This window comes from Glycine max, chromosome 3, assembly GCF_000004515.6.
Source record: "Glycine max cultivar Williams 82 chromosome 3, Glycine_max_v4.0, whole genome shotgun sequence".
NCBI classification, from domain to species: domain Eukaryota; kingdom Viridiplantae; phylum Streptophyta; class Magnoliopsida; order Fabales; family Fabaceae; genus Glycine; species Glycine max.
Genome location: NC_016090.4, coordinates 37,180,107 through 37,307,698, shown reverse-complemented (window position 1 = coordinate 37,307,698; position 127,592 = coordinate 37,180,107). Strand labels below are relative to the sequence as shown.

The 127,592-nt window shown below is 31.8% G+C and overlaps 14 protein-coding genes, 3 non-coding genes and 1 pseudogene across 40 annotated transcripts; 6 read left to right on the top strand and 12 right to left on the bottom strand.

The window, feature by feature from the left end:
* Positions 1 to 10,648: 10,648 nt before the first annotated feature.
* On the bottom strand, positions 10,649 to 12,972 carry LOC100782225 (uncharacterized). Of its 3 annotated transcripts, XM_003521171.5 has the most exons (3): positions 12,789 to 12,972; positions 12,591 to 12,658; positions 10,649 to 12,119 (listed from the first exon to the last, which is right to left on the bottom strand). In XM_003521171.5, exon 3 carries the CDS (start codon positions 12,098 to 12,100, stop codon positions 10,772 to 10,774), a length of 1,329 nt encoding a protein of 442 aa, XP_003521219.1. In that variant the 5' UTR covers positions 12,101 to 12,119; positions 12,591 to 12,658; positions 12,789 to 12,972; the 3' UTR covers positions 10,649 to 10,771. The 3 variants fall into 3 exon arrangements, with proteins under 3 accessions (XP_003521219.1, XP_006576864.1, XP_014629266.1); XM_006576801.4 differs by lacking the exon at positions 12,591 to 12,658; XM_014773780.2 differs by lacking the exon at positions 12,789 to 12,972 and having other exon boundaries at positions 12,591 to 12,781.
* A 2,634-nt stretch (positions 12,973 to 15,606) lies between these two features.
* LOC100783115 (peroxidase A2) lies at positions 15,607 to 18,139 on the bottom strand. The gene is made up of 4 exons (XM_003521172.4): positions 17,862 to 18,139; positions 17,487 to 17,681; positions 17,165 to 17,330; positions 15,607 to 16,192 (listed from the first exon to the last, which is right to left on the bottom strand). Exons 1-4 carry the CDS (start codon positions 18,072 to 18,074, stop codon positions 15,774 to 15,776), a joined length of 993 nt encoding a protein of 330 aa, XP_003521220.1. The 5' UTR covers positions 18,075 to 18,139; the 3' UTR covers positions 15,607 to 15,773.
* An 11,131-nt stretch (positions 18,140 to 29,270) lies between these two features.
* LOC100781689 (uncharacterized) lies at positions 29,271 to 31,963 on the top strand. Its single transcript, XM_003521169.5, has 4 exons — positions 29,271 to 30,070; positions 30,357 to 30,418; positions 30,904 to 30,977; positions 31,096 to 31,963. Exons 1-4 carry the CDS (start codon positions 29,765 to 29,767, stop codon positions 31,770 to 31,772), a joined length of 1,119 nt encoding a protein of 372 aa, XP_003521217.1. The 5' UTR covers positions 29,271 to 29,764; the 3' UTR covers positions 31,773 to 31,963.
* Positions 31,964 to 46,763: 14,800 nt separating this feature from the next.
* LOC102661606 (uncharacterized) lies at positions 46,764 to 48,105 on the bottom strand. Its single transcript, XM_006577621.4, has one exon. It carries the CDS (start codon positions 48,042 to 48,044, stop codon positions 46,863 to 46,865), a length of 1,182 nt encoding a protein of 393 aa, XP_006577684.4. The 5' UTR covers positions 48,045 to 48,105; the 3' UTR covers positions 46,764 to 46,862.
* A 6,219-nt stretch (positions 48,106 to 54,324) lies between these two features.
* Positions 54,325 to 54,468, top strand: MIR4416B (microRNA MIR4416b). The gene has a single exon (NR_126631.1). It is a non-coding gene; the product is annotated as a microRNA MIR4416b (primary transcript).
* Positions 54,469 to 56,588: 2,120 nt separating this feature from the next.
* On the bottom strand, positions 56,589 to 56,749 carry LOC113001261 (U1 spliceosomal RNA). Its single transcript, XR_003266580.1, has one exon. It is a non-coding gene; the product is annotated as a U1 spliceosomal RNA (small nuclear RNA).
* Positions 56,750 to 58,395: 1,646 nt separating this feature from the next.
* On the top strand, positions 58,396 to 60,441 carry LOC100784177 (uncharacterized). The gene has a single exon (XM_003520490.4). It carries the CDS (start codon positions 58,477 to 58,479, stop codon positions 60,187 to 60,189), a length of 1,713 nt encoding a protein of 570 aa, XP_003520538.2. The 5' UTR covers positions 58,396 to 58,476; the 3' UTR covers positions 60,190 to 60,441.
* An 842-nt stretch (positions 60,442 to 61,283) lies between these two features.
* Positions 61,284 to 65,838, bottom strand: LOC100783643 (metal tolerance protein C2). Of its 2 annotated transcripts, none has more exons than XM_006576793.4 (10): positions 65,502 to 65,838; positions 65,283 to 65,391; positions 64,390 to 64,429; positions 63,714 to 63,790; positions 62,836 to 62,924; positions 62,658 to 62,751; positions 62,493 to 62,531; positions 62,182 to 62,332; positions 61,842 to 61,931; positions 61,284 to 61,552 (listed from the first exon to the last, which is right to left on the bottom strand). In XM_006576793.4, the coding sequence occupies exons 1-10, from the start codon at positions 65,836 to 65,838 to the stop codon at positions 61,451 to 61,453; spliced, it is 1,128 nt and encodes a 375-aa protein (XP_006576856.1). In that variant the 3' UTR covers positions 61,284 to 61,450. The 2 variants fall into 2 exon arrangements, with proteins under 2 accessions (XP_006576856.1, XP_003520537.1); XM_003520489.5 differs by having other exon boundaries at positions 62,658 to 62,727.
* Positions 65,839 to 65,849: 11 nt separating this feature from the next.
* On the bottom strand, positions 65,850 to 71,341 carry LOC100783108 (nudix hydrolase 23, chloroplastic). 10 transcript variants are annotated; one of them, XM_006576798.4, is made up of 8 exons: positions 70,793 to 71,339; positions 70,507 to 70,638; positions 69,480 to 69,556; positions 69,158 to 69,293; positions 68,908 to 69,048; positions 68,749 to 68,807; positions 67,835 to 67,909; positions 65,968 to 65,985 (listed from the first exon to the last, which is right to left on the bottom strand). In XM_006576798.4, exons 1-7 carry the CDS (start codon positions 70,994 to 70,996, stop codon positions 67,849 to 67,851), a joined length of 810 nt encoding a protein of 269 aa, XP_006576861.1. In that variant the 5' UTR covers positions 70,997 to 71,339; the 3' UTR covers positions 65,968 to 65,985; positions 67,835 to 67,848. The 10 variants fall into 10 exon arrangements, 9 of the variants coding, with proteins under 9 accessions (XP_006576862.1, XP_040869992.1, XP_006576861.1 ...); XM_006576796.4 differs by having other exon boundaries at positions 65,970 to 65,988; XM_006576797.4 differs by lacking the exon at positions 65,968 to 65,985 and adding an exon at positions 67,009 to 67,404.
* A 414-nt stretch (positions 71,342 to 71,755) lies between these two features.
* LOC100782571 (uncharacterized) lies at positions 71,756 to 76,502 on the bottom strand. Of its 9 annotated transcripts, XR_005890758.1 has the most exons (5): positions 76,314 to 76,494; positions 75,317 to 75,483; positions 72,338 to 74,314; positions 72,192 to 72,246; positions 71,756 to 72,057 (listed from the first exon to the last, which is right to left on the bottom strand). XR_005890758.1 is itself a non-coding variant. In XM_041014056.1 (4 exons), exons 1-4 carry the CDS (start codon positions 75,999 to 76,001, stop codon positions 72,002 to 72,004), a joined length of 306 nt encoding a protein of 101 aa, XP_040869990.1. In that variant the 5' UTR covers positions 76,002 to 76,502; the 3' UTR covers positions 71,756 to 72,001. The 9 variants fall into 9 exon arrangements, 1 of the variants encoding a protein (XP_040869990.1); XR_005890757.1 differs by lacking the exon at positions 76,314 to 76,494 and having other exon boundaries at positions 72,338 to 72,394; positions 75,317 to 75,603; XR_005890759.1 differs by lacking the exon at positions 76,314 to 76,494 and having other exon boundaries at positions 72,338 to 72,389; positions 75,317 to 75,603.
* A 5,374-nt stretch (positions 76,503 to 81,876) lies between these two features.
* On the top strand, positions 81,877 to 85,025 carry LOC100781142 (actin-3). Of its 2 annotated transcripts, none has more exons than XM_003521168.4 (5): positions 81,877 to 82,168; positions 82,276 to 82,365; positions 82,709 to 83,102; positions 83,747 to 84,360; positions 84,680 to 85,025. In XM_003521168.4, the coding sequence occupies exons 2-5, from the start codon at positions 82,306 to 82,308 to the stop codon at positions 84,743 to 84,745; spliced, it is 1,134 nt and encodes a 377-aa protein (XP_003521216.1). In that variant the 5' UTR covers positions 81,877 to 82,168; positions 82,276 to 82,305; the 3' UTR covers positions 84,746 to 85,025. The 2 variants fall into 2 exon arrangements, with proteins under 2 accessions (XP_003521216.1, XP_006576854.1); XM_006576791.4 differs by having other exon boundaries at positions 82,005 to 82,168; positions 82,279 to 82,365.
* Positions 85,026 to 87,885: 2,860 nt separating this feature from the next.
* On the bottom strand, positions 87,886 to 89,946 carry LOC100780602 (uncharacterized). Its single transcript, XM_003521167.5, has 2 exons — positions 89,462 to 89,946; positions 87,886 to 88,236 (listed from the first exon to the last, which is right to left on the bottom strand). Exons 1-2 carry the CDS (start codon positions 89,780 to 89,782, stop codon positions 88,147 to 88,149), a joined length of 411 nt encoding a protein of 136 aa, XP_003521215.1. The 5' UTR covers positions 89,783 to 89,946; the 3' UTR covers positions 87,886 to 88,146.
* A 3,649-nt stretch (positions 89,947 to 93,595) lies between these two features.
* On the bottom strand, positions 93,596 to 100,885 carry LOC100780072 (DNA polymerase delta small subunit). 2 transcript variants are annotated; one of them, XM_003521166.4, is made up of 15 exons: positions 100,734 to 100,885; positions 100,532 to 100,661; positions 100,284 to 100,390; positions 99,473 to 99,599; positions 99,015 to 99,122; positions 98,317 to 98,432; positions 98,144 to 98,227; positions 96,922 to 96,990; positions 96,771 to 96,842; positions 96,598 to 96,689; positions 96,390 to 96,517; positions 96,088 to 96,189; positions 95,906 to 95,973; positions 94,906 to 94,996; positions 93,596 to 94,166 (listed from the first exon to the last, which is right to left on the bottom strand). In XM_003521166.4, the coding sequence occupies exons 1-14, from the start codon at positions 100,770 to 100,772 to the stop codon at positions 94,937 to 94,939; spliced, it is 1,302 nt and encodes a 433-aa protein (XP_003521214.1). In that variant the 5' UTR covers positions 100,773 to 100,885; the 3' UTR covers positions 93,596 to 94,166; positions 94,906 to 94,936. The 2 variants fall into 2 exon arrangements, with proteins under 2 accessions (XP_003521214.1, XP_040869989.1); XM_041014055.1 differs by having other exon boundaries at positions 94,910 to 94,996.
* Positions 100,886 to 100,901: 16 nt separating this feature from the next.
* On the top strand, positions 100,902 to 100,974 carry TRNAA-UGC (transfer RNA alanine (anticodon UGC)). The gene has a single exon. It is a non-coding gene; the product is annotated as a tRNA-Ala (tRNA).
* Positions 100,975 to 101,737: 763 nt separating this feature from the next.
* Positions 101,738 to 107,900, bottom strand: FAD2-2 (omega-6 fatty acid desaturase, endoplasmic reticulum isozyme 2). The gene is made up of 2 exons (NM_001251429.2): positions 107,827 to 107,900; positions 101,738 to 103,218 (listed from the first exon to the last, which is right to left on the bottom strand). Exon 2 carries the CDS (start codon positions 103,205 to 103,207, stop codon positions 102,056 to 102,058), a length of 1,152 nt encoding a protein of 383 aa, NP_001238358.2. The 5' UTR covers positions 103,208 to 103,218; positions 107,827 to 107,900; the 3' UTR covers positions 101,738 to 102,055.
* A 6,307-nt stretch (positions 107,901 to 114,207) lies between these two features.
* On the bottom strand, positions 114,208 to 115,524 carry LOC100782034 (omega-6 fatty acid desaturase, endoplasmic reticulum isozyme 2-like; annotated as a pseudogene).
* A 1,169-nt stretch (positions 115,525 to 116,693) lies between these two features.
* On the top strand, positions 116,694 to 117,939 carry PM9 (late embryogenesis abundant group 4 protein PM9). Its single transcript, NM_001249199.2, has 2 exons — positions 116,694 to 116,857; positions 117,340 to 117,939. Exons 1-2 carry the CDS (start codon positions 116,750 to 116,752, stop codon positions 117,688 to 117,690), a joined length of 459 nt encoding a protein of 152 aa, NP_001236128.1. The 5' UTR covers positions 116,694 to 116,749; the 3' UTR covers positions 117,691 to 117,939.
* Positions 117,940 to 120,406: 2,467 nt separating this feature from the next.
* LOC100777939 (zinc finger CCCH domain-containing protein 31) lies at positions 120,407 to 124,110 on the bottom strand. 2 transcript variants are annotated; one of them, XM_003521163.5, is made up of 3 exons: positions 123,735 to 124,110; positions 122,979 to 123,039; positions 120,407 to 121,331 (listed from the first exon to the last, which is right to left on the bottom strand). In XM_003521163.5, exons 1-3 carry the CDS (start codon positions 123,805 to 123,807, stop codon positions 120,578 to 120,580), a joined length of 888 nt encoding a protein of 295 aa, XP_003521211.1. In that variant the 5' UTR covers positions 123,808 to 124,110; the 3' UTR covers positions 120,407 to 120,577. The 2 variants fall into 2 exon arrangements, with proteins under 2 accessions (XP_003521211.1, XP_014629262.1); XM_014773776.2 differs by lacking the exon at positions 122,979 to 123,039 and having other exon boundaries at positions 123,735 to 124,084.
* Positions 124,111 to 127,592: the final 3,482 nt, after the last annotated feature.

The window sequence follows — 127,592 nt, the reverse complement described above, 5'->3', positions numbered from 1 at the left end:
ATCACAAAACAAGGGCGGGCCTGAAACATTGCGCTATTAATAATTAGCCCTTCCCTTCCATATCCATATTCCATTATTCTCGTGACGTAAATACTTTAAGAAATTCATATTCTGTATATAAATATATAGTATAGTGTTTTTTAGGATGTGTTTGGGTGTTAACTACATAAGTTATTTTAGGGTATGTTTGGCTTGCAAAAGAAAGTTTGAGGAAAGAAAAAGAAAGGAAAGATAAGAAGTAGAAATTGAGATGCTTTTTCCTATAAAAAGAAAGTTATTTTTTAATATTTTTCAACGTGGTTTTTAATAAAAATATTTTTTATTGATTCTTTTAATTATTAACAGAATCCTTTAATTAATTTGTACTTTAATTTCTAAAGTTAAAGTCAAGTCTATCCGTTCACTCTTTTGTGAGGAAGGTATGACTCTTGCCGTGCTATGTGTGTCTGTAACTCTCAATGCAATTACATTTTCATATTCTTAATATATAAGATGCACAACCTTTGCCATGCCTTGTAGCGTTTTCCTTTTTCACTTTTTCAGGAAAAATTTCTATTTGAGACAAGTCGGATATTAGATGTGTACACCTGGCCTCTTCCATAAAAAATTCAAATCTAGTAGTAACTTCCACTTGAGATCACAACATACTTTGGGCGGGTTTAATTTACTTTACAAGCATTTTTGGGTTTGTTTGAATAAACTTAACTAGAAATATTTCAAAAGTTAAAATTAGTTTGTATAAGTTAAAAGTCATATTTTAAAGAAGTTATATGAAACAACTAAAAATTTATAAATTATGAAAAAAATATTCTGTTTTTTCTTCTGATTTTATTCTTTTAAAAATACTTTTAGATAAATTTATCCAAAGAAATAAACATTCATTTGAGGTTGTACACTTGAACTATCTAAAGACCAAAGAATAGTCTTTACTAGCACCAATTAGTATCTGAAATTGTGATTGAGTCACTTTAGTCATTAGATTTAACGAAATTAAAAAAAACAAACTTTTAAACAATAATTTGTTTCATCTAAGTCTATAAATTTAATCACTAATTGTTGTCTCTGGACATTAATAAGTCACGCATTACATGTAATAAATGAAAGAGAATCTAATAAATATAAAAGAAAATGGATATAGAAATTGTATAATATTTTTCTAAAATCTAATGGAATTTAAAATATTAATTATATTCCTTAATTCCTAAAAAAAAATTAAACATCAAACAAAATAAGACTGCGGTAATACACTTAATAACATAGTAAAATTGAAGACGTTTAAAATTATTTTTTCGTTTTTTATGTTATCAAGCATAGCCTCAAATAGAGATACAGGAGAACCAGTACGTTAAGGGTGGTGAGAGATTGAAATAGTTCCACGACACATCGTAACTTCAAACTTTGTTGGAACCAATATTATACAAAAAAAAAATATATAGTTATATATAGATCAGGAAGTGAATAGGTCTAATATGTCGTGCTTTTGAGATCATCGCAATAATTGAAGTCATGCAGGCTTTAATGATAAACTGCAGAGAGAAGAGAGAGGATGCGTGAATTATTCGGTAGGACAATCTTTCAGAAGACGAACAATGGCATAAAGTGAACATCTTGTAATGATTGTTAATGGAATGTAGGAAAAGCCATAGCCCAACATGAAGCAATGAAACCAACTATGTTGTCTTATTGTCTCAAAAAAATTAACCTTTTTCTCTTAATCTTCTTTACCGCATTCAAATAAGACAATTGATTACCCTTATCAAGTTAAATAATATTAGGAAACACGAAGTTTAATTACATAGGTTGGAGCTTTCCTCTTCATGGTTACTTCAAGCTTAATGTTGATTGATTGGTTAAAACTTAAATGTTAAAACCTATGAAGTTAACATAGCTTTTATTTTGTACCTTCGCAGATTTATTCATTTTAAAATAGGTTATGCAAATGTGTTTTGTAATGAACTAACGTTGAGGTTGGGTCAGAGTGAGAGGAATAGTCGAATAAAGTGGCCGAGTATTGGAGTGTGAATAAGATTAACCCTTCGTTAGTTTGCAGTGAAAGAAAACTGAAAAAAAAGAATGAAATAAATAATAAAATGAGATGAAATTTATATTTTTACGCTTTATTTTAATTGAAAATTTTCATTTTAATTAACTTTTTTTTTTCCATTTCATTATACTGAATGGACCCAAAGGGCTTTGGTTTTGAAGCAGCTTTCTGGTGTCTGCTTGTGCTGGTTATGGGAAGGGGCTGCATTGTTGCATTAACCAGTTAGCAAGTTAGCATCATTACTCGTTAGCAAACCCATCTGCGTCTACATTTTGTGGACCATAAATGTGTTGTCCATAATTAATAGATACGCGAAGTTATCGTGCTGCATTGATGGATTTGATTAAATAATAAATACTAAGTAAAAAAAATGAATTTAATTTAATAGATACGCGAAGTTATCGTGCTGCATTGATGGATTTGATTAAATAACAAATACTAAGTTAAAAAAATGAATTTAATTTAATCAAGAGAAATCAAAGAGCAGATACCGACGTGGTGTGCAGCGTCTTAACTTAAGTAGACAATCTATTAGCAGCAATATTTTTTAGACTGGACCCTTTACACCCTCCTAGAAGAGAAATAAGGAGAGAAATAAGATGGAGAGAAGAGAAACAAATAGAAAAATGAAAGAAATAAAAAAGAAAGAAAATTCTTTTATGTCAGTACAATCACCAAGTAAAATTAGTCTATGATGTAATGTGTTAGAAGATATGATTCAAAACAATTTTTTTTTTAAAATATGTTGAGATGCTTTGTCCTAAATAGAGATTTTTTTTCTCTTCAAAATTAGTTAAAGAAACGAGAAAAGAAGGGAAGTGAGGCTAGAAACAATCATGAGGGCATGGTTCTAGCTCGCATGCATGATTGCACGCTACCTATTCAAAGCAAGGCAATCACGAAGTGAAGAACACGATGAAAAAAGCAAAGCATAATCAAGAGAGTAGCCATGCAACAATTTTGCACATAGAAATTAATTAGGTGTTAATTTGCTCCCCTCATCAGACATCATCATGGGACATTTCTCATGCTCTTTTCTTTTATTAATTATGGCAGTGATAACTGTTACCGTCATAATCTCATCTTCTTCAATCTGGTGGATGCCGTGCGGTGCTGGCAAAGTATGCGACAAACTGGCCCTAAAATATTTGCAATTGCACCTCATCACCAGAGTGACTATTTCATGGCTTTTCTCACGTTACCCCCTCTTGAAATCTGTAGCTTGGAATGATTAAAAAGATACAACGGAATTATTACATTGTAAGAGGAGGTGGCCTAATATACTCGGTCAATCAAATTAAAGGACAAATTACATTATGTGTTTGTTTTAGGCTTATGAAAGGATGTTTTTTTTTTTAAATTAACATCGGTTAGGTGGAGTATAAACAGGTAAAAATACTGATTCATTAATGTTGCAATGGTAGATGAATTATTAAATATATTTTCAATAATATATCATATGCTGTATTAAATACTAAAATAATAAAAGTTATAACAAATAAATTATACAAAATTTTAATTTAATGTATATAAAAGAATTATATTATATATTTTTGTATTTTACAATATGAGAATTTCATACTAAAAAAATTATACAATAGCTATATATTATTATTATTATTATTATGAACTTTTATTTATTTTAAAAAAATTAACCCCAATTTACTAATTGTTGATTGGTTTGATCCAATTGATTGATTTTTGAAATGTTTACAACCTGTTTGGAACGTGTGTAAGGCGGGAAGTGAAAGTTGCAATGCACTAATCTCAGCCAAACACAATGTTAGAACTGATAACTAATTTCCAAACCAATTAGTCAAATCAGACGATCAGGTCTAGTTCTTATAACAATAGAAATGATATGATGCTGCTTCAGTTTAATTTAAGATAAAAGATAAAAAAAATTAAAAGTGTTGTTGCAAATGACAAAAAATTATTTCATCTTAAAAAGAAAAAAAAAGTAAGAACTAATATTTTGTGCAAGACTTCTCCACTTTTGACCAACTTAGAGTTGCATTCAACTTTCATTTGAATGTATTAAATTTTTTAAGAAAATACTTTTTAGATTGTGTTTATGTATGAAGGGAAAAATATATTATGTATCCATTTTTAATTCAATAATAAATATAACTTTACTTTATTTCAGAATATTACTATATTTGTTAAGTTTTGGTTTCTTTGAATCGATGAACTAATCACTAAAATAGTTTAGTTAGTATATAATCAAAATCAAAATATAGAAAAAAATAAACGATTAAGAATAAATATGCATGACTTCATATAACCTTTTTTAAAGATTTTATATAAACTTTAATAAAGCTACTTTAATTTTTTAAAATATAAATTAATATTTTTTATGATTTTTGAGCTGACAATAAAATGAAATATTTTTTATAACGTACTTAATATATCGGTCATTGATTAATAAATTCAAAATAAGCTATAACTGACAAAATGTTTAAATTTTAGGCATTGAGTCAGTTTGTTTAAAACAAAATAAAGTGAGTCTAAATGAATTTTTAAGAAGCTAATAGGAGTTGTTTTTTAATGAAAGAATACATTTTTAAAAAAAAAAAAATTAGACAAACACACCAAAAAATAAAATAAACATATTTTATTTAAAAATTGTTTTAATTTATAAAATAAAACTTAAACAAATTCACCATTATGTATACCAAAAAGTTTGTGTTTGGATGCTCAAGTCCATGACTGGGAATCAAATATTTATTCATTGAGATATGAAAATTTATTTAAGTGGTTAACCACTATCAAAAAATATTTTTTGATATATATATTAGGACACCCAACTTTTGATTACATATTAAAAAAATATAAATATTTATCATGTTATATTATGTTGGTTTTATATGAGAAAGACCTTAACTATGTATACCCTCCTCGCTAAAGAATTAATTTCATAATTATATTTGTGGCAAACTTTTTTTTAATGGGTTGTGGCATACCTTTTTAAAGATATATAGAAGAACATTAAAAACTAATACTATTCTTATAAATTTTTTCGAAGAATCATATTAATTAATAAGTGTTTCCAGAACACTATAACAGAGACACATATAATACATTATATTACATATATATATATATATTTCAATAATCAATTAAAAAGAAAATATCAAATAATTTATATTTCTAATATAAAAATATTTTTTGAATATTTTTTATTTTTGTAGTTAATATTCATCTGTTTTTCTAATCCCCTCTAATCTGTTTTTAAATCACACAAGCCTACGTAATAATATTAGTTGGTGGGAAACAGGTAGTTGATGTGCATGTGCAATTTTGATTTTTCTACATTCGTTATATCTTTTCATTATTTTTTTTTCTATTTATATGAGAATAACATTTTTGTTTATCATGTCATTCAAAATTCCTTGTGAGATGGAAGATAGTCAAATCATAAAAAACATTCAATGTGTTAATATTTTATAAAAATATTTAACATTTTTTATTTTTAGTGTATTAAAGTTTGTTAGTATGTGAGTATTTTTCTTCATGATTTATTAACGTCCAGCTTTCTCGCCTCACTTCAGATAAATAAATATTAAACTCCGGGCATGCATGCTTGTTTTCAAAAGGGATGATTATTATATAATTGCAATAATAACAATGATGATTAAGATAATATTGATAAACAATAATATCAAGTTCGTCCAAAAATTTAATGATGGCAAGGATCAGAGGGAATATATTGACTTTCATCATAGAAGCAATTGGGCATGAAAAGAAGGATGATGTTCGGTAATGATGATGAAAGTGTCCAAGAGTTGTTGACCACTGAGACTGACAAGAAAAAGAAAAATTATAGATGAACTTTAAATTTATATAACTTTTATTTCAGTATAATACGAGCGATATGATAATGAATGTTGTAGAAAAATGAATGCAATAAAATTAATAAATAATAAAACATAGTAATGAAGAATATAAATAACAAGACTTGAAAACAAATAAGATGACTTCAGCTACACTCACCCGTGTGTCCAATCATGCCCTTTCAGTCCATTCATCATTTTGTTTTCGTTTTTCTTTTTCAAGAGTGAGACTTCCATACGAGAATAATAATAAAGGATTTAATATCTTTTTCATCTCTAAACTTTTTTAAATTTGTTTCTAATTAAAATTTTAATCAATTTTAAATTTTAAACTTTTATCTCATTAATATTTTTAAGTCTTTACTATCAAATATTACTGTTAAATAATAACATGCGGCGTTAATTTTTTTAATTATCATGTGATGATGATTTATGATAAATTTATATTTTGACAATTTAAAACCAGAATTTGTTTGATTGAAGGGTTTGAAAGATACTATCCACACTTTGATAAGTGATAGAGTATTTTATACTATAACATTTTTCTTATAAATAAATCGGAAGTAAATCAAACAATGCTTGGCATTTCAAAATTGCCAGAAATTACTACTAGCCTTTTACCCCTTAGCAAAGTCGATGCTGATTCTTTTAGGATTTGGAATGCTAACAACCAAAAACAGTTCTCAGTTACCAAGTTCCTAGGAAACAAGTAACGTATTAATTTGTTAGTTTTTATTAACAGAAGAGATTGATTTTGTGACTTTTTCTTACTTTTCTTCTTTGTTAACCACTTAACCAACAAGTTTGAAGCTTGTTTCCTCATTCAAGGTCCAAGTATGGTAATTCTACTTCTTCGATTTCCGCACTTCCCCAATAGCCAAAGAGCCACTCATCGGCATGGCTTATTTGAAGATACAAATCTACTCGTCCGCACCAGATTTCAATCCATATCGATCGCAGCTCTTGTGTGCTAGCTCCTCTCCAACAAGGAATTCGGATGATTTTTACAGCAATAATTAATATATGGAAATTAAACTCTTAAAAATATTAAAATTTTCCTAATCAGCGGATTATCAGGGGCTTTTCTATCAGTATTGTCGGTAGAAAAGTCCATTGTAAATCATATCGAAAATTCAAAAGTTCTCCCCTCATTCTTTACATGCAGATTGTGGGAAGACTTTTCTATCTATATTACCACCAATGGCCAAATAACTAACGAGAAAGTCCACTGTAAATGAAAGTGGCATTGATGAAATCATGGAAAGGCTACATGCATGTAATTGTTTGCATGTACACGAAATATATTCATGAATTTATTAACTGGGATCACTCTTGAGAATATATAGTTAGAGATTGAGGAAAGGATTGTGGATAATTCCTGAAATAGTACTTGATCAGGTAGTATGATTTATGTGGTTTCTTTTGTGAAAAGAGAGAGCAAGGTCTCATTTATTGAGCAATGTATGCATAAATCGTGTCACATCCTTTCTTGTTGAGTAGCATTGAATTAATGGCAGTATACAAGAAAGCATTTACACCCAGAGTTCAATTAGTGATGTCAAAACAAAGTAATATCTTTTGCAACTTTATTTATTGCAAAATAGTACATTGAGGTCGTCTTCTCTTTTATCCTAGAGAATGAAATTTACAACTCACAAATCATACTTAACCAAAAGAGCTCGACCTCCTTGACACATTGAGGCATTTAAACTTTCTAATCAGAGATTACACAAGCTTACATTTTGAGCTGTACAAAAAATGGGCCTGGTTTGGTTTTGCCAACTACCCTATAAAGTCTAGGCAATTGCTTTCTACACTACATTTTTTACTTCGGCACCCCAAAACTTTTAATATCCCCAGCTTACCCTTCTCCCCTCGCTCACCCTCTTCTACCTTGCACCACTATGACCCAGGTTTCGTGCTGCCGCAACTTGGGCATCGTACCACATTTTTCCATGGACGTCGTATCATGCCTCTCCTTCCTTGTGTTGTTGCCACTACGAAATTCTGAATCCAAAAGTTGGCAAACAATGTTCCATATTGAGTAATCCAGAATACGAGTAACTAGAAATGTATTCCAAATTACCTATTCCATAATATATTTGTTGTATATTTTTTAATTACCTAGTATACTTACAAAACAAGCTTTATGGAAAACACCAACACTTCTAAGTTCGTTATTCCAGGAAAAGTCCAGCATCCTTATTAAGACATCGTAGATATGTTACTAGCCAAGGAGCTTTGTGTTGTACGTCGTAATGTGAAAACACTAGAGGTTTTCAGAACTCGGAGGGATGTCATGTGAAGTTACAACTTTTTAAGTTGGACTTGATAGTTCGAAACACAATCAAGATAGAAGTTCAGGGCAAAGGTGTTGGCGTTGGGGGTGGCATTGCTAGAGGAAGAAAAGAGAAGAGGGTGGGGCGGAGAGTGGCACAATCGAGATGGAAGTCCAAATACCTTTATATTTGTGGGTGTGTCAGACTCAAACTCAATCCCTTATGACCATTGTTATAAGATAATTACCCAGATATCTTTATTATTACAACTAACACTAACAAAAAAAATGTTAGTAAAAAAACATTCCTTTTATTTGATTGTATATGATTTCATTATCAGTAAAACATATCATTCATAAATATAATAAATGAATTCAGATATTCAGACATTTTAATTATGTATAAAAAATAGACAAAAGTAAAAAAATGTATTTTAAAAGTGTATATTAAAAAACATTATAAATGCCCTAATACTAGGTAAATGAAAAATAAAATAATTAAGAAAGAATTGTTTAAAGTGTCCCTGGGTTATATGGGAAGAATTGCTTCATAAATTTCTTTATTATATAAAAGATAAAATATTATTTTCATTTCCTATACAATTTTTTTGAAACAAAAATAAAGTAAATATAAAATAATATTTTGTGATGGAAAATACAAAATCAAAAAAACATTTTCTCAAATCAATCGCTTCCTAAAAATTTTCAATTGTTTCATCGAGAGACATATTGAGAGAAGATGCTTATCAAAGTGTAATAGTTAATAGATGAAAATGAAGACCAAGCCTTTGATGAAAACAACCGTAACACGCATCCATCTCAAGAGTAGTACGCGTAGCTCGCTAAACACCTACCGTTGACTTCCAAGAGTTAATATCAAACCATGTGCCCAAAACCACAAGAGGTACCCGGGGAGACTATGTCAAATCTGATTCACACAGCAGAAGATGCTTTAACAGAATATGGTATTATGGGCATCAAAATCACTATTGTTGGACCACTAAACAGATAGAAGCTATTAGACAATTATATATTCTATAATAATTGTCACTGCATGAACAATTAATTGTCCACAACAACTTTGAGGAAGCACAACTTGCATCATTGACAAGGATACCAAGAAAGCCTGAATTGGCACATCGACCATGCGAGACGAAAATGTCAGTTTAAGATTCGAATACCGCACATATCAGAAAATAAAATACTCCGATTAACATCCAGCACAAGGAGATGCATTATTACAACCTCAAATTTAGCCTCTATTTCATTGAAGATTCTGCTACAAGAGTATTCCTAGAAGAATTTATTCGTTATAAATAGACTCTATTTCATTGAAGATTCTGCTGATAAGAAGTGCACGGCTTCAGGATTTTAAAGTATATGAACTATGGGGATCCCTTGCAAATCCCCATAAGCGTATTTTTATGGTAAGTAATGTAAAGAGTAAGACACTAGGGATATTCGTAAAACACCAATCAACATACATGAGAATCAGACAAAATGAAACAAGGTAAGAACTAGACAATATCAGCAGTCCTAAAAAGAATTATTGTGACTGAATCTGAAGATAGGTAGATTCACTACCTAAAAAGAAGATAGGCCGATTATACACATCATCAGTCCAATCAAATTAATATCAGCAAAAGATAATGCCACGATATTATTGTCCTATAATCATGCTTGAACATGATTATAGTAATAAGACTTATTAAGCTATCAGCCCAGGAAAAAAAAAAAAAAGGATCCACCCATCACTGTGGGTAAGAAGGGTTGGATTATGCAACCTTACAACTCGATTATAAAAAAAATAAAACAGTAGCTCCCAACACCATTGTGGGATAGTAAAGGATCAGATTATGCAACCTTACCTGCATGCAGATAATTTGCTTCATTGACTACAAGTCGTGACCATTCAATTAAGGTATACAATGAGAGTCTTCTGGGTTATAACTTTTAAGAGGATGCATTTGGTAAGTTCATTTGGTAAATAGCTTAATTAAAACTATTTGATAAGTTCATTATATACTTACTCCTACTTCAAAAAAAACAAAAAGGAGTTTGTTTTGATGAATAAATTTCATTATGAATTTTATTGAAATAAGTTTAAAAAAACGTTAAAAAATCATAAGCCAATTCCATAAAGTCTAATATGCTACTTGAAATCTCTTCCAAATGCCCCTAAATGCTAAAGTAGCTTGGTTATTCTATAGCAAAAATCAAAGGAGTTTGTTTTGATGAATAAATTTCATTATGAATTTTATTGAAATAAGTTTAAAAAAACGTTAAAAAATCATAAGCCAATTCCATAAAGTCTAATATGCTACTTGTAATCTCTTCCAAATGCCCCTAAATGCTAAAGTAGCTTGGTTATTCTATAGCAAAAATCAGTTCCTGGATGACAAGACTCTATAAATGGCTCAATCGTCAAAGGAGATTCTTAAACCGCAACCGGTGGTAATCTGAAACCATCTTAAATCTACCAAAACTTGTAAATGGTGAAAACTTCATAATATAAGGTAACAAGAAAGCATGAAGCACTTACATAGGTGTTGGAAGATTATTATCATATGTGATACATGATAGAATAGTAAAACTTGAGCATCTAACAGACTTTTATCAGTTCAAACGTCTCCGCCTTGGAGCACGAGAATCTCCACTATCCACATCAGACACTCTTGAAGCATCGTTCCTCCTCCTAGAAGAGGATGTTGACAAGGATACCATGGAATCAATCTCTACAGCAGTGTCCAGTTGACTCTCTGAATTTATAACAGCACCAATGCTTGAAAAGGAATCTCTGTCTTCAACTGGAGGAGGAGGTTGTTCTTGGTTCCTACCTAATGGATTGCTACGGAAATATGCCTCAACTAACCTTTCAGCGGAAGTTAGTGCTGATGAAAGAGTAGAAAGTGTTGCTCTGTGTGATTGTGTTCTTCGAAGCAAATGGGACTGCACCCTAGTCCGGGGATCCCCTGCCTCAGAAGTATTAACATTGTTTTGTGCCAAACCCATTACATCCTCTGGGGGTGCCACTAGATTCTGATGCTCTCTACGTATCCCTTGCGCAGTCAAGAACCTTAGCAAGGAAGTAGTTCTCTCAGCTGTTTCACGGGCAGCATCCGGTTCAGGTGGCTGAACCAAATCGCGTGTAAGCTCAATTCTGCTTCCAAGACGCCGAATCATCTCTTCCACAGGGAGTGCAAATGCATTTCTCTGAATGGTTTGTCTCAGACTCTCAACTCTCTTCGCTTGGGGCCTGGGAGGGATCTTAAGTGCAGAATCCTCCTCAGGACCACGGACATTGTTCGCACGGCCATATATTGGGGTAACACTTTTAAGTGTCACCTCTCCCTTACAAACTGGACATTCCTTCGCATCCGAATGCAGATGCAGCCACCTATACAAACATGACCAACAAAACAAATGACCACAACAAGTTACAACAGGATCCCTAGCCAGGTCCAAACAGATGTTACAATCAAAAAAGTCCCCATCATTGCCACTACCCTTTTCTATATCACCCTTCTTCTGCGAAGCCTCATCCTCTGCCACACCATTGATATTCTCACAAGCCTTCGGCACCTCCTCCATTCTCTCCTCGGCCGCCACACTGCCTTCCCCGGCCTGCAAGGCGCTTCCATTGCCAGAATTGACCAAAAAGTGGTTCAATTCCACGGAGATATTGTGAGCCTCAGGCGGTATTTGAAAATGCCGCGTAGCTTCAGTTGGAAAGTGAGCATGAAATTCAGGAGGCGGTAGCGGAAGTTGGCGCCATCTCCACCGTTGCCGTGCCCTATACCTCACAGCTTCGCTGATTCTCTGAAGAGGCTCCCCTATCCAATCGTCCAAGTTCACAGCTTCATTGCTTATGGGCCCAGTTTCGGGTTCTGGGCCTGGGCCCAGATTCAAATCAAGGTTCATTGCATCGGAGGTCTCTTCCTCCATCGCAGCTTCAATCACAAAACTAGAAAGAAGCTTCCTTTATTACAAATTTCAATTGCAGGGAAAGGGAACAACAAAGGGAAAAGGAAAGCGAGTATTTTTCCACCAAAAAGCTCGAGTTTAACACAAATCGAAGAAACCCAGGTTCTACGGGGGGTCGGGTGATGAAATTGAACAATCAGAAACGAAAACCCCCAAAATTTGGGGCGAAATTGGGAGTAAACCCTAATTTCGTCGCAAACATGAAGGACCCCAGATCCAATACACAGGGTTGACCACAATTGTATGGAGAACCCATGGTGAATTCAACTCGAATTGAAGGGAAGCCGTGTTAAAGTGTCGCCGATTAGGGTTTTCGCGATAACGATTTTAGGAAGAAAAAAAAAAGCAGAAAATTGTTTTTGACATATATGCAATTAAAAGAAGAAAATAAAATAGATGAGAGAAAGAAAAGAGGGGATATGGAAGAGGAATTAAGAAGAAAATGGAAGACCTTGGAGGTAAGAGGCGCTTGGGTTAGGGTTGGATCATTGTGTTTCCATCGGTGCGGTGCGGTGCGATCTAGAGAGAGAGAGAGAGAGAGAGAGAGAGAGAGAGAGAGAGTCAGAGAGAGAGGGAGGAGAGGTTTATAGAGGAAAATGGAAATGGGAAATGAGGAAGAAGGAACAAGGAAGAAGAACTTGAGCTTCACCTGGTTCATATGAATGTTATGTTGTGTTGTGATGTGATGTGATGGAAATGAACGGGTGTGATGAGATGAGGTATGGTATGAGGCACGAATGGGTTGTCTTTGATATTCCTACGCCGCTAGCTGCACCAAAGAGCTATCAGAGCCGTTCTTCTTCGAAGCCATCGCAATGAAACAACTCTCTCTCTCTCTTGATATCATTACTTCCTCTGGGTTTAAATTTTATTTTCTTTTTATAAGATTTTTTTCAAACTTTTTTATTAATTATTTTAGTCAATTTATAATAAATGTTACGAATTATTCCATTATTTGTATTTCTCTTGTGAGAATTATAGAAAATAATTATTATTTTCTCATCATACATTAATTATTTAGAAAAAATATAAAGTCGATTTAGTGGTGAAAAGATTTGGATTTCATATAGTTTAAGAAAGTACACATTCACGTAAACGAACCAGAAGAATTGTTTAGTGAATATCTAACGGTTCATGATTCTTTTTGAAAAATTTAACTTAAAAATACTTTTAAAATATCAACCATCTAATTCATATTAATTCCTAATTGTGTGATTGATAGAGAATCCAAATCATGGTAAAGAAAGAAGAAAAGAAGGAAGACATCATGAATTTGAATCTATCCCTAATAAATCTAACAACTAATATTTGTCAATAAAAAATACATTAATTATTTATATTGGTGAAAAGTAATTAAGTAAAAAAATGAAATAATTAGTCTTGATAATTTAAAGGTAATTTTGAAAAAATATTAATAATAACAAGAAATTTTTATAGATGTAAATTAATTAAAAGTGTTTTTTTTATTTATACGCAAGTGAAATGGTGAAAGCAATCCCTCAAAAAGTCCTTAGATTGCTCCTTTATATGCTTTGAGACCCTCTCCTTGCTCGAGGGAAAATGTGTGATTCTCTACTTGAAAGAGGGACTGAACACTTCCAAGTAAAGAAAGATGATTTAGTGGAGCAATATACATTATGTGGGACAAAGTAATTAAGGGGTCATCAAAAGAAGAATACCTCTTTTATGTTTTACATGGACTCCGGTCTCCGCCCCTTTAGTGTGCCAAATCCCAATTTGCAACAGAGCAAGTAGCTTGGTCAATGAGTGCGAAGGGAGGTGGTTTGAGTGTTATGTATATAGGCTATATAGCATTGATGTTGTTTGCTAGTCACGTTAGTGCAGACACAACTCTTCTAGTAAGAGAAGAGTCTAGTTTTGAACCTGTGCACTCCTCTACTATGAAAGCTTCTCTCACAAATGAGAATCATGTGATTCTTTCTATCCCCGTACTTTATCGCTCTTATGGACTTGTATTCCCAAGGGTATGCAGCTCTTTTCCCTAGTCGGACAATAGTAATGGGAAAAGAACTGAGAGATATTTTATAAGATCATATATATCTTTCATGGGAGAACACAAAAGATTGGTGTAATACTGTAACGCTCTATTGCATTTGTCTAAGTCACAGTGATTTATTTAACGGGAAATCAAACCCACTTTGTACAAAATTCGTCTCTTGACCAAGTGGATTATACCTAGTCATTGAGTTTGACTATATACAATAAACATTTGCTAGAAAAAATCGTTAGATAGTTAGACCTACATGTGCTTAATGTAACAATCTAATGATTTTTGTCATATTAAACACATGTAGGTTTAATTATCTAAGAATTTTTTCAAATCAAATGGACTTAGTGAATAATTGGACCAAATGGTAAAATACATAAAGACCAAATTAATTTTTATGTATTTGGTACCATTTAACACGTTTCTTTTTCATTAAAACTTTAATATATTTTTATTGTTACATAAAATTTATTAAGGTTTATTTAATGATGGATCACCTCTAATAACTTATTAAAATTAATCTTACAGTGTGTTATAAAATTGTATAAAGTCTTAAGACTAAATGTTTTCTTTTATGCTAATCTATGTAACTTTTTTATGATGTCTATATAATTCAATCCTCAATGTAATAATTCCTCGATCTACATGCGATCTTAGTCAAATGATGAAAAAAAGACTCTTCTCCCGCCATGGGCCATCTCCCTATCCAAATGCGATGACGAGAAGTTATCATTCTGGGTTGATTTATTAAAGGCTCCCTAGAGAAGGAACCTATTTCGACAAAACATGCCTTATTTAAAAAAAACAATAAACAATAAAAATTAACACCTTATGTAATATTATATACAATTATTTCTATCTCATTTATTCTTTATCATTTTCGTGTTCAAGAAATATTTTCCTTCACACAAGGATCCTCTACAGTTTTAAACAAACAGTACACTATGCAGTTCATCATTCAACCATTCAAAATAAAAATTATTTAGCTGACGGGATGATGGTCAACTTGCAACTGCATATCAATTATCATAATCGTTTCTAGTTCATTTTTTTTCAAACTAGCTCATATATTTCTATTAATGGTTATGAGTACGTACTTGTGCCATTTTATTTACTTCGTTCCAACTAAACCTCATCGTATCAATTGATCCATTCAGGCCATTCCACATTTCCCTACTTTCACCAACGGATCCAACTTCTTGTAATTTCGAAAAATTAATTAGGTAGTAATTTGTAAAATTGACTTTTGGTCTACGAAAAAAAGAAGAAATTAAAGTATCTCCTGAAAATCAAGTATGAACTATATAATTAAAACTAGACTCAATGCATATTTATACGTTATATAAATTGTTATTAGGAATACTTATAAGATCACTTTATGCAAGGAAGGAAACAAAGCAATATATATATATATATATATATATATATATATATATATATATATATATATATATATATATATATATAGTCAAACATACAAATCAATAACGTTTTAAACATCCTACCATGTCTTGAGTTCTTGACATGATCACACAAATAACAACGCAAAGTTTTAAGTAAATGTTGAATGGAACGTAACGTAACTGAGTTACTGTATCAAGAACAGCTAGCTTGTGCCTCTCATTTTTAACTTCCATTGACCCTTTTACAATCTGATCTGATTTCACCCTGGCTTCCAGTCAACGGGCTAATATTACCCATGTTAATCATGGACTGAGCAAAGGCTTGGAAGAACGCGGTTTGGTTGGCGGCGAAGTTGTTGACGACGGAAACTGTGGCGGCGCCGTTGGTGGAAAAGAGCTCTTGGTCTGTTTGGAGAAGGCCCTGATTGCTGAGAAGGTTTTGGAAGTAGTTGTTGTCGAAGGTGTCCGGAGACGAAGGGTCGAGGTTGTTCAGAGTGTTGCCGCTTCCGTTTTGTGGACAGTTTTGCTGAAGTGTCGCTAAATAGGTTGTATTCAGCGTGGGATCAGGGCTACCTGTGCCGCTGAAGTTGAACAGTCTCTGGTTGAAAAATCTACACTGCGCACGACCAAAACTATGTGCACCTTTTCCACTCAAAACAAAACCACTACTTAATAAGCATCATAGTAATTATGTAATTAAATCAACCATTTTTCTATAGGTAAATTGTCAGCCATTCAGCTAAGAAAATATAAGAAAAAAGTTTTTGGAAGAAAGAAAACACTATAAATACGAAAAAATTATGTAATGAAGTATAAAATAATTTTATATTATTATTTAATCACACAAAATTTTTTTCCTATAAATTTATTTTATTTTTACTTACTGATCATGTATAATAAATTTATAAAAATTTAAAATAATTACTTTAAAAATTATATAAATAATTATTTTTTATTAATTGATCATGTAAAAGAATTTACCCTAATAGTATATAAACATTAAACTTTACAAATATATAAAATCATATTAATATTTATTTAAGAGTCTTGTTAATAATATCATTAGGGTACTTGTTAAGAAATCAATAAGTAAATTTTTTAAAGTTCAAATAATACACTGTTATACTTTTAATAAAAAAAAATCGCTTCCTTTCAAAAATAAAAAATAAAAATAAAATCGCTTTTGATTCATTAATTAATTTCCTAACAACAACAGTTAGCATTGGTAAAAAAAAAAAAAAAACAAAAATAGTTAGCCTTTTCCTTTATTTAATAAGGTGTATTTAGGTGACGTTTGAAAAGAACTAGCACTAAACTTACACTACAATGTCTACAGTTGAAAAATCGTTTTAAGATATAAAATGGATGTTAACAGTAGAAATATGATTAAAGTGACATTTTTAATTTGTTTGATAAGTTCTTATTAAACAAGTAGTGAGAATTAATCTATTTATGTACGTTACAAATGTATTAAGAATATCTAATTCAATTGATTTCAGGACATGAATTGTTAAAAATTCTTTTATATTATTTTTTATTCCACTACATATGTTGTATGAAGTTTGTGTGTGCACACAAGAAAGTAGACGGGGGAAGCAATATAATAATGATTACCAGATAATGCAACGAGATCAGTTATGTTTAGGCCAACGGCAGCAAATTTGGCAGTGACATTGGCCAGGCTTTCTGTTGGATTGGGAATGGATGTGTTCGCACCAGATTGGTTTGCAATCAAACCGTCCCTTCTTCCTAGTAGTACGTTCCATGAAGGACCTCCTCCCTGCAAATAATTAATATATAATATGCAGTTATGTTATGCCCTCTAAAGTAAATGCCTCTGCAACATTTTTTATGGTATATATATAATTAAGTATTGGTTTGCAAGAAATTTGATAAGATAAGGAGAATCATTAACTAATTATAACAAGTAAATTACCAAAGACACCGAAACTTCAGCAGCAAGGGCAAGAATATCAGCACAAGATACAACACCGGGGCATGAATTTTCAATAGATGTCTTTATGTTGTCGACCACATCAAAGCCACGAGCCGAATTATTGTTGGGACCTGCAGTTTTCTCGCTCAGTGTTATGTTGCCACCTACGTCTAACAAAATGGATCCATCACATCCCTGAAACACCAAAATATTTATTAATATTAGTCCTTCATACAAACTACTCAAAGCTTAGATTATATATATCAGACAGTTAATTATGAGAGCAAATTAAAAATTCATTTAGATATCAGTTACATAAACACATGCTTCTTGAAAATTTGTAATTTGGAGGTTTGAATTGATAGTGTACATTACATTAACAAAGCAATCATGAAAATGAAGACGAGTTAGGCTCGCAGCAATTCGAGGATCAGATTGCAGAGCCTGCTGAACAACACTGCGCACAATGGAAGACACGTTGGGGCATGTGCTGGAGTAGAAGGTTGAACTCAGTTGAGCATTTGATGGATAAAGAAAGAATGTTAGCACTAAGAAAATGGTGGTGAATAGGTAATTAAAAGAAAACATGTTAATTGGCTTCTTGTATATTCTTTCCCAAATTCTGGTTTTAGCAGATGCATAGAATAATCTAGGTGACTCATATATATAAGAATGTATATCTAATTAATTACTTTATAATTTGCTTAAAGATAAAGTTTTCGCTGCTAGCTACATTACTTGCAAGCGTAAGCTATGCTTAAAAAGTAGTATAAAAAATATGATTAGTAATATTCATTAGGTACACACAACGGACGTGGAAAGGAAAATTCAAACCATAATGATTACCTCTTAACTACCTTGCGCAGTACTTTAGTCAAAAACTATTTCACAGCATAAATTTTACCTTAGGTGCATGCCTGAGAATTTATATAATTGAATGCTAAATCAGAACAAGTTCATAATTAAAATTCAAATTGTCACAACCCACCACATGATATCTCTCTAAAACCACACTAGATTAGCAAGTATACTATAAAACGTTCATCAAAATATACAACGTACTCTCTCTCTCTCTCATAGTATATGAAAGATGAGTGATTTAAATCATATTTAAATAGATTATTAAAATCAAAATTAATTAAAATAATAATTTTGACTATCCATCATGATTGTATGACCGAGATTTTACTTTGATAGTAGAACACAAATTATTTAACTTCTCAAATAATGAAAGGTGTACTTTGAAAGACAAATTATAATTAGAACTATCCATTAAAAAATAATATTGATTAAAATAACTTTATAATTTATTATACATGCGCGTGTATTTTATCACAATTCCAATACCATTATTGATTACAAAGTATAACATTGATAAAAAAAAAACTCAGCTTACATTGTTCTTGCACAATTTAATAATGTTAGAAGAGATAATTCTAAATACAAAATAATAGTTTCATGCGGACGTGTAGAAATGTTACTTGTAATCCATTTAATATTTTTTAATAAAATAAGCAAATGATAAGAACAAACCCCACTATAAGCAACCAAGTATGTGTTTTTGATTCCTATCAATAAAAAAAATCACTACAAGCAACAACAATTCACTGCGTAAAAAGAAACCGTCTTGCAATTGCAAATCTGTTAAGACAAACGTAAATATACTGCAATAAAGTACTTGACAAACGTAAATATAGTCCAATAAAGTACTTAGCTAGAAACTAAGTTTGAGAGGAAACATTATCAATACTTTTTTCACCGTCATGTTCTTTTCATGTTCTAGTTCTATTTTTCCTTTTTCTATATTTAAGTGTTCAACTTACACTAAGATTTAGCAGGGAAATTTAAATTTCGAAAATGGAAAACAAATAAGATTAATATTCTATGGTCCCTGCGCTCTTATGGTACGAAATCTATTAACGAGCTAAACGTTTCATACATTTTTTTTCAATCATTCTTAATTTGTAGGTGCTACGTCTAAATCAACAGAGGGAAAACAAATATTAAGGTACCACATCTAGTCACTAACTTCTAACCGATACAATGAGGAGCAAGCCATTTATGTGACCATCGTGGATGTAATTTTTGTTCATCTAGATGCATGCTTTGGAAATTGCAAAATATGAAAAGATTGGAAAATGACAAGGATCATTTACAGTGAGAAATGGAAAGCACAAGGTAAGATTTGGATAAAGTATTAATTTAATTTTTTTATTTTTCTAACATGGTATTAATATAAAATTGTTCCCGTTAAAATCACTCATATTTTTTTTTTATCTTGAGCATATATAATATAAATATTTTTTCAACACGATTTATTTTATATTAAAGGGTTAATTGGATTTAAATCCTAAATTATTTAGTTAAAAAATATAAGTTATTATTATTTATGTAAATTGTTGGTGAATCAAAACATGTATGTTTAAGCATATACTTTTGAAAACAAAAAAAAAAAAAGCATATACTCTATAATATATAGTTGTCACTTATGACGATAATAATTTTGGTATTCATACTTGAACTTAATGGTTATTTAAATATTCAAACTCAAATCTATACATTATTTTATAATTATTTAAGCCTTTGGTTTCACGGTCTTGCAATGCTACGTGAATATAAAAAACTATAGAGATATTATATTATATTCGTACAATTTTGTTATAAAAAACGTTGTACGAATATAATATCTCATTTATTTATCTTTTCTCTAACTCAATTAAATGACTAAAACTCAGATAGTTTAGATTATGATATTGAATAAAATAATATGGTTAGTTGTGATTTTTACTTTAAAATTGGACTAAATCGGTGCGAGAAGTATTAGTTGTTGTTGTTTTTAGAGGGAGTATTAGTTGGGTTGGATGTGAAATACAAGTGTTAGATATTTTGTGATTACATAAAAATAAATAATAAAACAAATTATACTTGTACACATTTTGAATTTTTTTCGAATTAAACACAATATTACTTTTTTTCCTATTCTACATTAAGCCTCAATGTTTAAAAACATTACATAGACATTCTTATATTTTACAATGATATTCCTTATAAAAGAAGTTGCTGTAAACATTAAACAATGAAGGATATTATGTGTAATTCATAAAAACCCTTTCTGCAACACCAGAATGCGATCGACCCCAATGACAGCAACACTGAGATGAAGTTGTGAAAGATTCCACCGTCCAAATACAAAGAATTGAACGACTGGTTTTGAGGCAAGGAATATCAATTTCTTTTTTAGAGGTTTCCAACGATATTGAAAGTGCAGTTGCAATGAAACCAAAACCATAAATACCTTTTGTGACTATAAAAATACGATCCCTCCTTACTCTTCATAAGCTATTTCTAAACTGACATTGTATTCCCTCTCCTCACTCTATCAGGTCACTTTCCCTTTCCATTGTGATTGTGGTCAATTAAAATATCAGGCACTCTGAACAAAAATATTGCCAAAATACCACAAGGGTCTTCAAAAACGTGGTTACTGTGAGGCAAAATTTGTCTAAGAACGTACCAATTTGTTCAGGTAAACAAGGGGAGTACAAAGCTGCTAATAACTTATGGAGAGTAAAGAAAGGAAGTGTATTTTTTTGGGTTATTTTGGAAAATAAAATTAAAAAGGGAGTGCACTAGTATACAGGGGGAGTGGAAATAACAGTTGCCCTTTCGATTTGTGCAGTTTTCTGGGTCCAAAATCTTAACGCTTCTAATGCTTGGGCCGAAACCCCTGCATGCCATGCCTTGAACTTCTTTAAGTTAATTTAATATTCTGATTATGCCACTGAATAACAAGTTAATAACAGCAAGGCGATAATAATAATAATAATAATATATTTTGCAAAAATTGTTCACGTAAATATTGGAAAGTCAAAATGTGTAGCAATTAGGGAAAAGGCAAGGATTTTAATTCATTATGTTGAGTTATGCTATCTTAATTTCTAATCGAGTAGCCTAAAATCCTATGCCCATCTACCTTAACTTTATGCTCATTACAACCAATAAAAGAGGCTTTAAAACAACAGATATTCAATGCTAGTTTTTTTAGAACCTTAGTTAGCAAACATAAGCTAGGATCATGTTGTGTGATTTGATGATTAAAAGTAAACACTTAAAGAGTTATGATACATGTATTAGCGAGAGAAAATGGAGAACTAGTCATTCATTGAATTTGTTACTGTTGCTGTTGGTTTTATTTTACGTGGTTTAAGTTGGGATAGCAAAATTGAGAAAAAATGGGTTATTGTTTGTGAAATTTTTCTATGTAAATAGGGTTTGTTTAATTGATCTTTAAGTAAAAATAGGGTTAAATAATCCCATATTCAAAAATCAATAAACTTTAGACAATTGTTTTATTCTAAAATTTTATTATTAAAATTAAATTTTTATATTTGTTAATTGAAAGTTAACAATTAAAATTATAATAAAATTATAAAATATTAAAATCTTAATATTTATTTTTAATTCACTTTAGGTAAATAGTTATTATAACAAAAACAAACTTTGGGTAAATAGTTTTCATTTATTTTACAACTCCTAAGTATAATACTTTACTTTTCCAACATTTTCATTATATTTTAATTAAAAATTATAGATAAAAGTATAAATTTTAATTAAAAGTTATAGATAAAAAATATAAAAATTAAAATTACAGCATATATATTTTTCCTAACGTGAATAAATAATATAATGATTGAAAAAATAATTATTAAGATTTTAATATTTTATAATTTTATTATATATATTTATGCATTTTAGTATAGTTTTAATTATTAACTTTTAATTAATAATTATAAAGTTTTAATTTTATACATAAATGATATGAAAGAGAAATTAAAGATAAAATATTAAATGTAATAGTCATAACATTAATAATTGAATTGAAAATAAGATAATTGTTTAAAAATTTCTATTGATTATTCAAGAGAGACTGTTGAACTTATTTTACTCGGATCAATTAGACATACCTTGTAAATATTGCGAAAAAAACATTCGTGGTTGAATGAACTTCACATATGAGAAACAATTCAACCCTCTCGAAGTGTTTGCTTTAGGATAAACAAAAGTATAAGTTTGATTATGAATTTTTTTTTTCCAAAATCTAATATGGAAATGAGAAAACTATTTTTTTATGCAAACACATGAATACTTAATTAATGCAAGTTACGTAACTAATAATGTCATTCCTCAAGTGTCCCATATATAGCAAAACAAGCGTTACACATAATTAATGTCTGTAATTAATTTGGTATCTAAATATTTTTTTTAAACAAAAATTGATTCTTACTCTAACATAAAATGAGATCTCAAATAATTAGTCATTTGATTTACAATCATTATCTAAGACTTCATAACCTACTTAACCAACATGTATGGTTAGTGATTTTATGTGTATATAATGGTGGTACCGATAATCCAACCAAAGACCTTATACTACTCAAATATTTTATATCACTAGGTCGACCTTAATAGATTTAGGTGGTTAATGAATTATAACACGACTTTGGTTAGCTGTTGTGAATTAATTTCCTTTTATCTCTAATTATGTTATTCTATGCATAAAATTATATACATTATGTTTGAACAAGTTTCTTATTAAGTATTCATAGAAGAAAAGAAGATAAAAAAAAAATTAAAAAATACATAATTATGCACTTCAACTTTTATACAATTTTCTCATTTAATTTCTCCAAATTAAAAAGTGAAGTGCATTTATAAAAAAAAGTTAAATTTATCATTATTTTCCTTTTGTTAATTTTTTTATAAAAAAAAACACTTCAATACCATTAGGGTGTTCGCGGTGCGGTTTGAGCAATTTTTTTTCTTCTCAAAATTACATTCGAACCAAACAATAAATTAACATGCGGTTTGGTTTGGATTTTTTAAAAAATAAAATTCAAACCAAATCAAACCAAACCAATTTATGTGGTACGGTTTGGGTGGTTTTTTTTTATTTTTTTAAATTATAAAATCTTGTTTATAATCATAATAAAAATTAACATGTTGTAGATCTAAATATTCCTTAAGAAAATAAAGTATAAAAACATAAAACACTCAAATAATTTAAGTAATTAATAAAAATCTGTTATAACAATAATTCAAGTAAAACATAAAAACATAAAACAGTCTATAGATCCAAATAATTCATAAAAATCTGCTATAACAATAATTCAACATAAAAACATATGAATAATGATTCCAATCTTCCAATTCTTCATCCTTAGTCTCCAATAATTGCATGCCAAACAATTTAAGCCTTCATTCTTCATTATGCAGAAATTAAAACAGTCAAAGAATCAATATTTCTTTTATTATTCAATCAATACTCAATACTATTATGACTAATGGGTAATGCCACGCGTACTAAAATAAAAATTAAAAAAATATATAATATATAAATATGCGGTTTGGTTTGGATTTTCGACTAGAAACCAAAACCAAATCAAACCACTTGATTTCTATAAAAAAAAAAATCAAACTAATCCAAAAATTAAGGTTTAATTTGGATTTCGATTTTTTTTTTTTACGGTTTGTGGTTTTCCGTTTGGATTGGTTCAGTTTTAAACGCCCCAAAATACTATTACAAGATGTGGTTTGATAAGTTAATTTTGTCCGAAAAACCAAAAAAAAAAACATAGGTTTCACGCATGTTAATTCTATGGTAAAATATTCATGTCATCGAACACAATTGACTTTTCCAAGTCTTGAATTTAATTTATTACTCCAGTTTGGAATATGATTCACATGTAATCCTACCCGGACCTCATTATTCTTTTTTTTTAGATCTCCCATTGACATTATGCTATACAATTAATATTTGAAATATTGTTACCACTAGGAAGCTCTCACCATAATTTTCTTCTCTAAAATTTGAATTCGGATATTACACTTTTTTCCAATAATATTTTAACCTCAACAAGAGACATAATTAAGTGTGTGCTTAGATTTTCGTTCAATTTACAGTGTACGTATTGTGAGACACATCTAACGAATGAACATAAAAAATACATTTAAATCTATACTAATATATAAAGGAGATACAATCTTATATTATTTTTTATCTTCATATTTTTTAGACTATTTTATCCTTAATAATATCAAAATAATAATAATAAATTAGTAAAATAACCCCCATATTGCTTAGTGCTCCCATCTTATCACAAAAATGGTTAGAAATTAAATTAAAATAAAAAAGAATAAATGAGAAGAAGATGCAAAACCTTAAACTAAATAATAAAATAACAGTAACAAAGTAACTCCAGAATATGATAAAACATGAATCAACAATGTAATATAACATACAACAAGCACAAAAGAAAATAATTTAAGGTCTTAATGGAGAAATTTTTAATTAACATGGGTTGAAGCACGCAAACGTTATCCTCAGAGAGAAAATGTTCTCACTGCATTGGTAGAAAATTCTAATTGCGCTCCTCTCTCAAGATACGACAACATATTGCTTTCGATCGTGTGCAGCGAAAAGATTTCCAAATCTTTTAAACACAAATGCTCTTGCTCTCAAAAACATAAAAAAAATATAAGAGAAGGAAGAGAAGAAATTTAGAGGAAAAAAAAACAAATTATTTCTTCTGCTTGTGTGTTTTTTGTCAAAGGAGGAGAGAGATATATATAGACATAAATCCCCTTATACAATAAAAAAAAACTCAAAGTAATACTACATGAAAGTTGGAAACCAACATGCAAAACAAAAACGCACGTAACAAACTACATTGACTCACTAAAAGCAAAATCTTAAAAGATAGGAATTCTAATTTTATGTAACAAATTTAAAACAAATATTTTATTTTATAAAAACAGAATTAATATAAGTAATATATTCGTATAAATTTTAATTATAAAATAAATATTTTGTAACTTTCCCACACATAATTTAAAATTTTAAAACATTTAAAAAAACACAATTTGTATAAACACTTGAAAGAAAGACCATCCGATATTGTATTTTAGTATAAGGAACCTTTCGAGTTTAACCCTTATACCTAATGTTTATGAACTTTCACTAAAAAAAATATAGAGACTTAATTGTCTTGAACTACACATTCTTTATCTGAACTTTAGTACACAACTCTTACAATATTGGTGTTCATTTAGGTTATAACCAGTGGTTGCACGTTACACAGTCTTGCGCATGTATCTTGTTTCGTGAGTGTCACTTAGAGATTAATTCATATCTCATAGTGGGAGCCTTATCACCACATTCACTAGGTGAATTCTCAAAAAGTGGTTGGTGAACCTCACTCCTATAATAATTGTCATCGGATTCATTATAAGGTATTTTTTTTTACCAAAAAATACACATATATAAATACTTCAACCTTAATATTGCTACAATTTATAGTACACCTCATCATAGGAATGAGAAACAGACCAACTCTGCAAAATTTTATTTTTGTGTACTTTAGTCAACAAATAATTTCGTTGTTACCCGTTGAACTCCATTCATGGGATAACCAATCACACAGAGACAGATATCCATTGTTGTAACTAAATAATGAACTCTAATCTCATTCCCCTTGACGACTCAAGTACTTGTTGGCACGTCAACTCTTTTGTAAGTGGATTCGCAAATTATTTTTTGATCTGACAAAATCAAGAGAAATGACACTATAAGAAATCAAATTTCTGATAGACTTATGTCTCACTCTTAAGTGTCTTCTTTTTTCAATAAAACTTTTGTTAGTAACTTTAGATATAACAACTTGGCTATCACAATGCACAGGAATTGAAGGTATATGCTTATCCAACAATGGCAAATCACATAACAAATTTTTAAGAAACTCAGTCTCACTAGTAGCATTATCTAAAGCAATAATTTTTGCATCCTTGGTAGAACCTGAAATAATAATTTGTTTAACAGATTTGCATGATAATGCACCACCAGTTAAAGTAAAAACATAACCACTTGTCGATTTTGTTTAGTTAGAATTAGAAATCCAATTTGCATCACTAAATCCCTCAATTACTTTCTAATCTATCAACTGCATATGCAATGTCAGCCCTAGAGAAGTTTGTCAAATGCAACAAACAACCAATAATTTGAGAATATTTATGTGAAGAAATTCCTTTACTCAAATTTTTCTTTAACTTAATGAATGAGTTATAAGAAGTAGAAACAAGTTTCACATCAAAATAATTAAACTTCTTCAATAACTTTTCAACATAATGTGATTGGGTTAAAATCATGTCATAATTTTTCTTTATAAGCTTAATACCTAAAATCACATCTACAGGACCAAGGTCCTTCATATCAAAATTACTAGACAAGAAAGACTTCACAAGAGTATCGACTTAAACCTTTTTCAACAGATCCATATTTCAATTCAGATGCTTTCTATGACTCAACAAAAATTTTATATATGTTATTAGCCAAAGCACTTAAAATGCGTCCATGACATAAAATATCTTTATTAGAAACATCACGCTTAGTGGTAGATGATTTGATAGCATCAGTTTGAACTATATCGATAGAGGAAGTTGAAGTTTTTTTCTCTTTTAGAAATCATAGAGCATAAATTCAATTCAGTAAGTCGGAATTTCATTTGTTGTTACCAACAGAAAAAATTTTCACCCGTAAATTTTTCAGGCTTACGAAAAAGAAACTTAATTATATCCATGACGAACATTTTGATAAAATAGAATGTTAATGCAGAAAAGACTATGCAAGAAGAAAATGGACTTTTCTCTCTAAGGCGGTTAGAAATTAAAATAAAATAAAAGAGAAGAAGATGCAAAACCTTAAACTAAATAACAAAACAACAGTAGTAAAGTAACTTCAGGATATGACAGAACATGAATCAACAATGTAATATAACATACAATAAGCACAAAGGAAAATAATTTAAGGGATAAATTTTTAATTAACCTGAAAACGCTATCCTTAGAGAGAAAACGCGTCCACTGCACTTGTAGAAAATTCTGATTGCTTTCCTTTTCCAGGATACGACGTTGATTCCAATCGTGTGCAACAAAAGAATCTCTGAATCTTCTTAATACAAATGCTCTTACTCTAAAAAAGATAATAATTTTTGTATAAGAAAAGGAAGAGAAGAAATTTAGAAAAAAAAATTATTTTTTTACTAGTGTATTTTTTGCCAAAGGAAGAGAGAGATATATAGATATGGACTCTTTATGCAATAGCACATGTAACAAAATATATTGATCCAAAAAAGTAAAATCTTGGGAAGTCTAATTTTATGTAATAGATCCTAAAATAAATATTTTATTTTATAAAAATAGAATTAATATAAATAATATAGTTTTATAAATTTTAAATTATAAAACAAATATTTTGTAACAAAAACTACCCAGTAAACCTTTGCTCCCTCAAATATTCATGTGCTGTATGTATACTCCTCTCTACCGTACTCTTCTAGCTTTTTCCGCAGGGAATGTTACTAAGCAGTTTGCAAAATAGACGTGTCCAAAAAACTGAGGTGGAGTAGTGGAGCAGTTATTTTCCAAAGAGACCAAAGCAGTCTCCTTCTTCCTTCTTTCAAATTAAGTCCCACTAATTTGTCACAGTCTGCATTTTTCAAACCACTCTCATCTAAATTTGTGGTGGTTCAGTTACTTACTCTATCATGATCTTTCCTCACTTTTTTTCTCATTTCTACTACTATTACTCTTCATATCCATAATAATCAGGTGCTTTTTCATCAGGTTTATAATAACTTGAACCTTTTCCTTCTTTGTTTTTCATTTATAATGCGTCTAATCTAAAGTTTACATCTTTACCTCCAATGAATTCAGAAAGTGCCATCAAGTTATAGATATGTTTGACATATTGTTCGTTTGGTCCAAAGCTTCCAAATGGTAACTAAACTTATCAAAGCTTGCATCATGTTGCTGGACAATCATGCATGTCAAGTTTATGTAACCCTTTTGTTTTTGTTTTGGCTTTGCTGGTTTGCAGTAAGAAGGCGATCAAACGAGTCCGGTGCCGGCTCAGGCTACTCAAGAACAAGAGGCAGGCAATAGCAAGGCAACTGAGAAATGACTTGGTTGAGCTAATACAAAGTGGCCATGAAGAAACTGCATTTAACCAGGTTTGTTAGTTAATGCTACATACTCATTTGTTAACCACTGTTTGCATAAGTATATTCCTTCATGTTCTGTTTTTGTTTCTTTTCTACTTTTCCTTTCCATTAGGTATGAGTATAGGGAGATGGCTTTACATAAACAAAGTTGCCGCCACTACATACTGCCCCCATTTTATCGCAAAAACTGCCCACTAAACCTTTTCTATTTCTATACGTACATTTTGGTAGAATAAAGAATTAGACAACAACCATGGCATCCTGTTTGTTTGGTCGTACTTTGTGTATTATTTTTCTTTATTTTATTGTTTTTTAAGTATTTTTATAGATAGAAAAAAATTTACATACTGAGTTTTTTTAATATTTAAATATAGTGAAAACATGAATGTGTTGATAAAATCTTTGATTTGAAGAGATAATAAAAAAGAAATTAGATAGGTAAAGAAAACCTCTTACATTTTATAAATATAAAAAATAAAATTATATATTACAAAACATATTAAACTTCAATTTAGATATAATAAGAAATATTAGTTTAATGTAATAAATATGATAATGCAATAAAAATGTGAACCTTTCACTTTATTTCTGTTAGTAAACGATAACGCTACCACCCACACCCTTCTTCTCTTATCAAATTTCTCTCTCCTTTTCTCTCTTTTTTTTTTTTCTAAAATAAAAAATTAATTAATTAGTATAATTTTGTAATGCAATGCTTTCTTTCCACCCTCGTCGTACTGTGTCCCTTTCTCTTTCTCTCTCTCCCACGGGCTACCGTTCCGTCCGGTGCCGTAGTTCCACACGTACCTCCTCCTCCCTTAACTCCATCGCACGTGCCGTCCTCACCCATACAACTCCCTTTCTGTGGTGCAACAAATAAAAGTTAGAGAGAGAATAATAACTCATGGAAGCAATATATATGGAGTGCTATAGAGATAGAGAGAGAGAGAGAAAGAAAAGAGTGTATGTATTTATGCGTTTGTGTGAGAGATAGAGAGATAGAGAGAGAGAAAGAGTTGTTGATAAAAACATAATTATTTTTTCTTCTTGGTCTTTGGAGGGTCATGTAGATGTAGTAGCTATAGATTTTTGGTTTATTTGTTGATACCCTTTTTCTTCTTTATCTTATTTTTGTTTTGAAATCTGAAACCTTTCAAAATCGGTTTTGGGTGTGAGTGAATCTCGTGAGTTGAAGTTTTTTTCTTTCTTTCTATCTTTGCACCGATGAGGATCCGGAAAAGGCCGGCGCTTTTCCCTTCTTCGCTCTCGCCGCTGCGTCTCTCAGATCCCCACCTGATCAACCGGTCACCGGTGGTGGTGCAACTAAGCGACGCTACTTCCACCGCACCGAAACTCTCTTTTTCTTCTTCTGCACACCATGCTGCTTTCGCGCATCCTTCGACCTTGGATCGTTTCCAGCCGTCTGATCAGCCTCTCCCTTTGATCGGGAAACAAAGCAACGGCTCGGATGATCCCTCCGGCATCGGTGAAAGTGGGGCACACAGACAGCACAACAAGCAAGACCCTTTGGTAAGTAAAAACACACACAAACACTAATTGTTTAATTTTTATTTCCCTTTTTTTTAAAATCTTTGGTTTCACTATTTCTGTTTTGTTTTTTCGAAATTTCATGATGTGGGCTTTTTTACAAGTGCACTTTTGTCCAATCTCTAGCGAGTGGTTGCCCGTTGGTGTAAAATTCCTTGTTTATTCATTTTTCTTTTTGAAAAAAAATAAAATTTCACACACCCAGAAAGGGGTACGCTTGGGACAAGAACAAGATCCTATGTATATTTTGGTGTGGTTGATTTTGCAGGACGAGGTTGTTAGAAGAGAAGAGAGTGGAGAAGACTCGGGAGAGAAGGGTAACCATATCAGGTAAGAACGAAAAGAGAAATGGTTTTTAATTTTTTTCCTCTTTTGTTCTTTCTTCATGAAATCTCGTAGTAAAAAAGGTGAAAAACACGGAGACCCATATCTTGATTTTAAGTTTTTAACCAGCATAGAAAAAGATAATATTATTATCATTATTTATAAGGAAAAAATTATATGAGTGGAAAATACTGTTGAAGTTGTTTTAAATAAAAGGTTTTTGTAGCCACCATACTCTCCCACATCTAACCAAAGTCCTTGTTTCTTTTATCAAAATTGGACAACTACCGTTTTGCATTAGAGGTGCACAAGTAGCCAACACTCAAATGCTGGTCCCCAACTACACTGCGTTTTTGTTCCTTCGAAATATTACACTCCAACTTTCACTTTAATTCACACCCTTTTGCCGTAAATTTTATGTATTCACGTACAAGTATGTGCAAATGTATGTTATGGAATTGTGGGTCTTTCTGGGTCTGGTTTGTTTGTAGGAAAGGACGCACCTTTGATTCGGAAAAAACACAAGCTGAGTTGTTGCCACCGTTAAGCTCATCTTCTACTCAAGGTAATGGCAAAAAACTCAATGCATGTAATGCAACTAACTAACTAACTGTGTCTTGCTTGCTGGTGGTGTTTTTTTTTTTTTTTTTTTGTTTACTGTGTTGGTGTTGCATACGTTGTAGATGGGAGATGGTACGAGGGAGAGAAAGCGATTCCGCTGAAGAAAAGGAGAGGGAACTTCGAGGAGAATAATAATAATAATAATGCTGCTGCTCATAGCAAGAAGATGATGAAGGCGAAGATGAAGACGAAGATGAACAAGAAGTGTTCAACGCCGCGCAACAACGAGGATAGCACGGGAGAGGAAGAAGTGAAGAAGAAGGTAGAAGAAACAATAAAAGTGGAAGTGAATGTTGTGAGTAAAAAGAGAGCAAGGGGTAGTGCACTCATGGAAGGTTCTAGGTGCAGTCGTGTGAATGGGAGAGGATGGAGGTGCTGCCAGCAAACGCTGGTTGGTTACTCGCTGTGTGAGCATCACTTGGGGAAGGGAAGACTCAGAAGCATGACAAGTGTTAGAAGCCGTTCCATTATTGCATCAACTGCACCAAAGGAGGTGCACGTGCACCACGTGCCTCACCCTTCTTCTTCTTCCCCTTCTTTTTGTTCTCTCGAGAAGCAAATTGAGTGTGTTGATGATGCTGAGCCCTTTGGGGAGAAGGAGGAGAAGAAGCCAGGGATAATAATGACGTCGACGAAGAAGAGGATGAAGCTTGGCATGGTGAAAGCGCGTTCCATAAGCAGTTTGCTGGGGCAAACAAGCAACCACATTGCTGCTGTAGCTCATGAGAATAGCAAGTAAGGCCAATAATTAAGTACAAGTGCAGAAAACGGTTATTATAATTTCATGTACTAGAGGGTTGAAAGAAATTTTTAATACCAGAGTTTAATTTGTCTTAATATAATTGGTGTGCCACTGCCGCCACCGCTTCTTGTGTTCAACTTGGTGGTGCATTATTCTATATCGTAACTATGTTTATATTTTGCTTCGTATTAATTTTGCAATGGTTTCGTTATATGGTTTGTGGGATTATTTTTGCACTGGGGGCACGTACGTTCTGATTTTGCACTGGAATGTTCATATGATATCCAACGGATATTTTTGGCTTGGCAGTGGATTCGATCATGATATCTGTGTGTTCTTTGACCAAGGAAACAACTTGGACTCTATCGTACGTACGAAAATTTGTTATTAACAGAGAAAGGAAATTCACCGGATAATAGATTAAGATGTAATTAAAGGTTAATATGTTATTGCAGTGGTGGTCATATCACCCGTGCATGCATGTTGTGTGTGAGCGGCGTGTCCACAATTGCACTTGAACCCTTATATGTAACACGGGAGAATTTACGTACATCGATGTTAAGTAAAGCAAATTGTTTGCCATTATAATTGTGGTGGTTGCTAAAACCCAAATTTGGAGTGAAGTCTTCAATCGTGTACTGGGAGTTTATTTGGGTCGCTGTTTTACGAAATCCACATGCAAATAGGTGGGCTATTGTTGTTGAGCATAATCTTCAATTATGGGAAATCATTTGCGGCTGAGGTTGATATAATCGCAGCCGAACACATATGTGGGCTATATCATATTATTAATAAAAAAAATGGGGAAAAAATGGCATGATTCCATAAAGAGTTTGAGAGGTAGAAAGGATTTTGTTTGCTTCACTTTTTGCAACCAATTAGCAACAGAAATTTGAGAAAGGTGTATACATATTGGAAGCGATTTTGCAAAGAGTTTAATCATTTGCAATATTCTCAATGAATCTGGCTGGTTTTTTTTGTTTCTGTACCTTGTGATGATATTATAATTTGTCTTCATTGGCTATGATAATCATTTTATTTTGGGTTTTAAGAGCTACATATAGGAAACAGCAGCTTTTGATTCAGATGAAATGGACCATCATCAACTCTCTTTTTCTTCGATGACATGGTCTACATATCGCAGGTCAAGTACCCCAAAAAGTATTTGCTTTCAGATTATAAAAGGAAATTCCTCGCAAACCAAAAGAAAATAAAACATCAGAACCGTTCCTCAAATCACCTCCAATGTGTTCTGAAAAGAGACTATGTTAAAACCTATAAACACAGGCAAAGATAATGTTGCATTCAACAGAAAAGAGCAAAATGCCATATACATTATTGTTATATTTATATTTCTTGTCGGACTATATGTTATATAATTTATATTAGCCTCATATGATTTCGGGCTATTCTACACAATCATTTGATGTTGTTTTGTCTAGTTTGCGTCGAAAACAAAAAATTGTGAGATTTGTCGCATAAAACTATTACTTTTTTTTTTTAGAAAATTATTTTAGAGATGAAAACAATTGACAATAGAATGTACAAGGAAGGATTCAGTCTATAAAGGTAAAGTGTTCCTTGCCTTGGGCTATTACTGAAAAGCATGAGAATGTAGACCCCATGATATATATGTATATCTATATAGACGATGCCACCTACATGCCCAGTCACACATAACTATATTGAGGATAAGTTAGTCCAGTATGTACTTTTTATTACGAATTACTCAGTATTATGCGTTTTTTTACTGTAATTTCTAAGAAAAAATGGCTCAATGGGTTTGACATATGAGTCATTCCTGCATAATAACTTTTTGTGTGCATGGTCAATGCTTTTTATGGCCTAATTTTAGTAGTATGGGAGTCCACTTTGATTAATATTGTAATGTATTATTCATTCTAAGGCATGCTTTTTTTTCCCTTTATCTTCTATTTAATTTCCATGCCAATTCCTGGAAAAGTTTATATCACAACCACAAAAATGTCTCACTTATGTTTTTCCACCTATCTTCCACGTAGTATAATTAATACATCATGTCTCGAGAAAAGTCTATGATTTTTGCATAAGAGTAGAGACGTGAAGGGGAGGGATGTTAGTATGTGTACTCACGTATTTCGTTGACTTGTTGCACCAAGGTAAGTAGGGCTAAAAAGGCGTATGTATATATACTTGGTTAATTTGTTTTGGTTTTGTTTATAGGCTAATTACTTCGGTTTTGTTTTCAGGAAACTAGTTTTATGCTGTTCGATTGAGAAGCTCCTATTCTGTGTGTGTTATCTCTGTGTTTCAGAGCATACGCGTGCATTGCATGTTGGTCACTGTTCTTGATAAAGGAAGCTCGTATATATTAAGTGCATGGAAAAACTTTGTAACAAGAAGCTTTGAGGGCAAGGAAAGGTTATAGATGAACTATTTCTCTTTGTATCTTTGATTTGAGACTATTACGGGTGTAAGAATGAAACGAAAAGCAAATATCTGCTAAAAGCAAGAAGTATAGGAACAGATACAGACATGAGAAATGCACACTATGGATCGACATGAGCGTGCATGACATAGATTTTATGCATTATGTGTGTTTTGAAAAGTGTTGCATCACATTGGGCGCACGTCTTTAAAGCCAAGTGTAGGATACCAACATATATGACTTACTTTGTAGATAAATAGCAAGACATTTGATATCTATCTATCTATATCTATATATATATATACACTAAAATGACTTGCATGCATCCACTGTGTTTTCAATTACTCATCTACTCTATCTGGCCTTTTTTCTAGAAAAAATTATAAATAAAAACAGCAGCATAGGTTAGTTGACATCTAGAAAATGAAAAATAAAATAAAAATATAAATATGATAGATAATATGGGATAATAAAAAAAAGATAACAAAAAATGAGAAGTATTAATTGTGTTTACAATAATAATATTTAACTATCTAACTATCATTACTCTTTTTTTAAGTTTTATTAACACATTTTTAGTCTATCTAACTTTTTTTTATACAGTTTTATTGAGACGGGTCTTTAAAAATTAATTTCAAGTAATTAAAAATAAATAAAAAACTATAATACTTTCATGTTTATAGTTTTTGAATAAAAGCTGTTTATTTTTAATTACTTAAAGTAAGTGGAGTGATGTTATCAAAACTGTTACTCTATTTAATTTTGTAAAAAGATAAAGAGCATATTCTTTGCAGAAAACATTTAGGTAAATTACCACTCAATTGTTTTTTGTGAGAAAAGTACAATAATACTGTTTGTTTTCATTTGTGTCTTAGCCAATAAATATGACAGAGATTCTTTTGGATGGAGACGGTTGAGATGGAGACCCTATACCAGCACTTCTCCACAAACCACATGAGTCATGCCCTCCACCCAATTGCCCGCGGAGTCTTAGAGCCAGAATAAATTACGAAATCATGAGGAGAACTTAAGAGCGAGCAATTAATATATAAGGTTAAAGTTGTCGTTGCTGGTGTCACAGTTCCTAGACAAACTAATTGAGTCATGTTCCGCACACAACCTCTCAACAAAAGTCCTTAAAGCTCTTGACTAATACACATGCATTAAAATGTAATTAGAGACACGATATATGAGTAAGGTTCGTACGAGTAGTATACTCCCTACATATATACAAAAATTAATAAATAGACAAACAATTAGTAATAATTTTATAAAATTAATTAAATAAATGAAAAATATTAATATTAAATTAAATACTAAAAGTGACATTTTTTATGGAAAAAAGTAATTAATGTTATATTTTTTAAAAATTACATTTATTTTTCCTGAATTTATAACTTATTATACTCACACTTCTTTGGTTAAAATACATTTCTTTTTGCATCCTTTAATATTTCTGTTAAATTTTTATGAAAGGTTGAAATAATCCTTCTTAAAAGGGGGTGTGCTTCTTTTTTTTTTTAAAGGGTGTACTGATAGTAAAGTTAGGGAGCTGATAGTAAATATGAAAAAAAAAACTTCCCTCTTTTGTAACCTTCGACGCCCACTTTTTTTCTCTTTTCTTTCGCAAAACGATGTCATCCCAACCCAAACACCAGCACCACCACCAACATCTAGCACGCCACCTGATCGGCACTGCCAACCTTGCAACTGTATAACCATCGTCACCAACCACCCGCGACCCAAATCGCCATCAAACATCACCATCACCAAACAAACCACCAATGACACGCCATGCAATCATAGACATATTTTGAATATGGCTCGAGCATTGCGATTTCAAGGTAATATTCCTATTAAGTTCTGGGGGAAATGTATTTTAACTGTAGTATATTTGATCAACCGAACTCCTTCCACTATTTTGAATGGGAAAACTCCATATGAGATGCTATATGGACATCAACCTACATATGAACATTTGAGAATATTTGACTCCTTATGTTATGCCCATAGTCAAAGAAGGAATGATGATAAATTTGTAAGTAGGAGTAAGAAGTGTGTGTTTATTGGCTACCCGTATGACAAGAAAGGGTGGAAGTTGTTTGACTTAGAAACAAAAGAGATTTTTGTCTCTCGAGATGTTGAATTCGTTGAGACCAAGTGGTGATATGACTGATGGTGTAGAAGAAACGGATCACATAAGAGATACTGAAAAAAGTGGTGATATGACAATGGATGATAGAAGGGGTGAGTCAAATGCGAGGTTCGATGAATAAGGTGTTACTCTCCAAAATATGGACAGACAAGATACAGTGCTTCCATCTATATCACCAACCGAGCCATTATTGGGTAGAGGACATAGAACCAAACAACCTTCTACTCGATTGCAAGATTATGAGACAAATATCACCAAAAGATTGAGCCCATCCAACTGATTATGTGAATTATGACCATTTTTCTCTTGCACATCGTGCTTTTCTTGCATTCATTTCACAAGAAAATGAGCATGTCACTTATACTGATGCGGTGAAAGACAGTCGGTGGAGAGATATAATGAAAAGTGAGATACATGCCCTTGAGACCAATGGAACTTGGATAGTCACACAATTGCCTCCAAGAAAGAAAACACTTAGTTGTAAGTGGGTGTACAAAATAAAGCATAAAGTTGATGGAAGTGTAGAACAGTTCAAAGCACGGTTAGTAATTCTTGACAATCATCAAAAGGAGGGGATCGATTACACAAAGACTTTTGCACCCGTTGTAAAAATGGTAACTGTTCGCACAGTGTTAGCCGTAGTAGCCACACGAGCTTGGGAATTACATCATATGGATGTGCACAATGCATTTTTACACGGGGACCTTGAGGAGGTTGTGTACATGAAGCTGCCTCCTGACTTTCTTCCTTAGCAATATGACATGGTGTGTAAACTCAACAAGTCCTTATATGGACTCAAACAGGCACATTGTTGTTGGTTTACCAAGCTATCCACTGCACTAAAACACTATGGATTTCGACAATCTCTATCTGATTATTCTTTTTTCGTCTTGCAAAGATCGGGGGTACATATTGTAGTGTTAGTGTATGTTGATGACCTAATCATTTCGAGAGATAATCATGGAGCTATCACCAAATATAAAGCCTATTTACACAATTGCTTTCACATGAAAGACTTGGGGATCCTCAAATATTTCTTGGGTGTTGAAGTGGTACGATCTTCCGCATGTATCTTTCTTTTTCAATGCAAATATGCTTTGGAAATTATAGCCGAATCTGGACTTCTGGGAGCTAAGCCATCAAATGTGCCAATTGAATAGAATCATCGTCTGGCACTTGAAGCAGACTTGCCTTTTCTTCATCCTGATCAGTATAGATGGTTAGTAGGTCGTCTCATTTACCTTTGTTTTACCAGACCCGAGTTGTCATACTGTGTGCATGTGCTGTCTTAATTTATGCAGGCACCTAAAGAGACCCATTGGGAGACTGTTCTCCATGTTGTTTGATACTTGAAAGGGAATCCAGGACAGGGTGTTTTGTTGCATAAGGATTGTGACCTGCAACTATCTGATTGATGTGACTTTGATTGGACTGGATGTTCTTTAACTCGTAGGTCCCTTACTGAATGGTTTGTTCTACTTGGATCTTCTCCAATTTCATGGAAAACTAAGAAACAACAAACAATATCTCGCTCCTTTGCTAAGGTTGAGTATCGATCCATGACAGCTGTAACAGAAGAATTGAAATGATTAAAAGGTCTTCTCCATAGTCTTGGTATCTTTTATTCTCAGCTTATGCGACTTCATTGTAACAGTCAAGTAACACTTCATATTGTCAAGAACCCGGTTTTTCATGAGCGCACCAAGCACATTGAAGTGGATTTCCACTTCATTCGCGACGAGTATCTCACTAGTAATATTGCACCTACTTATGTCCCTACACATGCACAATTAGCTGATATTTTTACTAAGACTCTTGGTCCCACTCAGTTCACCTATCTGTTGTGCAAGTTGGGGATATGTAATTTACATGCTCCAACTTGAGGGGGTTTAATGATATCATGATGAGATAACAGGAGATAACATAATCTGTGTGGAATCATGTGCAATTATTATATTATCCCTATTATTAGCATGTGATCATGTAAATCAATTTGTTTTTAGTCTAAACGTAATCTTAAGAGTTTTATTTGGAGAATCAATCTGTATAGATCAATCTTAAGAGATTTTGCTATAACTCTCTTGTATATATTTATGCCTTAGCAAGGCATAAAAGACAGAATATAATTATTCTGTCATAGAATCCTTTATAGTATCAGAGTCTATCCTAAATGGATTATTATGTTTGTCACGCTCTAGACAGGTAGCCTTGAGCGCGAGGGAAGGTGTGATCACACCTAGATAAAGAGGTGTGTTGAAAGTTCCACATGGCAGGTAGCCATGAGGAAAATGAGGCATGTTGAAGTCCTACATCGAATAAAGATAGTGCCTAGATAAACTATATAAGTGAGGAGCAATCCTCACCTTACAAGCTGATTTTGTAGGATTGAGTTAAGCCCAAATCCACTTTCCGACATATTTTGTTTGATTGTGATTTTGTTTTGTTTTGTTTTGATGAGGTTCTATTGAATCTTGTTTTATGTTCCTATCCCAGAGAGAAACTGCTAAGGATTGTTAGTGTTGAAAGTTATGTTTTTTATGCTTGTTTAGTAGTCTTGAAATGTTCTTGAAAAATCTTTCTTTTTTTTTTGAAATTTTTGAAGTGTTCCTTAAGTTCTTGTTACTTCTGTGAAAACAAATGTCTACGAAGAAAATAAGGGTATTATAGAAAAAAAATTTCATTAAATCAAAAGGTCAGGGATGTTTATGTAATGAAATTGAAAACTTAAGGATGTCAAGATAGGAATTCAATGGGTAGGGTTCCAATAATGAGTAGATGTAAGTGTAATAAGTTTTTAACTGGGGAAATATAAATGCAATTTACTCAAAAATTAAATACAACCCATATTTTAAGATAAATTTTTTCTCCAAATACAATATTTACTTTAAAACAAACAAAAGATATTATGTGGTCAACTAAAGTGTTAATTTGAAAAGTAAAAAAGAGTTAACATTTAGTGTGGATGCATTTGTTACATGGAAAAGAAAGAGATGTAGAGAGAGAAACATAGGATTGGCGCTACAACAAATTTGTAAGACTTCCAATTTGTTGAAAATACGGCTTTTTTAGATATCATGTATATTGCGTGTTGCTTTAGGTCTTAAATTATGGCATTGATGGATCATCGCAATTCACATGCATTAGCATGTTTGTTATTGGTCGAAATGGTTAAAGGTAAGTGGATCCTTTTGGATATGTGGATGCCACTTGTCAGTAGAGAAAGGGGCAAAATATGCCCTTAAGCTTGATGAGATGAGAGGGGGGGCCCAAACAGCAAAGCAAGTCTTGGCAATAGGCAATAACATCCTTTCACTTACGCCAGTGGGGATAATGTATTCAATGACATGTGGCTACAAGGCCCACCAATGCCACACCAAACTAAACTACGGAGTCACGGTAAATTAATTAACCAGATAACCAAATTTCTAGTTATTGATAAAGGATCTTATCTGAAATTAATTTTCATGTTTAATGAAAGACAACAATATCTAACCTGATAGATAAAATTTTGAACAAATTAATACTTGATATTTATGTCCAGTGATGGATCTAGAGGAGGCAAGCGTAGGTTTTTGGTCTTTCCTTCTTTAATTCTGAAAATTATATATGTAAGTTCTAATTTATATATATAAAATTAAATTTTTAAGTCTTGTAAATTTTGGTATGATTATGTATGTATAAATTTATTTACTTTTGACTCGTTCCTCAAATATTTTCTGGACCCATTTCTTTATAATGTATCTTAATTAAATTTCTTTCCTCAATGTCTTGCATATTATTGTTATTTTTCTCTAAGGTTGAGATCCATGATAATTAAAATAGACTTGAAGAATAATAATGGTTGAAATAAATGATAATCTCTTATGTTTCTTAAATAAGTAATCAGTTCGAATCCTAATTAACTACTCAGTATAAAATAAATCTGATTGAAAAAAATATTTACTTATGTGTTCTTTATGTGTACTTATAATTTTAAAGTTGAGTTTTTTAATTACTTATCACAATATAAAATAGAAGTCCTTTTACGACATTTTTATTCCATTATATGTACGTTGACAGCTGGCAAGGTGAATTTGGGAGGTTTTATGCTAAAGCATAAGCATCTCTGGTTTCTCACATTCGTCGTATATATGGTATAAAAAATCATGTCATTCCATTAAAGGAAAAGACAATCGACCACCGCAAGCAGTTACACTCACAAATAAATTATTACTTCATCTGTCTCATATTATTTTTTAAAGTAAAATATAAATTCGAAAATAATAGTTACACAAATTAGTTATAATAACAATATATGATTTTTTAACAAAAGTATCTTAATAAAAAAGTTAAAATATTATTGTCAAATACCAAGGATATTATTAAAAAGAAAAAAATATGTTTTTAATCTTGCATTTTTATTCAGACGTGGTTAAGATTTATGTACTATCATATCAATGAATTTAATTCTCATACTTTAAAAATAATAATCCATCTAATTTTTGGATGAATTGAGATGGAGGAAGAAGACAGATAAAAAGAAAAAAAAATAGATATGACATGTGATATGATGAAAAAAATATAGAGAGAGAAAAAATGAACGGAAATAAGTTATTAAAAAGTGAGTGAAATGAATATCATTACTCCTTCAAAAACATATGGATTAAATTCCTATTTAATTGTTTACAAAAAAATTATAATAAAGATTAAATCTATATTTTTTTTTTCAAAATTTGAGAATTAAGAAATTTGTCAATATGAAAGTATAAGGATCTTTATGATATTTGATGAAATGTACAGAGATTAAAAACAAATTTTTCTCAATTTAAAAGTAACTTTTTTTAATTTTAAAAATAATAAATATTTTGAGACCAAATAAAACACTAAAATAAATATGATGTGTTTACCCTAATAGAGAATCTTTGTTCACCTCCTCGTGACTAAGCTAGTAGGTATAGCACAAAACAAAGGCAAAGGCAAGGAATTAGGGTGAGGATTGAATTCTAGCAAGTTAATGATGGAAATCACAATCATTCGATAATTGATTCAACTTCAGGCACGAGTGGACCTGAAGGCCCCCGGTTCAGTCCCAAAAGAAGGTTGTACTACATAGAGGAATTAATCGATGGATCACTTTACAATTTCCATTTTTATTTAAGCAGTGAGATCTGGTTGTCTGAGCACCATGTGCTTCAAATGGGGGAATGTGAATTCAGAATTAATGGTGGGACTAGTTCGCTCCTAGCTAGGTCTGGCATGGGTATCTCTGATTTTGCAATGATAGTATATGTGTATTTGCTTTTCTTGTGATCATCATTATATCACATTCTAGCTTAGGTCTCAGAATGTACGTTATAATTACTGTTTCTTTCCAGTTTATTGTGTACTGCTACAACCAAACAAAATGTGAGGATCAGATCACTATGGTATGGATTTATGGATACCTGCGTCCCTGCATTGATGGTGGTGAAGGGTCATTTTTTCTTTCTTTCATGGATCAACAACCACGGTGTCTTTTAATTCACTCTCTCAAAAACTAATTTAATTATGTGTATGCCGTTGATAAAAAAAATTACACATAAAAAAATCAAACATAAATTATTTTATTAAATAGATTATTTTTTTAAATGTAAACGTGTGAAATCTTACCATGCTGTGTTAATCCTATGGTGGTGAAGGTGATATAAATTCGTTACTGGATTATTCTAATTTCTATCAATACCATATTAATCAATTAAAAAATAGTAATAATAATAATCAAGCATGTGATGTCAGGCATAATTTTAGCATTTTTTTTATAGAAAGGTTTATTATATAGCTTATTGTAAGAATATATGTAACTATTGCAGGAGATATATAAGTTGTAACTCATAGGTTGTTTTTATTACGTAATACGGTACGTAACAAAAAAAAAATATAGGATAAGTATTTCAGGTTAATTTTGTTATCATGTCCATTGTTTGTTTAAGAATAGACATCACAAGCAAAATAATATAAATTTTATTAAAATATTATTTTTAATATTAATTATCTTAATATAATTATTACATTTTATGAGAATTCATAATATAAAATATATACAAGTAAATTAGCTAGTTGATAATGTAAATTCAAAATATATAATATATAAAAATTTTGTTGCTAGTAAATAATGTAAATTTAAAATACATGACATAATATGATTATTACAACTAACAAATAATGCTTGAGAAACTAAAATGAAGTAGAAATATATGTCTTTTAAATACTTTATACCAAGACAAAAAATTGTCACATAATTTTTTGAATAACAAGAAATTAAGTTTTTATGATGTACTCATTAGATTAATTTGTGTTATTTTATGATTTTTTTTCTTCATCAAATCAAACTTTAAAAAAAAATATTTATATTATTTAATATCATATATTTAAGCAAATCAATCGCATCCATACTATTCATCTCTTAAAGACTTAGTCAAACTGAGTTGACTTGAGAGTATAGCAATTGCCATAATATTTGCTGTGACCCTATATTCAATTTCTAGTCAATGGAATTTTGATCGGTGAAACTTTTGAAAACAAATCTCGTATAATATGGAATCTTAATACCTAGCTAGCTTGGGCTTAATGAAAACTACGGAAGACAAATTTGATGAGTCTTTGATTGTGGTTGAAAGGGGGTTAATATAAAGTTTCCTTTTGTCCCACTTTTCAGCTTGGCTAAGCATCCATATTCGCTTAAATCACGTACTTTACCATTTTGTTAATCCTGTGTGCCCTGTTTGGCTTCAATTCGTTCGGTTTCATCAAACACAAGCAAAAAGAAAGAAAAAAAATACAATAAAACAAAGGGTTATTGCTTTATTATTCAATGAAAAAAGTTCTAGCCTGTGTTTGATTTATTAAGAAATGAATGGAAATATATAAATAAACGAAAAACTATGCGTTAATACATGATAGACTCAAAATTGAATTTTTTTTTTATACAATCCATGGGTGTCAACAGTTGAATAGAAATAGACATAGAAAGAGAGGAAAAACAAATAAGTTTTCTTCAGTGGTGTCCCAAAATCTATTACCCTTCAAAATTATCTCCCTTTATTTCGTGAACAATTATATATCAACATATTCATATTACAAATGTCTATTTAATTTCATATTTTTTTATTTTTCTGTATTTTTTCTTTTTTTCATATCAGAGTATTCATTATGTTTTTATTTCTCTCTCGTCTCTCTCTAATATGTGTTTGGTGTAGAAAGAAAAGCGAAAGTAAAAGTATAAAAAATGAGATTAATAATATTAATTGTTTGATAGTAGAGAAAGTGAAAAGAAATAAATTTATTTTTTTTTATTTTCTTTTCTACTTTTTACACATCTTAAATGGATATATCTATTATATATTTTTTCTCTCTCACATGAATACATCTTGATCTTATTTTTATATTACATAAATATTATTTATTAATAAATTGTTTACTTAATTATTAACATGTGTGATGCAATTGATATATAACTTTGTTCCTAAAGTATTTTAAATTATTTGAATAAATTGTTTACTTAATTATTAACATGTTTATAGTCATGGGTTTAATCATTGACTCCAGCGTATGAAACAATATCTATTGAGAGAGATTAAACTCACAAATAAATCGTACTCCTTTAAATTTAGTCATTGATTTTTTACGAAAGAATAACTTGCTTAATAAAAAAATAATTTACTCAATTAGAATTATAAAATTATAAATATAAGTGTTCACATGTGAAACCTAATCATCTTCTATAGGAGAATGTCATCAAACCTAATATTAGAGACTCAACTATCTCATTTGATTCACTAATTTTGGTTGGCCTACCTAGCCAAATGGTCTACCCTTCAAGAGTTGAGCCTAAAAAGCTGGGGATGCTTACTATGATCAATCGGCCTACGTACCCAGCTGGACGATCTAGTAAACCATGTTTTATATTTCTGAACTATTAACATTATTCTTTAAATTCATTACATTTTTAATATAAGTTAATGTAAAACATATTCAATAATGTAAAAAAAAATACTTATTTAATAATATACGTAAGAAGATAAATCCTTACACCGCCGCCCTTAATGCCTGCAGTCGTGTCTTGCATTAGCTTAACTAGTATAGACGTACTTCATTGTGGAACTAATTGCATGTTTGATTCAATCGATTACTTCAACAAACCAGATACATGTTTTGTAAATTCCATGGCAGTGAGTGGTGTTCTTAATGAATTAAAAATACATTTTGGGCGGCAAAATCTGTGAATTGCCAGCATTATTTTTTTGGTGAAACTAGCTAGTTAGTTTGTATGAGCAACTAAGGGACGTAATTTTTAATGTGCTAGAATTTTTTGTTGCTGTTATGTCCCAAAAAAGTCTTGCCGGCAGTGATGCTGGTGCTGGTTTCCGCTGTCATATAGCGATTTGTTGGTATTCTGTTAACGTCATCAGAATTGGCTTTGCCTAAAATTGCTTCTATTAATATTTAAGTATTAATTCCCCCTTCTATGTTCTATATATATATAACTGTCTCTCTGTCCTCCACTTTTTACTACTGAAATTTTTGGTTTTCCTTTTGAAATCACAGTTGCTGGGCCAAGATGCCTCGAGAGAAGAGAAATATGAAAAGGAAAGATAGAAAGATAACTATAAATAATACATATATACAATAAATAACGTGATGGAAACTTGACTTTTCGCCTGGGCAAATACCTGTAGATTTTTATTATTTTGGAAAAAATCAATAGACACTTCAATGTTAATTGAAACTTAGACACAAGATAGATAAGAAAATATAAATATAAATGATAGATAATATAATATGATAAAAAAAATATAATGTAATTAAAGAAATTACTCTTGTGAAATGCTGAAACTAATTAAACAATTAAGTTTCTTTTTGGGTTAACGGGAGCTCTTATAGTGGAGCTAACGCAAACAAAAATTGAGGGATTGGGAAATTGGATCCCCCACCATATAACTGTAGTCCTGATTAAAAAAAAGTGCACACTTGAAATTCACAAAATTCATAAATAGCGCAGTAGATTAAAGTGGCAAAATTCCCAAGTCATAAATGTTTGCTCAAAATACACAAGAAGGAGGACCCATATCAATGATGATCTCTTCACGCAACAACTTCTTAAACCATGTTTACTCAATGATCGATCAATAACTAACACAAAAGAGGGTCACTCCATTTTTTTTACAACGTAAATATATAACACAAAGTCATCTATAGTATTTGTATTGATTTGTTTCCGTCGAAAAAGTAAACATGACGTGAAGTTGTACAAGACTTGTGTGTCTAGCGATATCTATATCTATATTCTACAGCTTTCTGTTCTCGTGAAAATTGCAAACCAACTTACTCACAATGTTCATATTCTGTGCTCCAAAAATCGTGTGCCTTCCACGTGCCTGTGCTAAAGGCAGCAGGTTAGGAACTTCCTCCAACAAGAACAGCTGTATCTTTCCTGAAAGGATTAAAATATAGCATTAGTTCTTGTGTGCATAAAATTAATTATTAATTATAATTATTTAGTGTCACGATAATGAAAAGGGCTCCTTGCTGTTTTTACCTGTCGGATATTCTCAAGGGGCAGATAAAGACTAAAGAGACAGCATTTCTTTTTATTTTTATAAACGAAACAGCGAGTTATTGTTACAAATATTGGTTAAAAACTTAACATATTTTTATATATATATATATCAAATGTTATTGATATTCATAGTATGATTTTTATATAAAACTTTTCATATAAAGTTTTAGCATATCATTGTCAACACATTATCTATCATGTGTTTGAAGTTTGTCAAAAATAACAAAATTACAAGATCTCACTCATTTATAAATGATAACTAACATTATGATTTATAATTTTTAATAAAAAAGAACACGTTAAAATGAGTGTACCTACTAGGTCGTCTAGTGATGAGAAATTTAGATAGTTTGTACAAAATAAAAATATTTTTCACACCTTTTATTTTATATTTCTCTCTGCACCTACTTTTGTTAAAAACAAAAATATAGAGAGAAATAAACGTATACACCCATCCTTCTCTTTATTTTTTTTATCATGAAACAAATTTTCTTTTCCTGTATCTTATTTTTAACACTAATCTTTTATTCCGTTCCTATTTTAAATTTTTAACTATATATAACAATTCATATCATTTAATTTTCTCTTTTTTTCTTATCTTTCTCTTTATTTCAGGGATGTACATTCCACTTTGCACAGCTGAGAGAATATGTGGAATGATTTTTGTCTTTTAGCTAAAAGAAATAAAATCGAATGAAGCGATTCTAGCTAGATCTACCAAGAAGCTTGTTATATATGCAGGGTGTGGAGGCTGAAGAAAATAAAAACCACTAGTTTAATTGAACTTACTGAATCTGATTTAGCAATTGTTTGATCTTGAACAGACGATTTGGCAATGCTTTCGTTAGGATTTTTCTTCACGACTCTCTGGCTTGATTTCCCAAAATAACTAGTTCGTCCTTCTTTGATGTAAAACGTTGCGTTGTTCACCTTATTCTGTTGCCCCACACCCTATGAATCATTGAATGGCCAATTAACTAGACCGAATGGTTCTTCACGTTGTCCAGAATTGCTCACAACTCTCTCTGGCATAGTAACATCTCGAGTTATCTGGTCACTACCACCTTCTCTTGGTACCTGACTTCTATGTCCATGTTGGTTTGAATATGACTTTGCCAAATCTATTGAAAAATATGAGTCACTATATTGGTTACTATACGGTGTGCCCAAATGATCAGAAAATGGTGTGGATTTATCCCTAAGTGGTGTTCTTTCTTCTAACTTTAATAGAAGTTGAGCAGGACTTAGTTCTTTTTCTTGTAATTCAAGTTCACTAATAATCTTCATCTTCCCACTCCCAGTTTTGTTAAGCTTTTTCCATGGAATACTATATAATCTCTTGTCCCATCCAGCAACTGCACTATCAGAATTTTCTCTGATTCCCCCACCAATTATTTGTTGTGCCACCAAACGCATGATCTCATACTCATCATACCCTTTGCAACTATCACCTACACTTGCACTAACCCTTTTGTGTTCCACTCGGTGATCACTCGTGAGTTGCCTTAACAAGGGGCTTGATTGATGGAAAGATTCGTTTTTGAACGAATGGGGCTCTAAGTTTTCAACTGCACAAGCTATATGTGTATCGAATTCACACATGTTGCACCTATATAGCCACCCGTTATTATTGTAACTGGGTTTGTTGCACAAGTCACAGAAGAAATGATATGGTGCTGAAAACTCAAGCTTGATTTTGTGGGGATGATAAGTGATAGCGAGGGAAACAGGAAGTGCAAGACACAAAGAATGAAAGAATATGCTGCATTCGGCACAGTGGTAGCAGAAGCCCGTGACATGGTTCCCACATGCCACGCAGTTGAGGGTGGCTTTGGTGGAAGGTATAGCAAGGAGGACTAGGTTGTGGCTTGCATGTGAAGGGTGGTTTGTGATCAAGGGCATCTTGTAGCACACATTGTGAAGAGAAAAGGCACATGTTTTGCACTCGTAATAGTCCTCACCATGCTTAACTTTTAGCTTGCATCCAAAGCAGATAATTACGTTGTTTCCGGTGGAGGGTGGGGTGGTACATTCCAAAGGATGTGGATGGCTAAAGTGGAAGACATTCGGGTCCTTGTGTGCTGATCCCATCTCTCTTTTTTGTGAAGGTACTTGAACAATTGAACTTGTCATCCATCTATATATTGCTGTGTTGTGAGGTGATTTTTTTCCCTTTACCTACTGTTTTCTTACCTTTTAACTTTCTTTGGTGGAATAATTGAAATTTTAAAGCTAGCTGTTACCGGTCTTGTTGTCTCTAGATGCTACTCGGAGTTGTACAAAATTCTAAGGGCACGTGGCTAAATATTCTTGGTTGGGATTTCCATAATTTTGATGTTTTGGATTGTTTTTTTTTTTTTTGGAAAAAATGTAAATTATATTAAACTCAAAATGATACAACAATAAATGCAGCAATATCCCACAAGAGAAAATCAAAAGTCTCTCTAATACAAGAAGGCTTATATCAAGATGTTAAAATAAATGCAAATACACTTATAAAAAACTTAATCTTACTAATAACCTCTCTGTTAAATAACCTAACCTCTCAAAGTCACGTAAAAGAAAGGTTTCGGGAGAAGGGAGAATCCCACATTTTAGCCGGCGTATGCTCTTTTGTTCTTACCCATGCACCCATACGGTTATCGCCTTATATATCCTTATTATATTTTTTTATTAATTACTTTTTTAAGTCCTTAAATTTGAAGTGTATTTTTTAAATTTTTTAAAATTTAAAAATGTATTTTTTATTTTTGAATTTTTACAAATTATTTTTAATCATTGACATAATGAATTGATATTTTACGATATTGACATAATGAATTTATATTTTACGATAGTTTTTAACATTTTGTTATGATTTTTTAATATTTTGTGACAGACAATTTTAAAATAAAAATGAATTTATAATAATTAAAAACTATTACGAAATATTAATTTATTATGTTAAGGAAAAAATAATTTTAAATTTTAAAAACTAAAAAAAGACACATCCAAATTCAATGTCTAAAACAATAATTAAATCCTACATTTTTTCTTCTTCTTAATTGTAAAATATTTTACCATTTAATTTTTATTATTTTACTAGTAAAGTTTTTTTTTTGCAAAATTTATTATTCAAGATTTAATTTTTGTGTATTTTATCATTACTTTCTTATCACAAAAAAAAACTGCTTTTTAAAAAATAAATGATGTTATTTTATTATTAATATGATTTTAAAATGTACAAAAATAAAAATTAGGCGATAGAATTTAAAAAAATAATTGAAGTTAAATAATAAAATTCATAAAAAAAAAACTTGGATGGTAAAATTTATAATAAAACTTTTTTTTCAAAACCTTTTGATCGACTAAAGAGAAAATAGTATATAAATATTTAGTACACTTTTGTACAATCACAAATTCTATATTTATATAGTAATTAAGTTGTTTGTCTTGCTAATAATTACTTAAAAATACATATAAAAAATAATTTCTGATTAGTTACATGTAAACATAGTGCATATATAATATTAAATTCACATAAAATATTTTTCTATAACCTTCTATTACTTTAAACAGAAGCAACTTCCTGAAACCAACATTATATATAAGACTGGCAATCAGAAGATAGGTTAAAATAGATTGAGTTGATCCAGCTGTATGAGTAATACATCACTAAGTTTGGTCTCCCTCTTACTTAATTGGCGACTAATATTAATATTCTTTATTATTTAACTTATAATTGTATATGTTATCACTCAACTAATACTGTTTTGCCAATTTTACCACACACACAATGAGATATAAATCCTCGTCCTCTTCTTACTCTACAATCTCTAAGCCATTCGACTTAATTCAATTAATAGATAAAAATTTCTAAAAATAAATCACTTGTAATATATCAAGTAGAAGATTCTAATTTACAGTATATGAGTAGATATGCAATAGAGTGTTCACAATTTAGTTCAATTTATAAATAAAAAAGTAATATGCACTAAAAATTAAAAAAAAAAGCATAAAAACATAAATGAAAAGTGCTATCAACACATTCTCTAAAAACATCTTTAATTAGTAAAAGAATCAATTTTAAGTTCTTGGATCACTTTTTGTGGGCCTCTTAATATTACACAAGATATAAGAACTTTTATCATTTTTGCTTTAATGATAGAATCGATTTTGGATTCTTAGATTTTACTTACACAGAAAAATAAAAATAAAAAATAAAATCTCTTTTTTCTCTCAAATGAAATTAAAAAAATAATATCTTTTAGACAAAAGTGAAATTCTTGAGAGTTCCTCCCTCATGGAGAACTTTTGAACAAGAATAATAATAAATATGATAGACAGAGATTTTTGAGTTCAAAAATCGAACTCAAGAATTTCTACTAAAGATGCTTTAATACATTCTTCTTAATACTTATTCTATTGTCGTTTAAGATTTATTAAAAACTACAAAATAAGAAGATAGAGTCATTAAATAACAAGTGAGACCTAAAAAAAATTATGATTTCTAATAAATTTCATCCAATTATAAAGAATGTGTTAAAAAAATATACTATTACCATTTCTCAAGATTGCATTGGATAACAGACTTCAAGAGAGATCCGTAATCATATGGTGAACAAAATGTCAACATGATGAACAACAAGCACTAGAAAGACAACTTTAAAAGCATTGTTACGTCACTGCTAAGTGCTAACCGTAACCTTAAGGATTATTGATAACAATATGGCCCTTTAGAATGTGACGTGGGCTTCTCCATATAAGGAACCTGATGTTACAATTTTCTTACTTTGCAATAAATGTGTCTTTCACAATCACAACTACTTTGAACTTTTTGAAGCTCATCTTCTGCAGGGTTTTAGAGAAAATGAGGCTAGTAGGCTTCACTGTGATTTCCACTCCCTTTGGTGATCTAATGGTGGCACTGTAGATTTTTGGAGCAGGATCTACATTGGTCACTCTTCTTTTGAAAAATCATACTCTTATGTCTTTGTTGCTTTCCAAGCCAAATTGCATCGTGGGGGTAGTTGATAGCATCTTGGCCTGCAATTTTTATGAGATCGAACAAACTAAAATTGCTAAAACTAGAACCATTTTCATTTGTAAGTTGTAACCATGCATCATGGCATGAGAACTAGATATAACCAAAGTCATCAACATAATAGGCCAAACCAGGGCTCAAACTTCTTCTTGGGTTCAATTGACCAGAACCATAGACAAATTCTGCCTCGTTGTTAACTCTCCTGCTCATAGGTTTGGCTTGGCTTGACAAAGGTTATATAAACAAGTTGAAGTCACCCATCTCAAAAAATCTCAAGTTGTGAGTTGTGACCTACACTTGTGAATTGTCGTGCAGGGCCTTCAGATTGAGCATATGTATGATACAAACAAATCAACTAAGATTTCAATGCCAGGAGCTGCATCAAATAGATTATAAAACCCCTTCAGTTACCCTCAGTTCTGAAATGCCAGCCTTTTGATCACAAGTAAAAGCAGAATCAAGAACACCAACAATAGGAAGGTTGAAAACTTGTAACTATTAATACCTTGAGAACGTTTTGAAAGTGTAGTAGCAAATGGAGCTTGCCTTTTTATTTCATGGCTCTTGTATAATTGATCAAGAAATTCATGTAAAATTGATGGTATGAGATAATATGGTCAAAAAATTTGTTTTGTAACAAATATTTGTTTTAAGGAAGCCATAGAAAAATTAGTAAGTAGCTATTTATCAATCTATAAGTGATTCAAAAATCAAACAAGAGCATGCTTTACTATATGGATTGCATGTAATTGGTAATAATGTTACTTGTGCCACTAATCACAATGGTAGCGAGTGTCATGAAAATGTGAGCAACATCAGGATATTACTGACTTTCTATTAAAGTACCAATGACCCTAATTTCTTTCACAACAGCTTGAATGCCCCCAATCCTATTTCGCAGTATACAAGCTTTGGCTTAAAGGAGACTTTATAGCAGAATCTGTCAGTGCATCAAAATATTCTGTTACTTATTGTTGAACAATTTATCGGGTGTTATTGACAAACAATGGAAAATTACCTAGCATCTTCCTTGCCTTTTGGTGTTTGGCTGCATCAATCCCATTGACAAGAAGGTTACTGTTTTCATTTTGAATAAAAACAATTCACTCCTACCCCCTGCATATCCTCCGTTATGGGATGTACACATGTAAATTCATGACAATTTTCTCAGCAAGACACAGAACATTACCTTGGTTATTAATAGAACCGTTTAACTACCCAAATGCTCTGCAAACTTTGCTTTTATATTCCTAAAACTAATTATTTGGTCTTGCATTTTGTAAAATCCTTGTCACTCTCAAGGTATACTTAAAAGAATAATTCTATAATGCCAGAAGTTACATGCATGCCACATGTTATTGACAGAGATCTACACCAAATTGAAATTTCAGTTGTTCCCAATTCCAATGTCCCATTTAAATTATTCATAGTTGTATACGCAAACCATGTTAATAAAATGAAATTTTGATTAGTGGAGAAAGTCACAAAGTATCATGGTTGTCGTGAACTATGGATAAAACTACTTTAGTCATTCAGAATATTTGAATGGCAAAAGAATGCAACTTACAGTAACATTCTTGCCATTTCCCAACTGTAAAGTGCTCTTAAAAGCCCTTTCAATGCCACAATAGCTGCTATTGTTACAATCCATGGTGCAGTATTTGTTACAGTTCCTATGGTTTGACCACCATTTCCAGCTAAGGCCACTGTGATTAAAGCTTTTCCTCATTGCAAGAAATGCACCAAGTAATAGAGTCTTGAATCTTGAATATGACTTGGATTTCCTCCACCTATGAAAATGAATATGACATCTTTTTCTTCATGTATAGAAGCATCAAATGCATCAACCATCACATCCACTAAATATATTGATGTTAGTGTGAGTGTCAAGTGTTCCCAAGACTGAGGCCGTGAATAAGGAACCGCAGACAGAACATAAAGGGAGGATGAGTAAAGTGTGTTTATTCAATGTTTCTTACTAAAGCCCACATCGGCTAGTGTATTGTGTGGAAGTGAACTACGTATTATATAAAAGAGACAGTTTTCCCCGTAGAGAGGCATGTAACCGTGAGATGGTCACAAAGCGAACTATTCTTTCGCCAATTTTTTTAAGGGTCTTCACCTCTGGGAGAAACTATGCTATAAAGTTAAAACTTTAGAAAACTTGTTTTCGAAAGGGTGTCTTCTCTTGACAGACATTCTGAAATTTTGTAATCACAAACTTTAGTTAAATTTATTTAAGTTGCGGGTTATCTTTTTTTTGTTGTCTGTATTAAAGTTTGTAGTTGTAGGTTTCTTAAATAATTCTTAAGCCTTATGGTTAGAAACAATCACAAATTATGCATTATCAACTCTGCCCCAAATTGCATTTTGACTGACTATAAAGATAGATCAATTAATATTAAATGATTAATATTTTTGATTGAAATTAACTTTTATATTAACTCATAATATTATAAGATGATGATGATAACGATAATGTATATTAAAATTTTAAGTGATTTAGTTAGCATCTAATCTAATAAAAAAATATTATTTTTTATAGATGATGATAATATATATACTAAAATTTTATACGCTTACGATATACTACTATTTACTTAAATTTATTGAATTGATAAGTGGTTTTAAGTTGACAAAAAAGAGTAATGACGTTTGATCCCGAAAAAATGTGGTGTCAGTCTATTATGAGAGTTATATATCCTAGGAAGACAGTTATATCAGTGGATGAGCATTGAGATATCAATAATCATGGAATAATATACATAATATTATTATACGACAAATAAAAAGTAGTAATCAAATACTCGTATATGTTTTTCACGTGTCATACAAGCAGTGAATTTAAAATTTTAAGAAATTTTAAATTTTAAGGATTTCAAATACTTCAACTTAAAATTTTTTATTTTCAAAATTTTGTGTTTGGATAAAAAAAAAATTGTGAGAGTAAAAGAAAATAAATCGTGAGTTTGAGAACGAGATTTCAAAAAATTTCACATAAAAGTGAGGATAAAGGTTATAAAAGAAATATGAAAACATTTTAGAAAGTTGTTCTATCAAGAAAGAGAATTTCAATTTCTCACTTTTAAAAAAAAAATTAAAATTCTATATTTTTAGTTGTTTAAAATTTTATTTTAAAATTTAAATTTTTTATAAAAAAACATCCGAACAATGAATTTTAAATTAAAAAAATTTAAATTCTCTAATAAATTACTTTCCACGATTAAAATTTTGTATCCAAATTCTAAGAATTCTAGATTAACAATAGTAATTAAAATGGTATGGATTCTGGATTCAATTGTGACGGTTCCGTACCTTAAAAATTTATGATTATAAAGATCCACAATATACAGAAGAGAGAAGAGATAAGCAAAAGCTTCTCCTATGGCCATCTTTGATCTGGGTGAGAGAAACGCGTATCGATGAGATTCAGGGCTTACTAGTTCACACAGTTGCATCCACACACCAATTGTTTTAACAATTTGGAGTGAGTGTGTTTTGATCGATACGGGTCCTCTCACCTAGACTAGAGTTGCCCAAACTTTGATAACACCATTTATCCATCAAAAACTGGTAAGTTCCTTTCATCAATTCCTGTCTCTCCAATTTTACTTTTTTTTTAAAAAAAATTCGTGAGTGCTCACTTCCTTAATTCACTTACCATTCTGTTGGATTAATGTGATGTCATGTGTCTCTCTCCAATCTTTTGTCTAAATTAAGTAAACAAGTACTGACTGTATTAAGTAGTTTCTAGTTCTTCTCCATGAAACATGATTCTTGCTTTAAATTTTGTCAGTTGTTATGTTTGAATTAAAGTATACATTTTGCTTTATTATTTATTTGAATAATTCTGTTATGTTTGTGAAATAAAGCATTGAATTTACATGTTAGTGAAGTAAACAAAAGGGTGAGTTCAGAAAGGAAGCCCGAATTGGAGAAGAGTGGTGGATCACAAGATTTGACCGAGAAGTTTGAATAGGGAAATTTGGTAGGCACTGTCCAATTCTACTTCAATCCGAGAGAAAGCCATGCCAACTGCAAAAAAATTATGCCAATAGAAGTCCAAGAGCATCATATATTTGAAATCCTAAATCAACGGTAATTGGATCACAATATAGTGCAAAACAATGTTTTGTTGATTCAATAATCGATCTGATCTAAGGTTTGCTATATATATTTATAAAGTCACGAACATGAAAGTCAAAGTTGAACATTAAAGTTACAAAAGCACCCCATATTCCTTAAGACAAGTTTTTCAGGATGGCAATGCAAAGCTTGTCATCTTTGGTCGAAACATGCGTTTATTGCTGTTGATTGTAGATATGCTACTCTACCATGTAAGGCAGGACACATGTATAACAAGCATCCTCTATGTCTAAACTACTTAAATATGACATTTGCAATGAGAAAATGTCTACAAAGCAATGGCTTTGCTGCTCATACTTATTGTGTTGTTGGCAACTCTTGACGTATCTAGTTCAGAGATAAACTCCAATATGATATTCATTCATACTTTTTTTTTAATGTGTAATGATACACAAACCTTCTTTATTTTAAACATTATATTAATATCTATCATTTCTTTTTATTTCTCTTTTCCCGTCACAAAATACGGACAACATGGAGAATTATAACTTTTTTTTATATATTTTCAATTATAATAAATACGAAATGTGTTTTATATTTTCAAGTTATTGAATAATGTTTTTTTCCTAATATATTTTTATAAATAGAAGAAGCTCTAAAATGATAAAATATTACTCTTACTAGTAATAGAAAAAAATTATACTAATATTTTTTATTTTCTTGGTTAAATATTTATATATTTATTTTGTTTATCTCAAAAAAAGTAAACTGTTCTTCATTCAAATAAAAAATATTTAACTATAATTTTAGTAGTCTTTTTTTACAGCTAATTTTAGTGCATTAGGAAAAAAAACAACACATAGCAATTAAACTGAAATTAATTTGTAATTTTGATTCTTTAATATAATTAACTTCTAAATTTTAAATTATTATAATAAAATTGTTCTCTTATTTCTTACTTACTTAAAACTTTAATTTTATTTTAAGATTAAATCATTTTAGACTTTTTTTCTAATTAAAACATTATATTAATCTCAAAATGAAAAAAATACAAGTATGAAGTGACTAGGTGCGGTGATAGTGTTGCATGCTTGCAACGTTTTAGCCTTTTAGGTTCACCACTTTTGAAGTGAACATGAAGAACTCAGAATAGGTGCACGAGAGTTTTCTGTTAAGGGTTCATCACTTCCTATTTTTTTAATTAAATTGAAATAACAATAAAAAAGAAAGTAAGAAAAAACATGTGTATGGCATAAAAAATCAAGCATTTATGCATTTCATGTTAAGAGGTTTCTTAACATGTAGTAGTACTCTTTCACCATTAACTTTTAACTTCAAAGATAATCACATTCAATGCCTTGAGGGCAGAAAGTTCACTTACAAATGAACTTTTTTTTCACATAGATTTTTAAAGAAAGAGGAAATACATATGGGGGAAAGAAAAAAATCATGACTAAGATTTATTGAGTTTTCTTAGAAAAGAACCTTTAAAATGGGAGATTTAACCCCAATACCAGAGTTAGAAAGAGAGAATAGGTTTGCTTAAAAAGAGATTTTAAACTAATTTGGTAGGAACGGCACGAATGCAGACCCCCTTTGCCACAAATTATGATGTAAGCTCTGCCACTTGAACAGACCTTAAAGCAACACCCCTCCTAAGTGCAATGGAGGTCATTGCCCTAGGCCATGGGCCTTCTTGATCACCCATTAAGCTCATCCAGGTAAGTATGTTGCTAATTCCCACACTCATTCTAAGTAAAGCTAGAATTCACCCATGTGCACAAACGCACAAACATGCACAAATTATAACAATGAATTATAAAAATGTATAATCAATACAAGGGATTACTACTTATTAATAAAATAGTTACAAGTCTTTTATTTACTAAATCATCAATTTTGAAATGGAAAAGTATAATGACAAATAAAAAATGAGACTTACTAATTTGTCTAAAATTGCCAATGTGAGACTTTTCACACTGCTACCTAATACCTATGCTACTGCCAGCATTTTAAAATGGCTTGTTTTGAGCTGCCATAGAAAGGTTGTTCATATAGGACACATCAGTAGCAAAGTTCAACTTATGGGATTATAAACTCAAAATATTTGAGAACTTTGTTGTGAAATTTGCAATTAATTAATTCAATATAACTATTGCTTACGAAAAAAAATCAATAGGATCTGTAAGTTGTTGAGAAACAAGTAGTGAATTATGAAATGAAAATATAGAGTGGCATCCATATGTTGTTATTATACTGTGTGTTCTTCCCCGGTATTTTCCCTTAAACATTAAACCTTAACAAATTAGCCATGCTTACAAAAGAATATCACAAAAATTCATATGCATATTTTCTGAGCGGTTACACACTTGGGAAGAACAAAAAACAATTATCGCAAATATGAATTTCAACAAGTTCGACCAAGTATTGTGATATATTACTAAGCACTCAAATATTGAAGGATGTCGAGTCAAATTATCAAAAGGGTTGTAGAAAACATTTAAAAATCAAATATTGCTTGTTTCGAAATGACATCGGATCATTTGGGTAGCAATCTTACAGCAACATTTCAATTATTGTTACTTGTTTTAACTTGTCTGGGAAACATACAAGTAAAGTTGAAATACATTGAAACACTTGCTGATATAATATAGTTCGATTTATATGGACTTAGGGTGAAAGTAGCACATGTGTACAGCAATGCTCTGCAATTAAAAGCCCACAATTAAAAAGAAAAGAAAACAAATTACATAAGTATGGGTAGAAAATAAAATTTATCTATGCAATTTTCATATACTTTTTACATTTTGTGCAACACTTGCTTATTGCTTTTGCAAATTACAAGTACTACTCCTTAGATAGATTGAAATTATCTGTCATTCTCCTTGAATCAGTAGGTGAAAACAAAGTCTTAGATTTCTCAAAATAATCTTTTAGTTCAAAAATTTAACAGAATTTCTATATAGTAGACCTGACAACATGAATCAGAGCAATAGTGGATTAAAAATATATTTAAGTCAATAATAATCTAATTTTTAACTCTATAAATCAAGATAGCATATATTGCATGACTTATTCTTAAATTTATATTTTGGAAAAAAGTTGTGAGTAAATGTTCAATTTTTTTTTTCCTGAAATAAGTTCCCTTGGGATCTGTTTAGTTCAAAGGAGGGGAGGGAACAAGAAGAAAAGAATATACAAATAAGCATATCCCATGATATATATACAAATCCTAGTTCGGTGGTCAAACGAGAAGTCATTCCTTCCTTTAGCAGGAAATTCCTTGTGTTTTTTCTTTGGTTAAACAAGAATAAGCATAGCCATTTACATCATCTTTGATGCCTTACACATGCAGCAAAGTTTACAGTATTACTTCATCCCTAATCAACCCTAACAAAATACCCAAGAAACGTACTTAAATATTCAAAAATAAAAAACCACCCATAATTTCAAAACATGGAGAAGATGGAGCATTTCAGCCACATCCACCCTCTACTGTTAAAGCAGGAACATAGCAATAATTTCAACAACCAAGTCCTTTGTTCAGGTTGTGAAGAACTAATCTCATCAGGTCCTGTCTTCTGTTGTGTCCAATGCAACTATGTCCTTCACAAAAAATGCGCACAAATTGCACGCCATGTGAAACACCCATTTCACCCTCAACACCCCCTTGTTCTCCTTTCCACCACCCCTTATGAAGGACCATACGTATGTGATTCCTGTAGAGGCCTCTTCAGTAACTTCGTTTACCATTGTTATCAGTGCAACTACGACCTTGATGTCTCATGTGCTTCTCAGTTTAACCCTGATGATGGCCACAAGCATGAGTTTTTGTCACTGACAAATCCACAATCTTTTGTTTGTTATGCTTGTGGCATGTATGCAAACGAGGGTCTTGCTTGCTTATGCACCGTTTGTCAGATTTGGGTTCATTCTGGTTGTGCTGAATTACCTCTTGCTATTAGAATAAAAGGCCATGACCACCCTTTGAAGCTCACTTATACCCTTCATCATTTTTATGGTTTCTGGGGCAAGTTAACTTGTGGTTTTTGTAATGAAGCGATGAATCCAGCTTTTGCGGGTTACTTTTGCTCAACATGCAAATTTGCCGTGCATTGTCCGCAACAACATTTAGGAGAGTATGAAGATAAGGAATCATTTTCAGGCTATGAAACTGAGGAGGAATCTCTAGATATTGATTTCACTTTTAATTTCTTTGGTCATGAACATTTGTTGAAGTTCACGGAGGAATTAGAGAGTAATGATGATGATGTGCAATGTTTTGATAAACTCTGTGATGCGTGCGTCCAACCCATCATGCCACCTTTCTTTTCCTGTGAAGAAGAAAATTGTGGCTTCTTTTTGCACCAAAGTTGTGCCGAATTACCAAGAACGAAGCAACACCCGTTTCACAAGCACCCTCTGACTCTTCAATCCAAGGCTCCTTATGATGGAATTTACAAGTGCGACGGATGCAGAAGATTGGGCAATGGTTTTGTTTACCGTTGTGACGTGTGTCAATTCGACCTTGACGTTTGTTGTGCTTCCCTTGAAGAGAGAATTGAACATGAAAGTCACAAGCATCCCTTGTTCCTCAAGAAGACAAGTGTTGCGAGGCAATGCAAAGGTTGTCATCTATGGTCGAAGCTTGTGTTTGTGTGTGATGTTTGTGAGGATTTTGCTATTGATTGTGGATGTGCTACTCTACTGAGTAAAGCGTGGCACGTGTATGACAAGCATCCTCTAAGTCTAAACTATTGTATTGAAGGGGATTTGAGGGAACATGAATGTGGCATTTGCAATGAGAAAATGTCTAAGAAGCAATGGTTTTATTGCTGTGATGATTGTGACTCTGGTGCTCACCCTTATTGTGTTGCTGGCAAGTTTAGGCGGATGAAGTTTGGAGGAAGTTTCCAATATGATGTTCACTCACACCCTCTTGCTCTGGTTGAAGAAACTGAGCAGAAGAATGAATGTGGAGCCTGTGGTGAACACTGCAATGGATGGACACTTGAATGTGGCCAATGCAAACGCTACTTTCACAGGGAAGGACAGTGTTTTTGGAAGGAATTTAAAAAGAGTGCTAAGTATTTGGAGTTATCAGGAATGATGAGACACAGGTATGCAGCAAACGTGTTGGCCTCCACGCCAAATGCAACCACAAAGTGAGGGCCTCATAAAGAAAAACCGCTGCCTCGATCACTAGCCCTCTCTTAATTAAGAAAACCACACTATATTATGTTGTGTTATACATACATTTGCAATTAAACCGATATAATATGTTATACAAGACATTCCTTGTTCATATTCAAGACTTGTGATTCTTCTCATGAGTAATGCCAGTATAGGGACTGCATATCGAAAACGTTTGTGCAAGTATTTTATTTTAACTTATGTTTGTTCTGCGACTTTATGTAATCATGTATGTGAGTGTTCACATGAGTCTTATTAAAATTGATTTTACGAAAATAATTTTAATTAAAATTGACTTTAAAGTAATATAATTTATATTTGAATGTTTTATAATAAAATTCAATATAATTTTTTTATTCACTGCAAAAGTTACCTAAAATTGCTTTGGTTTAATATCAATTCTAGGTGAAAAATTAATTCTTTAATATGAAACCAAATAAGAACTTAAAAGCATTTTATTCTAAATAAATTAATTCAAATACTTCTAACATATCTTAATTTTTAAACAATATGTTTTCCTCTTTGAACTGAACTGTTATTTTGAAAAGAAAAACTACAGAGCTATAATTAATAAGAACACAACATATACAAATTTGGAAGACATCCATAATACTACCCCCAGGCCCCAGCTTTCTTTTTAAGAAATCCATTCAACCAAAGGATGGAAAATGAGTTTGGTTAAGCAGAGTTGTCCAAAAATAAAGAACTGATTTTCCAAACCTACGCAGATTTGAAGTTAGGGTCTGTTTATAAAGAAATAAAAGAATATTAGTAGACTAAATAACGCTTCCAAATCAAATAAAAGGTACACAGTAATCAATCTTCTCATAATTTTTTTTTTTGTCAATCCTATATGTTAGTCCAATATTTTTTCACTATTACTAATCACTTACAGTCAAATATTACACAGATAATAGCTAAGTTTGTTTGAAATGTTTCTCAATATTGTCCATGTATCCACGAAAATTTTCATACGTTTTTAATCATCCATTTCTTATCTATCTACCAGATACGCTGCTTCTTAGTGTAAAGGGGCATAAATAAATATTTACATAGTGACTAAAGTAAACTGGTTAATTTTGGCAGGAAAAACAATGCCGGTTGGTTAAAAATCAATAATCCCTTCTAAATGAGAAACCACGTTAACCATCCTTTCCACCAGTAATAAACAATGACATTAATGTGTATACAATCCTTAGTAATAACTGTTGGCGTAAATAAAAGTGTTAAGAAAGTCTCATGCATCATCAGTCTGCACCGTGAGGTCCTGTACACCCAAATCATGGAATAGACCATGCACAAATTCTAGTATTGGCCGATCGTTGGTCCCTTTCTTTACCTGTCACCATGAACCACTAAAAGTCAGCATCTACATTAAAGCTACTTAATAAATAAAAAAATGCCACGTTGACATAATCAAAATTTGAAAATGAAATTAGGTCTCTCTATACAATATAGATGAACAACATTTCACTTGGGTGTCCAATTGAACAAAACTATGCGTTAGAGGGATGTGAATCCAGACATATGTTATATCCTAATAATAAGTAACTAATCAAGTTTCAGGTTTTGCTCTCATTAGTTAACACCAGTATTGACAAAGGAAAGGAGAACACATCATAAATTACCTGTACTATAAGTGAACCAAACACATGACCAGGCAGTAATTCCCAAAAACGAGCCTGGGAGACTTCCATTACATCTTCCCGAGCAGAAATCTGAACAGAATATATATGTACAAGTGACACATTGACGTATCAAATTGTAAATGCTAAATTTAAATAACAGACTGAAGTGAGCAAAATGCAACTATCACCCCCAGCCCCAAGATTGGGTCCATGATAAACACCACTTCTCAAACATAAATTTGAAACTATAATATCCTTTATTTGATTAAACCAGGAATTTCAAAACAAGTGTGTACTATGTAAGAGGCAAAACAAATTTTGCACAAGAAAAAGTAACAACCTGTCTCAAGCATTTGTTCAATGCAGTAGTTGGGATGCTAGGAGGTGCCATTTGGAGCAAGATACCACCAGTTGCCCTAAAGAGAGGCAGAACAAGCATAAAAACTGCAACTGAAACAAGTCCTAAACACAAGACTTCTGCATTCTGAACCCTGTAATGAAGGAAATAGAAATAAGTCAAATTACAATATCTAAAGTAATAAGGTTACAATACCAAAAATAAAGTAATAAGGTTAAGAAATGATCAATTGTGTTTCACATGTTCTTATTTTTCATATTAATCTAAATTTCAGAAAATGAAATGATATTTACCCAATTGACAATAACCAGGATGCCAATATCAGACCTGCACTGAGAAACCATTGAAGTATGTAAGCTCAATATTAATTTGGACAGAGGATAGGAAATGCATTAGCATTGATAGGCATTACTATCATACACATGCCCAATGACATACATAAATCCAAGTATATCTACCTGCGAATGGAATCTGCAACAACATGCAGGAAAACAGAGTGATTATTCATATCTTCTGCATTTCTGTAAGCTGCAAGGCAAATTCCAGAAGAAACTTTTAATGATTATTACAGGTCAAGGCTGAAAAGAGGGAAAAGGTTAAATCAGGTGAATCTAAGAACATTCAAAAAATACTAACTGAGATTAATCCGAGCATAGTTTCTGAAGAACCATACACCAACAAGATTCACAAATAAATTGGTCACTGCAGAAACAATCAAGTAATGCCTACAAGAACAGAGTCAGAATAAATAAAAATTAGAAAGAAATCAAAAACAAAATTGTTAGAATGAAAAAGTCACAAATTAGACAAACAAACAACCCCTTCCCATTCTGAAAGAAACACAATTTACATGTGATGAAGTCAGCAGCAAAATCTAGAAGTCATAATTTGGAAGATCGACATATTTAAAAGTCACAAATTGTAATTTTCAGCCATTTATAATAGGCATTCTCAAGAAAGGTAATAATTTGGTTTTCTTTTATGGGCATTAGTTTTTGTGAACTTTTCCAAAAGTTTATTATTGCTATTTAAGTTCTCTTTATGTTTATTAGAAGAGGGTTATTTATTTTATCCTACTATTTGATCACATTTAACTAGTTCTACACAAGTGGTGTGATAAGCCATCAAAAGAAGACATTGATCAAAGAAAATATTTTGAAGTCCCAAGCCATAAGCCAGAAATTCATCTCTTTCTCTTGGGTACAATGCCAAGGAACCTTTATGTCTATGATCAACTCAACAGGTATTATGCTTTCAATCAACTCAACTATGCTTTGTGCTTTCCTACATCAAAATATGGATAGCACCATATTACTAAAGACACCAATAGCAATCACCTTTGTAAGCATCAAATGGAACTCAGCTCAACGGCTCAACCACAAAAATTAGACACAAAATTTCAATTCTTAACTGTAAAAATCACTGTCTATCTTTTTTGTTGCTGGATATGTAAAATATTTAATTGTAAGTAATAAAATACTGACAGACGACATTCATTGTGGGCACAAACTTACTTGTGCTCTGATTCATCTTGTATGAATGCATGAAGTGCCTCAACTGCTAGGGAGAATGACATAAACAAAAGAAACAGCTGTCTACACAGGCAGCAGAACAAGAAAATTCAAGATGTTAGCGCACATGATGTAATGTACCGAACAAGAGAAAAGAATGAAATAAGTTTGCCATAGTTAATTTAAAACACTGTCATACAGAATTCTTTTAGCCCCATACAAGCGATCATTTAAAGACTCAACATTGTAAATTCAAACCAGAATGTCACATATTATCTCTTCTTTAACAAACTAAATTGCCTTGGCAAAAAATATAGCTTTTGGCAACTCAATTCGGTTAAACATGCTAATTCAGAAATGTTTTACCAATTATTATGCAATATCATACAGCATCTTAGAAGATTTTAAGTAAAATAGCAATTTCTACATAAATATAAAAATTCTGTTTTGTGGACATTTAAGTTAAGGATAAAAATTACATGTCAAGCTGTCAAAACCTCAAAGGAATCAGACCTGATTTGTAATCAACACCGACAATCTATAAATTCTTTACAGCTTACTTTTACAAGGTTACTAATTTTATTACAAAAGCATCATTCTTGTAACAGCATCAGGCAACTAATTCACTGTGATATGTACAGTAACAACAGCAATAGTAAAGGAAATGAGGAATACTTACGGCATTTGTAAATGCAGACAAGACTTCTAGCCTTTTATACCTGAAATTAAATAATATTAGTTAAAACTGCAGACAGGGTTGAAATGATTAATCAAACAGTAACTAGTAGTACCAAAAATACCTTTAGTAGTGCACACACAAGGTACAAAGTTTAGACATGTTTGCATCTAGCATTAACTAATTGTTGGACAAATTCATATTCTTGAATCTTGAATACAAAATGCAAACAACGACATATAGATACATGTGGAAAATTATCTTTTAGTACCTGTGATGCATGCATGTACATATGGACACGTGGATATGTGTTAGGTACAAGCTAAAATACAAGTATATCAATAGTGAAGCAATTAAGTCACAGAAAAAAATTCCTCCAGACGTCAGTTCAGCCACATGCTCATTCAATAAATTCATCTTTTATCTGTTTAAAAATTCAATAAAAAGTTCATAACTCCCATCCTTAATCTTAAATGAGAATTGAGAACTAGCCCTCGGTACAAAACTTAAGAGAATAACACCATGCACAAAAGTTAGAAAAGGGACACATGTCATGAGCCATAGGCGGTATAAAGAACTAACAAGTTCCCTTTAGCACATGGGAAAACAATCATGTTTTCTATAGAAAGTTAAACTTCGTGATAAATATTCAGTCATACCTCATGAATTCTACAATTTGATATATGTCATAACTGTACAGGAAAATTTTCCAAAACTAATTATTGTAATTATAGTTATGACCATAAGTTATTTCCAGACAAAATTATCCAAGCAACCACCTCTCATACAGTCCTACATACTTTAGGCATCAAATTTCAGTTACAGTAACTAAGTAGAAACCAAGAAATGCAGCATTGTTGACAAGTGTTGTCAACAAATAAGTAACTAAATCTCACCCATAAGTATACTCTCTATCGGCTTTCTTCCTAGACGCAGCCATAACAAATAACGAAAATGTAAGAAGACCACAACCAAAAGTCAAGTGAACCGCATCAGACACCAAACCTGAAAACGAAAAAAGCAGAGATTCAATTTGAAATATAGTTCATTTCAGCATTTTAAACGAATCATCCAAAGCAAACAATTTCGAATGAAAATTGAGCGTTGAATCTGACCTACGCGACCGGTGAAGAGTCCAGTGAGCAATTCGGCGGTGGAGTACGCGACATTGAGCGAGATCATGAGAAAGAGCCTCTTCATGTACCTGTGGCCGGACCTAACGCTTCGGAAAACGGAGAAAACGAAGGAGGAGAGAGAGGATATTTGGAGAGAGGCGGCGGAGGGTTTATCGTCACGCGGGGACCAGTAGTGGTGGTGGTCGTAGTGGCCGTGCGCCGGAATGTCTATCGGCGTGTGAGGTTGTTGGAAGGAGGCTTGGCGCGAAAACGCGAATCTGCGATCCGTGCCGCCGTCGAAGCCGAAATCGCCGTTGATGGAACTCAGAGAATCCATGGATGGAAGAGAAAAGAAAACAATGGGAATTGGAATGGATTGGATTGGGGCTTTGGGAATAAGCGCGGATTTGTGATATGGCTGCGAAGGGAATGAAGGAGGTTTTATACTTATCACTCAAATTGAAACTTCCTCTTGTTCAAGGAGCTGCTGCGATTGAAGTCAAAGTAAACTCTTAACTTAATTTCTTTTAAAATAAGTGGAAAATATGGTAAGCTTCCTAGACACTAGACAGTACCTAGTACCAATAATATAAAACCGATTTATATTATCAATGAATATTAAACTCAATATGGAATGAGTAAACTTTTCACTTAATATAACAGTAGTTCAATAACTTAAACAATGTGTATCACATTCAAAGAACTAGATACCTAATGGAACCGAGGTCAGGATTAATGTACCTGATAAATCTCTTTTTTTCTTGTTATAATTTATAATAAGGTTGTCAAGGTGCATAGGTAGAAACAGAGGTTACTTGATACCGTGTTAATTGTAACTTTTTTAATCAAATGGTCTAGAGTTTGAATCTTACTTGATTATTGAATATGAAATAAAACATATTAGAAAAAAAATATTTATCTTATACCAATATTATGGTTACCAAAAAAATATAAACATAGAAATTTTGTGTCAATTAAATTAGTATTTTGTTCTTCTAATTTTATTTAGAAAAAGTAGGCTATACAATAATAATATGTAATAAATTTATACTATTATTCTATCATAAATTATTACATATAATAAATTTATTAAATTTTAGAATAATTACCTTAAAAATCATATTAATTATAATTTTTAATTAGTTGGTAACATAAAACATATTTATTCTTTTCATAGCACGGAGTTAGGATCAAACTTTTAAATACATATTTAAAAAAAATAAGATTATAGGTCAATCAAGATCGTGTTTACAATTTTTTAAGCCTTAGGCAAACTTTTTAAAACAAATATAAATTAATTTTTCATATAACTTTAAATGAGTTATAAAAGTTTCCAAATAATTTACAGCAGTATTTATGTATATGTATATTTTTAAATTGGATATCTTATTAACAAAGTAACTACAAATACATATAATTAATAAAATTTATTATATAAGAATTTAAATTTAAAAAAAAAATGGTTGAGTAAAATCACCAAGTTCTACTAAAAATGGAGCTTTCTGAGTTAAAGATTGTGCCAATGTCTTGATCATGTTACCATATTGCATCAAACATGTTAACCAAAGTGCATCAAGAGTACCTGATTTTGAAAGGGGGGAAATTTTCAAAAAAGAATTACAGTTATCTCAATGAATGTTTTATGTTTACAATTCCAATGCAGATTGCAAAACAAGTCTCAGTCTTTCTTCTGTAACGGCAACTACCTACCAATTTGATATGGTAGGTCCACAAGAGCAACTGAGGAATTCGCAGGTAATGATGACCATAGGTCTAACATGCCCTGTTTGAATTTGAACACTGCTCATCTACCGTGGGACAATGTTGAATTTAAGCTTGTGACAATGGTGAATTCAAGCCAGTAACACTCGGAAGTTCTTGCAGAAGACATGCAATCTTCTGGCTGGCCGAAGAAATTTTTTAACTTACAATCTTCTGATACTCTATTGTAACATGCAGAATGTTGAGAAAATCATGATCATAGATGTATTATTGGCTAATCGTGATGGAAAATCAATAAGAATGATGCAATGAGTTCTTTTGTATCTTCCAACAACTTTCTCTTAATAATCCTCTTAAAACCAAATACAAAAGTATTACATAAAAAATAAATGCATTTAATATTTTAAAAATATAAAAAAAATGCATTCAATATTTCTTTTACTTTAGGAGGATCATCAGGAAGATGATGTGAGATGATTAAGTAATATTTTGATCCAATGTTAGGGTGTTTTGTTAGGTCTTTATAGGGTGATAATTGACAATTAAATGAATATGATGATATCTAATTCTCTGTTTTTTTTTTCTCCTAAGATATGCCATAAGGGACTCACTCGCTTATCACGACTCATGAATGCATATGGTGATCCAGTGTATAGGCACGAATATCGGAAGGACTTGTACCCGGCCTAAGGACAAACATCAAGATAAAAAATTATACAGCATGAGTGAAAACAAAGGTATAGGAAACCAAGCATCAGAAATATTGCAAAAAAACTCGTTGATTTCATCAGTTTACGTTTGCACAAAGCATATAATCCCTCCAGTTTCTTTTATAAGAAAAAAAAAATGATTTTGCACTTATTAACGAATTAGTTAATTTCATTAAATTGTATTAATCTTAAAACAAAAGTAAGTCTTTTCCTAAACTATCCTTAATTGAAACTTGTTATCAAGCATAAAAAAAGTCTTTGGCCCTATTAAATGAAGGATATTTTGAAGATAACCTTATTAAATTAAACTTTTATATTTGAGACAAAAAAAATAGGACTTTTTTTTTGCTTATAAAAGAGACCGGAGGGAGTAACTGCAGGTGAAAACACGCATAAGTAGTACCCTCTTTCTGTCCTAATCAATTTATGACTCTAATTAAATCAACCGTAAAAACTTTTTATCAAAAACAATTATTAATGCACTCTCATCATGATTTCCTTTGCACTCTCTGTAATTTCCAATAACATTTTCGATTTATTGATTTCTTAACCAGTACTCTTAACACTCGTTAGCAAGACCCTTAACTATTTCAAGCATTTTGCTAACATCTATGCCAGGCCAGACTGGACCTGAACAGTTAAGAAAATAGTAACCAACCCAACCAAACTAATTGAGATGTGTGTGGTCAACCCAGTTAACAGATATCTGTCCTAACCGAAAATACAATTACTTTCACATCCAAAATAATTTCCTTCCCTCAACCAGACAATACATTATATTTAGGGAAAATAACCTGCAGGTGGGAAGAAAATACCTTTTGTTAATGGTTCCATAATGGAATTTGAGTTTTCCAGCCTTAATATCCTCAACATACTGTGACCGACCATGACAAATAACATGTTACAGTATGAGTAGGCGACAAAAAAAAAAAAACTAAAGCCAGCATGTTTAAATATCTGATTCTGAATCATACCAAACTTAAGGTAACCACCATTGATGAAAAGGATAGAGAATTGAAAGGTATATCATCAAGTGGAAAAAGTTGGCATGCTGATGATTCTGGACCAGGTGAAAAATGGTGCTTCTTCAGCTTTGCTAAGAATATCATGTAACTCTGCCTCAAACATTCCATAATCATGATCAAAATTCTCTACCTAATCAAGGAAATAAAAAGAAAAAAAAAAGAAAATAATAAAAGAAATAAATCAAAGCTTCTTTCTCACTTGGCCAATTAAAGGAATATCCAATTGGGCAAATGGAGAAATTACTTCTACATCTGCATTTGCTTCCTCCCTTGTTTCCCTGATGGCACCTTCCACAGCAGACTCTCCAATTTCCAAATAACCAGCAGGAAGGGTCCTTATTGACACCAAAATATGAAATTAACATAGCTTGTTGATGAAAAGAGATGCAGCATTTATCATCATAAAAAAATTATTAGCAATAGCATCATGGTTTTATAAATAGTTCTTGGGATAGGAAGGTGACATGTACATAACCAGAAGCAACAAAAATAGGCAGTTCAATAAGAAAATCCATTCCTACCAAAGGCCATGAGATGGTTGAATACTCCTCTTGCAAAGAAGGACCTTGTTATCATGTTCAATGAGGCAGCCAACTACCTACTTTGCCATCCAAAATCATATCATGTTCAGAACAAAGTAATTAGTCGCGTATCAATTGATGGAATGAAATAAATGCTATGACAAACAGCATACAATCATTATACACTTCTTTTCCAGACAAAGGTTAAAGAATCCCAAAACACAGATATGACACATGACACAGAAATATGACAAATTTTAAACATTAACAAACACAGAAATTACTATAAAAATAATTCAACAACAAAGCCTTATAAAACATAAATCTTAAATCAAAAGAGAGAACTGATGTTTTGAAAGTTAGCATAAGTCATTGTAAACATAGTGAAACATTACCATTTTTTATCTAATTGTAATGGAATTATAAAAGTAAAAAAAACATATAAGGAGTTTCTGAAGAGTCCAACATGCATACACATCTGATACAAGTACAGCTACTATTTAAAGTGACCATGCTTTTTTGCTTCCTTTTAGAGAAACATCTAAAACAAATTATACTGCTCCAAATCCTTATTTGTTTTGCATTTTCATTAACTATATTGTGAAAATAAAAAATACTTCAAAGAATGAAAGTTATGCGGATACCTTAACCTCCATATCCATTTCAGTATCAAATTCAAGCAGAACATACCAAATCATTTATAATGCACAGAGTAACCTTCATACTTATTACGGCACATATGGTAGAAGACTAGAAGTCCTAATCCAAAATTTAAGAGTGAACAGAAACCACAAAATCAGCTGCAACATATTTCAGCACATGACAAATGAAAGAACTAGTAAAAACAAATTTCTAATATACTTTATTGCACAACTGTCATCTTGCATTCTCACACGCATCTTGCAAAATCAATTCATACGCATCGAAAGCAAATTACTTCAGAACACGCAAAAAATACCCGGTATCACTTCACAAGCACTAAACCAAAATCAACCAGAAACTAACAGAGATATTTCTAGACAGTCACCATCTTTGGATTCTGATATGCGATCTTCCCGCAAACCGTACATATGACTCTCAACCTTTCCTCCCCTTCAGGAATATCATGCTTCGTGGAACCACCACACCACTGACAGAACTTAATGTTTCGAACATTCCCCTACAGTATCACAATTAACACCATTTCAGCAAACCGCTAAGGTCCACAATTGTAAAATTTCAACGTTGCATCTAAAAACAATAACACATCATATCTACATAATGCAATAACGAAATTCAACATTAGGATTTGGGAATGTGCGAAGAGAACTCACGGCAGAAGGAAGCGACGACGAGGAAGCGTGAAATGGCACGAATCGAACCCAGCGAGCGACGGTGGTGATGGGAAGCAGTTTGGAATAAGGGTTAGGGTATGGAATTGAGGAAAATGAGGACAGGGATGAGACTGTGCGGGGTTTCCAACTCCATCGTTGACTAACCAATCCACATATCTGAAGCTGAATTGCTTTCACCATCATTTTTCTAATTCAATTTCAAATTGGAACACACGCAATTATACACAACCAAATCCTTTTCGCTGTCGCTTCTCAAATTCAAATCACCCAATTTAACGAGCAAAAGAACCACTCCCTTTCTCCCCCTTAATCCAAAATCTTCAAACGTTAAGACCTTAACCTCCTTATTTGAATAAAATAAAATAAAATAAAATAAAAGTGTTGTTACTGTTTTGACTTTTGAGTTTTCTCTTCAACCTTGCGAGTAAAAATCGAATCTCTACATAGAGGGTTGAACGATGATGCATTTTATGCATGCATGCAAACTCGCAGATTCACACACTTATTTTTCTCTCATTTTACTTCATTTTCTTCCAATGCCAAGCAAATTGTTTGAGATTTTGGTGAAACTTTTAAACCTACCAATTTGCTTCACCTTGTGAGTTTAGTGATAAGAAAAATATATAATCACTAGAGAAAGTGTGAAATAAAATAAAAAGTATTTTTTTTATCTGTCTTGAAAACATAAAAGTTAATAGATTATATAACACTTATCTTTTGAAATAATTAAAAATATTTTATATTAAATATTTCTTAATGTTCATAAAAATTTTGATAACAAGAAAGACCTTTACTTAGATTTCTTTTTTCAATTTGATTTTTGCAATTTACATTAGAGTTGTTCAGTTTATAAACACTCTTACCCAAATAGCAAAAATGCAACTCTTATGGATTATTTGAACACCAAAGGAGATTCTGAATATAATCAGCTGAGACAATAAATGGTAATAAATAGTACAAATATATTAGAGACAAAAAAAATGGTACATTTGCAATTGTAAAAAAAAATAGCAAACACATTATTTCCATGATCATCTAATAAAATTACTCAACTACAAAAATACAAAGAAAGCAAGATTGGTGTGTCAAATAATTTTAGCAAGGTCAATCATCTGGTATGAACTAGCTGGAGACTTCTTGAAAAGGATTAGTCTACGTCTGAAGGGTCCTTAATCCAGGGCCAGGCTATCACATAAAGATTGATAAGCCGCACTGCAAAGCTCGAACTTCTCTTCTGCTACAGCCTATCAAGTATCAAAGTACAGAATCAAAAATAGAATTAGGAAGCTCTGCGAACTAATGATAGAAAATCCTGAACAAGGAATAAAACAAGAAAGGAGGAGGAGGAATATAATCAGTGGTTAGAGCTTGGCAGCACCTTGGAAGAGCCTTGATGACGATCTGGATGCCATTTTAGAGCACAGGGCCGGTACCTGATGACATAAAAAGGTTAAAATATCATAGTAAAGAACTCTGGCTTCCTAACATTTTGGTAAAGAGGAAGTGAAAGAAGTAGGAACTCACGCATTTTTTACATCTTCAAGTTTCAGTGGACCAGAAACACTCAATCCGAGGGCTAATCTATCAGAAACTAAATGTGAATCAGAACTATCAGACTCGGATGAAGAGTCATAATCATTTTCGTTTCAATATCTCCAGTTCCATGATTTTTCAAAATTAGAAAACCGTTCAGACCTCCTCCACTGAGGATTTTCCTCATTGATGAAGGACCAATAGAAGAATCTATTCCCACCAAAGGCAGAACGGAAACTGGTTTCAACATCGAAATCATCTTAACAAAAAGAAGGATATCCTTAAAGAAATCAAGTTTGTTACCAACTTACCATTAATAAGTTTGACTCAGAATATACTTTGTAGGTATCTAGAAACTTATATTTTTTGTTGAAAATAATAAAAACAATGTAAAAAGAAAAACAACACAGATTTAAGAAAGCTTATGATGCAAGTTCAAATCAAATCCTATCTATGATCTCCGCAAGTTTAAATCTTCCAATCCTATTTGAGTAGACATGAAGCTCCCAAACAAGATTAAGTTGGATGACTTCCTAGAGAGATACAACCACCAATCAAGAGAGCAGGTACTAAAAGATACATGATGTCATTTGTCATATATTCTGTCATGGCACAAATATTTCAAGCATTCTTACTTCTGTACTGATGACTTGATCCTTTATTGGCATTCCTGTACCTTCCAGTGCCCCCATCAGAATATTGTTTTTTAAACCATGAGGTGCCTTGACTTGGGCTTAGAGCAAGAGGAGTAAATATTGATCATAAAACCATACATAAACAGTCAAGATTAAAGACTACTTAAAGTTGCATGACCCATATGAAAAAAAATTAACATCACTTTAATCTTTTAATCTTGAATATTCATGAAAAAATCTAATGATCAGTATTTGATCCTCTCACCCTTATATATGAAAGCTTCACACTTGCATGACAGCAATGAAATGCAGAACAATGTAGGCCACATCTCCTCCAAATGTTGCAGCTCCCAAGAGACATGGAATCCAAAAAAATTGGTAATAACAGGAATGGGTCTACTGTTGATCTTTGGCAGTGACATTGATGCATTTTAGAATAAGTTTCTTGAGGGAGAGAGTAAGAAAGCCCAAAAGATGGGGTCTGATGCCTCAATCTTCTCTGAAAGTGGTCATAAGATACACGATTTATTGGTCCATAAGAAAGAACGACCAGCACCTTGATAATTGCTGGATGTATTGGCAAGAGATCATTGAAGATTTTTAGTTCTGTGAAAAGGAGAAGAGGGAAACCAAAAAGGATGTTGGATATGTACATTATCCTTCTAGCATATGGACTAAACAAGCATGGGATGGAATCAGCAATGAGGGGTTTAATGGCTTTCAGCACCAGTGTGGAAGCTCTTATACAGAAAGAGCTATAGGAAAATCACTCCATTTTTCATTCCCTAATCCATCATCAGTATGTGCTCCGTGTTACAGGCTATGCAGTGGACTAAGTACCAATTATTCCTTTTCTTCTGCTTATGCAATTGCAAAGTACTGCTCTCATACTGCTACTAATCACATTAGAAGAGGGGACAAGATATTATGCTGGGTAGTGAAGCAGCAATTGTGCTTAGTGGTGTTGGAAGCTTCAATTGCCTGCAGGACTTTGTCTTAGAGGAACACAGAGCCAAAAAGATCTCAAGACCATGAGACAATGGTAATGATGGTTTTCAATGGATGAAGGCTCTGATGTGTTGGTAGAACCCAAAACTGAAAATTTTCTTTTACAGTATATATCTATTACTAGCCATGTTCAGCAACCTAACAAGTTTTTGTTTTATTGACCTCTGTAAAACTCAATCCTAAATCCCATGACATACTCTTCTAGAGGAAGTGAGGAGCACGGCCCAAACTTGTTACTTGACAATCTTCTCCAAACAGTTGCCAACCATTCTACCTTCAGCAGATGTGTGAAACAAGTCCGGAAATAACTCATTGAAGGAAACTTCTGAAAACCAAATAAGATATCACGAGTCATGACAGCTAAAAGCCTTTCCACATATCCCGAATTCCTGACTTTATGAAATTTATGGAGCCAAATAGTCAATGTTAGGCTGTTAGCCCATAAAATATCCTCATTTTACACGCTTATTTATCAAGTGTCATAAGATTTAACATAGAAATCCATCCTGACAATTCAGAATATAGTTTCTGTCCAGAACCATCTTACTCAAAAAACATTACACAAAGATTTAGCCCATCTAGATAGATTGCAGCAGGTCCTAAATGCTAAATACAAGGCTGTTCTGTTCATCACTGACCCTATTTTCTATGAATAAACCAATGAAGCATAGATAATACATACAAGATAAATGTAAAAAAATTGTTTCAGCTTGTAACAATTGGAAAGAAACCATGACAAAAACCATCGGACTACCTACCTCATTCAAGCAACAATATATTAGATGATATTATGATAAGTTGATAACTTAACATGAAGCAAAATAAAAAATTAAAAAAATACAAGAAACTGCACACACATACACAAGTGAGACAGACAGAGAAGAGGCATGATGAACCTGAAACAGGGATTCTGCATAATCATTGATACTGTTCATTACTCTGTTTCGCTTGCATCCTTCTAAACCTTCTCGAGTTATGGTTGCTCCCTCTCAGCAATTAAACAGTTCTCAGTCCAACAAAACATATAAACAACACTTTCCACATAACCAAACTACATTGAACCCCCCCCCCCCCCCCCCCCCCCCCCCCACACACACCCCTTCTCATTAATTCAATAAATTGGGTTACACAAAAAGTTCCCAAATTGCAATAAACGGATACAAAATCAGAAAGGAACACGGAATTGGTGTGGTGAGACCCACTATCAAAAGAGACAAAGGTTTACACTTTACATTCTATTAATTAATTAATTCACATAATAACGATAAATCAAGAGAAGTTGTTTAATGAAATGACAAAAAGATAAAGTGAATTGAGAGAAACTAACGGAGTCCCAATGATTGCGGCGTTTACGTTGCAAGGGAGGGGTTGAATGGAAGAGTGCGGCTCTGAAAGAGGAATTGATATCGTTGCTGTTTGAAACTTTGAAGATGGCGCTGTTCATTTTTCTCTGCAATTCGAGTTGTTTGCCCAACCTCGATCGATCGAAACGAACTAGTTTAACAAGAAATCAAAATTAGGATCATCTTAATAAGTTTAATGTTCATTAGGGAAGACAATGCTAACAATTAAGGAAACATTCGAGTAAACCATGTTTATTCTCAAATATTACTATCACGGTATCACTAGTCTATTTAATATTTTTTAAGGTAATAAAATTATATAGAGTATAGACCTCTCTTAAAAAAATTATATAGACCTAATTAACTTTTATTTCTTGAAAATTGAAATTTGGGACAAATCCAGTTTTGATTTCCCAAATTTTTCTTTTAAAAAATATTTTAATCTCTTAAATCTCAAAAATTATATTTGTAGTTCTTGTAAATAAAAAATCCACTTAAAAAAGTTTTGATTCAGACACTTTGTCAATGAGGAGAAATAATATTTTTGTAAAACAATTTAAAATCCTTTGTTAGTAGAAGGAAAAAAAACATACAAAGAACCATACTAATTTGTCTTTAACAATTATTAATTTTTCACTCACATATCAAAGTTACACAAGTATTATTCATAGTTCATTGAATGACGTCAATACAACTAATCCCAGCCCACAAGATATGCTGTAAGCTGTGATGGTACGTGCTATCATGGACTGTGGTGATAAAGCAACAAGAAGAGGTGTTCTAAGGAACCATGCAGGAGTTTTTCTCTGGGCTGCGGGGCATCCTCTTTGGCCTGAAGCTTGCCTGGATGAGGGGCTATAGAAAGATCAGAATTGATTCAGATTCTCAAGTTGCCATTAAACTAGTCTCTCAAGGCTGCGGCATACAACACCAGCTCTATAATTTGATTCAAGCTGTTCATAATCATCAGGGACATATTACCTGGAGACATTTGCTTTGAGAAGCAAATCAAGTTGCGGAGTGCTAGCTGCTAAGCAAGCTATTTCGGCCTTGTCTACTGTGAGTGTTTGAGTTTCCTCCTTAATGTATTGTTGCCAAACTGAGAGCTGATATGGCTCTTGTTGCTTTTCCTAGAGGTTTTTAACCTTCTGGTTGTTTTATATCCACCAAAAAAAACTCAACCACTAAAATAATAACTAACAACTAGTGGGATTAGTCTTAGGTGGAACCTGAAGTAACAGCGCTTATGTCTTATAATGTAAAGGAAAGAAGGATGATGTCAAGGCCTTTACTTCAATCTTCTCAGCTTGATGATGTTTTTATCCTCTCTTTTATTTCTTTACCTTTGGAAATGTGGTTTCTGACTTGTGGGTGCTTTTTTTTTTTTTTTATGGTACATTCTTGTCTGTGGTCTAACTAAACTTATTAATAGCACGTTGCTTCTGGACTTCCTTATAGGTATTTAACGGTGAACATTAATCTAACTAACTTAAGACGATGAAATATAGACTACAGAATAGGCAGTTGCAAAGTACATTGATTATATCTACAAATATCAGAAAGAAACCAAAGTAATGCTTTATAGTCTATGTTTTGTTTTTTAAATTTATTTCCCTTTCTTTTTTATATTAATTAATTAACACTAGTTATTTTAGTTATTTTTTAATATGTAAGAACCGAAAATAAATATTACAAAACTTATAATAATTCACGTGTTTTATTCAATTAACTAAGTTAGATTCATTTGATAATTAATTAACACTAACAAAACTCTTATTAATAATACATTTCTATTAAACTCGTTAAAAACAAATTGAAGTAATAAACGGTGCAATGATACATTTAATTTCATTTCAAAATAAATCAAAGGACACTTGTATAATAACATGATAAATTGATCATTATGTTATATTAAAAAAAACATACTAAAGTACAAAAGTGATGAAAAAAATTAAAAGAATATCTTAATTTTATTATTAAATAATTTGTGGGATTCATAATCTGAGTGGACAACATTATGATAGATTAAATGAGAAGAAACATTGAGAATAAGTTAGATAATACTAAATCACATTAGTCATGAGCAGTTAAATGAAAAATGAGAGATTGTTTGATGATGACAATAACATAGAGAAAACTTAGATGGTACTTAAATGTTCTAACATCATGTATCTTCCTGGATTAGTATATCAAAGTCATGGACCTAGCATATCAAAGTCATGGACCTAGCAGTTGTTTGATCCAAGCAATAACAATGAAAGAGTTGTTCATGGATCATGTACTCAAGTTAAGTTGTACTTGACCAAGAGTCTAGCTCTAGTAGATATTCAAGGTTTAGTCCTTCAATGTCATGACCAATGAATTGTTTAACTACATCATTAACTAGCTTTAGCTATTTAATCTTGAGATTTATATCACTCACACTAATCTTGTTGGGTAGACTCTTGAAATTATTTAATGTTTAGTTAATTACTAAACAACTATTGCATTGTTGTAAATGACTAAATACATTGATGCTTTTAACAAACTTTTTCAGCAATGTTGCTTACACATAAGGGTAAAAAAATGAGACTTCATCGCCATTGAGTTTGTTGATGTTTTTATTTTCATTTTAGGTATTGAGGCTAATTTGATTAATATTTTTGGGATAAATTGAAAATTAGCACTACATGTTAGGACAAACAAGTAAGACAAAACTACTAAAATATATATTACACAATCCATGTCATATTTTGATAACAACCTATGATAATTAGTGGTTTAGGAAGATACAATGAAGAGAAAAAAAAGGTTAATTTTATGTTGTATTTGGGTTAAAATGAAATAAAAAAAACAATAAGATAGAAGTAGATAAGAGCTATAGAAGTAAAATAAATAGAATAGAATAGAAAAATATGTTATTTGAAAGGATAGAAATAAGAAAGAAAAATGGATAAATTTCTTGTGCTTGTTTGGATGATGATAATTGTCCTTTTTACTTACATTTTATAGTAATTTAGGGATAATTATATAATATATCTCTTATGCTTTTGAACTTTTTTTTATGTTCATTTGAGTTAAGTTTGAACAAAAATATTTATTTAACTACAATTTTTTACTTTATACCTTTTATGTTTGATCCTTGATTTGTTTTCTTGTGTCTTGTAAGAACTTTGTGTAAGCAAGGATCAAGCAATGGAAATGTCAGAATAATGATTTTGATGCGTCAATGATCCATTGGGTTTAAGTCTTTAGCTTTAGAAGTCTTCCATAGGCAAAAGAAACTTGTTGGAAGTCTTGGGAATTTCACACACCTTATGCAAGTTTCAAAATTGTTTAAATATGAAGTGCAGGAATCGCACACCCTATGTAAAAATCTGCACTTTGTGCATTGGCTCCTCTAAGAATTAACTCCAATTTTCTTATTTTGTTTTCCTTTAGGCTTGAACTCTTATTGGCCCGTAGCTTTAAATAACTATTTTTTTTCTTTAGTTTAGGGTTCGAAATCTTGTGCATTTGAGAGAGAAATGAAATCCAAGAAGTTACTTGACCACTTGGGATGCATAGGGATTACTTCTTTGATGTTTATCCATCAAGTGTTTTTTCTCCCATGGCCATAAGCAACTAATTTCTCTTTCGTTGGGATTTAATATAATTGATCTTACTCTCATGTAACTGTTATGTTTATTTCTATTTAATAAAGCATTATTATTGTTCTCCTTCTAGGTCTAATGCTTACTTTTGATTTGATTACCCTTTTGCATGATTTTATTTATTCAATTGTAATTCAAAAATGTCTTTGAATTGCAAACTGGAGATAACACTTGATAATTTTTATGCCTAGGGATATGATAAAAAAGTTTGGACATCAACAAATCATTTTTGTTAATGCAAATTGTTTGGTTATGTTAATTCAAGAGATTGATAATGTATAATCAAATGATTTAGTTCTTTTGACTTAAGAAATTAAGGTTGAGATAAAATTGTGCTATGATGATAGTATAAGTTTAATTGAATATGAATATGTGGTGATTGCATGCTAGAAAAGTCCAATGAAATTAAACTCTCCCGGTTTCATTCATTAGATATAAACCTCATTTTTTTGTGCATACCAAGTGTTTAACAAAATTCCTAAACCAATTTTCTTTTACTTTTCTCATTTGTTTTTTATGCAATTGCCTTTTAATTTTGGTTGCTAAATTTCTCAATTCTCGTAGTCTATAGTTATACTATTAATTACTTAATTATTGCAAAAGTTCTTATGAAGATGATACTTGAGTGATTTGATACTTTGTCAAAATTCCAACAAGTTTATGACATCATTGTTGGGACTTGTGTCTCAATGATTAGACAATTTTTTAGTATTTTTGTGGACTTTAAACATTCTTTATATTCTTTTGCATATTTTATTTTCATTCCCTCATCAAGTGCTAACTATCTTTCTAGTTGCTCTGGTTATTTGTGATTTTGTGCATGCTAAGTACTTTTGGTTCAAGGAGCACAACTAATCCCCATGATCTCTAGTTCATTCTTGAAATTGAGAAGATCGCTTGACAAATTAGTGCCCAAATCAATGAGACAAAAACAACTAACTAAATAGTTGACATTGGAGGAAAGTTCTTCCAGCTCACCTAAAGAACAAATTCTCAATCTAATTCGAGAACATTCCTCTAGTTTAAAACAGAAAGAGATGATATAAGACCTCCCGTTCACATAGAAGACAAAAGAGATGATAATTGACACAAGAAAAAAGTTCTTCCAATTCATTACATTTTTATTTGATGTTTGGTTTAAATGCCTTTTGATCTAGAAATCAAATTAAATCACAACGTGAACATCTTTAATTAAAAGATTACATTAAATATTTTAATAATAAATAGATCAAGTTGAATAAATTAAAAAAAATTGAAAAAGTAATCTAAGTAAAATATTTTTTGATATACGGAACAAATTAAACCAAAATTCTTGTCTAAACAATGGTATACAAGTCACTTGATATAATTACATTTTCTTTGTCTCACTTTTTTTTCTCTAATCAAAAAAGAAAAAGAAATTTACTTTTCCCTTTTAATTGAATATAAAATTTTTAGTTTTTCTTTTCTTTTTACTTTTTATCATACACATAGATTAAGAAAATAAAAAATTTATCAACACAATAATATTTTTTTTTGTTACAATATTAAAAACAATTTGTTATAAAAAAACAAAATTATTTATTTATTATTTTATTTCATTTTCTCGTCACATCAAGAGAAAGCATTGGACAACCAAAAGGATGTGGTCAACGGAGGACGGTGATTGTCCGAAGCGGGAAAGCACGTTGTATGTTTGGTTGGTAGTTATCCGCTGCACGTCTTTGGTCATGGCAACGAGAAGTGTCCTCAACCGTTAGATTCCAAAGAGAATTTGAAGTGGTCAACGAGGGATCCAATCCTAGCGACGAAAATGGAGGAGGGAGCAACAAGTGTTAGTAGACACGACCGCATCTAAAAAAACACGCCGACATGATCTCTCGACAGTTGCGAACTGAATGCTTAGTTGGTAATGTTATGCCCTATCGCTTTTTGCACCGTCCCATGCATCATTACCCCCACACACCTCCATCAACCTCTAAAAAGTTAAGAGTGAAAATTACACACACCCGAGGAGAAGAAAAGCTGCTTCTTCTAAGCAACACGACCTAGTTACTTTACTTGTAGGGCCTTTCCCTTTTTCCTAAATTACCCCTCTTTTCATCATATGATAATAATATCCAGCTCAGACTATAGAATGATATTATGATAGCATTATAGAGTTGACACTAAAGAGCATTATACATGTTGCACCTGACATTCAAGTTCATAAATACTAACACTATGCAATAGATAACATATCCTCAAATAAATGCCACACGTTTGGATGCTCAAATAACCTCAAAAAGGTTAATAGGATGGGATTTAAGAGTCAAGGAATATACCATAGATTTTAACTGTTTTTAAAAATGTATTGTTTTTTTATGGATTTAAAAATGTATTGTTAAATCTTCAATTATTATTAAATGAGACACATTAAAGAAATAAGGAACATAAATTTAGGTTCACCAAAAAAAAATAGTACTTAAAAAAATGACACCAATTTAATAATTTAATCAAATAAAATGACATTTATTTAATTCATCAATAATAAAAAGTACCGTAATATTATTAAATGTTCAATTAATAGTGTTATCATAATCTGTACATAAAAAGCAATCACTTTTCTATATAATTGAGAGATTAAATTAATATTTGTTTAAACTATCACTGAATCCATTTACCGACCTTTTATATGCCATTTTTTATATATATTTGTATGCTTTAAAATCACGAAAAAAAAATTATAGAAAATTCTAACATGATCATTTCAATCATAAATTTAAACAACTCTAAATCGAAAACATTGAATAAACTAGAAATGATACCTGGGAATTTGGAACAAGAGACATTCCGCAAAAGAAAAAATATGTTGAATAATTGAAACGGTGACAAGAAAAGAGGAATAGTGAAAATCAATAAAACAGAGATGGGGGGTTATTGTTATTCGAGGAGACGAGTGAAATGAGTGAGTGAGGGGGGTGTAACTGGAAAGCAAGAAAAAGCACAAGAGTGCCAGCTATTTCCAACAACAAACGTGGCCCGTGGATGCGATATTGGTAACGGACGGCGAGGATGGAAGGACGTGCAATTTGCGCTTCATTTGAGGCGAATTTCATTTGACCAGACCTTTCTTTTTTAAACCACAGGGCGGGTACCTCAGCCACACACATACATCATCAAAAAACACACACGACACACTCCCATACACACACGTTGTCTCGCACACATTCCTTCATTCCGCAGGTATAGCCACGTTCTCTCTTCCCTCTTTCATCCCCGGTGATAAGAACAAGCACCCACCGTTTAACGCTAATTATATGTGTTTTTGGTTTTTTTTTTTTTTTTTGCAGCAGCAAACATCTTTACCTTAAACGACAACAATGGCCGATGCCGAGGATATTCAACCCCTCGTTTGCGATAATGGAACCGGAATGGTCAAGGTATATCAATTTTTATGGGATCATAGGTTTTTCTTTTTAACCCATGTTATAAATGTGAAATATTTACCCATCTTGTTGATGATTAATCTTCGCAGCAAATTTAGACTTTATTTAAGGGATCCGAGTCCAGTTCCATCTGGATCAATATAATGCCGGTGATCATGGGGGGTTTGGTGTTTAGGATCTGTTAGGATACAATTTTTTTTCTTAATTAATTTTTTGATAGACAAATGTTAGTTTTGTTAGCAGAGATAATCGAATTTGCGATCTTTTCCCTTAATCATTCAACCCACCTTATATCCCCCTTAATAGTGTGTTAATGTTGTTGGGATTTGTGTGATAGGCTGGTTTTGCCGGAGATGATGCGCCGAGGGCGGTGTTCCCCAGCATTGTGGGGCGTCCACGTCACACGGGAGTGATGGTTGGGATGGGGCAGAAGGATGCGTATGTTGGGGACGAGGCTCAATCCAAGAGGGGTATTTTGACTCTCAAATACCCAATTGAGCATGGAATTGTGAGTAATTGGGACGACATGGAGAAGATCTGGCATCACACGTTCTACAACGAGCTTCGTGTGGCTCCTGAAGAACACCCTGTGCTTCTCACCGAGGCGCCGCTTAATCCCAAGGCCAATCGTGAGAAAATGACTCAGATCATGTTTGAGACCTTCAACACTCCTGCTATGTATGTTGCTATCCAGGCCGTGCTTTCCCTTTATGCTAGTGGCCGTACAACTGGTAATTGATCTTCATCCACCTTCTTGATTTTTTGTTTTTTGGTTTAACGTGAATGTTGGGATTGTGAGGTTTGTAGATATGATGTGAAACTACTTATCTGTGTTTGTCATGTAACTTGATGATTTTTTAAGTTATAGATCATGGGTTTCTCTAAATTGAAATGGCTTGCATGAGCTTCAAACTAATCCAAATTGGGCCTATGTGTCTTTGCCTATTTAAGTTTAAGCTTTTGGGGGTTATTGGATCATGACATGGTACCAAATTGATCCCTGTTGTTTCCATTAATAACAAACAATGTCTTATCCCACTAGCTGAGACTAAGCTACATGGATCACATGATGCCATTCCTCTTGGATAAAAACCGAAGCTTCAGCTACAGGGAATCCTTGTTGTTTCCATTATTCTAATATATAAAAGTAAAAAGTTCGATACAAAGTAACCCCTGGAGCCTAAAAGGGTTTGGAATTGTTGGGTGGTTGTAAGGAGGAATTCGTGGGAATATTTTAAAAGTTAAACTTTTTGTTCATTTTGTTATGTGTTTGTATCATGAATGTTGAATGAGATTTGAAGGTCTAGTAGCCATTTAATGACATGGATTGGTATTGAAATGAGTTGATGTGTTTTTTCTATGGTGTTTGTTGTAGGTATTGTTCTGGACTCTGGAGATGGTGTCAGTCACACGGTGCCTATCTATGAAGGTTATGCCCTCCCACATGCAATCCTGCGTTTAGACCTTGCAGGGCGTGATCTCACTGATGCCCTGATGAAAATCTTGACTGAGCGTGGTTACTCTTTCACCACATCTGCGGAGCGGGAAATTGTGAGGGACATGAAGGAGAAACTGGCCTACATTGCTCTTGATTATGAGCAGGAGTTGGAAACTGCCAAGACCAGCTCAGCAGTTGAGAAGAGCTATGAGCTACCTGATGGGCAGGTGATTACGATCGGTGCTGAACGATTCCGGTGCCCTGAAGTTCTCTTCCAGCCATCCATGATTGGGATGGAATCTCCTGGTATCCATGAGACAACATATAACTCTATCATGAAGTGTGATGTCGACATCAGGAAGGATCTCTATGGTAACATAGTCTTGAGTGGTGGTTCCACAATGTTCCCGGGTATTGCTGATAGGATGAGCAAGGAGATTACAGCATTGGCACCGGGTAGCATGAAAATTAAGGTTGTAGCACCACCAGAGAGGAAGTACAGTGTCTGGATTGGAGGCTCTATCTTGGCCTCCCTCAGCACCTTCCAACAGGTAAACTGCATGACTATAAATTACATATGCCTGAAGCTGTTGAATTTTGAAATGTTAATACAGTACATTAAATAACTTGGTAATTTGTATTTCAATAGCAAGTAGAAACTTGAATAAAATAAACATTATAACAAAATAGGAGGAAATAACAAACATGATACTCAGCTAGATCAAGGGAATAGAACTAGTCTAAAATATATCCTTCTTTCGCTGCGCTTGTTGGGCGATAGAGTAAGTATTTGCTGTATTCAACTCAAAAAATTGATAGTGACAGTGTATTTACTGAGGCTCCTTTTTATGTTTTCTTTCCCATGTGTAGATGTGGATTGCGAAGGCAGAGTATGATGAATCTGGACCATCAATCGTACACAGGAAATGCTTCTAAGTTATAACAATGGAGTATGAAAGATGGACCAGGGAAATTACTATTTATACGAACACTACAAAAATACCATCAAGTGGTTGAGGAACTTTCATTTTCCTACCCTTTACCATTCCTTTTATCTATCTTGTTTTTGTGTTTTCCTTTCTTTGATATGTTGAGATAAGAGCATGAAGGCTAGCAAGATATGTAAGATTCATTTTTTTTTATCCCGTTTTGTTGTAGAAGAGATGTGAATTGTTACCGATTTGGTTTGGTTGAATCAACAAATTCTTTTCCTGAAGTATTCTGATTAACATAGTGGTATGGTACGTGCTTAATTTATAATTCTCTGCAACGAAAAAGTCATTGTTGATCACAGTCCAATCTTTTATCTCGATAGTTGATGTTTTATCTTACAATTCATATGCCAATTTGCCAACTTGGTATGATAATATTTGCTAGTGAGAGTTTCACCTGAGAGTATAAAAATTATCCTGGAGTATTATTTTTATAGTAGTGTCAGAAGAAATAACTAAGCTTTGGTTAAACCATGTTCTTTTTCAATCAATAAGGAGAAAACATTCAACCAACCCTTTTTTCTCTCATAACTTCCTCTCAAATACTCACTTCATCCTACTTGTGCTTTGTCCAAAGCATTCTCAGACTTGCTTCTCATGCAGAAGGCATCAATTTGAAGGCAATTGCTTCCTGCACTCCCTGAGTTACTTGCACTTCTCATATTGGGAAGTAGTATCGGAAGTGCAGAAAAAAAAAAAACACCCCAATTGGAAGCATGTGTTTAGGAAAGCAAATAGTGTTGCGGACTCATCTTTGAAACATGGCCTAACCATGCATGATCACGTGGAAATGTTTCACTCTCGGGTGTCTTTTCTGCATTAGTTTTTCTTTGTGCTTCTGTTGTCCTTGGCTTTTTAGCTCGTTTATCCAACAAATAAAGGAATCAAAAGGGGGAGAGACCTTAAAATTACCGCTTGTATTTGGTATAACCTTGATCTGCACATTCTTAATTTTGACATTTGTTTTGGGTCACTATTAAGTCGATTTGACTCAATTCTTTGGTTTAAGCCCAATGTTCTTCCACACTAGAGAATCTCTTGACATTGTACAAGGGTTCATATAGGCACAAAATATTGGAATATGACCTAAAACTAAAACCGTTAGCAACAAACACTTGCAAATTAAGGGATTTGATACGAAGGCCTTTGTTATACATTATGTTGTAAACACTACACAAGCTCAAATGGAGCCATATCAATTATGCCTAGCAACACACTCTAATTCTTCATCATTTCTTTTTGTAGGTAGATCACGTGAGAGCTTGACTGGTAGAATTTTTTTATAGATTCTTTTCGATGGTGAACTTACAAGGAGGATCCAAGAGCTGAGATCCAATCTCATAAGATGGTGTTGATAGTGGCGAGAGAATTCTGGTAGTGGCAACCTGCAAGGACTCCAACAATGATCAAGTCAGTAGGCGAGAGAGATGGAGAGAGAAAATGAGGGTTAGGTTCGTACATGACAGTTGAATATGCCTTAAATACTCAGATATTGAGGATAGGGATGCCAATGGGGTGGGTCCACCCCCCTCGACAGGATGAGTATAGATACGGGTTAAAAAAAAATAACATATTTTATTTCAAACAATATATAAATATAACCAGTAACAAATAAATTAAAGTTTAAAAATAAGAATTCAATTATATTTTTAAGTTTGTTATTTAATTATTTAACTATTAAGCTAATTGGTTTATATTTTAAAAAATTATAACAATAAAATCTTACATATATATATATATATATATATTATGTATATATGTTGTGATAATTTTTTTTTAAAAAATGCAATATGACAATTATGGATATAGGTATAATTTGATACTCATCCTCGTTTAAATAATTTGAGTAATACATGTAATACATGTACCTGTATTTGATCAAAGTAAATATTTTCCATTAAAGTTGGGTTGAATTCGGGATGATACCCACAAGATTTATTTATTATGCCTAAATGAGGACATTATGAAGGTGTTACACACAAATTGTTGACATGTGGTAATTGTATAAAGTGTGAATACCGTAGATAGATGTTATACATTAGAAATTGACATATGGACACTTCTCATGGTGAGTAAATATGAGAAGGTGCTACAAACACTCTATCAAGTAAGATGAACATATCGTGATAACTTCTAGTATGTTTTATTATTATTGGATTATACTTGTATTATTTCTCATAGTTGTCAATACACTTACCAAAACCATTTCAAATAAGTAAATTATTTTGAATACATTACCTTGAGAAATAATTTTAAATTTTATATTATTTTGATAAATAAAAAGTTGAGGGAGAGAAGTAAAAGAGAGAAAAAATAGAAAAGACATATAAGAGAAAAGAAAAGATGAAGATAAATTGAAGATGTGAGATTCGACCGATGTTTACGACGCAAGGTTTGTGAGAGGAGTGAAATATTTTTTTTTTTAAATATTGGATTTTTTCGTCACATGTTTTACTTTTTCTACCATAAAGTAAATTATGTATTACTTTATATCAGAATATAAATCATTTTATATCAAAATATTATTTTCCTTATTTATGTATCTAAGTAACCAGAGTAAAAAGAAAAGTTAACCTTTTTTCTTTTATTTTTCTCTCAATTTGAACATTTTAAAAATATACACTATTTTTACTTATTTTTCTCCTAACTCTTACTTTTCTCCAACCCAAACAAAGCCTTGAAGTCCAGGATCGTCTACATTTTCTTATCATGAATACACTGTACATTTTATAATCTGTTTGTAGTAAAATGAATGCCGACACTAATTTTTGCTTTAGTGTGTTTGAGTATATGAAAGAGTGGGTATCAAACCACGCGAGAAAAACTGTTGCATATGCATTAAATAATTGTGGTTGCTACATAGGAAGCCAATTAATGATCGCAATGATTCATTTTCTTTCTCTCTTTCTTTTTTGGTTCATAGTGATAAATTGGACGATGTATGTGAGATAATAGGAAAGAATCATTGCTATGCCATTAGTCACATTTCACTTTTCCACCCACCTAATTTTATGTGCTTAATGTTTCAGCAGACTTTAGATTGTTAGAGAAAGAGAGTTTAGATTAATGGAATGAAGCATTTGATTAACATAAACACAGATTTATATATAAGTCTCTTTTTCTTCCTGTTTCATACATGACATATTGTAAGCCGAATGGAGAGTGAATGAACGAATAAATTTTATTAGTTGAAGGCGAAAGAATAAACAAACAGTAAAAAAAAGTGCATAGCATCAATAATTGAATTAATTTAATGGGGCAATATACATATAGAGTGAGAGCTTTTGCATTTTCCTTCTGACCAGGAATTAGCTCATATACTTGTAGTAGATTTTTCATCAGAGCCTAAACAATATCATTGATCAAACGCTTATGGCGATGATAATGTTTTTCCAAGAAAACTCTGGAGGCACCTTCCACGGTTCTACGCCATGTCTACAAGAAGTGATGAAAAAATAATTAGAAGGATTTTACCTCAATCTTTATGATGAAGAAAAAGAAATATTTACACGGAGAATTATATTTAAAAAAAAGGGAGACAAATATACATCCAGATAATATTATTGATCAAAATTAATAAAATTACCTCTTGGAGTAATTCTTTATCTTTTTATTACTACCTTTTTTTTTTACAAAGTTTGAAGCTTCAAGCTAAGCCATAATCAGGCTTAAAACATTCCCCCCTCTAAAAGAATTGTATTATTGTATAAATATAACTTTTCCTACATTATCATTTTATATCCATGTTTAGGAATTTTAGCCATAAAAGCAAGCTGGAATTCATAAAATTAATAATCGTAGTTGTATAAAGCAAATGAATTTCTAATTCTCAAATTGACAAATTATTCCCCTCCCAACAACTCCAGAAAACGACTTGTTCTAATTAATTGACCATCATAATTTTATAATGTTTGTTTTGAAGCTTCAATTTTAGGACAACAACCCAAGCATGCATGATTGTTTAGAACAAAACTTAAATCCACTTCCTTAAATATTTTTAATGTTATTTTCTTTATTAAAATTAGAATTTCATTTCATTAATTAAAGCACCATAAAGTAGGCATTAAATCATTAAGCTAGGTAAAATTCTAATCCTTATTGAAAAATAATTTCAAAAACACCTAGACATCTATCCTTTTCTCAAAACACATTTAACAATTTTCATCCAACAAAAGTTTCATTACAGTCCCAAGTTAGAAAAAAAAAATCTTCGAAGCTAAAATCCAACTTATTTGAATTGTTTTGTTTTAATTTGGTATCTTAAGTTTAGAGAATTTTACTTAGTTTCTCTTTAAAGCGTCTGTTTATTAGATCAAATTAATCCTTCTATCAATAATTGTTATAACTGAATTAATTTTGGTTGACAGCACAGATCTGCTCACAATTTATCGCATGTTACTAAATTGAAGTTAACATAATAAATTAACAAAAGAATCAACTTAATGGTATAATAGAAAGACTTTCATGGACAAAAACCCATTCCCACCAATAACATGATTAAAAAAAAATGCTTTAAAATACCAAAATAAAGCTAACATTTTATACTTGTAAAACCAAATTAAAATCAAAACTTCAAATGAGGACTTCAATTACCATATAATTAATAACTAATAGCATGCTTTGTTTGAATTAGAATATGAATTGAATTGGGCTCACTCACCTTATGAATGGTTCCAAAGAGTGATGACTTGTTTCTAACATCCCTCACCCTCAGCTGCCGGAGCAACACCGACCTCCGCGTCACTTTCGGCAGCAGAAGGGACCTCCTTTCCACCATGGCGGCGCCACCATTGGAAGAGGGGCTGTCACACTCACACAATTCACTTTCCCTCTTCTTCTTCTTCCTCCGTTTGTTTTCCCCGGCGGCCTCGTCGGAACCCGCTTCGGCGAACTTCCTCAGAAGCTCATCAGAAGATTTCTTGGTGACATGTTGAACCTTATTAGCTTCAGCAGCAGTAGCAATAACAATTGTAGTGTCCATTGCAAGTGAAATTAGTTGGTATAATGGTATAGCACTATAGCATAAGCTATATGGTATATGCACTATTTATGTAATGTAAGAAAATACTAATAATAATATGATTATATATACACATATATATTATGTGAGGACCGTTGTGGAAGTAATGCAGAAGCAAGCAAAAGTGGTAAACGATAGTGAGTGATTTATTGTTGAATAATGAAAGAGAGAGGGAAGAAAATATAGCCGTTGGGTGGGGATAATAGATTGTGATATTGGTTTAATTTTTCCTAAGTTTTTTTTCATTTATAAATTTGGTATATGTTTTGGCTGTTTGTGTATTATTCTGTATAGGCGTATGTTTATTATGTGAATTTTCTGATGGCAACAATACAAATAGTACTAAAGAATTGAGAGGACCCACGATTGCGCTCTCCTTCTTCAGTTTCTGACGTACTAGTACCTTGTTTCAGTGTTTGTCTATTAAAAAAAGTGCTTTTATCTTAGTCAGCCTAATAATGATTATGTCGTTAATTAATAATAAACCTATGCTAAGGCCTATGGGGGGAGCTGTAAATGTTGGATCTGGATTGGGAGTGTTGCGGAAGCAGCAATATTCAATAAATATTGAGGATTATTAGCAACATTGTTTATATCGTATTGAATAAAAGTTATTCAAAACTAAACATTACAAATAAAATTTGTTAAATAAAAAATAAGACTCGATTGAATCCATTTTATCATTTCTATTTCAGGTTAGTACTTTACAACATAAAACCTGCCTCACTTTATATTATAAACACCAAAACGAACCATTGGATCTGATGAGGTGACCTACGCTTCCTCCCCCACTCCCTCGCCTTCTCTGCATTCATTCTCTCGTCATTTTTTTTAATCTATAAAAATTAATATAATATTAAAAATTTATAATAATTCATTCATCTTATTCAGATAACTAAATTAAAAATCAAACATCAAATTCATCAAAATTAAAATTTAGATACTAAAATTAAATTTCGCTGAAAATACAGAACTGAAAACATATTTTATTCAATAATAATATATCGAACACTTTTTCTTCTTAAATGAACTAATATACTAACCCCTTATAATATGCATTTATTTATAGAAAAAAGCAACTTTTAGAAAGCGTTTGTTTTAAAATGTTATAAAGTATTTTTCGAGAAAGCAAGCTTAAAAATATGACATTCTCATATTTTATACGCATTTTGCTATAAAAAAATTCAAGAATATAAAGGATACTTCTCTGTTTCTAAAACGGTCTAAACTTGAGAGCATTTTGGGTACATTTCTTCAGTGCCATGAGATTGCCCCTCATCTAATCCCTACAACCCTACAACCCTTCATATTTAGAATCTAACACCCTCACCCATAAATCTCTCCTACAATGAAATATATTCCATTTTCATTTAGCAATTAAAGCTACATTGAACAAAGATATATACTCTTAACCCCCAACCCCTCATAGTCTTTTGTTGCACAAATTTTGTTCCAACTAATCCAAGAAATTTTTTCTCTACCATCTTCACGCCCCCACAAGAATCTTCTTTATAAAGTAGTCAATTTTCTAATCACCCCTTCCAAAATTTTAAAAATGACATGTAAAAGAGAGGTAGAGAGGATAATGCCGAATTGATCAAACGAATTCTACCGGCAATGGTTAGGTGCTTGTGCCTCCACGTTGCAAGTTTCTTCTTGAATTTTGTTATTATTGGCTCCCATGTCTCCTTCCTCCTAGGATTAGCTTCAATTGGAATTCCCAAGTATACAAATGGGATTGACAAGATTTTACAATTCAAGTATTTTGCATATCTTTTCACACTTTGTTGATCCACTCCAATCCCACCAAATCTACTTTTATAAAAATTCACCTTGAGTCCAGAAACAAATTCAAATTACCTCAATACACTCTTGGCCACCACCACTTTGTTGAAACTGAAATTGAAATCACCCACAAAAATAGTATCATCGGCATATTACAATAAACTCATCTCCACCTCCTTTCCATCCACTTTAAATCCCGAAAAGAGATCATTTAGGGTAGTTTCTCTCATTAGTTCACTTAGTCCTTTCGCTGCAATCGTGGGAAAAAAAAGTGTAAGAGTTATCTTGTATTAACTTTTTTTTTAGGCCAAATTCTTTAGTTGGCTCCCATTAATAAGAATGGATACCAAACTAGAAGATAGACAGCCATAGATCCACATTATCCATTTCTCATTGAAACCCATTTCTCCTCATCATGTAAATGAGAAATTTCCAACACACCAAAGCATATGCTTTCTCAAAGTCCACTTTGAAGATCATGCACCTTTTCTTATTCCTTCTAGCTTCATCAACCACTTCATTGGCTATCATCACACTTTGTAAGAGATTTCTTCCCCCCAAGAAATTTAAAGCACTTTGCATCCCACCAAAAATATAGGTCTATAATCATCACATCCTTGTGGGTCATCATTCTTTCGAATAAGAGAGGTGAATGAAGCATTTGCTCCTCTCACAAAATTTGCAGAATCATGAAAGTCATTGAGGAAGTTAAACACATCTCCCTTAATAGTCTCCCAAAACTTTTTAATGAATCTAAAATTGTAGCCATTGGGTCCCAGACTCTTTGCACTTCCACACTCCCAAATTGCTTCTTGAATTTCCATCTCCCCAAATTTGCCAATCAACATAGTATTATCTTCATGAGTTATCCTCTCAAACATCACCCCATCAAGACATGGCCTCCCTCCAATCCTCCTCACTAAACCTATTTTTGAAAAAATTCCATGCATGTTCTTTCACTTTTTTAGGTTCCTCCTTCCATACCCCGCATTCACATTAATCCCTCTAATCATATTCTGCCTTCTTCTCCAATTTATTATAATATGAAAATACTTTGAATTAGAGTCACCTTCTTGAAGCCGTTTGGATCTAGATTGTTGCTTGAGAAGTGACTCCCTAAACAAAGCATGTCGCCCAAACTCTTCCGAGCCTCCTCCTTTATTTCAACTCTTCCTCAAATAAGCCATCCATCTCCTCCTTTTTATCAAGATCATTCATCTCCAACTCAATTCTTGTTACATTCTTGTGTATATTCCCGAAGTCTATTCCAATTCTTCAAGCTATTCTTCATTGCCTTGAGTTTCTCTTTCATGATGTATGAACCTCTCCCATACCTCTCTTGCTTTTGCCATTCTTCCACCACAAACTTATCAATTTTTTTTTATCTTCAGGTCGACAATCAAGGGTCCTAAATGGTTTGGACCCCAATCCACATTGACATTCTTCAAAATTTATTCTTGTAATTGTATATCTTAGATGGAGTGTTCAGTTATGAATTTAATGTGCAGTATAATTTAGCTGAGCAGATTCAAATTATTAATAATCAAATATAAATAGCTAGTTGTATTATCCACAAATGGTTGCAAAATTTGTAGTCCATAGATGAGTCCATGTTAATGATCATTATACTAAATATTATAATTCGCAAATCAACTAACTCATAAGTAACGGATAATAGAATTTAAAAATCAATGCATAAGTGGCATGGGAGTTAAAAGCCTCGTTAGAGTAGATCTGTAAAAAAAGCCTGAAACTAAGGAGAGGGGGAGGGCGATATGTCAAAGATAAATAACATTCTTTTCCACTACCTTAGGAGCATACATATTTATATTTAAAGTGATCAAAGTAGCTTTCCTCTTTTTAATTTTCAACAGATTTGAAGCATTATTTTATCTTCCCTATTAAACGAACGAAATTGCTTAAGCTACAAAACTGTCACCAGTAAGGTATGTTACGCCACCTTCAAAGGAGGTAGAAGTAAAACTGAGCTTTAAGAAGAAAACTGTTATTAAAACCCACGAGGGAAGGTCGTAGACAATATACATCAGCACATATCTTAACAGAAAGAAAAGACGGAACTGAATAAAAAAAAAAACAATGCTATCAGTAGTACCAAGGAAAGACCATGTTTGGATAAAGCATCAGCTACTTGGTTGGCCTCTCTGAATAATACGTGATTCCAAGAAAGAACAGATTTGACTAGTCGGGCGGACTCAGGTGGGTGTCTAAGCAGCCATCCTTTATCATCTTAATGACTAAAAGAGTGAGATTCTACCATCAGATGATTGATTCCTCTTGAACCAGCCAGGTTGAGACCAAACCAATAATACTGACTTCCATCCTTGTGCAAACCAATTTTTAACTAATGTATAAATACTATGTTACACTGAAAACTAATAAGAAAAATAAACATGGAAGTCAATATATATCAATACTACAAAAATATATTACACTAAAGAAACACAGGTAGCCTTCCTCGACTATCAGCTTCAATTTTCGGTTCTTGGCTTTATGCCCCAAGATACACCAATAGCAGCACCACCAACAAACATCGCAAAACCTGTATTATGAAATTACTATAAGAAACTGTTCCTATTTGTCGTGCCTGGATGTTAATGCAAATCATCTGTGTACATATACACATGGATGACACATTCAAGCTTCAAATCCATTTAAGGGGGAGAAAAAAATGACATTAGCTTTCGAAATCAAATTAATTTAGATAAATTAATATCTGTAATTATTATAGTGGGGAAACCACACAGTTTCTCGATGCTCCCAGACAAAAAAAAAAAAAAAAAAGAAGTTTCAATTATGAAACCATCATGTTCACATTAACTACCAAAATGATTTAAGATAAAACTTGACAACACTAGACTTAGAAATCAAATGAATTTAAATTAGTTGTATCTGTATTTATAATGGTCGAGAAGCCACACTAACTACTTAAATTTAAGAGCAGTTTATACATGAGCATGTTCCTATTAGGCACTAAAAGAAAACCTAAAGATTACATCAAAATGACTTCAACAAGTACTTTGTTGTTTTCTGAATTATTATTTTAATGTACTGAGTTTGTAATTAGCTATGCCTGATAAGACAATTAGGCTCTTTAAAGTGAAAATATGTAAAGTAAAAAAATACGGATGTATCTACCATTGATTTCAGTTGAAAATACCACAAACCTAAACCATGTTATAGATCAAGGGTAAAACTTTCCAACATGATACATTTTCTCAGTTTAGAGGTTCTATAAACACTATGCTCATGCTAGAACTGTTCAAAATTTGGAAGCTTACAAACTTGAATGTGGAACTTCATTCTGCATTGTTATGAGCTGAATTGCGTTCCAAAACTGAGAGCATGACAATCAAGGTCCCTCAGATTTAGCTGCAAAAAAAATAAAAATAAAAAGATTTGTAAGTCTGCAAGAATACATCAGAAGAAATCAGCTATTATATCACAACCAAACATTAAGCAAGGAAAACAACCCTTCCGCAGTCATAATCCTACCACAAATATTTCTCTTGACTACATTTTTATCAAATATGGATGATTCCAGAATTGCATCATCGCCAAGTTGGCAACCATGTAGGATTGAACTAAAACTTCTACCTTCTTATTACTTGATTCATTAAAATTTTAAAAATACGTATACAAGTATCACCTTCAACCCAACTGGGAACAATATCAGCCATCTTATAGCTGGGGCTTGGAGGACTTTCAGGAAATATCACTGCTTTCCGTAATAGTAGGGAAAGAAAAGGCAATCTACATACAAAAACCTATTTGTCTCATGTACCCAATCCATAACCAAAATAATTGGAAACCCCCAATTAACCAATCTTTGTCTCATACAAAAACCTTTCATGATTTTCTCAAAAGAGAACCCTTTTATGTATAGGAGACTTAAACAAAAGAATAAAAACATAGTTTTCAGATGTGCTTTCTTTTAATTGAACTTTTTAAAATTGCTTCATTATTATAGAAGGGAGAAAAGCAGCAAGAAAGATAGCATCGAAATTCTAGCAAAGAACCATATTTTCAGGTAGTTAATCATTTACAGAAACCTGTTTTAGTTGAGTACAAAGAAATGCCTAAAGTGAGTCTCATTAATACATTCACGGACAGTAATCTGTTACCTTAAACACCAGACCAGAGACATGATACTGATGTGCTAATGGAGTAATATATTTATACAAATATAAAAGGCCACATTTATACAAGTACAAAAGGCCATCCTGGAAGACACCGCACAATATCTAAGTTAACATTAAGTGTGTGAGATTTGGAACTCACCATAACAGCAACTCCAGTTTCACTGAATTTAGGAACACATATGAGTCTCACCAACTGCCCTTCTGATCCTGCAATCAACATGCAAAATTGATTAAAGTTTTAGGGAAGGGATATTATAGTAAATGCAAATCAGAAATGAAGTAACTTTTATTTCTGCAATGTAGATTTTAGAATGGAAATACCCTTTATGACACGAGTTTCAAATTTATCTTGATTTCCAACAAAGTAAACATGAGGACAGCTCTCAATGAAGAAAGGATCCTTATCAGTATAAGGATAGCATCCTGGAAGACAACAGTCACTATCAGAAGTCAGAATAAATAATTTTTCATTTTTTTGGAAGAACTCTATATTTCTTCAGAAATAGCAGGTAATATAATTAATGTTCAACCTTCCAGAAAAGTTGGCTGACCTAAGCAAAAAATGACAGATTATTGATAACCAAGGAAGTGTAAAAGCATTGAGGTGTAAATAATGTACATACCAAGAGTATTAGGAGCAGTGGGTGCCAAATGCCTCCATCTTAATGTCCTTTCCATGAATTCAAGTTTATCTTTTGCCTCTGAATACTTCTCAAGATCATCTACATTTTGACCCGATGTCCCAAGAAATCTGGAAGCAGTGTGGGGATCATGTTCAAGGTATAATAGATTGAGCATCAAAGGCAGTAATATTGAAAGTAGCCTATTTACCTGACATTATCAACCTCAAAACAATGAGGATTTGTACAAGATCTAAAAGTATTATATGCCGATGACCCAGGGAAAAGGCATCTATGCAATGACTGAAAGTGATAATTTTAGTAATAAAGTCAAAAACACATGTTAATTTTCCATATATAACCCTTAAAGGATAACATAGGGACCTGCTGTGGTAGTGAGAAATTAGCAGGGTCACTGGGTCCTGGCATGATATCCAAAGGCAAGCCAGCAGCTATCTAAAAAGCAAGTAAAATTTAAGCAAATTATTTAGAAAAACAAGAACTAAAATATAAGAATCAGACTAATGAAATGAACCTGACTCAACAGAATATCTAGCTCCTTTATTGGCTCAGCCATCCTTGAGAGATCCTTAGACGCCAAATTCTGCAAATATTGATGAAAAGACCCACAAAACAAGTTTAAGGAACAAGCAATTAAATGCCAGAAAACTGCTTGTATTATTTACTGAAATCAGCTCCATGAGCTGTTACAAGCAAAAGGAGACTGATGTGTAAATATAAATGAGAAAAGGATGTCAGTTATTTAGTCAGCTACTGTTAGTTCTTAGTTGTTGGGTAGCTTCCTATAAATAAAGGGTCTGTTGCATTTTAGACAGGCTGGAATAATAATAACAGAAGTACAGTGCACAGTTTCTTTGATCTCTCTGTTTCTCTCCTCTTTCTCTCCATCCTTCCTCTCTATTCTGTTCTTCTCTTTCCCCCCTTTCTTCCTGTCTTACTGTTTATTTCTCTTCCCACCTAAATTCTATACACGAGACTCCAGAGAAGAATGCTACTCAAAGAAACGAGCTTCTCTGCCCACAACTCATGCCAAAAGCAATAGTATCCAGATTTCAGAATTTATGCCAATTCTCAAATAATTCTTCCAATTCAGCAAAACCAACTAAGAACCAGGACCCACTTGTCCGTTCCTAACATAAATCTTTACAATCTAGGCCTTTTAGGGTCCAAGTCCAATATGTGGTCCAGGTTTGGATTGTTTGAGCCCTCAACCCTATCAATTCCACACTTAGAAATATCAAAAGACAACCTATGAATTCAAAACTTTCACAAGTTTTGTATGTATAACCAGGATTAGTGCCAATAAACTATATAGAAAATTGAAAGACATACATGTGCAATGGGTGCTGTCTAGCACCCAGGTATAAATCAAGACGTGAGATAATCAACCAGAGTGTCTAAATCTAAATCTAAAATGAAACTCTAATAAATTAAGTAACGGGACAAATTAGCTCCTCTCATCTAATTATTCTTTAGAACACATATCAGATGATTATGTAATATTCCTCTATAAATGTGCATTACTATGGCAATTTAATCACATAAGACAAAGCAAGTGTAATCAAGGAAATCAGATACCAGAGAAAGTTAATTGGTGATGATACAATACAAATTACAATAGAGAAGAGTAGGTGGTCATTTTTAATTTGTGAAACAAAGGTGTCCTTTTAAGGGTTTCTCTCTGCAATCCTTTTATTTTCCTCTCTCTCTCTCCCCCTACACAGTAACATAAATACCTGTCCATTAAGAAGTCTGCGAGGTATCTCGACTAAATTTCCAGCAAAGACAACTCGAACAATTTGTGATGCGATACTTTGCTCCTGTTTAATTTGTCACTTTTGATTAGTTAAAACTTTGAAATGTTGCATAATTATCAACATGAGAAAGTTGAGAGAAAAGAAGAATAAACCTTCTCATCTCCTAAATGCCCTGTAATATGATCAATGAGAAGCTGAAACTGAAGAGGATTAGAGCTGCTGCTCCCAACACTTAACCCTGACACAAGAACAACATACTTGTCTTCCCCTGTTGAATCCAAATAAAAGAATTTTTTTAGCCAATATTTTTAATAAAATGGACAATTTAATAACAAACAATGAAGTATGGAGCATCAGAGATGCACAGCTAAAAGAACAAAATGGCAAGGCTGTTGCTCATCATCTGTGCATTAACACAAGCAGGAGGAAACGAAGCATACAACAAAAAACATATTTGAATTATGGCTTTGAATAACATTTAAAGATATAAAGAGAAAGATAAGAAACTAGTTTCTTTAACTCCATAAAATACAATTAAAATCTTATGCAAAATGAAATGGAAAGAGACTGTGCTAAGAGCAACAGAAGCTTATTTATGCTTGCTGACTATGAATAATAAAATTTTCAAACAGCAAAACTTCAGAGAGAATATTAAATAGATAAAAGAAACAACACTTCAAGCAGGAAAGTGGGTGTGGGATGCTAATTCACCACATATTCATCCATCCTCAAATGGGAAAAATCATAATCTACCATGTGTAACTAACATCTGGGCAAAAAATCCCATAAAGACGCCATCCATGTGTGCGCTTTAGTGGGTTATAACATGTAAAAGATAGAGAAGAGGTACTTGGTTTAAGGGGGAATTCTATCTGTGGTGGTAAGCCAGCATCCAGGACATCCTGAACCAAAAAGTCACCTGCCCCCGTTTCCTTTCCAAGTAAAGCAACCACAATTCCTGTCACAGACAATATTAGCATAAAATTATCATGTCCCAGATGACAGTCATTTATGTGGCAGGCAAGTTGCATTCCTATAAGAATTAACATCATTAAGTAGCTACATGTTTTATTTCTAGATAGCTCAGATAAACATTAAACAAATTCTGAAAACAAAGCAATCCAATGTTGTTTGAAACACACATCCACACCCATTTCAAAAAAAGATGAAAGAAGGAAGGAAGGAAAAATAAAGAAATTGTGGATGCCAAACCTAATGTTTTGGAATTGACATGCACATGTTTCAGAATTGTCTTCTTATCACAAAATCTATTTTACTGAATTAAGATAAGTTGTTCATCATATAGACCTGTTACATATTCAGATGGCAAAATGATACTCCCACTGAGCTTAACCCGCCCGCTTTCATCTTCCAAAACTAGGTGATCATCCGGGTGTATGAAGTTATGTGGCTTGACAAGTGGAACCACTGATCTCTGTACATTATCGGCAGAAAAATAGTGAAATACAGCACCCTGGCACATTATTGTCACTTCATACAAAGAAAGCATAAAATTCACCCTTGTATAAAAAAATTCAAGTCCTCACTCCTGAGAGTTGATGACCTACATACATACTCTAATTCTCACATAGTCCCAAAGCTTTCATATTAAAGCAAGACAATATTTTTCCTCTTTAATTAGTAATTCAACCAAAAAAACATTTTGCTTTTCTTAATTTCCTTAGCAAATACTTGATTTCTATAATTTACATTGCGTATAAAAAGATATTTACAAATCATTGTCAACACAATTAAATTAAATTTTAAGATTTTTCAAAACTGAATGTTTCAAATGCCATTATTTTTATATTTTTATTACCACTAAAATAATTTTCTATCAATTAAACTAACCTTCGAGTTTAATTTCTATGTTTACACTGTCAACCAATCATAAACGTTGATAACTTTTAAGTTAGTCAGTATAAAAGTCGACAATTCATCATACATGCCAATTTGTGATGAGATGAACGTGTGAAAAAACTTATACAGTGCATAATATATTTACTCTTAATCTTCTCTTAAATATATTTTTTGATTATATTTTTACAGTTTACTAATAATATTTACAAGTACACATGCAATGTAATCGGAGATAGTAATAAAGTAGAACCGAGAGTACCTCCTTGGAATACTCATCAAGAATGCAAGGTTTGAGCTTCATGTGTTTATAGAGGGTTCCAACAATGACACACTCCTTCCCCTCTTCCAATCCCAGCACTGTGCACACTTTACGATACAGAAACAAGCAAGCAATTAATTGAAGCCTCAAAGCAATGAAAAACCATACCGCACACAACATGATGCTACCCTAAGTGGGAGATAGTAGAAAAAGGAGGTGATTTTGTGAAAAAAAGGGGTGTAGGGTACCGGGAAAATTGGGTTTCCAATGAGGAACGAGGGAATATAAAAGTGTTCGCATCAAATGAAGGCGCGCGAAGTAAATCTGGCTGTACTGCTGCCCCTGATACGCCTCTTTCCCTATTTCGAACGCTTCGTCCTGCGTCGTAGAAAATCAAATTAACACATTCATCAACAAAATTACAATGCAATGAGAGAGAGAGAGAGGAACCAGAGAGGCATAGGCACACTGCACTCGCTCCATTCCCATGGCGGGAACACTTCCCTCGTTCCAATTGTTTGTTTCTTTCGACTCGGCAAGGAAGAAGTAACGACAACATATAAATACTCAATTTAAGTTTTTAGTTTTATTATGCTTACTTAGAACAAATGTTTCAACGGGGATGTAGCTCAAATGGTAGAGCGCTCGCTTTGCATGCGAGAGGCACGGGGTTCGATCCCCCGCATCTCCATTATTTTCATTTTTAATTATGTTTGTAAATATTTTTTTTATGTCATGATGATGATAAAATGGCTCGTTGATTTTTAACTAATTGGTTTAAAGTCTTTGACAACATTTGTAATCGAAGTTTCTTGTATAGCATAAACAACTCCTCTATCAATCACTTTCATACCTCATTAGATCATCTAAATCATTCTTCACTCTCATTAATTAGATCATAATTTTTTGACTGTGTCCATGTCTAGTTAGTTACTTTTCACGTAAATAAATTGTCTCCTCTTACATTAAGAGGAGTTGAATGTTTTAAAGTTAGAAAAATCACCTTCGCACTTTTAAACAATAAAAAAAATAATTAAATGGGTGTTAAATCTTAAGTAATTGTTTCTTATATAAGAAATTAAAGTTTTCCAACAAGAAAGGCAAATAGGGGAAATATATAGGCACGGTTAGCATTCGGAGTATTGTGAAATGGTTACTGATGGAGATGTTGCAAAGTTGTTTGTGAGTAATTGGGGTATTGTCATATGGCAAAGGCACATAGGGGGAATATATAGGCACGCTTAGCATTCATTTTGTTAAGGGTTTTATGCTATATTTGTTTTGTATAGGGATGGGGTGGCTTCAAAGAGACAAAAATGTAATCAGTCACTTTTTGCCAATCCTTACACACCTTATGCTTGGCTTGGAATCATATCCCACAACATTAGAAAACAAGTTCAATAATTAATCTGCACCCTAAGTTTGAAATGTGATTCATTTGCGAGTGACGATCATGAGAAAACAGCAGAAAAGGTTAAGGATTCTAAGTCAATAATAACAGAATACGGTAACAACTTGGATTCAAGAACTGGAACAAGAATAAGCTTCTCCACAGTCTTGAGAAACTTGGTCGACATGCACCGATTGCAAACCATGGTGCAATAATCAAACTGTTCAGAGAGGCTATATCTTATTCTGTAAACAAAACCGCTATGCAACTGTCTAGATACTTACTACCAACATCAGGGTTCAACAAAATTATTCCCAATAAGCAACCATGATACTAAACAGTCACAAGGGAAAGTTCAAAGAAGCCTCGGCTACATTAATCATCACAACTTATTGTTGTACCAAAATACACCTTTGCTCTCGGTACTTTGATCTGGCTCCACATAAATACACTCTCTTGCCTCTCTCCACATTGCCTTGACAAATGGAGTCTCATCAAACCGATAATACTCTCCCAAAATGGGTTTTATTGCCTTTGTAGCCTCCATTGCATGATAATGTGGCATTGTGGAGAACAAGTGATGTGCTACATGAGTGTCTGTAATATTATGGAAGACCTTGTTCAGGATTCCATAATCTCTATCCACTGTTGCTAAAGCTCCTCTCAACCAGTCCCACTCAGAGGAAGTGTAATGTGGCAATGCAGGGTGAGTATGCTGCAAGAATGTAATCAACACCAAAAATCCATTGACCACTAGCAATGGAACTCCATAAACACACACCACCCAGGCAAGTCCTTTTGCCATGGCAAGACGGAAAAGGCCATAGCATACTGCAAGTACTCCTGCATCTGATATATATATTTGAAGTCGTTCACGATCAGAGTAAATGGGACCATATGGGTCATAGTGGCAAGCAAATCTATCATAAGGCCTTCCAGAAACATTTAAAGCCAAGTACAAGGGCCAACCAAGTGTGAGGGTGACAGCAAGAGTGAGGACTCTGCCTGGAGGATTGTTAAGGTATTTAGAGTACCACTTGATACAGGACTTCTGCTTTGGCACAAATACTTCATCCCGCTCAAGAGAACCAGTGTTGGAGTGGTGACGGCGATGGCTGTATTTCCATGAAAAGTATGGGACTAGGAGACCGGAGTGGAGGACAAGGCCAACAATATCATCAAGCAACTGGTAGTCACTGAATGCATGGTGGCCACACTCATGGGCAATGACCCAAACTCCAGTAAGGATGCAACCTTGGACAGCCCAGTAGATTGGCCATGCCAAGAAAGAGAGAGGGCTGGGAAGGAGGTGGAAGTAATGGGTGGCAACATAATAGAGGCAGAAGGCTATGGTGAGGTCGTAAACAACATAGGAGAATGAGCGGAAAACAGAACGCTGGAAACAGTGAGGTGGAATGACCTTCTTGATTTGGCTGAGACTAAATGGAGGTTTTTCAAATGGCACCCGCTTCAAAGGGTCAACCTCTGACTTCCTGTTGGCAGGAGGAACATCAGTTCGGCCACCCGCCCCCATCTTCACACAATCTGCACATGACATATCAGTGCATTTTTTTACAACACTTTTAATGAACATGAACAAGACTAAAATCTTAAATCAAGGATTATCAGCAATAGTTTCTAAACTCACCGAATCAGAATGAACAATGTGCGTTCTCATCAAAGCAAAAAAAAATGCATTAATTAAAATAGTGCATCATACTCAAGTGCCTGGCGTAACCGTTTCAACAATAGTAGCGACATATTCTTCTCATTATTGTTTACTAGTTCATTACCTTTTCATCTCAATCGTGGCAAATAGAATTAGCAGGTTATCATGACCAATGAAGAATAAGAAAACAACAGAAACATGCTATCATTACCCACAGAAGAATAGAGATCTGATATACCCTGTTATATTTATATTTTCGTCCTAGAGGACTTGAGCAAAGAACATTTTCTCCTGCCCAAACCAAATTAGTATAGATTTACATCAAGATCACAGAAACCAAAACGAATTGGATTCGGGTGATGTTCTAAAAGCTTCTTCCTAATTAAAACATTAATCTCATATACTAAAAAAGATGCAAAGAACCATTCACAGTTGAAAAGAATAAACATGCAACCTTATCCAGATCTGTAAACAAAGGGAAGGCTTTTTCAATTAGCAAAGATAGCTAGATATGACAATACACTAACTTCCATAACCTTCCCTATATCTCCCACGAGTCAGGGTCTTTGCAGAAAGTAGAAGTATGTCAATAAATAAATAAAATGATAAAGAAACTCAAAATTGATTTGTAGAGTATTCTATATTATGTTTAAAATTTTCATTTGATTCACTACATATCACAAATTTGTTTTTCCTCTAAAAAAAGAATAAATGTTTTTTTAGCAATAAATTTGTTTTCAACATAAGTAAAAATTAAAAAATCATGATTTTGCCAAGTAAAAAAAAAATCAAGATGAATAAAATTGTAGAACTAAAACACAAAAGTTTAATTAAAATAAATTAAAAATATAGCTTGCAAACTCATCAATCAATCAATTAAACAAACAAGACTGTTTATCCTTGTTCCACAGATATTTTGTATTTTTTGGCAACAAACACCCAATCCGTAGCGGACCCACAAGAATATGTCATGTTACAAATAAAAAAACAATAATGATGAGAGGGATGGCCAATATTAGCAACATCAAATTAAATTATTTCAGTCGTTTTCCATATCGAGTAATTAATGATCGGTGCATGCAACACCCCTCACACAACTTTAGGCCGACGTTACCGTCTACAAGATCTTAACATGACCCAGAAATTTTCAATTTTCAAATAAAAAAACATTCTTTATTTTTTGGACAAAGCAATCAGAAAGCATAATAATAGCATCTCCAATGAAAATTTACTAAATGAATTTTTTGAGTTACTTTTGTATTCACCACATTATTTTTTGTGATCCCTAAAATATCATATCATTATAAAAAAATCATACATAATTTTACTTTAATAATAAAAAATTATAAAAAACTTAACAAACTCATACTTTTATATTTATTTTATTTTTACCTAATTATGATTTAATTTTAACATTATTATGTGCCAGATAAATATTATTTTTTATTTCAAAGAAATAGTTTTTTTTTCAAAGGATACATGTCTTGTTTTTAAGAAACACTCTTTGCTACGTAAATTTGTCCAATAAAAAAGAAACCATAAGAAACAATTTCTTTACTTAAAAAACCCTTCAATAAATCCCAATTAGAAATAATCTAAGTACGAGTTAGATAATCGTAAACTTTTTTTCAACAAAAAAAAGTTATCATAAACTTTTTCAAACAAAAATATTTTAACCAAGTTCTTAAGAAAATTTTAAGATAATAATTATTAAAATATAATTTACTTACTACATATAACTGTGTACGACTTACGGAATATAGTTACTAATTTATTTTAAAAAATCATAAAATAATAATCTTATGAAAAATTTGATTAAACCAATTTTATGCACGAACTCTTTGAAAACATAAATACAAAGATACATTCCCTTCCCTCTCTTCATCGGCGGAGAAAACGGAACAAGAAAAGAAAAGGTTACTCGGACGGCAAATATGTTCTTGGCTCAGTTACAGTATTATATAGCTATCCTTTCATTATTTTTGAAACAACTGAGAATAATAAAGATGAAATTCTCTTTAACTTCTCTCCTAGTTTTTAATATTTTCTTCCTTATTTTCTTAATTCATCAAGCAAATTAGACTCGTGTTTGAATAAAAATTGATAAAATTAATTTTAATTAAAATTATTTTTGAACTTATGTATGTTTGTATTATAGAATCAAAGTTATGAATAAAACTTAGTACAAAATTTTATATTTAACATATAAATTATTCAAAATTACTTCAACTCATAATTAAATTCTAAATTCTACTTTACCATAAATTCAACAAGTCAAAATAGATTCCTCTCCGTATATTTACGAAAGGAATTTTGTTCCTTGTTGCAGTTGAATACCGGTAATAATTGTGATTGCAAAATAGATTCTTTACCCATTTCAGTGAAACCTCCACTAATTGAAATAAAAAAAGCGCTTGATTTTTTCTGTACCTTTTTTTTTCTTATAAAATCACAAGTTGAATGGAAAATAATTATATTCAAATCAGAAACATCGACAATAAAATCCAAAATCTTGAAAATAATAAATACTACATACTAACCCAAATCGAACGCTCATTAGCTTTAACTTTTTCAATAATAAAAAAAAAATTGAACTTTTTTTTTACAGAAACTTTAACTTTTGTTGATTTAAATAGCTTTTAAATTCCTATAATTTAACTATTTTATTTCATTTTTTATCTTTACAAAATTATTTTTTTATTTTCATCTTTGCAAATTATGGTTGTTTAATTTTAGTCTTTTAGTGCTTTTGATAACATTTTTTTCCTATTAAAACATTAAATATACATAATTTACAAAGGCAAAAAAAATAAAATAATTATTTTACAATAACTTAAAGCAAAAAAAAAAAAACTCTATTATAAGAAAAAGTCAAACCCTTTTTATTAGACGGGGAAAATTGATACAGATGAAAAGTTATTCCTACAAATAAATATAAAAAAGTGGCGGCTAAGAATGGTATGTAAAAATGTAACTCAACTTGAACTAAATTAACTAATTATATTTAATATAAAATATTGTCACACAATCAACTAATATTTTTTTTTTTTTGCAACAATGGTGTATATTAATTCAAGTGTATTATATAAATATTGATCTCTCTCTCTTGAAAAACAAATAAGCATATTTTAAATTTAAGTCCAGAAACATTTCCTCTCCTGCTAATCTTTAAAATGGCTAGCAACGCATTTTGAACCTCCTTATATCAAATTTGAGACCTCAAAAATGAAACACAGATATTAAACCAAATTTCAAAATTGATAATAAAAAGGTAATAAAAAGAAATTATAATAAAAATATATAAAATTTTATTGTTCGTTCTCTAAATATTGTTCAGAGATATCAATAACACATTCAAAATTATTTAATGGCAAGACTGAAAGTTGTATAGCAAGACAAAAATATTGACAAAACATCCATAATTATTCATCACTTGAAAAAAATTAAAGTATATTTTTTCCAATCTCCATTATAAACAACAAAAAAGGCATATTTTACATTTACTAAGAAAACTAATTAACTTCGTTAAACTCTACACAATAAAAGTCTTTAACTTTATTAAAAATTCTATTAAATGAAAGTATTTTAAAAATAATTTCATTAAATAAAATATAAATAATTAAAATATATTTATATTAAGACCGAAAGGGGTAATATTATATTCCTAAGGTGTATATTTCAAAACAACTGATAGAAAAGTGTAATCGGAAAAAGGATGACAGAATAGTTTCCTCTAAATAAAATAAAAAATCCTCGTGTAGTTGCAGAGATTTTTTTAACCCAACTTGTGGTAGAAAATTCGAATATTCATAACTCACCAACTAACCAAGTGGTCCACTAATCTATTTATAAAGATCATTAAATAGGCCGAGTAAGCAAAGAAAAGAAAGAAAAAAATCAAAGAGGAACAGTCAGTCAAATTCTAACTTCTAAGCAGTCGTGTGCTTCAGTTTGACACTGCACACACAAATTAATAGCAGCTAATAAATTAACGAGATCTGAAAGATAATAGTTGAAGTCGCAAGTTACCTCACGCAAAATCGCTTCCAGATTCACAACACAAACACTTATAACAGCAAAGAAGAAGACAATGCTGCCATTTTCTGGAGCATTAGCACAGAACAAGAGATACGAGAAATAATACGGAGGAAATAGGAGATTCATCCTTAGATCCGAAAGAGATGCGTGACGAAAATATGCAGATAGTGCTAAACAAGCAAGTTCATTTATGCTAAACAATCAGTATATGTAAGAATCGGCCGCAACAGAAACCAAGTTAGCCAAAATCAGACGAAATCTATGAAATGAAAGAACAGAGAATCGTAGATGTACTCAGTCAATCGAAGCGCGGAGGGCGAAAACGGTTAGATCAAGCGAGAAAAGGGAAGTGGAAAATAAGAAGGCGAGATTGAAGCATAGATAGCATTGGTTTAAGCAATAAAGTAGGAAAGAATAAAGATAAAGAGATAAGGAGAGAAAAGTACCTGAAAGTGTGAACGAGAATGTTTGTTAGAGCGCACAGAAAATGTGTGAAGAGGAGGGTGAGAGAGAGGGGGGCAAAGATTAGGGGAACGCAGAGAGGCGGTATTTAAAAGCGAGCGATTAGCAGTGGCACTAGTGCGCCTTCCGTCCAATTGAGGTGGGACCCACGGGGTATATTTTGACACGTTGTTTGGCAAATCCCACTTGTTCTCACTCGTGCCCAAGGCCCAGTGACCATCTATTTTTTGAAGTCCAGTAACCATGCATCTATAATTTGCTGCATTATAGAATTTTTTTTTTTAAATGAGTTAGGTTGCACAGTTTATTAGGACTATGGTAGATATCAAGACTTCAGAAATCTTGCACAGAGATATGATCATTTTCTATAGAACTGTTTGTAATTTACTCCTTGACATATTTTTCTATTACACTGTTTTATTATAGGTTTTTTAAGCCAGTGGTGGTAAAAATTTAATCAATACAAAATTATGAGAAAAGTTTATTACATAAAATATGGAATCCACTTTTTTTTTAGAAATATTTGAAGCATAATCTTTAACACACTCTTTTCTATTTATTAAAAATTATAAAATCAAAATATAAATTCGTTAAATATCGATGTGTGACTTATACAATTTTATAATTTTTAATAAATTTAGAATATATTTCTAATATTTAAGTAGACCTATAATTTTTTTTAAAGAAAGCCAACATTTGTTTGCATCTGTAATTTATTTAAGGTCTCTTTTTATTATATCTCATTAAATATAATATTAAAATATTAAACTTATTTCATTAAATGTTTTAAATTGTTTTTATACTACTTTTAATCTAATAAAAAAATTACTTTTTAAATTTTATGATGCATGTGTATATTTAGAGAGACAATAAATATTTCCTTTATTTAACAAGAATACATTTTATGGATAAGTTGTTGGTTTGACTCGATTTCCTTAAATAATATTTTAAATTTGAGTTTTATAAATAAAAAAAATATAATTAAAATAAAAAAAGGAAATTTTTTAATAAAAATTAATTATTAGTAAAATTGATAAATATATAATTAATTCCGTGCTCTGTTTCATTAGTTTCATATCAAGTATCAACCATTAGTGATACCGCATATCCAAAATATCTGCGACTCTCACGTGACCACGCCGATTAAACAATCTCGAAATCGATTCTGAATCTTGGCCTTCAATTTTTTTTTGTATGCGTATAAAGTATAAACCCCAATATAATAAATACCAATTTCTTTCTTTCTTTCTTGTATTGGACGGGCCCTCAACCACAGTATTTAGAACTGTGTAATCTATGGTTTTTCTTAAAGCGCTTTATCAAGGAGGCTGCTCTCAGTACAAGTTGAGACAAGTTGTAATTATTTTGTGCTACTAGTTCCCAAGAGTCCGTTCGAAAAAATGAGAAAAAATAAAATGAAAAGGAATTGAATAAAAGTTTTGATCTAAAATAGGAATGTAAAAGTGTGAATCTCATGTAATTTTAGTGTTTATTTCACTTCTTTTTCATTCTCTTTATTTACAAACTAATACACCCAAAGTTTTTGTCCGGTTGAGCATATAAATGATCACGGTTTTTAAATAATTATAATAGATAAAAATATATGCAAAATTGAATATTGAATCAATATTGTAAATTTTTAAATTAAGGGATCAAATATATATATTTAAAATAGAGAATCAAATTTTAAATTGGACAAAACATGGAGACAAAAAATGTATTTGAGTTAATACATGGATCAAAAGAAAAAAGTGACATAGACACAAACAAATATTTCAACCTTAAATATAATGTATAAATCTCATTTATAGTTAATATAAAAATAATTAAAATAATTTTTTTTATAAAAAAACTACAATTTCTGTTGGTTCAAACCCCTACTTACTAACCTAGGCTTTAAGACTCTTGTTATAACTCATCACTCGGGTAATAATCAGCAATGCATGAAAATAAAATTAAAAATGCATAATATGAAACCTCTGAAAGAATAAAAAGTTCTAAATAAATAAATAAATAAAAGACATGATTGAACATGTAGGCCTATCAAGTCCTATTAGGCTATCTTTTTAAAACCCGAAGGTTGGGCTTTTTACTTAAAAAAAAATCTTTCTAAAAAACATAAATCAATCTTTTTAATAAATAGGTCAGATAGATCTTACATTAACTAGGTTGTAAGCTTCTAATAGTCTATTTGGTTTATTTTTCTCTCTTTTTCTTTCTCTATATTTTTGTAGTCATTGTTTGTGAGATTCCAATATGTTTGATCTGGAGAGCACGAGTTCAAACACGTTATTGTGGAAACCTTTGGAAGAAAATCGAATTTTGGATTGCACCAAAGTCCCATTGGAATTTGCTTCTAGGACAATGATTCTTGTCACAACACAACTTTTCTTCTCCTTTATTTTCTTATGGGTCCTGTGATTTACTATACTTTGTCAACTTGATGGCACATGATATGGCATATGATAAATTGTAAGAAATGTCAAATTTAGAAAGATATTTGCTTACACATGACAACGGGGTGAATCTCGAACGGATTTGATTCCTATCTCCAAAAAAGATAAGACAAGTTTGAGTTTAAGTTTAAAAGAAATAGATTTAAAAATATAATATTTAATCCCATCCATATCGAGTTTAATTTGATTCAAGAGACCTACATGGGGCTTCACATATCATTTTTTTAATTTTAATTTACTTGTATATTTTTAAATATTAAATATATTTTAATTCAAACAATATAAAGGTGTTTGTTGATTAGATTGGATTGATTTTGAAGAAAAAAATCTGATTCAATTAATTTGATTTTTTTAATTCTTCATTCAATTGACTTTACATAAAATTTTGATGTAATCCGATGTGATCCAATAAATTTAAACTGAATTATATTGGAATAATTTTCAATTTTAACATTATTTTTTAAAAATATTAAATAAACAGTATGGTATATAAAAAATATTATAAAGTTTAATTGAAACTATTAAATGTTTCATTTATATCTCATTATATAACCAATAATAGTATAACTCTTTAAATATATAGTATATTAAAAATAATTATTCACAACTTGATAATTATATTTATACATCTTAAGTTAACAAAAATATTATTTTTAATTAAATATATTTTTCATAAATAAGTGTAAATTATGTGACAATCTTATAAATATATACAATGATATTATAAATTTATGAATAAAAATATATGTATATGTACACATTCGATCAATTTAAATTAAATCAAATTTGTTTTTAAAATTAAATTCAAAATAAGATCCAATCTTATAAAAAAAAAAAAAAAACTGACCCAAACTTAGTCAAAGCGGAACTTTTCTGTTAAAGTTGTATTGGAGACAACAAATAGGTTCAGATTTTTTTTTTTTTGTCATGTCTAAATTTGTCATATAAGCCAAAATTAATATTGTTAGTAAAAAAATTAATGAAAGGATGAATTTGATCTAACATACACAAGTGACCAAAAGTGAACAGAACAATAATAAGCTTTCCCACAACCTTGAGAAATTTGGTCGACATGCCTTTATTTGAAACCATGGTGCAATAATCCAAATGTTCAGAGATGCCATATCTTATTTTGTAAACAAAACTGCTATATATTCTACTGTCTTATTCCACAAACATCAGGATTCAATAAGCAAGCATGCATCCTAAACAATCACAAAGGAAAATTCAAACCTTCCCCACCTAATGGAGAAGAAGCCTCGACAACACTAATCATCAAAACTTACTGATGTACGAAAATACACCTCTGTTCTCAGTATCTAGCTCCACATAAATACACTCTTTTAACAGATAATACTCTCCCAAAATTAGCTTGATTGCCTTGGTAGCCACCATTGCATGATAATGTGGCATTGTGGAGAACAAGTGATGTACTACATGAGTGTCCGTAATATTATGGAAAACCTTGTTAAGGATTCCATAATCTCTATCCTCGGTTACTAAAGCTCCTCTCAACCAATCCCACTCAGAGGAATTTGTAGTGCGGCAATGCAGTCTGAGTATGATGCAAGAACGTAATCACCACCACACACAACCCAAGCAAGCCCTTTTGCCATGACAAGACGAAAAAGAAAAATAGCATACAGCAATTATTCCTACATCTGATATATATATTTGAAGCCGTTCATCATCAGAGTAAAAGGAGGTTTTTCAAGTGGCACCCGCTTCATAGTGTCAGCTCCCATCTTCACACAGCAACCTGCATTTTATTACAACACTTTTTTGAACATGAACAAGACTAAAATCTTAAATCAAGGATTATCAGCAATACTTACCTACCCTATATAGTTTCTAAACGCACACACTACTAAAATAGCTGCATTCTACATCGCGCCATCTACAACGGTTCTGGAGAACCGTTTTAGAATATGGCACGGTGATAATTTTGTAATTAGGTGAACAAAAATTAGTTTTTACATCGTACATTCTAAGACGATTATAAATAACCGTCTTAGAATGTCTGGTGGTGGCCATCTTGTAATTACGTAAAATTAAGACAACGACAGTTTTTGACCTAGGACCGTCGTAGTATAGCATAATTAAAACAACCTAAATGGCGTCGCTTGTACATTGTGCCCCTCAACCATTGTCTCAGGCATCTTTCGTTGTTCCTCAACCATTCTCTTCCTCAACCCCACGCATATTGTGTCCCTAAACCTCACACACATTGTCTCCGTCAAAGTCAGGCGCATCGAAGCCAACCATAGCTACAGTCTCTACCTTAAACCCTGCACTTTCTTGTTATTAGGTTAGAAGCCATCGAAAGTGTTTGCACGCCTCCATACTCAGCTCGTCAAATAGGTAATGTTGACAACCCTTAGTCTATTTCCCATTTAATTGTTGATTTCTTATTGCGACAAATACAAGTTAGACAACATTGACGAGCATTTAGAGAACTGCCAATACCAAAACAACCTAGCTAGTTGCGATGTGTTTATACTATTATGGCCACAGTAGCATGATCAAACCACAAAACAACCTGAGTTACTCGAAGTTTAGAAGCCATTAAGGATCAGACCAAGTTTCCATCAGTGTAATTTCCAATGATGAGGTCACGCTTGTCTTCCATGAAGTCAAGTCTAGTCTCGCTCTCTTGTTTGTATGAAACATAGGTGGTACTGTTAGTGACCCTATTTGATTTGAACTCATGCCCTTGTGTTGTGTCTTGTTTATTTCTTGAAGATGGGTCTCAAGCTTTGTGTACTTGCTGCTTAGAACTTCAAGCATCATTCTTAGAGTGTTATTCTCCTCTGTCAGTTGTTCTAACTCAGCTTTAATAGTTTCCACCTAATCATAAAATCAATAGTGTTGTAAGCTTTAAGAGTTAGCTACATATGCTTTCACCCTGTAGGTAAAAATGTTCACAAGAGAAGATTCATGTTCAATATATGTTTCTGAAAGGTTAAGGGCACCCAAAAAGCAAAGTAGAAGAACTCAAAAATAAACTAAAGAGTGAAAAAAAAAATTGGTGAGCATACAACACAATTTTTTTGCTCCCAAATAGTATATTGAATAATTCAGACTAAAACAAAGTCAATTTTAATTTACATAAAAAATAAAAAGCTTAAATACCAATTTAAAGAATTTTTGTTTGTTTTAGTTGTTGTAAATTTTTTTTTATTTAGCTTTGGTAGTCAAATAATAACATTAACTAATGACATTGATCTTGATAATTCAATGACTTGTTAAATTAACCATGTTAAGTAATGATGTAACAATAACTTTAATTAGTAATCGAATGACTTGTCATATCACAAATGAAAACTTTAACAGAATCATCTTTTATAATTTTTTTGAATAATTATATTTTTTAATCTCTCATGTAAGTTAAAAAGTGATTAAAGACATAATTTACTAAAAAAATTATAATGGATTACCTTGTTAGTCTCTTTGGTAACATGAAATTAAAGTTACTGGGTTACCAACATTAATGTCATGTTAATTGTCATTATTAAAATAATTTTTTTATAAGGACTAAAATAATTAATATTTTATAAGGATCAAATTCTTATTTAACCTAAAATAATAAATATATAAATAAGTCCTCTCTTATGAATTACAAAAGGAATTGAGTTTGGTCTTGCAGTCAAACATAAATAAAGTAATTGTGATTATTAAGAAATCAAGTTGACATGGTTGAGTAGTGTGTACAAGTTATAATTTTTTTTATGTATGGATAAAAAATAAATTTAAATATATTTTTGATTCACGTAATTTAGTGTGTTTTTTTTGCAAAAAAAAAAATCATTTATTTTAATTCTTATAAAATATGTTTATTTTCTTAACGTGTTTTAAATAGTATTTTTTTCATTGTTGAAAATTCTTTTTTCAAAGCATTATCTAATATATTTTAAGAATAAAAAACAAAACAAACATAATTAAAAAAAATTATATAAAAAAATAAAAAATACTAAATTATAGGAAAAAATATAATTAAGAAAAAAATGATTGCATAAATAGATTGTTTGTCCATTTCAGTGAATTGAAACCATCCACAAATTCAAATAGTAAAAAAAAGCGCTAGACTTTACTCTTCCTCTTGTCTATAATCACATATCGGTTAAATGGAAAATAATTATATTCATGTGCTACAGTCTTAATTACTACGACAAACATCCAGATTTGAATAAATTATTCCCAATAAGCAAGCATGCATCCTAAACCGTCACAAAGAAAAATTCAAACCTTCCCACCAAATGGAGAAGTAGCACCAACGGCACTAATCCTCACAATTCACGTACAACTTTTCGATCGTTATACCAAAATACACCTTTGTTCTCAGTATCTGGCTCCACATAAATACATTCTCTTGCCTTTCTCCACATTGCCTTGAGAAATGGGGTCTCATCAAACTGATAATACTCTCCCAAGATGGGCTTGATTGCCTTTGTAGCCTCCATTGCATGATAATGTGGCATTGTGGAGAACAAGTGATGTGCTACATGAGTGTCTGCATGTAATATTATTGTGAACCTTATTCAGGATTCCATAGTCCCTATCCACTGTTGCTAAAGCTCCTCTCAACCAGTCCCACTCAGAGGAATCGTAGTGTGGCAATGCAAGCAGTGGAACTCCATAAACACACACCACCCAAGCAAGCCCTTTTGCCATGACAAGATGGAAAAGTCCATAGCATTACTGCAAGTTAAGTACTCCTGCATCTGATATATATATATATATATATATATATTTGAAGTCTTTCATTATCAGAGTAAATGGGACTATAAGGGTCAAGGTGGGAAGCAAACCTTTCATAAGGCCTTCCTGAAACATTAAAAGTCAAGTACATGGGCCAACCAAGTGTGAAAAATGTATTTAGTGAGTCTTGACTTGATACTAGACTTTTGCTTTGGTACAAACACTTCATTGCGGTCGAGAGAAGGTTGTATGGGACTAAGAGAGCAGAGTGGAGAACAAGACCAACGATGTCGTCGAGAAGTTGGTAATTAATCACTGGTGTGCAATGACCCAAACACCAGCTAGGGTGAATCCTTGGACAGCCCAGTAGATTGGCAATGACAAGAAAGAGAGAGGGTGAGGAATGTTGTGGAAGTAACTTGTGGCAATGTAATGAGACATGAAAATGAACGGAGAACAGTGTGGTGGAATGGCCTTCTTGATCTTGCTGAGACTAAAAGGAGGTTTTTCAAATGGCACCCGCTTCATAGTGTCACCCATCTCCACACAACCTGCACTTTATTACAACATTTTTCATGAACAAGACTATAATTAACTTAATGTTACTTAGTTGGTTAGAATGTCAGTTTTTGTTAGTAGAGAGGATGGAATAAATACAAAACTTTTTTCTTCTTGCGTCCTCTCTTATCTGTGAACAAAAGTGATCAACTCCTTTAAATGTCACTTTTAAAACGCTTCCAAATAATAAATATTCATTAACTTATTAACCTCAATTCTTCTAAGATAAAAAATTTAACAGCAATACTTTTTAAACAAATTCATTCAAAATTGTTTTGCAAATTGCATTTGATAAATAATTTAATCAAGTACTTACGCCACACCAACTTACAACAATGTCATACATAAATCATAGTGTGACATTATTGCGATTTTTGTACTGAAAAATAATATTTTTAAAATATATGTACGAAGGCAAAGAGCTAAACTTTGTTGTTCTATCTCTATTTCAAATTCTTCCTTTCCATCTCTCTTTTTTCTTTTCAATTCACCCTTCACATTCTCTTTCAATTGAGGAATGGTTCAACACTACGTGCGATAGGCTAAATGTCACTTCCACTTTAATATAAATAAAGGATCATATTCTTGTATCAATTGATAAAGAAAGTTTTTTTTTTCTTCATGTTTTTATCTGCCTCTAACTACTAGTAAGTGGTATTAATTAGAGCTTAAGTTGCATAGAATTAAAGAGAAACATTTGAGAGTTGAGAGATGATTAGCAATAATTTTAATCAATAACTTTAATCAATAACTTTTAGTATATTTCGCATTTGATTTAACTTTTTATTATCCTTTTTCAAATTATTCTTTCAAAATGATATCATTTTAAATATTAATACAAATCTTAACATCATTTGGAAGGGATAACGGAGAGACAATTTGGAAGGGATAAGAGAAGTCAATTTCATCCCCAATTAGATTAATCGACCGTTTATGTAAGCCCCTATTGCACGAGTGGTTGATTGCCACGTGTCCCTAACACTGTGTTGAAGCTCGTTGCAAACAGACACGCGGCAATTACGTGTAAGACGATTAGTCCAATAATCCTCAGAAACTTGCCACGCGTACTGCACTGACACGTGTGCAAAAGATAGCGCCGCACCTAAATCTATTTATTTGGTAGCATGCGGTGTGCTGTTGAAAGAAGAAAGAACCTAAGTGAGAAACAAAGAAAGGAAATAATTGATCTTTGAAAATGCAGGGAGGAAAGAAAGCTGGAGAGTCCATCAAGGAAACAGCTGCAAACATTGGTGCTTCTGCCAAGGCTGGCATGGAGAAAACCAAGGCCACTGTCCAGGAGAAGGTATTCCATCCACTTCTACTTTCAATTATCTTTTATATAATTATAAATTATAAATAATTATGTTAAAAAAATTACTGGTTTTTTTAGTGACATGATAACACATTATGCTTTATTAACATAAAATTGATACACAGATAATCATAAATTGACCTTTTTTACTACCATATTACACAGATTATCATCAAGCTATATACACTTTTTCATTTTCTGATCACATTACTTGAAATGTTGTCATCTGACATGTTTCATGAAGCTAAATAGAGTAATTCACCTTGGACCTTTATTCATGTGTGATTTTGAGACAAAGTAAGTGAACAATTTAAGACATTCATAGTCTAATTTAAAAAATGGATATGGCATTAATTTTGTTGCATTTTAACTACAAATATATATAGAGATTTATTTGTTTATTTTAACGATAGAAAGTTTTACTTTGGAAAAAGCTTTTGGACATGCAAGTGATGTGTTTTTGCTTTAACCAGGCAGAAAGAATGACGGCACGTGATCCGATGCAAAAGGAGTTGGCAACCCAGAAGAAAGAGGCAAAGATGAGCCAGGCAGAGCTGGACAAGCAGGCGGCGCGTCAGCATAACACGGCGGCGAAGCAGGCTGCCACGGCAGGGCACATGGGACAACCCATGGGGACCCATCAGACGTCAGCTATGCCCGGTCATGGAACCGGACAGCCCACGGGCCATGTCACCGAGGGAGTGGTGGGCTCACACCCTATTGGAACCAACAGAGGCCCGGGTGGGACTGCTACGGCCCATAATACCCGTGCGGGGGGAAACCCAAATGATTATGGGTATGGAACTGGGGGTACTTACAATTAAATAATGATGATTTAGAAAAGGAAAGCTACGACCCATAAGAAGGTTTAGTTAAGAGTATGACTTTTGTTGTGGTTATCTTCTTGTTTGGTTATCTTTTTGTTTGTGTCTCCTTTTCTCTCCATTTTTGTTGTGGAGAATTGGGTGTGGTTACACGACAGTGTTTTCACTTCTACTAGGTGCAAGCATTCTGTGTCGTGATGTTGTATTCCTTCGTTTCAATGAATAAATAAAATCGTGGTTGTGCAAAAACAAATGACAGTTAGACTTTCTTTTCTTTTACCTAAATTATTAGATCGATCGATTTGACTTTTTATTCATGAGTGATTAGAAAAAAAATATTGTCATCTGTAAATCCTTAATTTTGTTTTAATCTAGTGGCATAGTTATTTATATTATTATTAATTTATTTCTTACATCGTTTGGTAAAGAATTGATTTCTTTTCATGAGATGACATTTGCAATATCCTTTATGGCGATTATATTTTAGTTTGACAGGTGGTTAATACGTGTTCCTACGTAGAATTAGATTATAAGAATTGATATTTTAATAAAAAGGGTGTTTTTTTTTTTTTTACAAACTTGCATAAATTTATACATGTTAAGCCTTATTAATTCTCTTTCTAATTTTTGACTACCTAAATAATTATGACTTCTTGGAAAAAACAATAATTTCTTTCCTTGCATATTTATTTCATAGACATATTTTTAGTACCTACTAAGGGGAAAGAGTAAGGAACTGAAACCACACTGTTTTCATAGCATTATAGGGGACTAAATAGGGTAAACCTAAAGAGAACACCAGTTTTATGATATAAGCAAAAGTTGAAATCGGAAAACAAAAGTAACGCAAAAAAGAAATAAGAAAACATCACACAAATTTATTTAACGTGTTTTTGGCTCTACTTATTAAATTATTTTTATTATATACATCTCAAGTTTATCATATATATGAAAATGTTGGTGAACAAATTTCTTCAGGTACAGTTATGCACAATAAAATAAAATAAAAAACAACGCAAAAGAAAATAGGAAAAGATCCCACTTTTGTTTACCTCTTAGGAATTGAATCTTTAACATAAATAATCATTCTCTAATACGTTGATTACCAACGCACTCTAATACGACTCCCTCATATAACATCAAAATAATAAATATTCTCTAATATTTAAACACTCTCTAGTAGACTCTCTCTCTCTCTAATGGATGAAGCATAAAGTCACTGCACCAACAGGAATAGAATGTGTTGCACTCTCACCATTGTCTAGGTTGATTAGTTATGGAGAGAAAAATATGAGAGATTTATGTGTTCAAAGTTTCAATTTATAATAGTGCGTCTATATATTGAATAGTTAGAAATCGGATGCTATGCTAAAATTCTAACTTGTTATCAGTATGCACTTCTACTTTTTTTTTTCAAGCTTTTATTTACTGTATTTGTTTTCTCATGATCTGATTTGTATCATGACTAATTTGTAAATTTATAAATGAAGGCTCTTATATGGTGTTAGTTGTAATTTCTCTATTAAATATTTGTATTTTTGAATTATTAAATATTTAAAATTATTAATATGTTTAATATAAAAATTATTTTTGAATTATTAAATATTTAAAAAATAGTTAATATTTATTTTCAATAAAATTCAATATTGAAATTTTAATTTCTAAATAAATATTTAAAAGTAAAATTTTGCATAGTAGAAATTGAATTACTATACAAGAAATTTAAAATGACTTGTCAAAACAAATACTTTGAAAATGAAGAAAATTCAATTACAACTAATTCAAATGGCATGTATTTTAATTTTTTTGAATGGCTAAAATTTTCCATCCAAATAAAGGGTAATGTTTTTTCTAACAAGCTTCAATAGAAGTTACCATTTAATGTATGCATCAAATAACATAGGGTTGAGTCAGAGATTTGGATGTAACAGAAGAAATTAATTATCTATAACATGAGAACCTAAATTTCAAATCTTCATTGAGAGAGATGCTCATGTTAAGTGTTCGATCATGTCTTAAATAGAATTATCTTTAAAGAAAAATTACATACGAATTATTCAATTTAACTATCTTGAGTTTCAGCCCATACGGATTATCACTTACAGATCTTTAAGCTTCAACAATCGTATAAGCAAGTCTTTTATCAGTACAAGAACGAAAACTTTCTATTTATGAGATTTGCTTTCTAATTTAGTATGAGATTTTAGTAAGATAGTTCTCCCATATTATCATTCATCGTTCAATTTTGTACTTAATTATCGTCCACACCCGTAGATATTGTCCTTTAATAAGATAGAAATCATAATTACCATAAGCTCAGATAAAATGTTGTTATGCATACATTCGTATTTCTACTGTGTTAAAAGCATTTTTATTGCATTAAATTTGATATATTGCTACAATTGGTCGTTCTCAAATCAACCTAATCGAGAAACCAAATAATAACTGCATTTCCAAGCCATTTTTTAATCCATTCAATTTATAGAAAAACATGTGTAATTTATCACTACTTAAAATTAACCGGCAAAAAATATATCAATGAAATAAAAAGGCTAACATACATTCTCATTCCTTGAAGATATCGCTATTTTATTTGTTTTAGTCCTTAATAAAATTTTATTGACTTTTTTTTATAACTAATTTTTTTCACTTTTAGTATCTACAAAAGGAACTAAAACCACACTATTTTAATAGAATTATTGGGGACTAAATGGAGTAACCTAAACACCAGTTTCATGATATAAGCAAAAATTGAAATCGGAAAACAAAAAAAGTTATGTAAAGCGACTCAACAACAAAACTAACTTCAGAAGTCCTGTCAGTACTGCTAAAGTAGCAATGCACAACAATAATAATAACCCTGGCTAATGTGCCTCACTAAGAAAGTTCATACTCCTGATTTACGCAATTCAGAAGCTCCATGTGCAAAGTGACATCTATCTCCAAACGTGCAAGACCCTTTTGCAAAATTCTCACACAGCTTCGTCTTAAAATTGCTTCCATGAGAGGCAGGTGCACCAGGAACACCCGGGGTTGTTTTAGGTGGTGCAGACATTTGCAGGGTCAAAAGTAAATCCTTTACCATGTTACTTGCTTCCTTGATTTGCTCAAAACTTCCCTCAAGTTCAATGTTTCTAAGATTTGGGTCAGATTCATGCTCTCGAATTGAAAGTTTGGCTCCAGTTTGGCGGCAGATCTGTTTTGAGTTCACACCACCCTTCCCAATGATAGCTCCAGCCAGGGAAGCTTCTACGCTGATCTTCGCTGTGGAATTGGCACCAAAACTTGCGGCAGGACCAGGAGGCTCCATTCGACCAGCAAGACGACCTGCTCCAGGGGGTCCCATGGCACGATGATCATCAAATGATGGAGCAATGTGTTTGCCAAGTTCCCATTCACCATGAGCAAAATGGCATTTGTCACCAAATTTGCAACCTTCAGCAGTATTAAACTTGTTGCATATGCGGGTCTTAACGGCAGATGGTGCAGACCCATTAGGTACATGAGGCAGAGCTGCAACATTTCTTGTTGGTGGAAGAGGTGCTGCAGGTGTTAGATTCATCATATGGGCAACTGCATTATAACCACCGGGAACATAGTGCAGGAAGTGGCAGCCCTCACCGAATGGGCAACCAGCAGTGCTGCAAGACAAATATGGAACGATTAGATTACACCAACGTATTATTAACGATTTCAATAAAAAAATACAAAGTCTCCCTTTTTTATTTACAAAGTGCAACTGAACATAGAAATTCATTTCCCACTTCCTTAAGTATAAAAATGTATTACAGACATTATTGGCTTATTTAGCAAAATATAAAGCCAGTATAAAGTACAGCAAACAAGCAATCAGAGTGATCTACCACACATCCATCCACCACTCATGACACTGAAATGCCAAGCTTACATAAAGTTTCAGAATGGTTCCTCCAAATTGAATTACATGAAAAACTAAAGTCGGAAACCAAGCTACTGAAAGGGAAACATACAGCAATAGCACTTAGCCAAATGGGAGAAAGACAAAGGTCACACAGGGCAGAGCTCAAGCATGGCCCACTTCAGAGCACCAACTAGGTAACAATATTAGCAAACTAACAAGTCTTGCAGACATTCTATCAAGACTTAATGTAAATGAGTACAGCTACCCAAGTTTGTATCCATCCAAAATATTAATTTAATATCACATTCACTCAATTTGACATAATTACAGTAAAGCAGACCATCATGCAGGGTATCTCCAAAAAGTAAAAAGGGAAGAAATATATACTGGAAATGAGACCTAGAAAGCCAACATCTAGAAAAGTACCCAATCACAAGAAGCCATCATTTATGATTATAAAGCTTCTCAAAAGTACCCAATCATTTCTTGTAAAGCTTCTCAGTAAACAAGCATTTATTTTTAAAAGTACCCAATCACAAGAAACCATCACTAGTAAAGATCCAGAAAACTTCTCAAAAGTATGCACATTGACAGTTCCCAATAAAAATTGTAAAGCAGACAATTGAATCCTACTCTAAAATTATATGAAAAGGACAGGCAGTCAAAGAACTCAAAAACATAAGTATACATCAGCAAATGATATTTATTATAGTACCAACAGGTAACCAAAGCACCGGTGTTTCAATAAGTCACCATCTCTTAAGGAACATAGAAGACAACTTTATGAACAAAATAATTATCATAAGGGGATGGATGGATAACAATTAACAAACAATATATTGATCAAATTCACCAATGTTGTTGAATATGTTGATATGTTGATTCTTATTGGTATGGATTAAAAGACAAAAAAGTGTATGCTTTATTCAAGAAAATGCAAATCACAAAACCACTGATATTTATACATAGTTTTGAAATCATACCAGACCCAACCAATCGAAGTTCAATTCATATTAGTTTGTTAAAAGCTTATCAATTGAAAGGTGGGTTCATAAGCGGTAGAATCTATTAAAATAAGGAAAATTGAAGCTAAACATAATTATATGGGAAACAAACTAATTAAGCTTTAAGTTAAACATGGAGTGGGGAATGATCAATTTATCATTGATAAAGTGATCTTGGTGCAACTATACATCAACTTGTTATCTGTTTTGTACTCTGTTTATTCTGTTACAACTTGTTTAGACCAAAGAATAGTATGTACCTGTATAAAAGCTTTGAATACCCAGTTAATTTGCAAAATTGCACAATTTAGTTGATAACAATCAAACAAGTAATTCTTAAAGTAATTATAATTATAATACACTATCAATAGTAGATATTTATTAGATAAAGAACAGATTAGAACCTGAAAAACTTGGTACATGGCTTCGATTTGCTTCCTACACCAGTTGATAAGGACTCCATTTCTGTTGCAAAACATTATTACTTATTCTCAGTTAACATTTTCTTGCTTATTAATCTAGTACATTTTATTCCAAAGCTGTTAACAACTTCAAAACAACTATTTTTGAGTGAAATTTTTTCAGAAATTTTCATACGTTTTGGGTTCATTATCTAACATAATAAAGTTTGGAAAACGGGGTAATCACAGTGATTTGGTTTTCCACTGCCCCAACTACTGAAAAAAAAAACTGACCAATCTGAAACAACTCAACGACAGTAGCAGCCATGTTCATAAACGTGAGAGAGCAATTTCTCCTCATACCATAACATTGTTGAGTTAAATTACTTTTGAGTGAAAAATTTAGAAATTTAATACGTTTTGAGTTCATTATCTAACATAATAAAGTTTGAAAGACGGGGTAATCAGTGTTTTGGTGGTCTACTTCCCAAACTACTGAAACAACTCAACGACAGAAGTACCTATGTTCATAAGCGTGAGAGAGAAAATTCCCTCCTCGATGAGCACCATACCATAACAGTGTTGAGTAAAATTTTTTTTTAGTGAAATTACTAATAACAATTTAATAAATGAAGAATGACTTCGATTTACATTCACAAACACAAAACAAGATGGAAAAAGAAAGCAACTTTTGAAGCAGAAACCAAAGCGTATTGAAATAGTGGAAACCCAGAAGAGCGAGAATGCTAAAAATCAAACCTTGCTTGGATTTCTTGAATCCACCATTTAAGCTGAAGCCGGGTTCGGGTCTTCCCCTCTTGCGGATATCCATAGATCGAGATCCGGAAAAAGGGACGAGCTTCGAGTACAAGAGATAGCAGAGGAAACCCTAGCGCAAAAAACTTACAATTGAAGAGACTAAGAGAGAGAATGAGGGGAAAGTGGTAGAAGAAGATTGCTAGAGAAAGAATGTGCGGAAAAACCCTAACCCTAACCCTAACCCTAACAGCGGTGACCCTGAATAAGGGGTTTTGGAGCAAGGAGAGCGGAAAATAGTTGGGACGATACAGGGTAATAAAAAGGAACCGGATCATCTCCAGCACATTCTGTCTCCTGCTCTCTCCAGCGTCCTTTTCAGCCGTTGGATGTAAGTGAACGGATGAGATTAAGAGCATAAAACAGTCACATACAAAAAAATATTACCGTTCATGAATGTAACGACTCTCCCCATCAGATGATCAAGAGGGAAAAAAAATATTTCTATGCCTGCCTGCACCACTTTCTTAAATATTTTTTTTTTAAAAACTTTCATATATAAATTGAATCGAATATATATTTTAGATTTACAGTAAATAATATATATTACGAAACAAGATTATTTTTAATTATTAAAAATTATTTTAGAAAATTACTGAAATTCAATTTAAAATTTAAGATGAAAATCAATAAAAAAAAGATAAGTAATTAAGAAAATTAAACATACAGATAAGGATAAGATTTTTAATGTAATTATTATAAAAATAAACAATCATATATGTTAATTTTTTTAATAGATAATAATATACAATTATTTCATGTTTTACGTTTATAGTCAATTTTTTCTAATTGTTAAATCAAATTAAATTTAAAATTAAAATTAAGAATAAATTTGAAAGAAATAAAAATTTTAAAAATAAATTAAATGCTCAATATATAAAATTAGGAGAGAAAAAAACACATGACATACTGAGAGTAAAGATAACTCTTAAAATATTTCTTTTCAAGATTTATAATAACTCATAAACTTTACTCAATAGAATTAGATTTGTTAGTTGTTGAATACTTTTTTATTCAATAATACTCGTAACATTTATTTTTAAATTGAATTTTAATAATTTTTAAAATTATTTCTCAATAAGTAAGAATAATCTTTTTACTGTAATGAAGGTCTTCAATAGGACACTAATGTCTAATCATCCTAATTATTTGTTGAATTCGCCATTTAAGTTGAAGTGGGGTTCTGGTCTTGTTCTCTTGCAGATATCCATAGATGGAGATCTAGAAAAAGGAAGGAGTTTCAAGTACAAGAGATTGCAGAGGAAAATCCTATCGCATAAGGCTTACAATTGGTGAGACTAAGCAAGGGAACGAGGGAAATCGGGGCTGAACCAGTTTTTTTAAATTTATTTTATTTATTATTTTTTATTTTAATCTTACTATTTAATCTAAAATATTTTAAAGATAAATAAAAATACATTCTTAAATATTTCACATGAGTATAAATTATTATTAGTTTTTATTTTCTGACACATATAATTTAAGCATTTATACTAATTTACAATTTTTTAGATCCTCATTTTTTAATTATATATTATTTTATTCCTTAAAATATTATATAATGTTAAAAATATAAAATAATGTAATTATGGTTCAACTACGGTTTAAACATTAAAATTTGAATTAGTGTTTTCATCGATCTAATTTTAAAAATATTGATAAAAAGGACTAAAGGAGTATGTTTCAAGTTGAGTTGGACATTTTATTTTATGCTTGTCTGTTTGGCCGCCTTACTCCCTTACATGCTTCCTTCGCTCGTCACATGATGTGAGAGATTTTGCCCGTACATAATGTAATGCACTAGAGGTATTCAAATTCAAATGATTCAAAATAAAAATCGAAAACTAAATCAAATTGATTCTTTTGGATGATTTTTTTTCTCAAACTGATTTGATTTAATTTGAGGGTTGCATGTTCGAAACTAATTCAAACTGTAATACTTGTACTAACACTTGTATTACTTTAATGTTATGTATTTTATGTATATCATTTGAGTTTCAGAATATTTATATTGCTATGTATATAAAACTTATAAAATATATTTTTTTTTAAATAAATTTTTTGATATGTTTAGTGGTTAAAATAAATCAAATTTATGCAGAATTTTGTTGTAAAAGATTTAACATATTAATAAATTTTATAGATTGTTATCAACAATTTATTAATATAATTTTATTTAAAATATGAAAAAAGTATATAAATTTTAATAAAAACCACATAAATCGAACTAAATCAAATGGTAAAATATTGGTTTTGTTTGATTGGAATTTTATTTTAAATAAAAATCAAACTAAACCAAACCATATATTTTTTAAGTTTGATTCGAGTAACTTTTCAATAAAAAAATTAAAACAAATTGAGCCACAAACATCCCTAACTAACAGTATTTTTCATTTTGGTTTAAGATATATTATATAATCAGGTTTTGAATAAATCAAATCTAATAAGTTTTGAATCAATCATTAAAAATTTTATATTAATCTAATCAAATTTGATGAGATGTTATCTAATCAATTTTAAATAAAATGCATGCATTAATATAATTTTATAATTTCAAAAATAAAATTTAAATATAAAATATATTACAAAATCAAATTCATGCATGATCGTTGGTTAGTATATACTAGTGGGGACTCGTGTGATGCACGAAATAACTTTTGGAGGTGGTTTGGAATAATTTTTGGATAGATTAAAAATCATATAAATATCAATATATTGCTAAAAAAATATATTGTAACAATACAACATGACTTTAAATATGTACTAAGAAAAATTATGAATGATATAGGAATATTATTGAAACTTAAAAACATAAAATTGTGATGAAATATAAAAAAAAATATTAAAAACATTATTAAATACGTGAAGGACAATTAAGCGTGACACCTATCGAGTGTCATAAATTATCATCAACTACATAAATTACCTAGTCATTTTATTTTTATAAATAAAAAGTTTAATAATAAAAATAATAAAGGTCAATTAACTTTTTAGTCCTAAACTTTTTCAGATTCAAATTTTTAATTTTTCAAAAGTTTTTTTAACAACCTTTAGTTCTTTATTAATTTTCTATCAATATTTTTAATCTCTTCTTTATTTTATTGCTCAAGATTAATTATTATTTTGTCCATTTTTAGTCTCTCATCTTTTTATATATTTTGAACAATAAAAATAAATAAAAGACTAAAAATAGACAAAAAAACATTGGAGAGACCAAAAATGATAAAAAAAAATCAACAAAGAATTAAAAATTATCAAATAAATTTTAAGGAACTAAAAATTAGAATGTGAAATAGTTTATGAACTTAAAACTTAATTAACCCTAATAATAATAATATCATTATCCATTTGGAATTACTTAAAATAATAATATAAAAAACGGTGTACATAACATATTTTTATTTATAATTAAAAGTAACATAATATGTATGGACTTTATAAATATAATTAAGATAGAATGTATGTAGTGTTACTATTTCTGTCGAATTATAGATGAGTGAGGGTGCTGTTGGTTACTGATTGGACTAGGGTGAAGAGGATTTCGTGGGTGGAAAACTTTTGGGTCGCTGTTGAGTTGGTTTGTTTGGGTTGCTGTTTGTGTCGTTTAACTCTAGAAATACGATTGCCAATAAACTGTACTTTTGTTTCTTTAACTGTAGTTTTGCTGATCATGTAACAGATGCCTAACTTTTGTTCTTAAACTGTAGTTTTGTTCATGTAAAGGACTCCACCTTGTTAAGCTATATTCAAAGATAGGAATTGTAGAATAACCTTTTATCTTATTTCATGCTTCAATCGAAA

Coding starts and splice junctions, on each gene's coding strand:
- LOC100782225 (XM_003521171.5), bottom strand. CDS start 12,100: ATGGAGGAAGAGACCTCCGATGCAATGAACCTTGATTTGAATCTGGGC.
- LOC100783115 (XM_003521172.4), bottom strand. CDS start 18,074: ATGTTTTCTTTTAATTACCTATTCACCACCATTTTCTTAGTGCTAACA. Junction 17,331..17,486: donor CTGAAGTTTCGGTGTCTTTG/GTAATTTACTTG, acceptor AATTATTTGCAG/GGAGGAGGTCCTTCATGGAA. Junction 16,193..17,164: donor TGATCTCGTTGCATTATCTG/GTAATCATTATT, acceptor TGAGTGGAAAAG/GTGCACATAGTTTTGGTCGT.
- LOC100781689 (XM_003521169.5), top strand. CDS start 29,765: ATGAGGATCCGGAAAAGGCCGGCGCTTTTCCCTTCTTCGCTCTCGCCG. Junction 30,419..30,903: donor GAGAAGGGTAACCATATCAG/GTAAGAACGAAA, acceptor GTTTGTTTGTAG/GAAAGGACGCACCTTTGATT. Junction 30,978..31,095: donor AAGCTCATCTTCTACTCAAG/GTAATGGCAAAA, acceptor CATACGTTGTAG/ATGGGAGATGGTACGAGGGA.
- LOC102661606 (XM_006577621.4), bottom strand. CDS start 48,044: ATGACAAGTTCAATTGTTCAAGTACCTTCACAAAAAAGAGAGATGGGA.
- LOC100784177 (XM_003520490.4), top strand. CDS start 58,477: ATGGAGAAGATGGAGCATTTCAGCCACATCCACCCTCTACTGTTAAAG.
- LOC100783643 (XM_006576793.4), bottom strand. CDS start 65,838: ATGGATTCTCTGAGTTCCATCAACGGCGATTTCGGCTTCGACGGCGGC. Junction 65,392..65,501: donor ACTCTTCACCGGTCGCGTAG/GTCAGATTCAAC, acceptor TTTCGTTTTCAG/GTTTGGTGTCTGATGCGGTT. Junction 63,791..64,389: donor TGTCTGCATTTACAAATGCC/GTAAGTATTCCT, acceptor CTGTGTAGACAG/CTGTTTCTTTTGTTTATGTC.
- LOC100783108 (XM_006576794.4), bottom strand. CDS start 70,996: ATGATGGTGAAAGCAATTCAGCTTCAGATATGTGGATTGGTTAGTCAA. Junction 70,639..70,792: donor CGTCGTCGCTTCCTTCTGCC/GTGAGTTCTCTT, acceptor GTGATACTGTAG/GGGAATGTTCGAAACATTAA. Junction 69,049..69,157: donor ATATTCCTTTAATTGGCCAA/GTGAGAAAGAAG, acceptor TGTTTGAGGCAG/AGTTACATGATATTCTTAGC.
- LOC100782571 (XM_041014056.1), bottom strand. CDS start 76,001: ATGAATAATACTTGTGTAACTTTGATAT. Junction 75,484..75,973: donor TACTTGTGTAACTTTGATAT/GTGAGTGAAAAA, acceptor TTGTTAAACTAG/TTCGTTTCGATCGATCGAGG. Junction 72,058..72,191: donor GTCATCAAGGCTCTTCCAAG/GTGCTGCCAAGC, acceptor GATACTTGATAG/GCTGTAGCAGAAGAGAAGTT.
- LOC100781142 (XM_003521168.4), top strand. CDS start 82,306: ATGGCCGATGCCGAGGATATTCAACCCCTCGTTTGCGATAATGGAACC. Junction 82,366..82,708: donor ATGGAACCGGAATGGTCAAG/GTATATCAATTT, acceptor TTTGTGTGATAG/GCTGGTTTTGCCGGAGATGA. Junction 84,361..84,679: donor CCCTCAGCACCTTCCAACAG/GTAAACTGCATG, acceptor TCCCATGTGTAG/ATGTGGATTGCGAAGGCAGA.
- LOC100780602 (XM_003521167.5), bottom strand. CDS start 89,782: ATGGACACTACAATTGTTATTGCTACTGCTGCTGAAGCTAATAAGGTT. Junction 88,237..89,461: donor TCTTTGGAACCATTCATAAG/GTGAGTGAGCCC, acceptor CACTTCTTGTAG/ACATGGCGTAGAACCGTGGA.
- LOC100780072 (XM_003521166.4), bottom strand. CDS start 100,772: ATGGGAATGGAGCGAGTGCAGTGTGCCTATGCCTCTCTG. Junction 98,228..98,316: donor GGCATTTAGGAGATGAGAAG/GTTTATTCTTCT, acceptor CAAATTAAACAG/GAGCAAAGTATCGCATCACA. Junction 96,991..98,143: donor GCAGACTTCTTAATGGACAG/GTATTTATGTTA, acceptor CAATATTTGCAG/AATTTGGCGTCTAAGGATCT.
- FAD2-2 (NM_001251429.2), bottom strand. CDS start 103,207: ATGGGGGCGGGTGGCCGAACTGATGTTCCTCCTGCCAACAGGAAGTCA.
- PM9 (NM_001249199.2), top strand. CDS start 116,750: ATGCAGGGAGGAAAGAAAGCTGGAGAGTCCATCAAGGAAACAGCTGCA. Junction 116,858..117,339: donor AGGCCACTGTCCAGGAGAAG/GTATTCCATCCA, acceptor TGCTTTAACCAG/GCAGAAAGAATGACGGCACG.
- LOC100777939 (XM_014773776.2), bottom strand. CDS start 124,069: ATGATCCGGTTCCTTTTTATTACCCTGTATCGTCCCAACTATTTTCCG. Junction 121,332..123,734: donor ATTCAAGAAATCCAAGCAAG/GTTTGATTTTTA, acceptor TTTGTCTTGCAG/CACTGCTGGTTGCCCATTCG.